Genomic DNA, 144179 nt, shown 5'->3' on the forward strand with positions numbered 1-144179 from the left:
TCCTATGTGGTCAGCACCCCTGACTGCATCACATCATGGCGGGACGTCATGTGTGAGAAAGAGATCACACAGCGAGGCAGGGAATCAGAACGACTCCAGCGCTCTCTGTGACGATGACTCAGTTTCGTGGAATTCTAATCTTTTCTGAGGGTAGCCGCACCACCAGCAGCAGCCTGGACAGGCCCCACTGGACCCCACTGTGCAATTTTGACCACCTGAACACCACTGCACACAGAGAGGCAGGAAACCAGGGCAGGAAAATTACATCCAAACCCCGGAAGAGCACAGAGAAAACAGACTTTCTTACATGTCAAGACCCTAGCCCTGTCTCCACACTCATCTGAAGTTGGTTGGAATTTGTTATTACCTACTTCAGAAAACCCAGGCTGATCATCATAGTTAACAGATTTGAACAAATCTAAACAAATCTAATGTAGTTCCCATAGAGCATGGGTTGGTGGTCTATGGTAATTTATGCAAAATTTGTTGCATAAATTCTATGATCTCAGAGTGGCTAAAAAGAGCCAAAGCACTCTTCGTGACACATGAAGATGATGTGAGGTTCATATTTCTACTTGAATTGAAGTTTTATTGAAACATCCACTCATTTACGTATGTGTGGCTGATTTTACCCTGTAGCAAAGTGTCAGTGTGAAGTAACTGTGACAGGGCTCACTACTTCCAGGGGAACTACCCATCACAGTGACAAAGTCACAGCTTGGAAGCACTTTGAGTGCCACTTATATTGCTACACCATCTTGGTCCATTTTATGCCACCTCCTCCCACGTGCTAGGCTGACAGATATGTGCCATCGTTTGACTTTCTAAAATGAGGCAACTCCCACTATCACAGAACTGATCACGCACTCTGCTCTCCTGACATAATCACATCTCATTCAGTCTCACATCAGAACACTGATGCATTGAGAACTGATTTTGCAACAGACCCCCTTTAGGGAACACATTGAAACCACAGCACATACCAACGCATTTCATTTTTGCTGTTACTGTACACTCGGCATGTAAAAACAGAACAAACAAACAAACAAAAATAATCAAAACTAGACTTTAATTATCACACTTCTAAGGTAGAATGGGAAATAGATCATTGGTTAACTAAACTGGAAAACATTTTTTATAAACTTTAATATTTTACTGCTTTGTTAAAAGAAGAGATTATATAGTCACAGAACAAGATTAAATGTCAAAAGTTATAAAATATAGAAATCTAATCCTACGAGGGGATAATTTATCCCAATAAAGCTTCCACTAAATTAATTTTCCAAGTGGTTCAGTTGTTAAGCAAGAAACTATGGACTGTCTCCCACGAGTTCATTAGTTGAACACTTAGTCACAGGTGGTGACATGTTTAGGAAGAGTGTGGAACTCTTTGGACATGAGGCCTAGCAGGTAGCTATAGGGCCATGGGGGTGGGGCTTATGGTTCTAGCTGAGGCTGCTTGCTGACCTGCCGGCATTGAATAGACCATGCTGTAAATTCCCGGCCATCACTGAGAAAACTCCAGCAGCCAGAACAAAACAATAACTGATACACCAAATATGAAAATCTGTTTACCACGTGTGTCTCAATTAAATTTTACTAAATTAAGGTAGTTAAATAAGGATGCTCAGAGAAAGTAAACGTCACCTAGGTCATTAGCCTCCCTACAAGAATAGTTGCCCAGTAAGTTAAGACGATAAAAAAAGAAACATAGTGAAATGAAGACACAAACAATTAACTGTCAGTAATTTCCTTTGGCTCTTGATGGGTCGATGACATTACCAATACCGTTTGGTTATTGTTTGTCTTAGTTAGGGTTGCCTCTGTTGGGATGGAACACCATAGCCGGAAGCAAGTTGGGGAGGAAAAGGTTTATTTGACTTACAGTTCCGTATCACTATTCATCATCGCAAGAAGTCGGGATAGAACGTCAAACAGGATAGGAACCTGGAGGCAGGAACTAATGCAGAGGCCATGGAAGGGGGCTGCTTATTGACTTGTTCCTTGTGGCTTGCTCAGCCTGCTTTCTTACAGAACCCAGAACCACCAGGGATGGCACCACCCACAATGGGCTGGCCCTTCCCCATCAGTCGTCAATTAAGGAAATGCCCCACCGCCCTTATGGAGGCAGATCTTACAGAGGCATACGGATCTCGTAGGAGCATTTCCTTAACTGAGGTTCTCTCCTCTCAGATAACCTTAGCTTGTGCCGTGTTAAATTGACATAAAACTATCCAACGCATCATTGTTTGAGAATGTATCACTGAATGGTTTAAGAGATTGAAAAAATCAGCCAGTATGAATTTTCTGATTAACACTACAGTCAAGAACACTCTGAAAGATGAGAAAACTTGAAGCCTGTACAACTCGAAGTAGAATTTACTAAGATATGTAAAACTCGAGGTTAAAACATACAAAACAGAGTAAGAGGAAGAGAAGCATGTCCGAGAAAGCTGACTCAGCAGATGGAGGGAAGGGCTCCAGGGCCTGAAGCTCTGAGCTCTAACCCTGGGATCATCCACGGCGACAGAAGAGAGCCAAACCGTGAGAGCCATCCCCTGACCTTCGTATGCCCGCTGTGGCACGTGCACCCAGGTTATTCCCGATTTGCAAAATCAAAATAATTTTTACACTAACACTAAGATGGTACTTAATATTTTTATATTGCTTTTTCTCCAATTTCCTCTGTCTTAGGACAAATGAAAGCAATGAATTAATGGCATCCCAGTAATCATAGGGTTCCCAACCATGGAGCGTGCCCAGCTTAAAGGGAATAACAGTAAGTTTCATGTATTAATGACCTTGTTCAGAAGTACAGGTCACTGATTTTTTATTAAAGTTTGAATACACGCCTTTTTGACACTCTATGTTAAAAATGGAGAAATAGAGACATAAAGTATGCCTCTGAAATACCAAAATAAAATAGTGATTTGGGAAATACTTTTGTGTGATGACCTTCAAGCGATAGTAATCTTAATTGAGGTTCTCTCCTCTCAGATAAATTTAGCTTGTGTCAAGTTCAGTTGACATAAAACTATCCAAAGCATCATTGTTTGAGAATGTAGTGTTGAGTGGTTTAAGAGATTGAAAAATCAGCCCCAATGAATCTTCTGATTAATACTACAGTTGAAATACACAGCGAAACATATTGGTTCTACTGGAAGGAAAAGTTATAGATAAACTGTGATTGTTTAGACCTGGAGACCTGTTAGACACTTTCTCATGAACTTAGCTTGTCATATCAGAAAAAAAAAAAAAAATGTTGGCAGTATTTGGTGGCCCTGGTAAGACTCAATAGTTCAGGGGGAAACGAAAACTTTAAAAGACAATTATCCTTTACCAACAGCTTTAGAGTGTTCTTGTACGTAAGTAACTTTCTGATGATCTAGGTTAACATTTTATAAACACATTAGACTCTTTGAATGTGTTATTTTTGATGTTGTATAATAAAATGCTTTAAATTGTTGGATAATCTGTGGAACTCGGTGAGCCAACGCTTTTTCATGTGGCCAAGTTTTAATATCATATAAAAAAAAATCCTGTGTGGATGAAAACGTTTAAAGTATGCAACAGTCTAATAGGTTTTAATGTGACATAGTATGAAAATTACAGTAGCATGCTTTCAGATTCCACACTGCAGATGACTTTTAAGGAAGCATTCCTTGTTGAACATGGATGTAGGATAAAAGAAGAAAAATCAACATTTACCTGACTGGGTCTTAATATGCTGTTCTTACAAAACATTTCAGAGCTCTTAACAAGTTACAGCAGCGGGAAGGAGTCCTGAGACATTACCCCTTTTGAGAAATGCTGCTGTCAACCATGCAAATGTACCCTTACAGGCTAAACTGTACTGTGAGTGGCTTTGAGCAGCAATGGATATAATTTGTCTAACTACTGCAATGATGTCTATTATGATTTTACCATCAATTGTACTTTTTCTTCAGCGCCATCACCACCACCATCATCATCCTCAAAGCCACCGTCACCACCACCACCACCATTATCATTGTTATCATCACAACCACCACCACCATCATCAGTTTTACCCTAAACAAGCAGCATTTGCTGAAATTCTTTCTCTAGGCTCAATCGTAAACACTGTCTGCGCACCTTCAGCAACTTCCTGAAGTACATCCCACAGATGGGAAACTGAGGGTCCAAAAGATAAAGACCTTCCCTTTGGCCTGGCATCCCTAAGTCCCACTCATACCACACCTCATTCCTCAGCTGTTCTTCTATGGCTGCAATGCCCATTATGGCAACCATTGGCCTTAATTAGTGAAAATCAGCTAATCAATTAAAGTGACCTGCATATGTAAAAGTGTAAAAATCTACAGTGGGGTTCTAAGGATAAAAACTGTGAACCAGCTCAATATTTTTATGTTTGATACTTATTGTTATGATAATTAAAACACGTTGAGTTAGGTAAAATATGTTCTTCAAAAAATTCCAGTTGTTTCTTTACCTTCTCAGAAGGGTGACATTGGGGCTAGGGCTGAAGCTCAGTGGCTACCAGCATGTGCAAGGCCTTGGGTTCTAAGCCCTGCACTGAAATGAGAGAGAAAGAGAGAGAGAAAGGATAAGTTGTGCATGTGGCCAGTGTTTTATTTTTATTGGACAGCACACACGAGTCTAAAGGTATTAACGCAATTAAGTTTTAACTAGTTTGAATAAGTGGTTCCATTGTGTGCATAGCCTCCAAGAAGCCAGGTTCTTCCTTCTTGGGATATTTAAAGAGTTTTAATCCGTAATTAAAAATTACTGACACATGGTTTATTGTTCTCAGAGTGTTCATTCAGCTTCAAACACTGCTGTTTAAATCAGGTAAACAATCATGCTTCGTCCTGCCCTTTCAAAACTGCCCAGTTCAAGCACTTATTTCTCAGCCACGTTCCAAATCTACACTTCTATACAGTTCGTGTCATCGCTCTTAATCTATTTTGTCATTAATATTAAATGTCAAAGAATTAGAGTTCAAAAGAGAAAAGCAAAGCTACGGTGACAAGCTTTGTGATGTAGACCCAGAGGAAATGTGTTTGCAATTCAGCTTGTGGAGAGTAAATGAAGCAAAGATAAAATATAGCAAGATCTTGAGGCTGCTGCGTTCCTGCCTTGCAACAGCAGTGGGGGTGGGCAGGGGCTGAAAGAGGCAGCAGAGGTTTTTATCTGCTCAGTTGCAACTGCGACAATTATTCCTCCCAGGCACCTCCCCAGCCTCGCCCTCACCCCTGTCACACAGCTGTGTGTGTGTCCAGATAAGCTGCAGCAGGTAGTAATGTGTCCCACTGTCCACTGGTTACCCAAGTGTTCTCAAATATACTCCAGAGTTTCTTCTCTAGAGTTTATTGGCTCTTAGACTGTGTCAAGCCTTTCCTGTGTATTATCTGAGCTGTGCTTGGGATGAGGTTGAGAGAAAAATCTCCCACGAGGCTTTCCCATACTGTATTTTGAAAGCTCATGGCTGTTGGTTTCTCAATGAGAAATTGGATTCAGAATGACTCATATCTTGGGTCTTACCCATACCTGATTTAGATGAGAACTTGGATGTAGAGCTGGTGCTACAGTAGGTTAAGACTCTTGGATTTGTTGAGGGTGGGGTAAATGTATTTTGCATGTAAGAGAAAATAAATTTTGGGAGCCAGGAGATGGGATTTATGGACACACATTTCAGATTCATGTGTTGAAGCTTTGACTTCCAATGTGACTTCCAATATTTGAATTCACCATTTTTTAAGGAAGTAATTAAAGATAAATTAGGTCATAATGGTAGCACCCCAGTCCAATAGGACTGGTGCCACTATAAAAAGGGAAAAAAATCCCATAAATGTGTGTCACAAATAAAAAGTCATATGAGTCTGTATCCAGAGGGCAGGCATGTTCAACCCAGGGGTGTTGGGATCTGGTCTGGTCCTATGTATTCTAATGCTAATAAATGGCCCCCAAGATGTGCCTATATCCTCACCTACACCTCGTTGTTGTGTAAACCTTATTCTATCTAAAATTTAAAGTTAATTAGTTAATAAAGTTGCTGAGGCCTGTAATTGGACAGAAGAGAAGTAGGCAGAGCTTTGCTTCCTGGGCTTGGGGTCTGAGAGGGGCCATGAGGCTGGAAAGAGAAGGAGGAAAGAGAAGATGTAACCAGAGGTGAGGTAGCCAGAGAGAAGAAAGTCATCATAGGGCAGAATAGACCATATGTACATGGCCATGAGGGCTGGCCTGACAGAATAGAAGGAGTCCCAGGCAGGAACAATTATGGCAAGTAACTTGGGGTGTGTAGCTGGGAAATAGCAAAATAGCTTAGAGGGTTGATACCTGCCCAAGTTATGGTGCCTTAAAGCTTTTATAATTCTAAGAGGTCTTTGTCTCAATTATTTGGAAACTAGCTGGGGTAGAGAAGCATTCTATAGTCTAATATCTAGTTCCACAATACAGGTGAGAGAGAAAAACAGATCATAAACCAACCCTGCAGCACCTTGGTCTTAGCAATCAACCTCTAGAACTTTGAAAATTAAATTCTGGTGGACCTGGTGCTACAGGTCTGTAATCCCAGCTACTTAGAAAGCTGAGGCAGGAAGATAACAAGTTCAGAGCCACAGTGGGTTACAGAGCAAGTTTAATCTCAGCCTTAGCAATTTAGCAAGACCCTGTCTTAAAACAGAAAATAAAGAGGACTGTAGCTCCGGATGTTGTTTAGTGGAAGAGCAATTGCCTAGAATATCTGAAGCTCCTGGTTCAATCCTCAATACTCTGGCACTGGTGTAACAGAACAAACACCTTAGCACAACTTATGCCATGTTATAGGCTCCATTCTGACCTTAGAACATGGGCCCCAACACCTGCCAAAATGAGAACAAAGACCTAATCTATCAAAGACCTAGTCCATAGTTCAATAATATGGGAAAGTCCCTAAATGTACTGATCTTGCTTTTTGGCTTCCGTAGTTTTGCCACTCCTTAACTGTTCTTGCTGACTGAAGTGTGTCAACCAGGATGTGTTTTTTGTTCATAAAAGGCAAAGAATGGTGAGGCTCGGGGCTGTGTGATTTAGGCACGTTTCCCATGTAGTCACCAGCCAGAAATACATACTTTCTATTCAGCTTTCAGAGTGTCCATGTGTTCTAGAGTAGAATTACCATGCAAGCTAAAATAATGAAAGAATGAATAAAGAAAAGAAGGAAGAAAGAAAGAAAGAAAGATCTGCTCCTTAAGACATTCTATGTACAATGTATTATTGTAGCAGCCTTAAAAACCAATACAGAATCCAACAGGTGCCAAGGGAGTGAAGTCTTTGTTTGGTAGAGAAATGAGGACCATACCTCTAGTCACTGTTACACTACCAAATTATTCTTTCCTCAATCATGTGACTGAAGTCCAGAAACAATATTTCTGTGAGCTGCGGCGTATATCGCCTAACATGGTCCGTGAAGTACAATACATTCAGGATGTCAACAACAAAGCCAGTCAAGGGCAACGCTTTTATAAAATGCTGAAAGTCGGCAACACTAGAATTCATGTTAACAATGATCAAAAAGGAACAAAGTCGGTTAAAGGCAGATTTTTTATCAGATTTTTTCCCACTGGAACACGATAAAAGGACCAAGAGAAATGCCTGAAAGGGACCGGCTTTCAATCTAAAGGTATACATAAACAGTTGCATGCAAGCTTCACCCCTGACCCCACTGAGGAGGATCTGTTCCCTGCAATTATACATCCTAGCATCCCTCAATTTCCTTCAAATCCAAATATCTGTTGCTTTATTTTTAATTTTAGGGTAGTAGTATCATAGGAGAGGAAAAGTACTTTTGACGTTATCATATAGAAAGCCTTAGCTTAGGCCCCCTGAAACAAGAGGAAAATAAGTTTAAGAAAATGCATAGGCGATCTAGACATGAGAGATGCTTGTGGAATGCATAACTCTCAAAGAAGAGGCATGAGGTCAGTCTTAACAGTCATCTTCAGCTGAACAACTTAATACTGATGATGATGATGATGATAAGAATGATAATGATAATAATAGCAACAGCAGTTGATAATGTTAGCAGGTGCTGGGGAAAGTGACCACCAAAAGCTTTGGAAAGTAGTGGAAGGTTTGTTATCCAGACTTAACCCAGTACTCCCCCCAAATATCAAGGTACCTAGTAATTTAGCCATCCTTACCTCTCTTAGTACTGAGATAGAGACATCCTTACACAGGAATGTTGCCTTTATAATTCCCCTCTGCAGGAGAGTAACTTCAGAGCTTCTCCTATTTGTCAAAGTACTCATTATGCCAAAGAAGACCTCTGGTCTCCTGCATTACCTTCTCCATAAAGTGCAAACAAATGCATCTAACACACACACACACACACACACACACACACACACAAGCATGCATGCACACACAACTTAGACATTTTCGTAGCACACAGCAGATATCAATAACTGGGAGATATTATTTGTAACAGTTAACCTAAAAACCTTTATTATTGCACGTCTTTTGATTCACCATCATACAAGTAGAAGCCTGCCGGTGGCAGAGGCTAGAAACTCCTGTGGTACACAGCTCTTTCCCGTTAGACTTCCTCACCTGTCTTGTCACACGAGTAGACCGAGCTTTCTTGCTTTGTTGATGTTGAACACGGCTGTTGACTTGCGTTAGCCCACAGTTGGGTGCAGCTACACAGAGTCATGTAACTGGATGTGAACTTGTGGACATATTGGAAGGGGTAATTAGCTAAAAGCCAAAAATGGATCCGGGGCAATTGTAGCAGACCTTGCCTGTGTTGCATCTAGAGCCATCACTGCAGCCTTTGAACACACAGCATCTGCACTTAGCACTGGCCGTGGCGTCATACCACCCACGTGCCAGCCCACACTGCCTGAAACCCCTTAGGTCATACTCAAGATTATCGTACATCCAGAATTTTAGTTTTCCTACTGTGCGCACAAAGTTTTCTCCTCTTACAGAAACATGATGGGTTAATTAGAGAAAGCAAAGCCTTTCAAGGATTTCCTACTATTGATTCCTCAATATGCAAGTGGCGAATTGTGTATCTTTGGCTTGTACTGTATTTGAGTGTCTGTTTTTTAAATTGTATTTTCAGTTGCTGGATAGTTTCATTAAAAAAAAATCATTAAATTAATTTTTGGCTTGGAATTAGGACAGAATCTCTGACAATGTTTCAAATGACCCTACCCGTGCTTCTGCCATTTTGTGCTGTGTGTTTTTATCTTTGAAAGAAGGGTTTCAAAAAAAAAGAAAGAAAGAAAGAAAGAAAGAAAGAAAGAAAGAAAGAAGGGTTTCAGAAGAAGGAAGGGGTGAGACAGAAAAATGGGGAGGGAGGACAAAATCCATTGTGTGTAAGTATGAAACTTACAGAATAAACAATAAGTGAATTAAAAGACACTGGTTCGCCCTGAAAAGTGAGAGATGCTCTGTAACTGGCAGATGTTCAGTGGTGGTTTGATTCTTTATAGAAAAATAAGAAACACATCTATGCCTTTCCTATCCAACCTTGCTTTCGTCTTCAACAAATGGCGAAACTATACATTTTACCAAAGAACTGTTTCTAATCAACTTATTCACAAGTTCTGATCAGTAAATGTTTGGTTTGCTTTACATCTCTATATGTCTGGGGCCACATAAAATTTTCTTTTAAAGAATAAAAGAGTTTTGAGCCCTGCTCTCGACAAATTAATGGTGTCACTTCTGAATGGAAGGTTTAAACGGTGCACCTGATCTCTACTCTTCTCTCTTCCCCTATTTTACTAATTTTGAGAGCAGATGACCTTATCGTGGTATAACACAGGGTCCTCGACAGTCCTGACACTGAGTGTAACCTGGAGCTGCAGAAAAATTACATGATAAATTACGTGTTCCTGCCCAAGGGCTGGTTCTGGGGCTGACGTGTGCAGAAGTACAACCTGGCCTACCCCAGATATTACAATTTATTTTCACAGCCGATCTGAAGGTCTAGTGAACAGTTAACATGCTGTGACAAAACTGATCAATTGAAAAGTTTTAGTCAGCAACTAAAAGGAATGATTTTAATAAAAGAAAGGATTCCAACTGAAATCCACAGACAACAAGAAACCTGGGCAATCTTTCCTGGTTGGGATGTGAGGGTCAGCAAAGGCATCACCAGTAGCAAGGTTGGGGTGACACATGCTTTGCACTCGAGAGAAGAGTTTTGTTGAATTTCAAATGGGTACATTTTTCTGTGATGTAATCTTCAAAAACCTTTATATCTGCCTAGAGTCGCTCGCTTATATCAGCCTGTATAAAGGGAAAGGCACCAGCCAGTGCCTTCAAAGAAATGCCACTGCCAGGCTCTATCCCTGTGTGGTTGCAGGCTCCATGACAATCAAAGCCCAGTTGTCAAAAGGCTTCACAATCACACCAGCTAGGGAGATGCCAGAAGGACTTGAGATCAGAAGGCTTCTGGGAACACATTTAAGACCACACAAATTAGCCAGTTTTTCTGGCCAAGGGAGGCAGGAAAGGGAGTTCAGCCCTTGCTTGCAGTATCTTTCGATTCATGGAATCAGTACATTTATGAAGACAAAGAACAATTATGAGCCCAGTGTAATTTACTGTGGAAGTCCTACCAAGATCTGTGAGCGCTGATGGTGAGGTGAGGCACAGAACTGACCTGGCCACAGCTAAAGTGATGAACCCTGACTGAGAAAGAGAGGACATATGTCCCTGACATATGAGAGAAACGACACAGCAAACCATTGAAAAACCATTTGCAGGGCTGCTGGTGGCACCAAGCTCCTTAGGAAGGGTCCCTTATTCTTGCAGCTCTCAGCTCTAGTTAGTGACTAGGGTCCACCAGGCTCAGGCCAATCTGAAAAGGATGTGGTGTGAAGCAGGGACTAGGATTGGCAAATCTAAGGTGCAGGGATTGGCAGAAGAATTGGGTGAAAGGTCAGCTTTAGCCCCACTTTGGAGAAGCTCTGATCTTTGACCAGACATTCAAGTACTGGGAACGAGCCTAGGGCGTTATCTTATTACCCTTTGCTAACTGTGAGGCCTGGGCAAGCACTTAAAACACTTCCTACTCAGAAAATGAGGACACAATGTACCCACCCTGGAGGATTGTTATGGAAAGTAAGTGACTTGGGTAGCATGTGAATGTACAATGCCCAGCGGGTAGCCTATTGCCATTTCTCAGGAAATATCAACCATTATCATCATCATCGTCATCATCATCATCGTGGGCCTGGTGTACATTATAGGCTATATGAACATAGCCTTAATTTCTCACGCCTTCAGTTTCCTACGGTGAAATAATAATAAGTTTTATTTCTCTGGGTTAGTAGAAGGAATTTCAGCACATAACTAAGTCAGACAAACCTGGTTCAGCTATCTAGCGATCGCGTCACTTGACAGCAGTATTTCTTCTGGTATGAAGCGGGATAGGCACCAGAAAGTGCATTGGGAGTTCAGGGCTGGTGAAAGGTTAATGTACACAGAGAGTTGTTTGCAGAAATGAAGCAAAAGGTCTTCTCCCCGAACTTGGAAAGAAAGACGTGTGTTGATTCTCCGGGGTGACCTCTCGGTCCCCTCTCCAAAGGCAATGCTCAGTTTCATGAGCGAAACTAAGATTCCTGAGGGCAGGAACCCATCCGCACTTCGCTTTGCCAGAGCTTCCTGAACAGCGCCGGGCTGTCTGAGCTGCAGCTCAATCCACTGAAAGCTCGGACCTAGCGCCTACTGTCCAGCAGAGGCCGCCCTGGGCCGGGACTCCTGGGACCTGTGCGCTGGGAGAGGGAAGGCCAGGAGGTGGCCCCTGTCCTCGCGGGAGGGCCGCGTGGGAGGGGTTTGGCGGCGGCGCAGGCGGGCCCTGGGCTCCGGGGCGGTTGGGATGGAGCAGAAGCGCGCCTGGCGCCGCAGGGCACACAGCTGACTCCTGCGCGCCACCTCCGCTTCGCCTTGCGCCGCCGGACACCAGCCAAAGCTGCCCGGACTGATCGCTCCCGGGGCCGTCAGCACCTCCCCGTTCCTCCCGCAGCCCACCGGGCGGGAAAAAAAAAAAAAGAAGAAGAAGAAGAAGCTGCCGGTGCCCGACGCAATTGGTCAGCCCCGGGAAACTTCCCTAGCCGTATCCAGCTCCGTCTCGAGCACCGGAGTTAACATGGTTTGCAAGGCGCTCATCGCTCTCTGCATCTTCACCGCAGGTACTTGGCGCGGTCCTTTGAAGAGCCCGGGCATGGGGAAGGCAGCCCTAAGGCTCTGGCTGCCGGGAAGAGGGGCGACCCCAGGGAAGAAGTCACCACTGGAAGGTGGTGGGTCTGCGGGGGTGTGCGCACTTAGATTTGAGATGCGCGGGGTTGGCGGTCCTGTAGGGGAAGGACGACACGACTGGGTCTTGCTGGGGCAGCCTATGCCCCCCTCCCCAAAATCTTTGTGAAACAGGTGGCCGGCAGGCTAGTTAGCGTGTTGGCACAGCGAACCCCGCAAGGAGACCTCGGCTCTCCGGGGCTTCCCTTCTTTGCTGGGGTCTAAGGGCGCACCTGTCACGGTCCCGATACAGAACCCGGGCAGGGGTCCGATAAAGCCGCTGTTAGGAGGCCTTCAGCATCTAGTGCGCTAAATCAGGCTGGTTAGCGCTCCGGGATGTAGAGCTCTCTGGAACCCCGGCGTCCCTTTTTGGCTTAGGCTTAGGGATGATGCGGCACAGTCTCCGAGGCAGCGGCCCAGGTCAAGCTTAACGATCACTGCTGGAGGAGGATTGCAGGTCTACTGTGGCCGAGAGCCTTCCAAAACTGTGTTCCCATCCCCTGTATGAAACTAGTAACTTGGCTAAAAGTAGGGCACACACACCCTTCTGCCCACGCCCCATCCCCGTCTAGCCTCTACGCGTGCCTAATGGTCTAGGGACTAATAGCAGCCGCGACCTTGTACAGACAACCCAAGCCAGCCCGCGGGCTGCAAAGATGAAATCGGGCACCATCATCTGGAGTTAGGTACCTAGGTTTTTGTACAGAAAAAGTATAGCCCAATGCAGGACTATGGATAAGGGACAAGAGGAGGGTCGGGAGGGTGAGCGGGGGAGAGCAACCCAAGAGAGCAGTCTGGTCTGTTTTAAGAACCACCCAAAGCCACGCAGTACAAGCCAAGAGTCAAGCCTCAGTTCATTGGTTTCCCCTCTTGAGTTGTTTGGGTTCCTGTAAATGTGCCTACCCACCCCCGCCCAAAATAAGTCACAGCTCCTTGAGAAGAAATTGGAAGCTCCCCCCTCCCCCTCCGCACCCTCCCGCCCTGTGGCTCTCCGGGGATAATACAGTTTTAAGGGAAAGTTTCCTAGTTTGAGCCCATAGCGTGGTATTTTCTCAGCAAGGTCTGGGAGAGCCTATCTGCTCCGGGATCTGCAAGGTCTAGAGACATTCCGGCAGATCTTTCTGGAGCAGTCCAGCCGCTGCGCAGCTCTCTTGGGAGAGGAGCGCTTAGATATGAAAAGTGTAATAGCCTTCCCAGCTGGACTGCCTCCAAAGGTAGTTCCCTGGTCCTCAGAGGAGATCCGAAGAGAGATGTTTACCAAAGGACGGGAACCCATTCAGAAAGTGTAGGAAACCTGCAGGGGGCTAACGGATAGATTTTGTTTGCTAAATTGATTTTTGCATATTTATCTGTGTATCTACCATCTATCTATCTACCTGTGTGCTTAATATTTTTAAACAACTCTTGCAGTTGGCAAAACAAAGAAACAAAAAACCGGATCTATCCTAAGGAGCTCAAAAAAGACAGTTTACTGATTGATTGTTATTTGATGACTGATTGATTGATTTTGCTAGCCTGACTGTTCAGCTGTGCTCTGCCGAGAGAAAAATATTGCCCATTGCAACCCCCCTCCCCCAGAGCCAGGTGGCTGCTGTTTCAGAGACTGGCTAAGCAGCCCCAGCTCTATGCCCTCCGGGCTTCTAACTGGGATAAGAGCCATCAGGGTCATAGGCTCCCCGAGGCCTAGGAACACATATGGCCTCTTTCACTTACTTGTTTCTTCATGTTGCTGTCCCATCTGGGGAGCCAAGAGGCTGAGGGCAGCTTTCTCGGGAGTTTGTAAATCTGAATGAATCTTTCCGTGGACACTTTGTTAATAAAACTGCTTACCAAAAATAGGCTGGAAAATAAGAAGTATCAGAAATACCTCCTGAGAGTCTCTGCGTTCCAAAGTAAAGCATTTTCAGATTGACATCTTTTTCTAGAAGGTTCTGGATAATGACAGGCATGTCCCAGCAGCCTGTCCTGGAGCTTCCCCGGCAAGCTATTCACCAGAGGTTGGCTTCCCCTCCTCCCTGCCCCTCCCCCTTCTGAAACCTTAGAGGCTTCAGAAAAAGTTCAGCAAAACCCTTAAAGTGATATTTGACTGAGCCAGAGACAGTGGTACAGCAGGGCTTTACATTTTAGCTTAACAAATAAATCCTTGTTCTATGCCTAGTGTCATCCAGTACACATAATGTGCGCATTATCAGGGACCTTGACCAGAGACAGCTTGACATTTGTCCCCTCAGTTACCTTAGGTGGCATATACAGGAGTAGCACATGTGAATTAAAATCCAGTCCTGAGTAAGGTTTGGCAAAAGAACTATGCAGGGAGAAAGGGCAGGGGCCATTGAGTGACTCTGCCCTACCAGGCTCCTCTCTGAATTCAGTTTTGTTCCCTCCCCTGTCATTGCTGCCCCTTGGAGTTGGGTGGCCCCATTCTTTTAAAAAAGAAAGCAAAAAAACCTCAGTGAGATATATGAGTTATAAAGGAGCACTCAAATGGTCTTTTTACATACTTACGAAGACAAAAGAAATTCATTATTTAAGAGCAGTCCACATGTATGAGGAGCCAGTGATCAGAATTTCCCTGCTCTGGGTCTGCCCTGTGCACCCCAACCTTGAGGAAGATTACAGTGCATTCATCCAGGCACAGTGAAACACGCTTTGGTCCTCTGGTAAGGAAGACCAAGAGAGCTAGAATTGCAGTCTGCCCCAGCCTGCTAGCAACGGGTATGCGTGTGTGTGTGTGTGTGTGTGTGTGTGTGTGTGTGTGTGTCTGTGTCTGTGTCTGTGTGACTGTTCTGGGTCCATCATCTCTCTCTTCTCTGTATAACTAACATGGGACAGTGCTCTTTGACTACACAAGTCCTCGTGTGTGTCAGTGACACAAATATATTGAAAACTAGCCACCTTTGTCGAGGAAGGCTTATTGGAGTAACAAGGGAGAGTTGCCTGCATTCCTTGCATTTGAAATCTGTGACAAGGAATCTTCCTTTGTGTGAAGAGACCTGAATATTGCAAGCTCTCTCTGTTGTCTGCTGGCGAAGCTACATCCTGACTGCCTACACAGTACCTACCCTGGTTCAGGGCAAGTCCCTTAACCTTACCCTGCAATTTGTTATATTTAAAACCGGGGGAGGGGATCACTTCATGAGGCTGGGGAAATGGTGACCGACTGAGCGTACGTACAAATACGCTGAGCTGGGGATATGGAAAGAATTTTTAGCTCTCGCTGCCATTAACCTTAGTAAAGATGACTCTATTCAGCACTGAACACAGAGGTCACCCTCTCCGAATGCAGAGCTTATATGTTTGTGCTTCAACCATGCAGAGCACAGGCTACAACTAGCATGCCAAGGCTGACGGTTCCTGCAAACTCCATATGCAAATTAGGAAGGCAGTAGGCCTAGCCACGAACTGCCTAGTTTAAAGGTTAAGAATGGGAGAGTGATGGGGGGGAGGGGTCAGTTACAAGTAAAGGAACAATTCCTTACCACCAAGGACTTTTGCAAATGAGTGTATTTAAAAAGCCCAATTCAGCTAAATCTGAAAGGTCGGATTCCCCAGAGCAACACATTTGGGGATAATTCGGATTAAATGGGCCATTTTTATCTGATGGCTCTCAGTGACTTTCCCCAGAACTCAGAGCCCTCACTAATGGCCGCATCTCTAATTGAACCTTATTGCTTGGGCCTGGTCTAATTGTGCTGGCACTTCTCTGGAGGAGATACTGGTCAAGTATTCGTGCTGCCTACGACAACTTTCTAAAACAAAACTTTCCCCTCAGGGATGGGGAGGGGAGCGTAGCACCTACAAAAGCTGTAGAGAGCGGCGTTTCTAAAAGCATTCTTTTTTCACCCCAGAGAACCCCATGGCAGATGAAAGATTCTTAGGAGAGCAGTTAGAACTCTGTACCTCCTTTTTAAAGTCTCTGTCTCTAAGTCAGAGTTTGGGAGTCAACTATTTGCCTTGTGCATGAGATGGCAAGTGAGAAAGTTAATGTTTCCTGCAGAAGACAATGCCAGCTCTAAGAGGTAGAGGGGTCATGGCTGCTTCATCCTGTGGTTGCTTTCTCGTTGGAAATGTGGGGTTAATAGGTTATCAGCCTTTTAATGTGCAAGCGTGTGACTACAAAGCCAGACTCACGGTGTAGGCCCTTTATTACATCTTAAATTATTTAAATGACAGGAGCTGATATAACATTTTTCCAGCGTATGTACCTTTAAATATTTGTCACAATCCTTTACTCCAGCACAGTCCATTTCTTTCACTTAGATGTTTTTAACATTGTTTACAGACCTTGAAAGATTTGCCATTTTTGTAAGTAGTGAGAACCATTAGATGGATTCCGTCCTTCAGCGTGTACTATCTTACTTCTCCTTTGCCTGGTATCGCCATATTTAGCAAATAAAAACCAGGGCTGTCCAGTCATATTTGAATTTCAAATAAATAGGGCTTCTAAAGAGAGCCTGTGTAGTATTGAATTTCACCGGGAGTACTCTGGCGGTTCATCTTTAGACCACCTATGCGACGGGCGTGTTGTGGTGTGGGATGACCTTCAGTTTGAACCTTGTCTCATGGGGTCTTAGCTGGCCAGTGTCATTTCAGTAAAAGTCTGTTCGTGGGGAAAACATGGATATTTAATAGCAGCTCTCTTGGTTAACAGCAGCACAAATGAGGATGCAGAGATACTGTGCACTCCAGTGAGATGTCTTGATTCATCCCCTGTGCGTGGTTTTGTACTTCTGACCAGCTGGTAACATTTCTACGGCTTCTTTGACCCATCATAATAAACCTTCCTGACCCTTCCTTTTAAAAAGTGATAGTAGATTTCTAATAGTAGCAATATTTTTGCGTATCGCTGTATTTAGAAGCCTATCTGGAATAAAGCTGGCAGCTGATCTAAGGAGAAAGTTATAGAATAGCTTTGGATTTCAGTGCCTATCTTCTTGCCAAGATCTTAAAACATCTTACAAATATTAATTATATAAGTTTTATATAATTCCTGCTAGATAGATTTATTGGTTTCACTTAAAAAGCTGTGGCTATAAAGCCCCTGAGGCTACATGTTAGGCAGAATTTTAAGGCAGATATTGAAAATATTTTAAGCTATTTAGCTTTGGAAGAAATTTGCACTCTTATTCTCAAGGAAAAAAAATGTGGTTTGCTAACTGTTAAGTAAAGGATATTGTGGAAAATTACCAGGTGTGATGTTTAGAAAACACACCTATTTGATATGAATGTTAAATAATGGAATACAACCTCTACTTACATTCCAAATTCTGATTTTCTTTTCCATAAGCATGAAAATGAAGACATAATATTCACTCTGGGTACTGAGCATGAAAGGAATTAGGTGGGAGAAGGAATGTTATTTTCTGAAAATTTGGGGCTGCCATTGGTCAGATCACATTGTATTTCCTAATATATAATTAATAAAATGTTATTTTACATTTGTGATGTTCTTCCCTACTTTGTGTAGTCCCAAAGCATAATCTCATTACTGAGTTTATTTACCCATTATTGCATCCTTGATGGAAAACTACTGATGGTGTGAGCCTCTTAGGAGAAGGCTAGGAAAACTTCTGAGATCTTAATCCACTCCTTTTCTTATAACAGCCTGATCCACAGGTTGGGTAACTTATGAAGAACAAATATCTATTTCTTAGAAATTCTAGTGGTTGTTGCGTCCATGTCAAGGTGCTAATGGGTTCTGCACCTGGTGAGAGTGTACTTTCTCATTAGTACATGGTGCCTTCTTGTTTTGTGTAGCTGTGCAGTAGGGAACTTAAGGAATGCTCAGTGGAACTCTTTCATAAGTCACTGGTCCATCATGATGGCCTCTCCATCACAATCAGTCTGCCTCATAGCATCATCATCTTGGGAGTTAAGTTTTTAGCACACAAATTTAGGAGGACTAGAGGACCAGGGGGATGGGTCAGTAGGTCAAATCTTGACCATGCAAGATTCTTGGTTCCCAGATGCAGAGACACAGGCCTGTAACAAGAGAGAAGGGTTAAGACAGAGGGAGGAAAGCGCCTCTCTGCCACCTGCTTGTCTGAGAATTCAAGAATCTTTACAAAGTCTGGGAAACTAAGGACCTCTTTCATGGCCTGTTGAGGATGCAAGATTTGGCTGGATTGGATGCATGTGTCATGGCCACTCTTCTGTTGATGTGTGCGTGTGAAGCAGCAACAAAGCATGCCAATCGACAAGGAGTCCTGGGTGTGTTGCATTAAAAATTGCCATGTTGATAGAGACAACCTTTACAGGAAAGCCCCCAAATTTTCCTTCTTTGAAGGGCTGATCAAATATATCTAAGCAAGGACAAAAGATCAAGAACAAATAATCATTTATCGTTCTAGGAAATGCCAGAGAGGGAAGTGTGATGTTAAATTACATATGGAAACAGGTTTAAAATGTGGGTGGAGCTAATCAAATTTCGCTAGATGACATGGGCATGACAAGGGGCAGGGAGTTGAAGGGAAGCAAGAAGATAGCAGATGTTTGAATGGAAGGAGCAGATAATATAAACTTAGATATACTAAGGTTTTCTTCCTCTCAGCATCCTTCACTCGGTCCTTCAAGACAATGTGCCTTACTTTCCTTTAAGTATTATGCCCAGCCCAAACACAGTCTAGCTCTTCCATTGCTTTGGTCCCAAGCAGAACCACTGCCATGCTTTTCCTGGAGTACTCCAATGGCTTTCCAGATCCCTTAGTTCTCAGACTTTTTTCCCTGAGCTCTGATTTGCACAGGCACATGTCATTGGGTCTGTTGGAAATGCAGGGTGTTGGGTGTCACTGCTTTGGGTTAAGTCTTCTAAAGGTCTCCCATTGCACCAGAAAGAAGGTCAAATCCTTAGAGAGATGCTCAACATCTGCTCTTGAACCTGGTCGTCTTCTTGAGAGTCTACTTGCTCACTTGCGTGCGCACGCACACACACGCACACACACACACACACACACACACACACACACCTATTTTTACAGCATGCTGTGGTTGGCTCCTCTCTCTGAAGCAGACTTTCTTCAAGTGTTCGCATGAAGAATTCCTTAACCTTCTCTAGACTGTCATTGTTGGTCACCATTCTGAAACTGTGCCAAATACTCAAGATAATTAGGAAAGCGAAGGTTTGGTTCCTTTTGACTCAGTTTGGCAGGTTTCAGTTTCCAAACAATTGGCTGACTGCTTTGGGCCTGTGTTGAGATAGTACTTCACGGTAAGAGCACAGGGTGGCAAAAACCTGTTCTCCTGGGCATAAGGGAGAAAACACTGTTCCACAACCTCCTTGGAAAGCATTCCTCCAGTGATCTAAAAGTTCTCACTAGGGCCATGTCTTAAAAGTTCCACCAACACTCCCCAGCAAGGAACTTGGAACCAAACCTTCAGTAAATGAATCATTGGGGGACAATGCAGAGCCAAAAGGTAGCAAGCACATTTGCCCACCTGTCACCGTCTCAGTAGAGCCTACCACGGCCAGCATGGTGAAACTGCAGCAAGGTCTCCCTGCCAAGTCCCTGTCATGGTGCACTTTCCTGCCTCTGGCCTGTGCCTCCTTCACTGCCCGTCTCCCTCCATCCCTCACCTCTACCTCACACTATAATACAGCTTCAAGCAGACAGGGATTTTTGTCTATCTTGCTTGTTCTGGCAGTCCTCAGAGAAAAAAATATTTTGTGGCACACAGTAGGTGCTTAAAATGTATTTGCAATATTGGCAAAGTACTTAATTCAAAAAATGTCCATAGGACATCCAAAAATGAGGAACTGCAAACTCGCTGACTATCGAGTGCTTGTGCCTAGTAGTGTTTGCACATAGCATTGAATAAAAAAAACAGTAGTCAGGCCATTGGTCCTCACTTTACAGAAAAGAAACAAACAAAAAAAATCCCACATAAGCTTTAAAAACAGCTATTTTATAGCTATACACATATGAAATGCTGAATTTATTCTTTCTAAACTGCAGCTTTTCTTCCCTCCACTAGCAACATCATTTTACAATAGTTGAAACTTCTTAATTCTCTGACCAATTAAGAAAATGTCACCGTTGAGCTCAGCTGGGAAGGATAAGGCTACAAGAGAGCGCTGCAATCTGAACCATTTTGAGAAATTTCTCAATAATTCTAAAAATAGCTAAGTGACGAAAAGTGATGGGGTTTAAAGGAAATATAACTGGCAATTTCCCAGCGAAGCTAGAAAAAGTTAAGTGTAAGCCGGTTACTAATATGCTCAAGGATATAGTAAGGACTTTCTTGCCCTTAGAGGAGCTGCGTTACAGCTTTCTTAATGAGCCTGAAATATGAGCTATGTTTTAGTCCAAACAATAGCTAGAAATGATGCTGAAGTTCCAGCTAACATCAAGCCTGTATCCTAGAACAGAGAGGAAGGATGGGAAGGTATTTGTTATTTATCCTGCAGGTAGATAACACCTCTTCACACAGCTGGTTTTAAAGTTACCCAGCATGGCACGTGTCTCATCTTTATTATACCAAAAAAAAAAAAAAAAAGAAAAGAAAAAGAAAAAGAAAAATCTGATGCTTTCTTGCTTATTCAAAATAGGGTATGATTGTTTATTTAGTAGCTGCCAGGAAGAACATGATCCTTAAAACACAAGAGCATACCGATCTTGATGCTATCAATTTAGAGAGTCCACTTTTAAGTGAGGAAGAGATAATGCTTTATGCAAAATATTTGACTTGTTTATTTCCTAAGTTGTTTTGTTCATTCTTTGGAAGGGGAAACTTGCTACCATCCAAGTTTAGCAGCCTTGACTGTGAGCAGAGAGGCATCAAAGTCAAGTGAACCCGAGCTTGCACTGTGGGGCTTGAAGAAAATGTGTGTAGTGCTGAGAGCGTGGCATTGCAATACAGGTGATCCTCTGACCTCCCCTCCCACCCCCCTGTCCTACAGGCAATGGTGTGAAGCAGGTGAAATGAGTAAGATGAGAAGCAGGGCCTAATATCTTACTGGAAGGAAAAACAGTACACAGTAACAAGAGATGGTTGTGGGACCCCAAAATCTCGAAATCAACTGTGATTGCAGATGGAGCAAAGTTCTGTCATGCTGAGATCAGAGCTGATCAGCTGAGCCACTCTGCATTCAACATTTACCCCAGCAGCATTAGTAACTGCTTTAAAGAGTGGATATGGGATGGACCTAGGCCATGTTAAGAGGTGTGCAGCTCTGGCCTCATATGGGACTCCTAACAGCAGGGACAAGGGTGGTCTCTGACTCTATTGCCTGCCTCTGGATCCCTTTCCCCTAGCTAGGCTGCCTCGTCTAACTTCAATAGGAGAAGATGCACCCAGTCCTACTGCAACTGGATATGTCAAAATGAGTTGATCTCCACGGAGGCCTCCTCTTCTTTGAGGAGAAAGGCAGGGGAAGTGGAGGGAGGGAAGGCGAGAGCGAGGCACTGAGAAGAGAGGAGGTAGGAGAAGCTCCCATCAGGAGGTGAAGTTAATTAATTAATGAAAAGGATTGCCATGGCCACAGTTTATAGCAGCCAATATATGGAAAAAGAAAGCTGTAAAATAAGTGTATGCCTGCCTTAAAAGAGGTTGGAAGGATACAGTCTCTCTCTCTCTCCATCCCCTACCTTCTGAGAATTTTTCAATAACATATTATGAATATTTCAAGTCCATCTTTTGCTGTACTTCATGTGGCTATCGTAACTGATAGATGGCTGCTGCAATTCTCAGAATATTCGCTTAAAAGTCATTCTGACAGAGCCTCAAAAATAAAATCATAGAGAAGTTACCTCAGAAAGGTTTACAGGGCAGCACTGATGTAATGGTCAAGGAAGGTTTTAGGGCAGAGATGAGTTAACGTAATGTTACATTTTCTAAAACTCAAATGCAGTATAAGGCATTGCTCAGGACCACCATCTTGGATCGTTGTTAGGGGCTCTGAACTATCAGATCAGTACTTAATGTATGATGTTAGAGTTTTCTTCTTCGAAAAATTAAATCTCTTGAGCATTTGTTACTATAAAATCTACTTTAAAAAAAACATCCTAAGTTTCTCAAAATGAAAGTTGTCAACTCAGATATCACATAAGAAAAATAGCCCTGAGAAGCATGTTTTATTTATTTATTTCCTTTGGCAGCATTCAATATATGATATCATCTTTTCAACAAAGTAATCAATAAAATGTGGTTTAGGACGACACTGGAGGAGCCATATTAATTCTCTGCAGCATTTTCAGAGGAGAACTCAGGTGTTCTGGGGACACTGCTGGACAGGCAGATAGGCAAGAAGAAGAAGCTAAGGCCTGATTCTAGCCAAGTCCTTCAGTTCCAGCAAAGCTGTGCACATTGCTGAGGACCAGCTTTTTAGATTTTTAGCTCTACTGGGTACCACCTCTCACCCTGTGTCTCTTTCCTCTACAACATCATCTGACCCTCCAATAGCCTTAGGAGGATGCAATACTGTTCCCACTTTGCAGTTGAGGGCATAGAGCTGCAGACGTTAAGTAATGAGCTGCTCCAATACCATTGGTAAGCAACAGAGCTGGGATTTGAACCTACAACTTTCATCATTACCTATCTCTACCCTCACTACTGTGAACTGCCAAGGTAGCTGCTAAATCACTTTGTGTTCCCAGTTTTGATTCTTACAGTTACGGCCTTGGTTGAAAACCTGCTTTGCATCATCTCTTCTTAGGTGGGCACTTCTGTGGACACTTTTCTCACACAGGATCATTAGTTTTTGAGGATGTGTTTAGGCCAGGCAGGATTGACTATTCCCTTACTGAAAAAGGGAAATAGACGCAAACATGCTAAAGACTACCCTGGGTGTTCATATGGCAGAGTCTAGGTTCCATTTTCACTAACAGAATGACAGGTCTTTGTAGAAATAGCTAACTCCAGGCGAGTCTGATTAGATGACTGCAGTATTTTGTTAGACCAGGAAGCAAAGACCTTCTCGTGACCTTTCAGAAGGACTCAAAGATGCTTAATGAACTTACTGGCCAAAGATGGTACAATTTGATCTTCGCTGAGAATAATAATTGGAATAGACTGAAATTACTGTGTTTGCTCATGAGTACAAAATGATCTTGAAACTGGACCAATTAAATAACACACATTATTGATCTTCACTAGAGGATGCTAATAAAACAACAATTTATTTTGAAAATAATACATAACTACATAGAATCAAGTGTTGTTTATTGATTGATTGATTTCTAGATATCTCTCTGCCTTTATTTTGTGAGTGTGCCACTGTATGAAAGAACGTTTGATGACTGGATGATGGGTTATCTCTGCAGAAGTATTTGAGGCTAGCAAGTTCAGAAGAAACAGTATTAACAGTTATCTTAATGCACAGCCTCGTGAGTTAGCGGCTTTGAATCACCAGTGGCTGCCTACATTGTGAGGTGTGGCATAACTGGATATTGACCCTCCCACATCATCCCTTTTGATATAGCCCTGCCACATTCAAAGAGAAGCTCCATCCCACCAAGCTTTTTTAGACAACTGGGGAAGGCAAGTGAATACCAAGAGAATAAAGACAGAAAGCAAGAGACAGGGTAGGTTCAACAGCCCAGTCTCTTCAAGGAACAGATTGTAAGGAATAGCAGAAAGAGGTTGAGAGAAAGCTGTGCAGGGGAAAGAGAACTCTGTAGACTTAAAGAAGACTCAAGAACAGAGCAACTGATCCCAACTGTGCAACTTATTCAGATTCTGAACCAAACCAAAACTCTAAAATTAAGTGATGACGTTTATGACACAATTATGAAAGCAACATCGACTTGCTCTTCAGTGAGTCTGAGGTTTTGTTTCTTTTAACCATGATAATGATATACACCGTATTTTCCAACAACCTTATCATTATAGTTACAGAAGAAGTGCTTTAAAATAATGTGGGAGCAGGAAAATAGGGTGGTATATCATATGAAGAAATGGTTGATAGTAACTGCTGAAACTGAGTAAAGGCAACAGAGAGGTTCCACTCAGTGGATGATTGAATTTTTTTCAAACTGTTTTTAGAAAGAAAACCCATCCTAACCCACAGTCTATTTCTAATTGACAATCACTCGCAAAGGAAAAATTAGTTTTCTCAGTTGGAATCTCACTGGGTGAGATGGACAAAGCCCCATGCCCAGCAGTATGTGGACAACCCAAAATGAACTCACTGGTATATTTGGAGATTTTTTTTTTTTTTACTCCATAGGTCTTTTGTTTTGTTTATATATTATTGTTTCTAGTTATTGTGTTTTTATGGGATTTCCATGTGTGAAAGTGTGTGTATCTCTGTCTGTATATGTTAATTGTGCTTTTTTCTTTTCTTTTTCCTTTTTGTTTGTTTTGTTTTGTTCTGGTTTGTTAGTTTTAGTGCCTGATTGTTTTTTAATGAGAGACAGAGAGAGAGAGAGGGCATGGATTAGAGTGGTGGGATGGATCTTGGAGGAACTGGTGAGGTGTGTTTGTGGGGCAGTGATCAGAAAATATTATATGAAAAAAATCTATTTTCAACTAAAAATTAAACTTATTTTTAAAAAGCTTCTAGAAAGGGTGTTTTCCAGACCTCCCTATCAGGTACAGAGATACACCCCACCCATTTTAGCAAGTGCCTTGGGGTCCTGCTAGAGAACAAGGCAGTATGGGTAATGATGGCATAAGAGGTTAAGAAGCACATCTGTCATCCTTGGTGAATCAGTCTCAAGAAGGGAAGAGCTGCTGTGAGCCTTCAGGACCCCCTGCCTTTGCTGGTGCCACCTTCTCACTCTGCACACCATTCTCCACTGCTTTCTACTGACCACAATTCTCTAGCTTGCCAGCTCAGATTTCTTTGAGTTGGTTGGGTGTGTGAGCCTCTAGAGAGTAGGGGGCAACTCTTAGCTTCACACCCTCCATCCTCTGCAGGAACCTGTGGGGCAAATGCTCTGAGCTTATCAAATTCAACTAAAGAAGCTGAGGCTTAGAGACTCGGAGTCCAAAGTCTCACAGCTGGTGGATGACAGAATGTAGACTCGTGTTTTCATGTAAACATTAAGTTCCCTGACTTCAGGGAATCCAAAGGCTGTTCAACCTTGCCCTTTTCTTTTTCAGAGTTAAGACCTGAAGGCTTATAGCCAGTTAGAGAAGTGACATATTAACACAGACTGACAGAAAGACATTATCCATTGCCACTGATGGGAGTATAGATGACCACAGAGCACCTTTCTGGAAAGTCATAGACCATAGAGAAAAACAACCCCGGGACACCCAGTATGTGAATTGGGAGTTGAACAAAGATTGGTTCCATAAGGACCTAGAGGAAGCCCAGAAGACAGAGGAAGCTTAGCAGAGCCCAGTGGCCAGCTACATCTGATGACACAAGAGAGCAAATGAGATTTAGAAAGGAATTATAATTGCTTTCCAAAGAAGCTTGTTATGTTTGGGCAGTCACACCACCAGCACATTCTTATGAGAGAAAATTCCAGTCTGTCTATTCATGTGAGTGCAGCAAGGACTGTTTTCTACAAACTCGAGTAGAGCTAGTTCTAATCGTTCCGGAGATTTTTAAAGAAAGCAGGCAGTTCAAGAGAATCCTCTGAAAAATACAGTTCTTGAGGAAAAGGAAATAAGATATAAGTTGTGCTTCCGTATAGGCGTGTGTTCTTGTTTAAACACCCAGACTGTTCTTGCAAACCACAGCTTAACCTTTGAAGTGTGTCGTCGAAACAGCCTATCAACACAGCCTGGAATCCCAGCACTCAGGAGATGAGTCAGGAGGAACAGGTATTAAGGTTCCTTAGCCACATCGTGAGTTCAAGACCAACCTGGGGTGCCAGAGGCTCTGTCTCAAAACAAAATAAAGCTTAAAAGTCAGTTGATGACATTGTTTTAAAATACAGTCACGTACATTTCTCCAAGATAAGTATAAATAAACGATGTCTCAAAAGCTAAAAATAAAACAAACCTCCCAGAACCTAGAGGTGCCAGCAGATGACAACTTTGGATAGAAAACACCCTTATGGAAACAAAGAAAGATGTCAAACCTAGTGATTATCTGTGGCTTAGCCCTTTCTCTTCAGCTTCACCGGCATCTGTAGTAAGATATTTCCTTCCTTTGAGACACTGGAAATGTATCATCACCTGAGACTAGAGAGATTCAGAAAGAAGTGCGCCCTCCTGGGACGCATTCTCCTATTCATCGCCCAGGGGCAGAGGTTGCCAGAGTCAGCCGTGTCCCGAAAGTTACTCCCTGCGAACTGCTGGGAGCTTCTTGTCCCCCTGAACCATGCCAACCTGCCAAGCTTGGTATAAATATAGATTAGCAATTGTCTCAGTTTCCCAAGGCTCCATAATAAATCACCTCAAAACTGTGCCGCTTAAGACAACAGCCGTTTAGTCTCTCCTGGGTCTGAGAACCGGAAGTCTGGAATGAAGGCTTCTGCTCGCTTGGAAGCTCCCAGGGAGACCCTTTCTTTTCTCTTCCAGCTTCTGGTAAACCCAGGTCTTGGCGGGTGACAACATGGGTTTTGTTCCTGCCTCTGGGTCCATGTGACCTTTCCCACTCTGCCACTGCTGGGGTGAGTTCCCATGGATAAGGACGTTAATGCTAAGGAAAGAGCACCCACCTTCATTCAGTGTGACTTCATCCTCACCTGACAGCTCTGCAGGGACCGTATTTCCAAGCAGGATCACAGTCACCATCCTAGGAGTTTGGGTTGCAAAATACATTTTCTTGGTTTTTTGCTTATTTTGTTTGTTTGTTGTTTCGTTCCTGTAATTGAAAGGTGTTGTGTTTTTAAATGCTTATTTATTTATGCTTCTTAATGGATAAAGAGGTTGTTTAGGTCAGATGTTCCTCAGTCTCAGCTCAGTGGGGATTAGAAGAAGATATTTCTTTACTACAAAGAGACACCCTACCTAGCTCCTGACCATTAAATAACAATAGCACACCAAGCATTGTGGCAGACAAGAGAAAAATTAGGAAAAAGAATGAGGAAGGAACAAGGAAGGAAATACCGGTGTACATTTCTGAAATATGAGACTTCCTGGAAGCCAAATTATTGAGGTTTTCAAAGCCTCTCATTGTAGCCCCACACAAAATGGATCATGCTAAACAGCCGCAGCTCCGATGGCCAGCCAGCTTGCTGTGTGTGAGATTCTGTAAGGTGGTTCTAGAAGGGTCTGATTTGGACAAGGCTGTAACAATAGCATGCGCGCTATTCAGGGTGCCTGTGGGAAATTTTGAGGACCATTGCACTTCTCCTCTGTGACATTTAATATTGCGTTGCCATCTACATCTCAGAAAGGGACTGCAGGAGATGAGATTAGCTTTCTGCTCGTTCTTGGTGTAGCTCATTGCTGTGTAAAAAAAAAACAGTGTCCGCACTTTGTTTGTTTGTTTGTTTGTTTGTTGAGACAGGGTTTCTCTGTGTAGCTCTGGCTGTCCTGGACTTGCTTTGTAGACCAGACTGGCCTTGAACTCACAGAGATCTGCCTGCCTCTGCCTCCTTGAATGCTGGGATTACAGGCGTGTACTGCTGTTCCCAGCTAGGATCTATTTTAAAAGCATCCCTTTCTCAGTTCTCCATAGTGTATCGTGAGATGTGGGAATATAAGCGGCCATGAGAATCCTTTCTGGGAAATGCATAAGCTGTTATATTTTAGGAAAATGGATGCCTGTTTGTCATTGTGAAGGGTTTGTGTGTGTGTATGTGTGTGTATGTCTGTGAGTGCATGTGCACATATATGTGTGTGTGTATACATGTGGGTATGGGTGTGTCCTTAAGTGTGTAAGTGTGTGTGTGTGTGTGAGTGAGTGAGAAAGAGAGAGAAAGGTATGATATGTATGATGTCATGTGTTTTCTTCCTTCTTCCTCCTTACTAAGAAAATTGTAATTTTCTAAAGGCTCTCAAGCAACGTAAGATGTCTCATTCGAGAAAACTAATATTCAAAGGATCCATATATTTCTAGAGAATCTAAAATTTACTTTCCCTCCCATAAACAAGTAAAATATTGTATACCATAAGACCCATAATCACAGCTCTCTCTTCTGAGTAACAACTAAGCTGTTATCCTACAAGCAGAAATATTTATTTGGTTCTGAACCTATGTGTTTGAGAACCTTTTTTAATTAGAGCTATTCAGAATGAAAATTATCACTTGAAACTCCTTTCTCTGGAAAGAATATAATTTCATCCATAAGAGATTTAGTGACTTAAGCTGTTTTCCTATGTAGGTAAGAGAAGAGAGGGGCCAAGCTCTGAGTCTATAAACAAATCTCTTTGATGAGAACCAGCTTCATGCTGAGATGAGAAGTTGCAAAGCAAAAGAATTGTGTCATTATATTTCTAAAATCTCGGAGGGAGTCACTGAGCTGCCAAAACAACATAGGAAGAGCCTGGTCTCCAGGACTAGTGCCGAGAGAGCAGAAGTAAAGAGTTTTAGAAGCTTTCGGTGTTTGGGTTTTTTTCTGAAACAACTAAGATGAAAAGAGGTAATCAGGAGATCTGTGATTACGTAAGGGGTGAGCAGGTCAGACAGCTCATATATCTGTTTGGGGGCACATGTTTGGGGCAATCAGACTTTTCCATGGGAGATTGTACTGGATGATAACTCTCAAAGAATAAAGGAAATGACAAAAAACATTAAAGTTAGAAAAGTGAGCTTTTCTCCTACTGACATCTGAGAACATCCTGGCCTCTCAGGAGACATGTGACCGAGGAAGCCAAGCAGATCAGGGTCCCTCCAAGCCTGGAGGGCCTGATGAGGCTGGAAATGGGTCATAGCTGGAGAGGGAGGCTCCTGGCTCTCTTGGCAAACCAAGCTGTCTTAGAGTTTACCAGCAACCCATGTTTGGGCTGGCTACCTTTTCAGAGGTGGCATCCATTACGACTTGAGACCTGGCTTTCCCTTTTCTGGGAAAACTAAGAGTAGGTCCTGAATACACTCCGAAAGCTCCAGGCTCACCAGCCACAGAAACCCCTCTGAAAGTTACTGAGAAGGAAACACCCCCTCTTCAAACAAGAACTGCCCAGGAGGAACCAAAAGCCTTCTGACATGCTTGGAGTTCTAGGAAACATCACCCCTTGACAATCTTGGTTTTTAAGGTTTTGGAGAAGTTGCAGAAAAATTGAACTAGAGAGTCAAGGTTCATTGGCATGCCATTAATTGAATGGTGTTGATATTTACTGGGGTCTTTGTTGTTGTTGTTATTGTTGTTGTTTGATCTGTTATTTATTTCTGGTTAAGCTTTACCACCTGCAGAAGCTTGGATTTGGGAGTGTGCCTGTACCTTTGCTGTGTAATCACTGGAAGTCGTCTTCTTGTTGTTGTTTCTGTTTGTTTGACCTTTGACAGAGGGTCTCATGTATCCAAAACTATCCTCAAATTTGCTGTGTAGCCAAGGATAGCCTTGACCTTCTGATCCTCCCATCTCCACCTTCGGAGTGTCAAGAGGACAGGTGTGTGTCATGTCACCATGCCGGGTTTATATGGTGCTAGGGTCCAACGAGGGCTCTGTGCATTCTAATCGTGCTTTCCACCAACTGAGATGCATCCCCACTCCAACTTCAGGGTTGGTAACAACCCTAATCTGACCTGGGTTTGACTACACAACTCTCTCTCCCAAATGCAATGCCTGCCTGGAACTACAAGAGCAGTGCAAAGCTCCGCCCTTGCTGCACACCGAGGAGTCCTATCTGCCTGTTTTCCGAATACTTCTGGTGCAGATGGCCTACCGTGGGCTACTCAGAAGGCCTCTTCCACAATCCCTGCACCTGCAGGAGAACAGTTGCCTCTGGCCGTGTTCACAGAGGAAAATTTGGTCCTGGCTCCCACCTGCAGACATGATGTTGGCCCTCACTGTGTTCCGGAATGTGCAGATTATACTGTTTATATCTTTTTTCCTGATTTTATTTCTATAAAAATGAATCTTTACAAAATATTACACCTAAGTAATGCTTGGGGGTTTTTATTTTGTTTTGTTTTTATCTTTTTCTTTGTGATAAGGAATTCTGCAGACCACAGGAAATTAGCTGGGAGCTGTGTAAATCTGGGCAACCTGATTAACATTTAGATCAAAATCCGCCATACAAATTTCATCTGAAGTCATGTAAAGTTACCGTCTAAAAGTGTTAGTCCATGTGGCTTTCAAAGGAACACTGGGCTAGCTAGACAGTGCTTTCTCCTTGTATGGCACCATTTTGAAATAAAAATGCAGCTTATAGGATGGAAAATGATTAAAATCTGCATAGGCTTAATTTAACATAGGATATAAATGGCATGTTCTGGCCACTGAAATAAAGTCAACAAATGAACTTACTTACCAATGTTTTCAGGTTTTGAAAAGTGAAAAGAAAACCTTTTTTGTTTCGTTTTTGTTTTTTTTCAAGACAGGGTTTCTTTGTGAAACCTTGGTTATCCTGGGAATCCACTTTATAGACCAGGCTGGCCTTGAGCTCAGAAATCCGCCAGTCTCTGCCACCCAAGTGCTGGGAAGAAAGGCGTGTGCCACCACCCGGCAGAAAGACCTTTTTTAAACCTGTGTTTGGTAGCTGTCCTGAGGTCACTGAGAAGAACCACGCCTCCATTACAAGGGGTCATTGGTCATTTTGACAGCTGTTGCTCTCGATCTAAAATGGCTTCTTAACTGGAGGCTTCACTAAACTCAGTTGATTCATGCATGAACACCTGGAATTCATGAATTGTGTGAATCATGTCAAGCATGGCGTGTGTTCTGATGGGCACTGCTTCCTTTGAGAGAAGACCTATAGACATTACCCAGTACCTAGGTTCCGTACTTCCAGTGACGTTGAGAACATCCGATATTCATTCTGTAATCAATTAAATCATTAAGTGGTTTAGACTTCTAAAAAAATAAAACAGACTCAGAAGGCTCCTCAGAATGTTTTAGTAATTATTCGAGTTCGCTTGGGCTTCGGCTCCTGGCACATCCATTCGTTTTGTCCTCAGATCACCCTCAAAGGACCCTCAAAGGCAGAGGTTGACCTTTCAAGTTGTGGATCAGGGAATGGAGGAGCCAAAATGGCTCAGAGATGTATCACTGGACACAGAAGTCACTCATGGTTGTTTTGACTTCTTGGTTTTGTGTGCCTTTCACCAGAGTCTAATATAGAGAGCATCACAAAAGACCCCATTTAAGAGTATAAAGTGTGAAAGAGTGCTTGCCTACCACGTGAAGCCACAAACAACCACGATAAAAACACCCTCCTCTTTAACGAACAAAGCTCAATAGTTTGGAAATAAGGTTGAAAATAGAGTTCTTTGCTCAGGGGCAAGGGGACATAAGTCAGAGACACTCAGCTCTGCACTGCCTCTGGGAGGAGCCTGGGGACCTCTTTTCGGAGTTCATTTCTAGGTGAAGCCAAGATTCTTGATTTTACTGAAAGAATTTCAGAACAAGTCCATATGAAGCAAAGTTGGAGTTTATTAAGAGGATTCTTTAACAGATTTAAACAGAGAGTTAAGAGATAGGTTTTCTTGTCTTCTATTGCTATGATAAAAAAACACTGACCAAAACCAACTTGGGGAGAAAAGGGTTTGTTTGGCTTATAGGTTAGAGCCCATCATCAAGAAAGTCAGGATGAGCACTCAGGCAGAGACCCTAGAGGAATGCTGCTCATTGGCTTGCTCTTCCTGGCTTGCTCAGTTTGCTTTCTTATACACCCCATGACCAACCATCCAAGGGCAACGCTGCCTGCAATAGGCTGGGCCCTTCCCTGTCAATCATCAGAAGAGAGCCCCACAGCCTTGCCCATGGGTCAGTTTGGTGGGGAGCATTTTCTCAACTGAGGTTCGCTTTTTCTCAGATGTCTGGAATACGTGTCCATTTGACAAAAATACAAAACAGAACAAAAACCTCACCAACAAACAGGTGCTTGGGAGAAGGAAACGTACACACCTAGGAGGATGGCTGCAAGCGTCTCAAGAGTGAGACATGCTTAAGTGTCTTTACAATAGCCATATAAACCATTTTGTTGGCTTCTGGAGTTGTCTCTCGCAGGATTGCTCAGGAACCCGGCTGACCTAAGTCACAGGTGATTCCTACAGTGCTCTGGGTGGGATAACAGCTGGTAAGGAAAAAACAGAAGCAGGTCACAAGGTTTTCCCAAGAGAGCAAGAACAGCTTGTTACCCTAAACTAAGTTGACAGTGTCATTTATGGGATGCCTAGGAAATTTCAGGAACATAAGTGAAAAAGGAGTAAGATCATAGTCAAACTCATCTCTGCTGAAGCCTTCCGTTGCCTCCTTGCTTTGTAATAATCCTATTTGAAATACCTTGTTTTAGAAGGAGCACTGTCTCTAGGTGTCTTCACAGCAGATTCTGTTAGCTCTGCTGGAATTTTTGACTCTTCACTAGCAAAAGACTTCAACTAGACTAGGCTCCTTGCCCTTCCCATGCCTCATACTGTTTCCCACCTTTTCATTCTGCCTTAAAACAAAAGAAGTCAAACTTTTCTATAAAGAAGTTTTGTTTATAATTTGAAAGTCCTTTTCGGCAGACAGAGTTCTTCAGACTCTTGCTCTCTAAATTCTAATAAGAAAAAAAAATTCATAAAACACTTCCTGGCTTCCTCAGAGTATTGAAGTACAGTGTGGCAGTCCTCACAAGATTCTACTATCAACTAGTGTTTTCATTACAGACATGAGAGAAACCCAGACATACAGTTGAGGTGACAGGTTCAAAGGCAGAGCCAGGACTCCATGTTGATCTTATGACCCTAGCTTGTACTGCTCAGTACATGACAGCTATCTTTGTGGTGCTCTGAGGGCATTAGACAGAGGGAAGGTTGAGTTACACAGTTGGCCTTTATCCTATGGAACCATTTTTTTTTTAGAAGTGTTTCAGAGAGGGAGCTGTTTACAAAGGAAATTCCAAGCTAAGGTAAACAGGCCATTCCCAAGAGTACAAACTGGAAGGATTTTCCTGAGAGTACAGACAGTCTGTACTCTCCACACCAAGCAAACAGAGGTGAACCAGACCTGTGACAAGCAAGAAAAGTCCTGAGCTTGACATCACATCTTCTCAGCCTGGAAATCTGGGAGTGCAGCCTCAGCTTTGTGGGGGTGGGGCTGAAGGTGGGGGGCTTGCAAACTCAAAAAAAAAAAAAAAAAGTACAACAAGATGGCTGCAGCATGGAAAAAGTGTCCCTGTATCCTCACTGGCTTTTTGCAAAATCCAAGAGTAATTGTAGTATAGTAATTATTATTATTTCCAATACTGAACCTTTTTCTTTTATGGCACTTTGACATTAAGTAAATGGAAGAGGTTTTTGTTGTTGTTGTTTTGTTATTTACTTGTGTGTTTTGTTTTGTTGAGACAGGGTCTCTCTAAGTAGTCCTGGCTGTCTTCTATGTAGATCAGGCTGTCCTCTAACTCACAATGATCCATGATCTCCCTATCTCTGCCTCCTGAGTCCTGGGGCTAAAGGTCACCATACCTGATAAGATTTTTTTTAAATAGGGTAGCTATTCAGTTATTTATATTTATTTTAAAAACAACTGTTCAGTTCTCTCAAATTGTTTTTATTAGCAAGTGTTAATTATCCATATAATTGGTTTCATTGTGGCATGTTCATACATGTGTGTATTATATTTAATTTCTTTTAAATAATGATTTCTTCTAATTCTGAGATTATAATACAGTTACGTTCTTTACCCTTTCCTCCTTCCAAACCCTCCCATATTTCAAATTCGTAGCCTCTTTTTTCATTAATCTTTGTTACATGATTTTTATATATACATATATATTCCCAAATATAGCTTTCTCAGTCCGTAAATGTTACTTGTATGTATGTGCTCATTGCTTACCATTGGTACTGGGTAATCAGTTAGTGTGCTCTTCCCCAGGGAAGACCATCTCTTCCGCTCTCGGGATGCCTCAGTTGTCTGAAGTTCTTTGTTTATGGTTAAGGATTTACAGTCTTTCCCCATGCACTTAATAGTGTCTCTTCTTATTGTCCTTGTTGAGCTCATATTTAGGCAGTCGTGTTGCTGAGACTTTCTGGATATGGCTCCCAATATTTGTAGGAGACATGGTCTCACAGTAAACTCCTGATCTTTTTGCTCTAACAGTCTTTCAGCCCCCTCTTTCATAATGATCCCTGAGTCTTAGGAAAGGGAGGGGCAGTGCAGATGTAACCCTTGGGACCGGGCACCACAGATCTGCATTTTGATTTGTTGTGGTTTTCTGTAATAGTCCCTGGCTGTTGCATAAAGAAGTTTCTTTGATGAGGGTTAAGGACTATATTAATTTACTACAAATATTTAGAAATAGTTAGGAATTATGCTGGTTTAGTAATGTGGTGATTGTACATTCTCCTCAGAGATCCAGGAACGTCACTAGCCCTGGGTAGTTAGCAAGGTTTCCAGTATGAGGTATGATTCCCCTCTTGTTGAGTAGGTCTTAAGACCCAATTAGAGAGCTGTTGTTATGCACCCTTAGTGCTATCATAGTTTGGTAGTAGTTGTTTGGGGTACACAGGCATCATAGTTGGTTTAACTAAACTGCACCAAGCGTACTAAGAGGGCAACTGGAAAAAAGACTAGGATAGGCTCTTCAACAAATAAAGTTCATTGCAGTAGTGGCAATCACACTTTGGCAGTAACCAGCAGCTCTCCGGTTGGATTTAAGACTAGTTCAGCAAGAGAGAAGTACTGGAGAGCTAGCCAACTGTTTGTTGCTTTCACCCTTGGGAAGCTTGCTTGTAGAAGAGATATTTTTACAACCTACCTCAGCTGAAGCTTCACATACTAAAATTTACTGGAGAATGCCCGGGTTCACATGTCTCAATTTTGACTCCTAAGAGATTTACATGTGGGAATAGGAACAAAAATGATGGAGAGACTGAGAGGCAGGAGTGTCACCCACGTTTCCCTGGTATGAACTGAAGTTCTGTAGGGGAAGGGCAGATACCTACGTCAAGGATTCTACAAGGCTATAACTAACCAGTTATAACCTCTGTGGTTGTGGTGAACTGAAATGGTGCTGATGCATGGCAAATTACCACACTATCTTTAGCCCCTTAATAGAGGCCATTCATTGCCTATCACTGTGTCTGACTTGACATCAGTGTGACAATTATATGAAACCTTTAGTGTTAACATATCACTAGTATCCATCAATCCCAAAGCTAAGATTGTTGTCAAATAGCATTTGAAACCTATTTTACTGTAGGCATAATGTTTCTACCAATATTTTTTTTATGTGTTATGACTTTCTTTTGTTTTGTAACTATTTCATGAAACTACTGCCTTCCTGGAAAAATAGTATTTTCAGTACCTGAATGTATGTTTCAAGGTTGTGATCACTCATATTTAGCTCCAGAATAAACTAACTTTTACTTTGTTTGAAGTAAAAGGTCTGTGGTTTTACATCAACACTAATACGTTCTAAGCCAGTCTGGGCTAGAAAGCAAGACTGTCACAAAAGACAAGAGCATAGAAGGAAGGAAACTGAAGGAAGAAAGAATGCGTATGCAAGAGAGAAAAGAGAGTATGTGAGACAGAGACAGACAGAAGAGAAAGAACATACACAAGTGGTCTTCCGTAAGGTGACTCAAGCTGAGTCATATGAAAAAAAGGTTCATATGACCAGGAAAGGTGGAAAGCAAACATTGCTGAGCAATGGCTTGTTTAAGATTATGCCTCTTCAAAAACAATGGACAGGACCACCTTTGGGCTGAGAACTTAGCAGTAACATAAAGCTATAATGACCATACATTACTCTAGATCACACACAAGCATGCGTCACTGATTTGAGATAGTTTCTTGTGCTTTTCTCTGTAAGTCCTTCTATGAAACAAAACAAACAATGAAAGACACCCTCCCTCAACTCCCATATGCAAGCATAGGAACCTGCCAACCAAAGCTTATGAAGCCACAGGGTTAGTGGCCATCACATTTAAACTCATATCTCTCCACCATCAAGCCTGTGCCTTTCCTACTTTTCTATGTTTTGTCTTTGTCTTTTGAGAGACAAATGTCAAAGTCTCCAAATGGACTGTTGGATGATGGAAGATTAATTTACACAGAGCAATCTTGGTATGCAGTGACCCTTCCATAAGCAAGTCCTGGTGCCTCTTTGTGTCGGTAGTGTCATGGTTTTGCCACTTGATTTGCTTCCTAGGTGGATGGATAACAGGGATATTTTTTTTTCCTTTTTTTGTATTCGAGTTCACTCAGCTTATTTTCTAAAATGCAGAAGCAAAAAGATGACTTAAAGTAGAGGTTCCTCTCTGATTGTAAGGACAGGGATGGATGGAATAACATTTTGTTGTTCTGTCGTTTGCCTCCAGTGAGGATCTGCAGAGGGCTATGGCCCAGGGAACTGAGTGGCACTGATTTCCCCCAGAGAGAATCAGTATGACTGCCAGATGTCTTTTGGACTGCCTTCCAAAGTGCTGAACAACTTGAATGTCCCTTCTTTAAGCAGCTGTAGTCCACTGTAAGCAAGAAGCCCAGAGTGCTGTCCAAGCCTGGGATCGCAGATAATGTAGACAGAATGTCATCAGAATTGGTAGGAGGTAACAGGATCTCATTGCTCTAAGTGACAAAAAAGCATAGAAAAGACTTTTTGCAGGAATACTTGGTTTTGGCTGGTTTTCCATTACTCTGTAACGTACAAATAATGTGTGACTTCTAAACAAAGTGGCACGAGAACAGCAGGAAGCAAACTGATGAGCTGGGGGAGGTAGGGGAAATGTTTCACAAAAATGAGAAATACTTTCTACCTCGAAGGGATGTGAGGATTAAATTAAAGTAGCCTTTAGCGCATTCTAACATACATTCACACTCAATAAATGTCATCTCCCGGTAGCATTCATGACAGCGAGAGTTACCTTTGCAATAAAATCAATGGCAGTGCATACATAAGTAGTATCCACATAAAACTTCCCAAGATTTTGGTTTTTTTTTTTTTTTTTTTTTTTTTTTTTAAGAAAGGGTCTACAACATTGCTGGCCAATAAAACTGTCTGTGATGTTGGAAATTTTTCCTCTCTACATTGTAATACTTGGTAAACTGTGGGCTGTACTTAACTCTGGGCATTTGAAATGCAGCTAGGGCAAAAAGAAAAAAATAACAAAAAACAAAAACAAAACCCTAAATTCTCATCTTATCTAATTTAAATAGCTATACATGACAAGTGACTTCTATATCAGACAGTGGAGGTTTGGCATCAGGAAATCATAATATGTTTCACTTATAAGAGACTCTAGCTGGGGCAGTTGTGGCACATACCTTTAATCCCAGAATGTGGGAGGCAAAGGCAGGCAGATCTCTGTGCTTTCAAGGTCAGCCTGGTCTATAGATCAAGATCCAGGACAGCCAATGCTGTCTCAAAAAACCCTAGCCCAGGTCTGCACGGGACCCTTTGCCTGTATATTATGACTTCCAATTTAGTGTTTTTGTGGGATTCCTGAGTATGCAAAAAGGGAGAGAGAAAGAGATAGAAAGAAGAAGAAGAAAGAAGAAGAAGAAGAAGAAGAAGAAGAAGAAGAAGAAGAAGAAGAAGAGAGAGAGAGAATTTAGTTAAAAGTCTTCATTTTATCCAGCCTTAACCATTTTATGGATGTGTCTGAGAGACTCAGTGGGAAATTAACTTGGCCAGGGTCACATAGTAAGTAAAGGACTAAAGGACTGACCTGGTACTGGATCCCAGTATTTCTGGTTCCTGGGGGGAAATTCACATGATTCTGAAATCAAGTTGGATTATCCTTACCACCTCAAAAGTTCCGGTTGCCCAAGCATCATGAGCTCAGTGTCTTCTCATCCTCCTCCCTTCCCCTCCTTTGATACATTTCTGTTGCTTTGATAAAATACACATGCTGTTTCCAGTGGGTCCTGAGTCATCCATAACTCACTAACAAGTAGTCACTCTTTCATTTTGACAATAGCTAACTGCAACATAACGTGACCTAGCAGCTGGCCTGCTATAGAGTGCTCGGCACCATTGTTCTTGTAACTAGTCCATTCTGTTGTTACCTTTCCTGAATGCTGCACTCATATCAACAAAATCTTAGGTATGCAGAAAATAAGAGATCAGATACTTCATCCTTGGAAAGCTGAGGTTGTCAAACATTTAATCAGATCATTGGTTGAGAAGGGGTCATGGGGGAATCTAGGGTGCTAGAGAAAAGGGAAATACCTGAAGTCAGTGTCCTCACGTAGACAGCCATCACACTGACAAAACATGTCTAATTCAACTGTCTCTGAACTCTCATGTCTATTAGAAAGATTTCAACTTCCAGGAGTATGATTGGGTGGTAAACTGTGGTGAATTCCAGTTGATGCCAGTACCTAAGTACTGAGAAGCAGCAACTCAGAGCAACTGACTGGGAGAAGGAGGATCTGCAAGGAGCCAAAAGGATTCTATCTTCCAAAAATCAGGAAATCCTTATCTGATTGCTACTTCCCCCTTCTGACCTTCAAGGGCAGCTTCTTTCTTCAGTGCTGTAAGTCCTGCTCACACAGCTAAAGCAACCTCCAGGAAATCTAAAGGATAAATGTGCTATCTTCCCCCCAGCTTCTTCTCTTCTTGTTCTCTTCTTTCCTCTTTTAGGAGACAAACATTCAAAAGTAAATATGGAAAATTAGAAAATATGACTAGGAAAAGGCACAGAACAAAGATGTCTGTGCTTATAACCCAGGCTAACAGCCAGGACAGCAAAAGCCTGCCCTGTTCAAATGTCAAAACACCTTAACAAACCCAGAGAAAGAGAAGAGTGTGCTTTCTAAAGTGACTGCATGACTAGATTCAAACACCGGATTCTCACCTACAGAAAAGTTATGCCATGCACAAATGGATGGAAAACATGACCATTAAAAGGAAGAAGGCAATAAAAAAAAACTGACCCTGAAAATGACCTGTTTGAGTCTGTACGTAACAAATACTTCAAAGCAGTTGCCTTAAAGACATTCAAAGAACTCAAGGGAAATATGTAGAAAGTGGAGGAAAGAAATTATAAACAGGTGGAGCTGTCAATAAAGAGTTGAAAGCTAGAAGGAAACAAAATTCTGGAGCTGAAAGGTCCAATAATTGAAATGCAGAGTTCGGTAGATTGATTCAAAGGCACATTGAAGCTGACTAGAAATAAAGTGATCCTGAAGTAGAACAATAGAAATTATTTGATCTGAAAAAAAAAACTTTAAAAATTTGAACAGTGTATAAGTGATCTATGAAAAACTACTAGCATACATATTATGGAAATCCCAGAAGAGAAGGGGAAATGAGCAGGGAGATTATTCAAAGAAAAAATGCTCCCAAGCTTCCCGAATTTGCTTTTAGGTATGAGCAGGAATATTGAACTCCAGAGAGGATGGGGAAAAAAATGCCAAGACATGTTTATAATCAAACTGTTAGAAGATAGAGATAAAAAGAACCTTGAAAGCAGTAGGAAAGAAGTGATCCATTGCACAAGAAATTGAAATTCCTGGGGTCAGTAAGCAGTATGATACATACAATGTGCTGAAAAACAAAACAAAACAAAAACTTGAATTCTGTATTGAGAAAAACTGTCTTGCAAATATACAGGAGAAAAACATTCCCAGACAAACATGCGCAAGGAAGTTCACTACTGTTTGGTCTTCACTGGAAGGTACTAGGACTCCCTTTATGGGCAGACTTCCAGTGAACACAGAACCTGTGAAAAGGGCTCTTCCAGACTGACGTGAAGTGACCATAAATAGTAACATGAACTGTATGAAAAAAACAAAGCTCTCAGCAAAGGTAAATGTATGGGTATATTAGTCAGAATTCACTAGAGAAATAGAACTGATAGAACGAATATATCTGCACACATACACACACACACACACACACACATATATATACATAAATATATTCATGAATATATAGGGGATTTATTAGACTGGCTTACTGCTGTGATCTAGCAGGTCCAACAATGGCTTTCTATCAGTGAAAGTTCCCAGAATCCTGTAGTTGTTCAGTCTAAGCGGCTGGATGTGTTAGCCGGTCTTCAGTATACGCTGGAATCCCAAAGAAGTGGGCCCTTACATCCATGGAATAACGACGTCACCGGCCAGAGTGAGGGCAAGCAGGAGAACAGCAAAGAACTTCTTCCATGCTCTCTGTATAGGCTGCAACCAGAAGGAGTGACCCTAATTAAAGGTAGATATTTCCACCTCAAAAGATCCAAATTAAAGATAGGTTTTTCCACTTCAAATGATTTAATTAAAAAAAAAAAAAAAGAGCTCTCACAAGTGTACCCAGTAGCTTGGGTTATAGTTAATTCCAAATGTAGTCAAGTTGACAGCCAAGAATAGCCATCTCAATGAGCAATTATGAAGGTATCATTTAGTTCTGATTTGTTACTTTGCTCTTTGTGTTCTCCCTGAATTAAGAGAACATTGCATTAAAAAAAAAAAAACACTAATCATGTGTTAGTCAGCTTTTCATTGATATAATGACATAGTAGAGGCCTTGACTTATAAAAGGATAAGTCTTATTTTGGATTATGGTTCTAAAGATTGCAATCCAAGATACAGCACAACTTCATTTCACAAGCCACTTAGTTCACAAGCCAGGGCACAAAGAAAGAGAGGAAGAAAAGGTGCCCCACAATCCCATGAGAGCTGTAATAGTCAGGTTCTCCAAAGAAGAAGAGCTGATTTAATGAGTGCATCTATTCGAGTGAGATTTATTAGAATGCTTATAGGATGCAGTCCAGGTAGTCCCACGATGGCTGGCTCATGCTGGAAAAATCAAGACTCCAGTAACTGCTTGGTCCAAAAGGCTGGATGTCTTAGCAGTTCCAATTTGGTACTGAAGGCCTGAACAATTCCTGGGGAGATGCTGGTCCTCAGTCTACATCTGAAATCTAAAGAAGTGGTTCTCATAACAGCTAAGGAGTACTCCAGAAACACATGGATTTTCCAGCAAGAGTGAAGGCGAGCAGCCAAAAGGCAACGTTTCCTTCCCTGTGCCCTTTCACCGGGGCTGCCACCAGATGGTAATGCCTTGCATGTAGTGTGAGTCTTCCTGCTTCAAACGATCTAATCAAGAAAGTCCCTCACAGAAGCGTCCAGGGGCTCCCATTTTAGTTGATTCCAGAGCCAGTCAAGTTGACAACTACAATTAGCCTTCAGATCAGACCTCCAATAGCCAAAGGACCTCTCACAGGCCCCTCCTTTTAAAGTAGTGCTGCCCTGAGAACCAGCCTCTGACACAAGGTCCTTTAGAGGATGGTAAAAGGCTAAAACACAGTAGCTAGTATTATTGTACTTTTGGTTTGCAGCTCTAGATTTTACCTAACATTATGCACATTGGTGTTTAAGCTCCCCCTCAACACACACACACACTTTGGACATAGAATTTTAGAATATTCATAACCAAAAAAGCAGAAAAGGTGCTCTCTAGGAATTCAGTTTTTATAGCATTCCAGTGTTTTGCTTATATGTATGCATTCAAATTGGACTGTCATAGCATTAAGATATTAAGTGTAATTACCATGATAATCATAAAGAAATATTTCTAGAGTACACAAATCCATACAAGGACTTAAAACATACCCTGCAGAAACAAACAAACAAAACCACCAAGTAGTTACAAAAGAAGACCCCAAAGCAGGGAATAAAAGATAAAGGCATATGAGGCACAAAGAAGAGAAAAAGCAAAATGATGTAAATCCCCCCTTCCCACTACTTATTTTTAATGTAAATGCATTAAGTCTTTCAACCAAAATACATAGATTGGGGGAATGGATTCAATTACATGTACTCTACAGGAGATGCAAATATGTTGAACGTGAAAAGATAAAACTGAATGGAAATCATCACCAGGAAATGCTGAATGATTCACCTTTATGGAATATCGGGATGAGTCAGGTTCATAGAGGCAGAAACACGGAATCACTGGAGGTTAGTAAGCAAGAAGTTAGTTATTTGCAGATGTGTAATGCACTCAAGTTTTTCGAGGAGACACTGCTGGTGTTGGGAGATTTTAGGTGGCTGTTGTGTTTGTACCTCACTCTCTTCCTTCCTGGGACACTGATGTGAAAAGAGATCCTTTAAGAATCCATAGCTAAGGAGAGGCTCAGTCAGGACTGTACTGGAAATAGTTCTGTGACATCAAAGGAGTGCTCTCGGTCTCCTGAGCACTAGCCGGGTACCCTGTATGGAGGACAGCACCGTGAAGTTGATCTTAACCTGGTCATGGCCGCATCAGTCACCCCACTCACAGACTACAATGTTCTGTGGCCCACAGCATAGTCCAACAGACCCCGCTTTGAAGTCAGAGCTGCACTTTGCCTCTTAGCTCCATGAGCTGACTCTTATTCTTCAGGGCCTTTGCGAACATCCCCAGAGAAGTGTTCCCTGACACTTCACTTAAAAAGCAAGCCACCTACTCGCCTCCTACACACACCCTACATTATAGCTATAGTCTCATTAGACTACTGATTTTTTTTTTTTTGTAAGTCAAGATTAATGCTATTTAATTTCCTATCGCATCACTGGAGATTAGCCCAGTTCATTCCAGTCCATATGCTTAGGGAGAGCTTTGTAAATACTTACTGAATTAGAGCATAAATAAAAGAGTATATCAATGGAAAATGGCTAGCTGCTTTAGCAACTAAACACATATATTTTGTTGAGTGAGTAGATGAATAAATTACCTCAGAGAACTCCAGGCTAATTCCTACATCCCTGGAGCACTTGGAAAGAGCAAAACTTAATGACAGTCTTGACTAAAGACAACTTAAGACACAGAAAAGCAGAATGAGGGGCAAACAACTCAAACAAAGCTATTGGCGCATGCATGATTCCCAGTGAATGTAACTAACTGTAAACCTGGTCACCATAAGCTCCTATCACCCCAAGCTCCAGAAGCCAGAACCATAACAGATTGCCTTAGTACCCCATCTCATTTTCGATGAGCAGACACTGCTTGTGAGTAGAAAAACTCTAAATTAACTTTGTGTAAAACAAACAAACAAATTATGTGTGATACAACTATTTCTTATTCACTGCCCCCATGTGCCTTCTGTGCAGATGGTCTCAGAAGGGCCATTGCTGAATCAGATGACAGGCATGTAGGTGTAAGAGGGGAGTGAGGGCAGTTCTGGATGCAGATGGATTGCAATTAGAGACTTCTGGAAGACGTCTGGGTAAGTGAAAGATATGGGTAGCTGGACCTTCATGACAGTGGTTCTAAACCTGTGGGTTGCGACCCCTTTGAGAGTCAAACAGCCCTTACACGGGGGTCATCTAAACCACTGGAAAACACATATATTTACATCACAGTTCATAACAGTAGCAAAACTACAGTTAAGAAGTAGCAACAAAATAATTATGGCCAGGGTCACCACAACACCCGGAACTATATTAAAGGATTGCAGCATTAGGAAGGTTAAGAACCACTCTTTATGAAAACTACTTTATGCTTTATTGAAAGGGAGATAATGTAACATGGGATTTTTATTATCCTGTGCTCTTTTATAAACAGTGTAAGTTTCTCCTCCTTTCCAACCCCCACTTTCCACCTTGAAATCTTTGGTTAAATTCCTAAGGCTTTGGAGGAGTCAGCTAAGAGTTTGAAGGGATGGATGAGATTTAAAAGGGCCAGCTGTGACACTGGTGAGCAAAGCAGCCGCACTGGGAATGAGGAGAACAGCCCAAGCTAGGCACAAAGGATGTTCCTGAGGTGCACCAGTCCATTCATTTCTGTGGTATTCCTTTTCTTTTCTTTTAAGATTTATTTATTTATTTATTTATTTATTTATTTATTTATTATGTATACAGTGTTCTGTCTACATGTATGCCTGCTCACCAGAGGAGGGCACCAGATCTCACTGCAGATGGTTGCGAGCCACCATGTGGTTGCTGGGAATTGAACTCAGGACCTTTGGAAGAGCAGCCGGTGCTCTTAACCTCTGAGACCTCTCTCCAGCCCCAGTATTTCTTTTCAAAGATGCTCTACTCAGTTCCACTGTGAGCAAAACATCAGACTAACCCACATGCAGGACGTTCTACAGAGAACTGACTAGAATTTTCCGGACTGTGGAAGCGGCACATACGAGAAAAGCAACAAAACTGACAGGAACCAGAGAAGACAGAACAAATGGCAACCGAAAGCATGTGGTGCCTAGATCAAATCCTAGATCAAAGAGAGGACATTAATGGAAGAGCAGATGAAATCCAGATCTGGGGCTCAGCTAATAGCAATGTATTGACGTTGAAAAGAAGGTTTTCAACAAGGTCAGCAATGGCAGACAGTGGTGAAAAGTAGATGGCAATTTTGTATTCTTGCTACAGGGTTTCTGCAAATCTAGATTTGCTACAAAACAAGTAGATAACTTAAGGGCAGCCTCAAAGCTTAGTTTGTCTCCTCATTAAGGGAGGCAAGTAGACAGAGAACCAGTTTAAAGAGTTCAAACTGACCAGACAGCAAGGGTTGGGGGCTGCCAGTGCTCGATTGACCTTCTCTGTTCCCCCTTCTTATTCAATCCGGGACCCACCCATGGAATATAGACACCCCCATGTAGAGTGGGACTTTTCCTCTCAGTTAATTCTCTCTGGAAGCATCTTCTCAGACACACCCAAATGTGGGCCTCATACTCACCCAAGGTGTTTCTTAAGGTAATCAAGCTGATAATCAGAGTCAGCCATGGAAGAAGAGAGCCAAAAGCCCCACACAGCCCAAAGTATAGCAACATGAAAGAGCGAGGATTTATAACCAGTGTTTTGAGGGGGGGAGTCGGTGGGGAAGGAAATCACTGGGGAAAGACAGCAAACGTGGAGGGACCCCCGCCAACTCATTTTTAACAGGATTTTCCTTTAAGGCTGACCAAGGACAGGCACAACAAAGGTGGGGTGTGAGGAGTGTGATTAGCTATACATGGCAGGATTCTCACCAACCTGACATGGAAGGATTTTCATTAAGACTGGGACTGGCAGGCCATAGGCAGGACAAGGGCCACAGTGAAGGCCTATTTGAGACAGAGGAGCCCCACAGAAGCTTGGGGGAAGAGAGAATGCGTGCCATCGCCAGTCACTGTAACTTGGTTCCAATCTGAGTGGCTCCTGCAGTGCCAGCATTTGTCCAGTAGCTTGACTCCTCTCCGGGTGGTTTCATTTGGGTCGGTTGAGTTGGCAGGGAGCAACCAGGGCACAGATCCACCTGTGAGTTCACGTCCACCATCTGGATCTTGGCCTTGGCATTGCTAGCATTTCAGTTGATTGACATGTGGGTCTGAAGACAACAAGCTTTGCCACTCTGCATGTGATTTTGCAAATAACCTTGTGCCTAGAATCCACCAGGCAGTTCTCTGTCAGCCAAAGGCCTAGAAATCATCTTTCCAGAAAAAAAAAAAAAAAAAAAAAAGTTCCACAGATGCAAGAACTTTATAAACATGGATTCTATGAGCCTGCCAATGTAGGTCAAGAAGATTAACAACAATAAGATTTCACATCCCTCCACATTCTAGGACAGCATTAATATACCCGTGTGGAGAACGCCTCTCAAAGCCAACAATCCTAGTCTCTGCTCTTGGTGCGGAATGTCACATCTGCTTGTCATTTGGGTTATTTCTGGAGTGATGCTCTCTATGCAAAGCCACCTCATGTAATGAGATAACTTTAGATGGAACACGTTCTGGGTTTGGGTCAAATTCTGACCTAAAATGATCTGCACGATAGCTCCACTTCTCTAGGTTTTGGCCCATGGAGACACCTTAGAATTCTGTCTGCAGGGAGACAGATTGTATCATGGCAAGTGTCGACGCAGAGGGCTTGTCCGGGGGAAGCCAGAAGAAGTTGACATTGGCATGAAGGCCGAGCTGTTGAAAACTCAAGTTCAAAGTTTTCTGGGTATTTTTTTTTTAATGGCTTAAGTTCCAGAAAAAAAAAATCATAAGCTAACATATCCTGACTCTCCCAATTCCATAAATATTCTGAAGACAGACGGAAAAGGTCTTAAACCCTGACTAAATACGAGTCTACCTGTAAGGCCCCCTTGTTCTGTAGTCATTGAACTTGCGACTTTTCCCTGGGGAATATTTTGATATACGGAGGAGGTGAAACGGTGGCTAGCGTCTTTGGCAGAACGCAGCTGTTTTTCATGAGCAGAGCACAGACAGACTGTCCGCCAGCACCCCAGCGCTTAGATGGGCTACTTGATAAAGCTGCAAGCACAGAATTGTGTTGTCCGTCCAGAAAACATAATACTTGCTTCATTATTCCTGAACTATTGAAGGGTTTCTTCTCCCTTCTTTCAGTTTTTGATCCTTACAAAGCTCTTTAATTTTAACACCATCTCCTAGCCAACATTCACAGGAAAATTAATGTATGCTGTGACTTCATTTCTTTTCGGCAGTTTACGATACTTAAGAGCAGGCCAACCATAATTTATTTATAGAGTTTGATCCTGTTTCTGCTCCTCTATTTCCTCTCCTGGAAAGCAGAGGGAAAGAACTGTAAATATATCAAAGAAATTAGACGTTGAACTTTACTTTCCCCCTACTGCGGCACATAAAATTAAGGCATTTGTCTCAAGACGAAATTAAGAGAAAAGAACATTGTATCATCTGAAAATCAGATTACAAAAACATCAGGTCGAGATAATGATATTTGTACAGGTCAGGAAATGCAGAAGTTGATTTATTCTGCTTTGAGCCCTATTAACTTTCTGTGGCTATTATATTCCATGATGAGCCCCTTCCCCTTCCTGGAGCCTATATACTGTGTCATCTTCAAATATATATATATTTTTTTACATTTCTCATCCTGATTATTTGTTACTGTGCATATAAGGAGTGAGAGGGAGAAAAAAAAACCATGCTAGCATTCTCATTAATTTAAACAGAAACTAAGGGCACAATCAGCCTTGACCCCTTGACACCGTCTTGTTGACTGCAGAGGAGAGACAATTTGAACTCTACTGTATGTTGTGTATTCTTTTACCAATAATCATCTTTCTATCCACTCATTCATCCATTCCATCCATCTATAAGAATGATCTCTTCCTTTTGATCAATTGATTCTGTTTCCATTTTGCCCAAAGTACAGAAATACATGATATGATGTCATTAGAAATGATAAAATCCAAAGGCTTTTTGATTTCTAATCATTTTGAGAGTAGTGGTTCTTTCCCATAATGAAGAAATGCTTTGAGAGACAAAAGTAAATTGTGGGCTGCTGTTCATGATTAAAATTTAAAATATTTTCTTGACAGAGAACCTACAAAACTGGACTGGCATGCAGGAAGCCAGGTTTGGTCTGCTAATCATGCCTTGCTAGTGGCTACTGGGAAGGTGTCCATGGCATGCGCACACCTAGGGCTTTTCCCGAAGTTGAGGAGCAAGTGGGGAAGAACTCCTGGGGTCCCCTGCTGTTCCCCCTCAGTTCCCTAAATTTCCTGGATCACAGAACCTTGCCAGTTTGTCTTAGTTACTTTCTGATGGCTGTAAAGAGACACCATGACCAAGGAAACTTTTAAAGAAAGCATTTAATAGGGTCTGGCTTATAGTTTTAGAGGGTGAGTCAGTGTCTGTGATGGTAGGGAACATAGCGTCAGGCAGGCAGGCATAGCACTGGAGCTGGAGCTGAGAGCTTACGTATGATCTAGAAGCCTGAGGGGGAGAAAGAGAGGGAGAGAGAGAGAGAGAGAGAGAGAGAGAGAGAGAGAGAGAGAGAGCATGGACTAGGAAGGGCTTGGAATTTTGAAACCTGGAAGTCCATCCCCAGTGACACATTTCCTTCAGCAAGGCCACACCTCCTAATCCTTCCCAAACAGTACCACCAATTGGGAACTAGGTATTCACATATACAAGATTTTTATTCAAATTACCACACAGTCATATTGGAGGATCCAAAACCCCTCCCTGGCCTCATTAGGTATTACATCTATTATTCTTATTGGGGGAAGGGGGTGTCTAAACCCTTTCCTGGCTACATTAGGTAGTACAATCCGTTACTTTTATTGTTGCTATGACAGAAACAATTTAAAAGGGAGACGTTTTTTACTTTGGTTCATGGGTGCCCAGATAGGATGTAGAATGTAGAGAGAATGAATACAGAAGGAAGCCAAGGTTGGATACATTCCCCACCCAAGGACAAACCTTCAGTGACCCACTTCCTCCAAGTTTGCCTACATCCTGACTCCCTGCATCTCTCTCTAAATTACTATAGTATTATCAACTAATGGGGGAGGGGAGGCCACTCATTAGATCATAGCCCCAGGAACAAAGCCTCTTAGTGACTCCTCAAAGACACACCCCACCCAGAGATGTTCTCTCTCTCTCTCTCTCTCTCTCTCTCTCACACACACACACACACACACGCGCGTGCTGTGTGTGTGTGTGTGTTACCTTACAGGAACTTCTAAACACAATCAGTTTGACAGCTCACCTTAACCATCACAGATAATCTAAACTTTAGATTTTAAAGCCTTTACAGACTTTCAGGGAGGGTGCCCAGGGTCTCCCATTTCATCACAACAGTGAAAGTGTCCATCTGGCTGTTAAAAACAACCTTGTCTCCAGAGGAATGGGGTGTGTTGAAAGCACCTGTCCAGAAGGCACGGCTTTGTGACTGTCCCTTCTTGTTCCCAGCAGTGAACTCAAAGAAAGAAAAGGGCAGCGGATAGAGCATGGTGTGATAAAACTGAATCCCTCCTGGGAAGGTGGAGCACCTGATAGCTCTTTCAGCTGCTCCTCTACCTTGCTATCGTCCCCAGGCAACAGTGAAGTGTAATGCCTAGCCAGCAGCCAAAGCTTTGTCTACTACTGTTTTCCGAGAGATGGTAGAAATTGATAGTTTACTTGTGCTTTCATCTTGAGACTTGTCAGCTGAGCTTCTGGGCCTCCCAGGGGCCAGAGAAGCCTGGCTGCACGTTTGGATGGTGTCAAAGTCTTTGGCTCACTCAGAACAATCAAGGCAGTTCATAGCTAGATGCCCAACCTGGGTGCAGAGATAATGATTACAGCATCTTCACCCTCATGTAGTCCAGCCCCTGTGCTGGGTTGTGAAGCTCAGGTCAAAGGAAGCGTCTCTCCATAGGAAGAGGTTACACTTTCTGTGGCTAAATGTAAATGTGACGATCTGTGGACAGGGGTTGGTGGGGAAGGGAGTGTGACAGTACCCAGAGGTTTCTGAGACCTCAACCACACTGGACATCCCAGATGATTCGCTTCCAAACCTTGCTCATGCCTGGATACACTACTAAGGAGCCATCTGACTGTGGCCCTGCCTCTCTTCTCAAGTTTTTGGAGCTTCTGGGTGTTAGGGGCAGAGACTTCTCACGTCAGTCACTAGGGAAGTTAGATTCAGGCATGACAGACCATGCTTTCTAAGCAGGGCACAGCTGCTATAAAGCGATCCCAGTGTTCCCCCCCCCCCCCCGGGCAGTAGGAAGAAAAGCTAGAACAGGGAAAAGAATAACTCTCACTCCTGCCGCTGATTCCAATAGGTTTAGATCCAGTAGGCATCCAAGTCCAACTGTGATGGAGCTGTTCAGTCGTCTGGCAGGTGGACTCCTGCTCTGCAGATTTACAGAGTATGTTCCGTCTAGGGACCCTCTCTTCCCCCCTGGCAGATATCCAACCGCTTCTAACCCAACTGCATGTATCGGGACAGAAACTGAATTTCTGTGTTATTGTACGTAAAACCTGATCGGGAGTCAATGCTCTGCTTCGTAATTTGCTTCTATTTCCCAGAGCCAGAGATAAACCCTTGGAGGGAGAGGCCACATGAAGCCTTAGGAGGCAGCATTCAGGGACCAGGGGCCCTGTTCTGAGCTTCCCTCTGCTTCCAATCCTTAGCTCTCTGACTTGAGTAAGTCATTCAAACTCAGGATTTGGGGTTTTGCATCTGAAATGAACAGTGGGATACAGAGATCTCATAACTGAGTACTGGGCATTTCAGAGCAAGTTGCCTATGCTTATAAATTCTAAAATAGTCTTTTAAAGAATTTTGTAGTCTCTGTTCCTATTTATACCACATACGAAGGCTGTGTCTCAGCTAATACAACATATTTTATCATCAGCCTTTTGTCTCTCCTTTTTGTTATATTTTTATTTTTTAATTACAATGTACCATCCCCATTCCCTGTCCTTTTGCTCTCTCCAAACCCTCTGATGTATTCCCCTTTCAAATTCATGCCCTCTTTTTCCTTAATTGTTGTAACATACATGTATATGCACACATACACCTGAAACATATAAATACAATTTGCTCAGGCTGAATGATGTTACTTGCATGTTTATTTTCAAGGCTGACCATTTGGTATTAGACAACCAACTCGCTTGCTCTGAGCATTCTTTAGTTACCTGTCCTTTGTGGACACCTGCTGAGCATTCTTCCTTTCATATTAACATGTCTGTTGGTATTGTCTTATTGGTCTTATTGGAGTGACTTCCCGGGTACAGCATCTCTGACATTTCTAGAAGACACAGTCTCAGAGCAAAACCTCCAGTTCCTCTGGCTCTCACAATCTTCCCAACCCCTCTTCTGGGTGTACAAGTTATGTTGTAGATGTGTCATCAGTTGGGACCGGGCTTCACACCTCTGCGTTTCAATAGGTTGTGGTTTTCTGGAATGGTCTCCGGCTGTTAAAGACAAACATTTCATAGGTGCTGTCCATCCTCTCAATAACAAATGGAGGCGCATATGAGACCTGTGCTTTCTAGTTTTGGTTCCTAGACTGGGAATGCTTACTGGGAAACATCCTGGGGCAGCTAGGCCAGTTCTTGGGTTTCCTTCTCAGAAGTGATGAGTTCTGCTTTGTGGGTAATTCCAGAACTTCCTCCACGGTGAGGTAAACAAGGCACTAGCTTTATGTTCCAGCATCCTTGCCCTCCGGATCCTAATCTTCGTCCAAACAAGTCTAGATTCTTCTTTCTAGGAGAAAAATCCTCAAGGTTTCTGTGGAGTCTGAGCTATTACAACATCTTTGCTGGATGGTGTCTGCCCCTCCCAGAGCCCTAGGACGCCTTGTACAGCCACAGCGAGATGGTATTATGTCGCTGGTATTTTTTTATTCCCATACAGATCCTTGTGGTCACAGCCCTGATAGTGATGATGTCTCTGGGGATTTTTGTAAGGGTGAGCGAGAAAATGGAATGATGTCCCATCTCTGAGCAGGGCCAAGATGAAAACAGGAATCCCTGAGTCGTGCCTTATAGAGCAACGCTGATCGCTCCATGTGGCCTACCACAGGCAGAGAGAGCAATCACTCAAGCATCTGCAAGGCCTTGCTCTGCTCCTGGGAAGTCCCTGGTTTTTGCATTAAGCATTGGATGGATTTAATTTTCCTCTTAACAATGAAAAAAAAATCTTTAACAACACTTTTCCATTCAACCATATTCATTCACTGGATTTAGAAACTTCTCCATTCAGCATTGAGATATGTACTTATACACGGCCTAGCAAGAACATAACTTCAGAAAGAAACACAAATCTAAGCTTAAAAGTTTCCAAAATAGTAGCCTTTCACACACTCACAGATGAACCTAAATATTCTCAGTAAGTCCGCCACTGAGAGTCATTCCCCAGTAGCACTCTGATCCCTGCCATTCTGTAATGAGCTTCTCAGGAGGCAGAGTTATCTCTGAGAGACTTGTCATCTATTTAACATCCTTGTGAAAAGTTTTCCAGTTAATATAGAGCACTGTAGTCCCCTACCTCCTCCCTTGATCTGCAGAGGCCCCAAGAAAGCAGCAAAGGCTCCACCTAAGAATAACTACGTTCTCTGATTCCTTTTATTTGAAATGTTAAATCTTTGACTGTGTATTCTAGATGATTCCTTCCTGGATCCAGACACAGACAAAATGAAAACTGACAATTTGGGGACAAGGACTCAAGGACAGCTGGCCAGTGGCTCAGTGGCTACAAGCACGAGCTTCAATGCAATTACAGCTGAAACCATTGGACTCTGCTGCCATATGCATTTTAGTCCTTGTGACCTCATCTCCTCACCTGTAGATAATAAGAGCATCACACCTGTTGTGTGGCTTTTTCTGAGGAGCAACTCACACGAATGATGGCTCATCCCAGACAGAGAGTGCTGACAACAGACCAAAGAATCTAAGTCCAACTCATTTAACCAGCAGGTTTATTGGGTTTGCTTACGGAAGTACAGGGTTGCTTGCAGGGTATGTACAGAAGCAGCGATGACTCAGAGTCAGCTGTGTCACTGAAAAGCACACCCCAGCCGGGGCAACAGCTCATGAGAGCTGCCTCCCTTGGACCACCCTTTACATGTTCTGTAGGCAGCTGGAAAGGTCAGAGGGTCTCTTGCCAGAAGTTGTTGCTACTTATGTAACCTTGGAGAGGGGCCTTGGGGATGTCGTTATGTTTCAATAGCTTCCTGAAATTTGGGATTATTTCTGAGACGTATAAGTTTCCTGTATTTCCTGAACTGGGAAGAGCCTCTCTCCTACCCCCAAAGGTGGAGAGTTGGGGGCAGTTGCAATTTGGAGGCAGTTTCTATACAACAGTACTGCACAGTGTTGTCCTGAAGATTAAGCAACACAGTGTAAGAATGTATTCTCTATAATTACATCCCATTTTAGGTACTTAAAATTATCACTTCCCACCTCCATGTTGCTTTTATGAGCCTTGTTTAATAATTTTGTTTCTTTGAATTTCAATGACTGTTTTTTAATCAATAATTAGTTTCATAAACCCACACTGTATGGATCATAAACTTGAAATTTTAAAAATATTAAACTTTCTGCCTTAGGGTTTTATTGCTTTGAAGAGGCACCATGACCACAAAAACTTTTATGAAAGAAAATGCTAGCATAATTTTAGAGGTTTAGTCCATTTCCATCATTGTGGGAAGCACCACAATGTGTAGGCAGACATGATACTGGAGAAGGAGCTGAGAGTTCTACATCTGACCTGCAGGCAGCAGGAAGTGAAGTGGTTTGAGTTTCTGAGGCCTCAAAGCCCACCCCCTACTCATACTTCTCCTCCAACAAAGCCACACCTACTCCAAGGCCACTCCTCCTAATAGTGCCACTCCCTATGGGCCTATGGAGGCCATTTTCCTTCAAAGTACCACACATGTCATCTAGGCAATGTTAAAGAACGTGTTGAAGAACATCACATTTCCCCCTATTAAATACAAATAGGTTTTCAATGTACTTCTGTTTCCTCCATAAAGGGTTCAGAATCTTGAAAACAACCAAGAACAACAGAGAAAGGGATGAGAGAAAGAGACAAATTAAAAAAGCGACAGAAAAACACAGAGAGAGACTGAAAAAAGTATAGTTCAGGGATAAAGGCACTGTCCTCTGAATTCTGATAGAGAGTCAGGTTCTTCATCTGTATCCTTGCCTTCAAAAAGAGTCCAAGATAAGCAGGAAAGTCCTGTCGCCAAGGATCTGGGCAACCTACATCCTTTCTTATCATCCAGTAGTAGTACATAATTCAAGATAGCCATGGAATTACAAGGATGGGAACTGCTGTCTGTCTACAAGATACAGATTCTGGGACTATAGTTTAATAGTTTCCTTTTCACTCAAGCAATCTAAAGGCATGCCTCCAGGGCTTGGGATGTTTCCAAGGTGTTCACCTGCTAGGTGCCTCAGTCCCAGAGGGCTAGAGGGAAGAAATCTATGAATCTATGATTTTGGGTTGGGGTCTTGATCTTGCTGGGGCCTCCAAATGTTAATCCTAAAGATGAGAGGAGAAAGACCACTGGGCCAAATCAACATGGCCAAAATAATTAAAGCAAGCAATTAATTAAAACAAGCTTTTTTATTCGTGTATAGAAGCTGCCTCCCCTTAAGGCAGGATTCAAGAGGTCATCGTTGGATGTGAGTAAGACAAGGCTTTTACAGATCTCAGAAGTAAAATGTTTCCAAAAGGGGGATTTATTTGGCAATCAAAACAGGTTAGTCTCTCCTGAAACAAATGCATGGCTGCAAAGTAGGAACAGCAAGGTAGTCATCAGTGGTCATATAACCTTTTGAAACAAAGGGAGGGTTGCAAAATGGTTATTAAAAAAAAAAAAAAAAACTTCTAAAACAAAGTCATGATTGCCATTCCTGGAACATGAACAGAACCATATGTAGTTAGGGTTAGAAGGAGGGCATAGCTCAGTCCTTGAGAAGCAGAGGTTTAATCATAAACAGGATTGAACCTAGTTTGTCTCTACTATAGGGTGGCTTTTAAGCTTAAGATGGAGGGAGGCTGCTACTTCAGTAGCAAGCCGTGAGCAATCCAGCCTCTTTCCCCTGAAGAATTAGCAGTACTATGGCAGTGTCCTTGTGTCATCGTAACACGCTTCATTGGCCATGTGAGTAGCTACAAGTGGCTCAGCTTCAGAAGACAGTGGGGCACACTCACCAACGATGCACACAGCTACTTGGCCCATGATAGACAGCCATTGCCAACAGTGAGTTGTCTTTTTCATCCTCCACACAATCCTGGGAAGGAGGTACAGTTGTTATCCCCTCTTACAGCTGAAGAGACTAAGGCTGTGGAAGAGAAAAGCAAGGTGACTTTACCCAAGGTCAAAATCAATGTTCCTGAGGCTCGGACCCACTGTGTGGATTTCACCCCCCTCTGTCTAAATGAGGCACAACAGGTCATCTCATATAATTCAGCAGGGGCCAAAACCCACAAAGAATAGACTTGAGAAAACCATCTTTTGTTTTTTGCCTCTTTTTTAATAGCAAGAATGCTTGAAAGATGGCATTTTTACAACGCATAGAACCTGCAATGCATAATAACCCATTTTAAGATTTATGTGTGTTTGGATGCCAGCAAATCCTGCCAAAAATACTTTCCTGGTTTAAAAAAAAAATGGATTTGGCTAGGTTTCACCTTTCCCAGTGGTTTTGAAAAGTTTTTTTTGGAGTTTGAAAGACAAAATACAGATTTAGTTGTCTTTTTCTAGATAATGTTCCAACTGCCTAATTACGCTAAAAGCATTAATTGTAGATATTGTGAACAGTGGCGCACAATAAAGCACCCCCTCATAATTTAACCAGGCTTACCAATTAAATAAAGTCCTGAACATCTTCCCCTAAACCCTTATTAGCTCTACATTTTCACAAACAAGTCGCTCATTTGCATGAAACCCGCAGGTGCAAGATGAGCTGTACATGTGTGTGGGAAGCTGACAGGAAGAGCAGAGGAAGAGAGTGAAAGGGGGGATGTAAGCATATGGCTACCTAGGAAGCCCACTGTCAACGGCTATTTGTTCCTCTGCATGTGTGTGCATGCGTGTGTGCATACGTGTGTGCGTGTGCGTATGTGTTGCACACACATACAGGTGCACGCGTAGCCCGGAGTGAAAGGGGCAGAGCAGCTGTAAGTGACTTGAGATTGTGGGTAACCGAAACCTCTGAAAGTGTCCAGCCAAGGGAGACAGACTTGGTGGAAGAATTGTGTCTCTGCCATAACACCCGCAAACAGAAAAGGGGGTGGGGGGGCTGTGGTCTCCGTCATGTCACTGCTGTGCCACGTCCGTTCGTCTCTCGTCACTTCCATCTCCAGTGCCCTGACTGTAAACGCTTAGGATGGTCAGTCCTTTAAGACTCTCCTGAGAAAGACCTCTATGCTCACTGCTCACTATGTGCCTGCCCGGTTGTGCTTCCCTTTCCCACCTGCTTCATTCTTTTCCATCCACACATTAATTTTCTTTTCTTCTTTTGGCAAAAATGTAAATACAAATCGTGACAGACTCTCCAGGCTTCAATCCCTAGCACAGTTCCTTGAAAGAAGAAATGTAATCAGCCCAACTTGGGTGAGGTCTACCCCATTCACCAGCTGTGGTCAGAGAAGAGGAACTCAGCATCTAGGGATGACCATGAGGCTCCCTCCATTATAGGTTGGGGCTGTGAGTTTTTAGTAAAAAGGACCAATACTCTCATAACACTTTGAAATAATTATAAACCTCAATAACCGTTTTTTTAAAAATTTATTTTTTAAAAATTTATTGAATGCTTTAGTGCTCCTTACTTTAAGGAAAGAGAGGGTAAGCCAAACTCTATTCTAAGTGGCATTCAATGACTTCATAAAGTGAAATCATTTGAAAGACTCCTTTTGAATTTGAAATAGCAGGTACATTGGATATGTTTTCTTATAAAAGAGGAAGTATTTGGAATTATTACTAGCTAATACAAGTTGTGTTGATGTCACCGGGTAAAACTGAGAACTTGTAAAGTCTGCTGCAAACTCTCTTTGATTAGTTCTTGAGGAAAGTAATCTTGACAGAGTCTGTGGTGCTTTCTGACGTTGCTCACTGAACACAGAATTATTTTCTGTTTTGAAAAGGATTAAAGTCCAAAGAAATGAGCCAGCCTCTTCTGGGGATAATAAATTATCTTAGTCTTCCTTTCTATTATTCAAAATATAAGAAGATGTTTGGAATGTCCTTCCACTTCTTGTTTGTTTGTGCAGTATCTGTAACTCAGAGCAGAACCTATTTTTGTTCTATTTCCTGTACGTCACCTGAGGCTATAGACCCTTTGGGTGAAATCGGGATGCTTGGTTCCTTGAAAGCTTTCATGATAGGAGAGATGGCTGTGTAGACACCAGACACATTTACCCAGTGGTGAAATAAATGGCCAAGATCATAGTATGTATGTTTTTGCTTGGGGGAGAAATGTTTAAGTGTACAGGATACAGGGCACAGTCAACTATGGCTGAGCTGCCAAATACACATTTACATTACTGTGGGAGAAATGACTGGGAAGATGATGGTCATGTTCACATTTAGGCAAAACAGCTTATAGTGAGGACAGTAACACAGTTATGGAAGATACGTACCAAGTACACAAGGGACACGTCTGTATGTCTGTGGAAGAGATGTGCATATATACAATGTAAAGCAACTATGGGCAACTGGTCAGGTATGCATTTATACATGAACACAATGGTATGACCAATGGCTTGGTATGTGAACTGCAAAGGAGTCTATTAAATAACTCAGTAGCATAGAATTTTGCACAACATGGATGCTTGCTCAGTTCTTGTTGAATGAATGCGCTAACTGGTGCATCTAATCAGAACGATAAGAGTGCTATCAAATGTTTTCTGACAAACGTAAAATCCTATAAAGAACAAAAGTCATTTGATCACTAATTAAATACTTCCTATGGGCCTACTGTTTACCAGAGGCTGCTTTAAACAAAAACATATGGCTGTGACTCCTGATTTGAAAAACAAAAACAAAATAACATGGAGGAGATGGCCTACATGGTGCTTCTCAAAGCTGAGATGTCTGGCTGTAAGCAGGCTAACCTGAGTTTAAAGGAACTTCAAGAGAGGCTTTAAGTTCAGTTTGGTATGCAAGGAAGATAACGGGTAAGCTTATAAATGTAGACTAACCTAAAGTCACAAGGAAAAGGTCTTCGATGCTGGAGGACTGTTTTAAGCTTAGTTACTGTTCTATTGCTATGAGAAACCATGACCAAACCAACTTATAAAGAAAGGTATTTAGTTGGAGGCTTGCTTACAGTTTCAGAGATAACCCAGGACCATTATGGCAGGTACGACAGTAGCTAAAAACTTATATCCTAATGTGAAGACAACAGGCAGAGAGAAACAGACTGGGCCTGATGTAGGCTTTTGAAACCTCAAAGCCCATCCCCAGTGATACACTTCCTCCAACAAAGCCACACCTTCTAATCCGTCCCAAGCATTTCTACCAACTAGGAAGCAAACATTCAAATACATGAGCCTATGGGGACTGTTCCCATTCAAACCACCACTCTTGGCTTTGGAGACAGGGATGAGGTGTTAAAACCATTGATGTCCTATTAACAGGTTGTCTTTCAAAAGGTATGAGTAAAGAGGGGAGAACAAAGTGTTTTTCTACTCTCCCTTATTGCTCAGTATAATGTTCACAAGGATATATGGGCGTTTCTCCACCCCACCCCACCAGCAACTAATCTTCCTCAGGAGCTGATGGGTACCAGCTGAGCATCCCCACTCAATTCCATCCAGTTCAGTTCTGACATCATCTACTTGGAAGAAGTATCAGGTCCCACAAGTCTCAAGAGCTTAGTCACACAAGACAACCTTCTACTTCAGATGCCAGTTATAAACAAGGGTTGCCACATCTCCAGAGGCATCCTTCATGGACCTAAGGGCTGTATGAATCATTATCGAACTGTTGCAGGTTATTAAAGCTAACATCTCAGGTTTCCACTTTATACACACACCTGAATCACACACAGAGACATTACACATGAATACATGCACACTAAACACACACACATACACACACACACATACACACACACACACACACACACACACACACACACACACACTGCTACCTAGACAGGAATACAGGCAAGACCAAACAGTATTCTTGAGTTCAATAATCAGTGTTGAGGAGTTTAGGAAGGACAAATGAGTCTTGAGACAGAGCATTAGATCTAAACCTGCATTTTCAGTACACATTTATGCACAGAATTCTTGAAGCTCAATACAGAATCATTAGAAATGAGTTGACACATTGATTCCTGACATTGATAGAAGACTGAAAATAACCCATGTATGTATAAGGCAGGGGGAACCCTTCTAATACATGGGATATTGGGGTATTAGCAGAAAGGCTAAATTTAATAAAGATTGTTGTGGTCCCCACAGCGCAGAGCTTACATACAAGCTAAAAGGATAAAAATTTTCCAAGTAATTTAATCCATGTCCCCAAACAAAGTTCAAAACAGTGAAAGCGGAAAGGGATACAAATAAGTAAATAAATAGCCCAACAGCATAGATAACAAAAATGCCTACCACCTAATAAAAAACTGTCAGACTAAGCAGTAAGATGGGAATCATAGGGAAAAGAAAAGCCAATTGATTGGGTCTGTTCCAGAAGTACAAATGATAAAGTCGACAGTAAAGAACATAAAAGTAACCATAGTAAATAAGGTATAAGAAGGTGGAGGTAAGCAATGATGTGATGAGGAAAAGGGTAGGAAACTTCTAGAGAATCAGACTGCATGACAAGAAAAGGCTTAGAATGTCTGGTTTGAAAACAATACATAAACAGCATTTATGCATTCATTAGAAATGTGTCTTACTACAAGGGTTGGGATGTTTTTATAATAAAAATGGAGGGGAATGACTAAACTCACAGAGAGGCAGTGAGTCTGGGTACAACTTCCAATGGGCTTGATGAAAGGAGCACAAGGAAACTTTGGGAAACAGTGGACCTGTGAAATGTCTTGATTGAGGTGATGGCTCTTACAGGTTTACAAGTATAAAGTCATCCATTTAAAATACACGGTATTGTGTATCAATTTCACAAAGATAAGTAAGGGCTGGGGAGAAGCCACCATCATGTAAACTTTGAGGACCTGAGTTCAATCCTCAGTCATCTAAAATTTAAAAAAATAAAATATCATATACTTGCAGTCCCAGTGCTAGAAAGGTGTAGGGTGATGTCCTCTCTGGCCAGACAACCTGAGTGGATCTATAAGCTCGAGGTGAGTGAGAGGGGGAGCCTACTTTAAAAAATAAGATGGACAATGCAGTCGGTCCTGATGAGACCTTATAAGCTAAGGTCAGATGGAAGGAGAAGAGGACTTCCCCTATCAGTGGACATGGAGAGGGGCATGGGAGGAGATGAAGGAGGTGAGATTGGGAGGGAATAAAGGAGGGGGCTACAGCTGGCATACAAAACGAATAAACTGTAACTAATATTAAAAATAACAATTTAATTTAAAAAATAAGAGGGATAGCTCCTGAGGAAAGACACCTAAAGTTGACCTTTAACCCCTACTACTGCACATAGACACATGTACACCAGCATGCATGCTCACACACATACATACCTATATACATACAAAAGATAAAAGTATAAAGAATAGTTATAGAATCTTAAAGGAGAAAACTATCAAGGAAGTCAAAAGGACCTAGGCTCAGTCCTTGCTCAAGTGGCAGAAGAAACACAGGGAGGTATTTAGGCAGAAGACAGAGTGCTAGAAAGATAAGAAGCAGGGATTTGTCTGCTATGTGGAAAAGAAGAAACAGTCAAAGAAAGAGAAGAGAAAACAGTCTTCCTCCATTTTGAAGGGTCTTTTCCTCTTGAAACCCTGATGAAGCAAAGTCTTCAAACATAATTACTGCTCATTTCAAGAGATGCTAGTGTATCCTGAAAGCCAGAATTAAACCGCTGATGCTAAAAGAACACCGATTCAGTATTGGACATTATCAAGTCACTGGAGGACACTTGTCATCTGTCATCATAGAGTTCAGAGGACTCTAGTCATCTAATCAACATAGCATGTCCTCCCAGGGCAATTTTCTGCATTAATTATTCTGCAACAAGACTGAATGGCTTAGTTTGTTCATGACAACTGAGTGCCATGTACTTAAACCATTTTAGACCACCTCAATAGTAACTAATCAACAAAAATGTAGATAATGTATAGATGGTCACTTGCAGGGCAGAAATACTAGGGATACAGCACCCCTGGGAAGATGACCTCACAAGGTCAATTGTTTCATGATGATAGAGCAGTGGTTTCTTGAGGACAGGCTGGGCATGCAGGGTGAGGCTGTGAAGGGACGTAAAGAATTTCATATGGACAATCTATTCAATAGACACACAGTCCAAGACCACTCCTGTAGAAATGAATAAGATAAAAATCACAAGCCAACACAGACTGGGCGTAAAATTTTGACAATCTGAATTCTTGAAGACCAAAAAGATATACGGGAGGTAAGCTAAGGAAAGAGCAAGTAAGAGCAGTCAAGGAAGGCCTCTGAATGATAGATTTGGGGTTTGAATTTAATCGGGAAACTTATAAGAAAGTAGAGTGCCCTTGTGAGAGGTGTCTTGAATATTAACCAGAAAGCTGAGTGTGGAGTAGAATTTGGCAGAGGATGAATGGCGTGGGAAACATATTTAGGATGGGGCTGACTAGAAAAGATGGGATTCGATATGAAAAAAAAAAAAAAAAAGAATGACAATATAATTCCCAATACATCTACTACAAATAAGTAACTGCAATAAGCAGCAGGTGCTTCTGGTGTGCCTGTCATTGTGCATATTAGCTATCATATTCATTACGGAACCCGCAGAGTTGCTATCCATGTTTCACAGTTGAGGAAACAAAGGAACCAAGAGATTCAACATGACTATGGTCTCAAGAGCTAAAGAACTGAGTTGAGGTTTGAATGGATCAGTTTGGCTGCACAGGTCCATAGTTCCCTGCTGCCCTCCAACATTTACTTGACTGAGCTAGGTCATGGCTACTGGAAATGTCACCAAGAAAGCCAAACTTAAGCATGATGCTGAGAATGTTCACCTCCCTCTCTCTCTCTCTCTCTCTCTCTCTCTCTCTCTCTCTCTCTCTCTCTCTCTCTCTCATTACTGCCATAGCCCAAGGGCCCTGATTGCTTTCTTCATTTCCAAGATGCTACCCTCCAGTCATTCTGTTCTCCAGTCACATCTCTCCTCTCACCAGAGAGATCTTTCAGAAGCATGACCACATAACCCTTCACTCAAAGCTCCTCCACGATGGTCTGGCCCTTCCAACCTTGTCCTACTCCTCATTTGCATTTTAGGTGCCAAACATAAGGGTTTCGTACTCTCACATTTCTAGGGCTGCGGTGCTCTTTTTGTTGGGGAGTGCTCACTGTCCTCTCCTTGGCCCCCTGTTCTCAACCTCACTTCTACAAGGACACCTCTTCAAGAAAATACACTAGACTCTGTCCAGCATTTTCCCCAAGCTCCCTCCAATGTGCCTGGACACCACAAGTCCCCTCCATCAGGCCGCCACCAATTACACTGCATTCTAAGCCCATGCTTAATGAGTGACCATGCCACTGACTCTGAAGGTCTGTGAAGGCAATGATTCTTGGTTATTTTATTCCCAACACTCAGCACAATACAATGGGAGGGCCTGGTTGAATTTTTTCAGTTGAAAAAAATGTGAATATTGGGTTTGACAGAATAAAGCAACAACAACAACTAAAAGCTGGCTGGAACTATTGGCAGAATCAAGGATCATTTAGAAAACTTGTTTTGGAGGTTGGTTAGTAGGGAGATACACAGCTGACATTTTGTTCTGCATCCGGTGGTGGGAGCCTGGGGGCTTTGTTGAGTACTCCCTGGGAAAGCTCAGACCCAATCAGAAGTACAAACTCTGGGCAGAAAAGGGTGAAGTATTGGGTCAAAGGAGCTCACGGCACTGAAAGCTGAGCCAGGCAGCAATGAGGGCCTGGCCTGACTTGGGCAAGTCAGTGACTGCTTCATGAGCAACCAGTCATAGAGGCTTACTTGGATCTCCAAAACCAAGAGAGACAGAGGCAGCATCCCTGTTTTGTCTGGGTGGACAAAATGGCTGCTTCAAGAACAGCCAGCCACTTGCTCCTGCACACAGGCACAGCAGTGGGTGGAGTGGCACTAGAACGATGTCAGCAGCAATCCGTGCTGACATGCCAGTGAATGGTGGAAGCTTGAGGTAGCCAGCAGCACATGTCTGACTGAAGGGCAACCAAGCCCCAGGGGTCCAATGATGAACTCTTTGGGGAGAAGGGGAGCCCTTCCTTCTCCAGAGTAAATGATGAGTCTCAGCCAATCATGGCAATATATGACACTGGCCCATTTATTTCATGTGAAATGGGGACTTACAAACTTTGGGCATGGAAAGGGTTTTGAAGGGGAATGTTTTTGGTATGCTGGGGCTAGAGATGCCCAGGATACTTGATTTGCATATGGTAATACAGTTCTATTATAAGAGGGGAAAGCAGTGCTTAATTATCCTATGGGGGAAGAACTCCAGGGATTGTTAAAGGTGATTGGTTGAAAGCCAAGACACCAAGACATCTCATAGGGTTGGTGTTTCCAGGAGTCCCCAGGTGCTTGCTGAATGGGTTTCTTTTTTTTTTCTTTATTAATTACACTTTATTGACTTTGTATCCCCCCTGTGGTTCTCTTCCTCCTCCCATCCCAATCCCTCCCTTCCTCCACCCTCTGCATGCATGCCCCTCCCCAAGTCCACTGATAGGGGAGGACTTCTTTTCCTTCCTTCTGATCCTAGTCAATTAGGTCTCATCAGGAGTGGCTGCATTGTCTTCTTCTGTGGCCTGGTAATGCTGCTTCCCCCTCAGGAGGAGGTAATTAAAGAGCAGGCCAATCAGTTCATGTCAGAGACAGTCCCTGTTCCTATTACAATGGAACCCACTTGGATACTGAACTGCCATGGGCTACATCTGTGCAGGGGTCTTAGGTTATCTCCATGCATAGTCCTTGGTTGGAATAGCAGTCTCAGGAAAGACCCCTGTGCTCAGATTTTTTGGTTCTGTTGCTCTTCTTGTGGAGTTCCTGTCCTCTCCAGATCTTACTGTTTCCCACTTCTTTCCTAAGATTCCCTGCACTCTGCCCAAAGGTTGCCCATAAGTCTCAGCAAATGAGTTTCTTATCAGAAAAGGGTTGGGCTTGTAATCTCTGTGAGGGCTATGTGACCCTCCTAGATCAGGGGGAGAAGAAACCTGGCTGAAAAAAGGCTATCTGAAAATGCCGGACTTCGACCTTAACACCAGGGTCCCACAGAATTTGGTGATAACATTCCATCCAAGAAGAAATGCCCTGTGTGCAGCTGGCATGGCAGGACATGGGCTCCCTTGGGAATGAGGCTGGAGGGTGAGCCTTGCTCACTATCGTTTCAGAGAATTCTCTTCTCATTGCCTCGCTCAGTCATCCTCACCTAGGCTGAGTATTGCTTTATTACAGTGAAACAGAAACCAAATTAGTACCAGGCATATTCCATACATCAAGGGAGAACCAACCTCCTCCACATCCTTAAGGAAGTTTGTTCTTGTTCCTGTCTTATGTACTTTGCTATTTCCTCGCTTGGATAGAGAGGCAAAGAGTGGGTTTAAGAGATAGGAGCCAAAACTGAAGTACTCTTGATTCAATTACACAGCAAATAGAAATGCTATTTCTGATCTTGCAAAGAATAATTTTGGCTTTCCTATACATCATTATTTGATAAGGACTTAGAAAAAGAGTAGATTTTTCTGGATGAAGATCTGTGAATGCAATTACAGCCTCAACTGTACCCAACCACAGTGCTCCTGCTGCAGCCTGCAAAGGCCTGCCTAAGGATTAGGAAGTACTTTTAGCATGAAATGGGATCTGTTGTGCTGAAACAGCCTCTGAACATGTTGATAGTCTGGCTATCAGAGTCCCGACCAGATGCCCTGTGAGCGACTACCCCACGGCCTTAAAGAAAGAGGCTCTCATTTCCTTCTGAGTGCTGATATGAGGTTGAGCTGGGGCCAAATATTCCTTCCTTTCTGATTAAACCTTTAGGGGGGAGGAGAAAGGAAGGGAGGGAGAGTTGGATATTGATTTATTTCATCCTAGTGCAGAGGATTTCTCTTACTAACTCCCTATCTCTAGAAATAGGATCCACTTCACTAAAGACCTGAGGAAGTCACATACCCCTGGATGCACACCCCACCCCAGCTTTGCCTATTTAGCTTGGGATTTGAACTTGAACAGAGGGCAAGGATGATGGCTGAAATGAGAGGAGCTTAGGGAATCTGGGATGGGTATCACACAGAACCCTGGGGGACACGGGGAGCACAGGCTGGGTATTTAGACCGGAAATCGCTTTCCACATTAAGCCACCCCAGATTTATGTGAAACTCTGCCTCAGATCACACATGAATTGGTGTGTGCCAACCCCCCTTAATCCCAGCCATGCCAGAGGGAGCATGAGAACTCATGATGAGCCATGGTGCAGAAGACAGAGTAAAGGCAGTTGGTTTTATGTTGCTTTTTGGTTCATTTGTTTTTGTTTTTGTTTTTTTTTCCTACGCGGCAGTACTTAGAAATTCTAACTATACCCAAAGCAAAATTATTCTTTGCATTGAGCTATGAACAGAGCCAATTTTTACGCAGCTTCCAAAAATTTTCCCAAATTAGCTCCTTTTGCCAGAATTCGTATTTACTTCCAGACTGATATATGGAACAGCGTGTGTCAGCCACGGATGCAGAGTAACGCTGTGGAGGCTTCCAAGGATTTTCACCAGTGTGTGCTGTGCTCCAACAGCAGCACGTCGACGCCTCCCAGCTGACAATGCTAAGGTTTTCATGAGCAGAGGAGCCCTTGAGAGACACTTAAGGTGGCAGCCGTTGGGGGCTGGTTAACAAGGTGGAGCATGGGAGCCTTAGGCGTGGTGCGTGTCTATGAGAATCATGAAGCCATCCCTTCAATACCTAGGACCTACGTAAAAATGCTGGCTGTGCTGGCATGTGCTTTTAACTCCAGAGTTCAGGAGGGAGATATTTGGGGCTGACTGGCCAGCTATAGCCTTGGCTAATGGGCAAGCCCCAGATTCAGTGAGTGACCCTGTCTCAACAAGACCCGTCAGTTCATCTCCTGAGGAATGATAACAAGGCTGACTTCTAGCATGTGCCCCACACATGTGTATACCTACATTCGCATGCACACACACACGTAGCACACAAGATGTAGTTTGTGTGGTGTGTGTGCCCAAGTAGCAACTGACTAAAGTCATTTTAAGCAGAAATGGCAACTCCGAGGAAGGAGCTGGTATCTTTCCAGAATCATGAGTGTGTTAGGTAACAAAGGCGGAAGAGAGGCGGGGATTTTCGGGAAATTAAAAATCTGAACGCTTCTGCCACAGGTAACAAATTGGGAGGTAATTAACCACATTAAATGAGAATTTGTCACAGAGTTTCTTCAAGCAGCCCATTTCCCTCGTCACTTCAAGTATTTGATGAAAATTCATTACCCGCAGCATCTCCTACATAAAGCGTGATCTTGCCTATTGATCGCAGCTGATTTACTTCATTGTGGGCGACGTCTCTCAGAGGGGGCTCGTCCCTACAATATTAATGGGCTGCTTTAACAACACCTTATCTTTGTCTGCTTTGTGCCACTCCAACAGAGCAGCACGGCCTGGGTCATTTATAAAGAGTCAGTGCTTTGCTTCAGGAGGCTGGAGAGGCCACAGGGAAGAAGCTGGTGTCTGAGGGAGGGTCTCCCCATAGTGGCGGGGGGGGGGGGAGTGATAGAGCATGAGTGCATGCACGCATCTGCATACATGTGCAGGTACATGCTAGCGGGATCGTGATGGGAACACAGCCAAACTCATTTATTCACCCCAAACCCACTCCCACCATCACTGACCTGCCCCTGAAATAGCAACCTCAAAGGTCCCACCTCTCAACACTGCTGCGCCAGGGGTTAGTTTTCGAGTACAAGGACTTGAGGAGGCACAATGAAAGCATAGCACAATTGGAAGTAAGATTTGTCTCACTTCGTTTTTCTGCCTATCAAAACTTTGCGCAAATTGTAGGCACGCACACATTTTTGTAGCCTGGCAATGACTGGGCTTCTATTCCTTATCCAGCGACAGAATGGTTCCTGCTTTCTTTGGTAGCCTGCTTCCTGCTCCCTTAGGGTGGCCTACACACCTGTGACAACCTGTAAGGACATAGAGAGATTTTGTGGTTTGGGGGGGAGGGCATAAAACACAAGGCCTCTCCTGGATCCCTGGTGACAAATTGGGTTGTGTTCTGTGCTGTGGTTCAGTCCGCAGCCTCTGACCTCCCACCACCACCTTCTTCTTTGGAAGAAGCTGGCTGTCATCAAACAAGTTCAATGATCAAGATCCCTGGTCAGAAAGAAGGTTAATAATTAGGGGAGAGCTGAGTCTTTATGAGGGAAATCAGCTTTCTCAGGAGCTCTAGACTGAGGTTCACACAGGCTTGTGCATGGGGGGAATGGGCTTCCACTCTCCAAATGCTGTCTCTATACTTCGAGCCTGGAACACACAAGCCCATGACAAGCCTGGTTCTCATGTAGATGTCTTTGTCTTTAGAGGCTGGAGTTCTTCAGGTTCTAAGCTCAGCAGCCTGATGCTCTCTTAAGGCCTGGAGCTCAGGAGACAGTTCACAGTTCACAAGGCAGGAAGAAAACTAAAGGATGATATCATAATGCTCTCAGAGATAGAACCAGGCAGGTTTTTTGTGAGTTCAAGCCTGGCCTGGTGTACATTGTTTCAGGCAAAGTGAGACCCTGTCTAAATGATGATAATAATAATGATGATAATAATAAATGAATATCTTTTCTTAGTGTTTCATTTGTCCCTTTCTAAATGATTTAACCTGCTTGCCTACCCGAGTCTACAGTGTATTTGGCAAATAGGCACTGTATGTAAAGCAAAGCTGTCTATTCTAATAGCAGAGGGGTTTGCACACAGCAAGGCCAAGGGGAGATATTAAACATTGACATACAGGACGGAAAAGAGAGTTGAACTGTAGCAGTCAGTGGAAAGACTTCTTGGATGTGAGCAGTCCCTGTCTCTGTCTCTGTCTGTCTGTCTCTCTCTCTCTCAATGTCCTCCTTCATATTGTTTTGACACCTGGGTACCCTGCAGGCACTCCAAACATCTTTGCTGAATTAGACAAGACAAAGGTAATCTGCTAAATGATGCTTACAATTTGCAATTGATGCCGTGGCGAATTTTGATTGTCAACTTGATTGCCTTGAGAAGTGACAAGGACATTAGTGAGGCACACCTTTGTGGAAAATGAGAGAGCATTTCTAGAGAGGCTTAATTGAGGGCAGAAGACCCACTTGGGATGTGTATAGCACTCATGGGCTGGGGTATCAGATCAAATAGAAGAAGAAAAAGGGGGAAAAATTGAACTAAGCACCAGGACTTATCTCTGCATCCTGATTTGTCGAGATGTGAGCAAGAACTGCCCCTTGCTCCAGTACCACAGATGTGGCACATACCCCTCCGTGCCTTGCCTGCAATGATGGGCTGAATCCCCTCACCCTGGGCCACATCAAACAACTCCTCTCTCACAAGTTGCTTCTTGTCAGGTATTTGGTCACTGTGACAACAAATGAACAGAAATGCCATTCCGCTGAGTGTGTTCTAGCATGCACCTCACTGCCTTGATAAAGACAGGCCAACCAGACTAAAAATAACAAGGTGCGGGGCCTCAGGCTATTGGGGGGTGCTATTTCCTGGCTGGATATATGTATCAAGACTCTTTGAAAAGTGCCTTTTAAGTTTCTGGATGTTTTAATAAGGAAAAGTGGTGCAGGTCACATTTAATTTTGTCTTTTCTTCTCTCTCTTTTTCTCTATGTCTTTCCTTTCCTTCTCTCCTTCTGATATGTCTCTTGGATATGTGGGGACAGCTTGCACTGTGTCAGGCTTCTGCCCAGATGGCACCTCCTGGACGCTTGGGTGTACAGCCACTCCTTGCTTTGTTGAAGGGCATGGGGAGCACATCACCCCGGAGGCACACAGCTGAGCCGCAGGGAAAAGACAGCTTCCTCAGTTAGTTCCTAAAAGGCAGTTCCTTAAAGTCACTACCAGATTAAAGGAGTGGAAGCGTTTGGACCCAGGTTCCAGTCACAGGTGTCAACATAATAGTTTAATGTTTATTGAGCTCTTAGTTGGTGCCAGGTATTTTGAAAAGCATTTTATAATGATCTACTGGTTTCAGTACACACAGTAGAAACTCTAACCAACAGTGCCTTCATTCTCAAGCTGTATATCTTTCTTTAACAAGAAGTCTAAGCTATGTATTTTTAATTGACAAGAAATATGGAGACAGTCATGTCAGGTCTGGCTTGACAGTTCAGTAGTGTCTTTAAGGAAGGAAACCTCTTTTCTTCACTTATATAACTCCTACTTGGTTGACTTTAACTCTTGACTTTCACAAGATGTCTACCTCTGTGCCAGATACCATATCTATATTAAAGACAAGAATAAAGAAAAATCATTAGCAGACAAGAGCATTGCCCCTACTTGCATATTCCTTTTATAAGGAGGCAGAGAATTTTCTAGCAATCCTTTAGCCTCTGTTCTATCTATTTCATCAACCAGCACTGGAATACACTGCTAACCACTAGCAGCTCAAAAGACTTCTTTGGGAAGACAATAAAAGGATTTAGACTAGCTGTTAGATTAGCCAAGCAGCAGTGTCTTCTGTCCATGAAATATTGATTTAATCCTGACTATAAACCCTTCAGATGCAGTAACTGGTGGCATCACTAGTTTGTAATAAGGAGATGGGATGAGTAAGACAAATATACCCAGTCACCCAGCAAAGACGTGGCTTGGCTTATAGTTGGAACCATTACGCACAGCTGTGTAGCAGTGGTCATCACAAGAGCAAGAGGCATGAAGACAGTTTTCTCAAGTCTAACATAGGGTGTGCTGTTCTCTGACTAAGAGGACACTAATAACACAGCTGAGTATCACTGGCAATAGATGACTTCAAACGTGAAAGTCTGCCCACAGCATGACTCCCTTGGTGTGAAGTTCTAATGTAATCAAAGTCAGTCCGAATGACACAAAGTGGGACAGGAACTAGTCGACGGAGTCATATGATGAGAGGACATGAGGGAAGTTTCCAGAAGCTGGAAGGGTTCTGATGCTTTTTGGCTATGCAAACAGTGGTATAACCACTGCCGGTAGCCCCAGCCACCGTGCACCTGATGGGTTGCCTCTGAAGAAAGAAATTTGCTCTTGAAGCAGGACAACATTATGGGTCCTGTTAGCTTCTGGTCTGATCCTTTGCATGCCCACAGGAATGAAAAATGGCTTGCTTATGATTTGGGCCCATTTAAAGTGTGAAAGAAACACTGAGCCAACCCTTATTCAGGCAAGTGACCTTTGCATTGTATAAACTCCCAGACAAAAACACTTCTTTTTACTCTCTTAATAGGAAAGGGACAGAATGCTGGACTTAGCTTGTAAGCCTAAGTGTGTGGCCTACCAGCACATGATAACGGTACAGAGGAGAATCCTATGCTCGGTTTTAGGAAACCTATATCTGGTAAAGCCCCCGAAGTGGTGCCTGCATGTTCTCCTTGCCCTCTGCTTAGGAATGTCTGGGAAAATGCCAGAAAAGTGACGTATGCCTTCCAAGGTTGCTTGGGCACTGCATTCAAACTAGGCTCAATGCCAGGACCTACTTCAGACCATCTAAACCGCATTGACTTAGGGACCAGTGCAGGGATCACCTAGGAGTGGGCTACAGAGCCCTGGAGGAAACCCAGGCTGGCCACAGAAATGTCTTCATTTCTAACCCTGGAACGTTTTAAGTCAACATTTTCTGTGTGGAAATATGACAGACTTCTCCAGAGCCCCACACATGTTAGGACTAAGCCAATGGAAAGAAAGTAGCAGAGAACGTGACACCACCTCTAAAACCACCTCCTGATACCCAAAAGAGGCTTGGAGCTCTCTTTCTCCTTTGATACTACTTACTATGCAGTGGCCAATGGTTACATTCAGCCTCAAACGTCCTACCTCTTGTGTCCATGATCCTTCTTCCCACTGTCCTCTGAAGAACATCACTATGCTGTCTTTAGCGTTTGAAGCATCTGCCAATCACATGGTGGTATTCTTTCTCAGTAGTGCCTCCTGAGACTGAGCACTTTGGGTTTTCTCAACCCTGAAGAAATGAGTTTGGGTGGATCCTTGACTGAGAGAGTCAGATGTTAAAAAAGAAAATAGAATTTTTTCCCCTCAAGAGGTATAACATCCTTTGTAAATGTTATTTTCTCATTAGCATAATAGCATGCATGGCAGGGACAGAGAGCTGATGATGTCAGGAATGCTGACCATGTGGATGGAGAAGCTGAGTCTTACATCAAGTCTGTGGACCCTGAATTAGTCTTGACACAGCGTACACTCGCCACCCACTTTTTGAACCAAATGGTGTCTCATTTCCACAAGCAATGACCTCAAGGGAATGTGGCTTTCCTACTAAAAACAAGTATCTTCTAAAACAGAGTTTGATGGCTTAGGGCACACACATTCTGTCTAGACATATGACAGTTTTAAAATACCATATGGCTGGACCATTCTCCAGCAATGGGTCTCCAGACACTACATGAAACTTCTAGAGCATTGGGTTCCCTGTGCATCCCCCAAAGACAACATGGGTAACCCTTTTAGGTTAGTTTTACTCACCCTAAAGAATATGAAGACAGCTCTGATACAGAAGGCAAACTCAGTCTCTTCCCATCCCCTATTATCTACTGATGTTCAGTCTATTTAATGTGTTGATATTGAGATGGGCTTGGCATTAAGCCAAGTGATAAGATAGTATTTCAAGAGGTGATGACTCTGGCCTATATCATTATTAACATAGAAGAAATCCTGGACTGGAGATGTATGTAGCTTAGTCATAGAACGTTTGCCTAACATGTACAAGGATCTGGGTTCAATCCCTAGCACTACACAAAATCATAAAACTGGGTGTGGTGGCTCATGCCTGAAATCCCAGTGCTCGGGGAGTAAAAGCAGGAGGATCAAATAGATGTTCAAGGTCATCCTCAGATATATAGTGAATGCAAGCCACCCTGGGCTACAAGAAAATGTCCTTAAACAAAAAAATTGTAAGTCAGTATAAATAACAAAGGTCTGTTTAAAACCCATCTGACATTTCATGTTAGCTAGTCATTTTTATGGCACTAATAAACAAGTCAGAGGAAGATAGGGAGGTATATTTCTAACATAACCCACTGTTTAAATCAGAAAGCATTCTGTCTTCAAAGAATAGAAAACCCTTGTTTTCCTCAATCTTTATTTACTGACACATTAAGGACAACGTTCAGTCCCATCAGCTCGGTGGGAGAAAGCACAGAAGAAATGGGCACACAGCAGAGTGTACCCCACAATTTGGGCCTATATGGAGCCTGAACAAGGTTTTATGTAGCTGTAGCATATTTCACAGAGGAGCCTGGGCTCCCTTTCTCAGAACTGGGGTGGCAAGACTAGAATCAGAGAGGATGGAGCCAGAATATGGAGACAAGAACCAAAGAAGGGAGGCAGGTGGGTGGTCCTGGGTCATTTCAGGAACTCATGGTGATTCAGATCAATTGACAAGGTTCTCGTGGCCCATGAGGAGACACACCGTGCCGAAGAGTCCAGGATCTATACTGAAGGCGCAAGGAAGACTGTGGGAGAACTAAGTGAAGGAGAGGAGCTCATGAAACCAGATACCATTTTTAAGATCATTTTAATGGCTCCCAGTATGTTAGGGGAAAGAAGAGGAAATTTTTTCTTTCAAATGTGGTCTCCACAATTCACAAATACCCCTGCATTTTTCAACCATGGAGTTGTTAAATAGTCTGGCTTGAGCAACATGGTGTAGGTTCAAGTTTCAACTTAGAAAATTTACTTTATTTTTCTGAATCTAGCTCTGATCGTTTGTGAAAATTGAGATAGAAAGCATCAACCTGTGAAGGATATGATGCCTAGAAAGTGCTCAACCTAGGCCTTTCACACAGCACTCACGCATTCCAGTGGGGCAGCAGTGTGCACGTGTTCATGTATGTGAGCGTGTGTGTGTGCTAGTGCATTCGTGTGTGTGTGTGTGTGTGTGTGTGTGTGTGTGTGTTCACGTCACCAGCTCCTCAAAGGCTGAACTACTGCTACATAGAGTGACCATCAGCAATTAATGCACAGCCTTCTGCAGCCCAGGCATCCGCCAGGAGACCACAGCCAGCAACCTCCCTTGGCAGCCGCAGAAGGCCTACTGTACCTTTATTAAGTTTCACCACATTTGCCAAAGTTTTGTCATATCTTTTCTCAGGTACCTGACAAGACGAGGGCATGGAGGGACAAGGAGAAAACAAGGAATGGGCAATCCTGAAACCATGCTGCCCGAGACTCTGGCACCTGTGCAGGTTGCAGCTCTTGGACTTTAGGGATGGGGGACAGAGGTTAGGGCAGTGAAGCATGTATGTGTCAGGAGGCTCAGGACAGATTCTCCAGTCGACAGCGCCTCATAACCACTCCCCGCAGTGGGAGAATATGCCTGAATGTCCTGTCCCTCAGCCCCAGACCCCTCTTCCTCATAAGGTAGGAAACCAGGGACCAAGCCACATGCCAGTCTTTTCAAATATCAGAGCGGTGTAAATAGGAAAGCTGTAACCTATTCAGGACAATGCACGTGGGAACAAGCAGTTTTCTCTTCAATGAAGAATCTGCATTTTTCATGACAGCAATCTGTCAGATCTTCTTGCAACGTGGAAACTTGAGTCTGACCAAGCCAGGCAGAGCACCCCATGTCTGCTAACATCACTCTGTCTTAAAGTAACGCTGGCTCATCTCTAAGTTAGAGGCAACTGAGTTTAATGTCTTCCTTATAGTAGCTTCCACTTTTCTCAAGGAAATACAAAACTTACTACTGGTTTTCCAGAGTAAAATGGCTCCGCTGTGGTGAGGGAAGTTGGACGGAGAATTGTGCTTTTTTTTAACCTTCTCTGGTGGCTCCCAGGGGCTCCTGCTTGCTCTGCAATGGCAGCTGGTAGAGTTAGGTCTTCCAGCCATGTTGAGGCTATAGCAAAGCATGCCTGGGAGGGTCAGACAGTGGGTGTTCAAGTTCTGACTGTCTTCAGAGACACCGTGCTCTGAACAGTGAAGAGTAACCTCACCAGAAACTGACCTGCTTGGCACAGTGATGTTGAGCTTTCCACCCTCTGTATCCGAGGTGCATCTTGTCCAGCAGCCAGTCACTGGTATTTAGTCAGAGCCACCACCACCCCATGCCACCCCACTCCCCCAGAAAACAAGTGCATGTGTCATTCTCTAAGATAGTCATGGGATGTCCATAAGGGGTATCTTTATGCTAGAAGAAGCTATGCTTTTAAGCAGGCAGGGCAGTGGGGTACAGACAATCAAATAGAGCAAAGCTGGGGGTTTTCAATGTCTTATCCAAGTGATGGTAACCAGCTTTGTCACACAATTTCATGCATTGTTGCTTGGTTAGGAGCAGCAATTGCCTGAGCTGGGCTGTAAAGTGCTTTAAATGAGTACACGGCAGGTAGCCATAGGAAGTAAATAGCCACCTCCAGTCATCTTTGGAAACAAGCAGTATGGATGCAGATAAGTGTATTAGTAAGAATTGAACACAGAAAAGTGGAAGTGTCCAGCAATAAGCCAGCTCTTGGAGCAGTCATTTTTAGACCTATAACAATAGAATAGGACAGCTTCTGGCTCTGCTGGACACAACCTTGCAAGTGTCATCCTGAACAACACATACCTCGGGTGTCATCATGTACATTCTTATCCTTTTAGAAACAGCCCAAATGCCATCTCTTCCATGACTTTTCCAAATGTCCATTCAAAATGACATTTGTATATTTTTATATCCTGTAGTGCAGAATTTGTTAATCTTTCTTTGAGGCTTTGAACAAAACTTGGTTTTATTTTTATAAAGTGCTTACCACATCGTATTACGGGAACTTGGGTATGTCCTGCTAAACAAACCTGAACTCTGAAGGCAAAACCGTGGACAGAGAAACAACTCAACCAATGTTGGAATGAATGAGTGAGTGAATGATGAATGAATGTGTGAGAGAATGATGAATGAATGAGGTGAATGATGAATGGAAGAATGGATGATGAATTATTTAATGAACAAATGATGAATGAATTTGTGCTCTTTGGTGAGTCCTCATTTATCTCAGATTTCTCATGATTCTTTGATGCCTTTTTCAGACTAAGGCTAACCGTCTCCATTTGTCCATGTATTAAGCTCTGAAGTGTTCTAAAGCACTGTCATGTTTTGCTCTCAGAGTATTCAGTAAGCAAAGAATGCTCCAGGATATGGAAGCAGTAAACCTCAAAGCAACATACAAAGATTCTCTGCATTACTAATATGCCCTACCGTTTTGCCATGTTCCAAAGATGTCTCAGCCACTAAAAGACACCACAACGCTATAAAACACCTAGACTAGTGTCTTCTTGCTAAGAAAGTAATTACTTCATTTCCCACATTCATAACTAACTCCTTAGAAAGTATATGTCCTTGCCAGTCACTGAACATGAGGCTTCATGCATACGAGCCAAGCGCCTCTAATGTTCAGTCTACCCTCTGATCAGTGCTTTTCAAATAAAATTAAACCAATCATTTTAAAGGCAATCCAAATGTTAAGTTCAGAGTAGGCTCTATAGCACATGTTCCATTAGTCCCTAAATCTGTCACATGGCAACAGATGAAGTGGTAACTTCTATTTTGATGTCCAAAGGGCCTCCCCTCTGGTGTTTTCTCTTCTGGTATCAGGCCCATGGTCTGTTCTTTCTGAACACTGCTTAACTCTGGCCCTTGCCTTTGTGCATCTTTGAGAGAAGACTGCTCTAGGGGACATAAGGTCAAGTAGTTGAGGACCTAGACATGAGTCATGGGCATATATTACAGTGGAGAGAGAGAGTGAAGCAAAGATGTTGCCCTCGGTTGTCCCAAGGAAGCTGTGGTGAACACAGCTATAGGCAAATGACATGTAGAATCCTTGAGACAGATGTTAGAGTAGTCATGAATAAAGGCTTTTATTCTGTCTTTCTTTCCTTTTTAATGGATATGGCTGTTTTGCCTGCGTATATGTCTGTACACCACGTACATAAACAGTGCCTGTGGAGCCTAGAAGACAATGTCAGATCCCCTTAAAATTGAATTGATAGAATATACAGGCAGTTGTGAGCTGCTATTTGGGTGCTGAGAACTGAACGTGGGTCCTCTGGAAGAGCAGCCAGCACTCTTAACTGCTGAGCCATCTTTCCTGCCCTTCAGGGAGGAAGGTTTTAAGTGTTTGGGGTTTTTGAGGATTTTTTTGTTTTGTTTTGTTTTGTTTTGTTTTTTTCTCTTCTTTCTTTGCTACCTGCCTTCAAAAAGTACTTATTTAGTATTTATTGTGACCTGGACACTGTCCTTGGGAAGAACAACAGTGAATAATGCCATGTCTTTGTGCCCTTACCAAGCTTACATTTTGGCACAAATAAAGAGATGTAACTCCAAACAGAGATACAAGTATATATGTGTGTGTGTGTGTGTGTGTGTGAAAAGTAGATCAGTTCCTTAAAATGTTAAACAGGGTTACACTATGACCCAGCAACCTCACTCGTGGGTAGATACCCAAAGGAAATGAAAGCAGGAAGACAGCAGAGACATGAACTTTTGTCCGTGATGGTAGTATTTCCAATGGCCAAAAGACAGAAGGAGCCCAAATGTCTATGGATGATGAGCAGAGAGATCGATGGAGATAGATAGAGAGATAGATAGATGATAGATAGATAGATAGTCACATATGGGGCATTCTAATGTATGTGTTGCATGTTTGAAATTTAAGTTTAGGATAAGTGAAATAAACATGTACTAAAAGGATCACACCTACATGATTCAACTTACATCTGGCCCCTGGACAATCAGTATCACGGAGCATACAGAATGGCCGTTTGCAGGACTCCACCTGAGGGAAGGGCTGCTGTTTAATGAGACACGAGCTTGAAAGAATGAAAAGGTTGTAGGGATGGATGGTGAAATCTCTGCAGCAGTGTCAGTGAACTCATTGCCACCAAGCTGCACTGTGATTTTTTTTTTTACCACAGTAGTCTTGTTTACTCTTTTAAAATAATGAAAAATGGGCTGGGTGGGAATTATTTTAATTAGAATTGTCTGAGAAGGGCTTCTGAGGTGATTTAGAGTAGAAGATGATCACGGTGAGAAAAACATGAGACAACACTGGATATTTCTGACTTTGCTCTAAATAAAGCAGAATGTTCTTGAAGTGTTTTGATCTGTTGAAAGTGAAGCCAGACATGGTGGCATACACCTTTAATCTTAGTGCCCAAGGGGCAAAGGAGGTAGATCTCTTGAGTTCCAGGCCAGCCAGGGGCTGCCTATTGAAACCTTGTCTCAAACAAAAAAAAAAAGAAATCTTAAAAGATTTTAAGATTTGTATCTTAAAAGATTTTCTTGGTTGTGTGTGAAAAGTACACAGAGGGTGCCTCTGGGAGAAACCCAGAGGTCAGAAGATCATTGAAGAGATTCTTGCCATCACCTGACTAGTTGACTCAAAAATGTTGAGATCAGGAGGAGGAGGAGGAGGAGGAGAAGTGTGGTGGATCAGGTTATAATTTAAGGGACTAATGAAAGAACTTGATTTGGGGTGTGAGAGATAAAGGATGGCATCTCTCTCTTTAGCTGAGAAATTTGCAAATAGGAGTTCCACATACTGAGATGGAAAATGCCAGAAGCAAAGCTGGTTGGAGTGTGATGAATGGTAGAGAGAGGCAATCAAGAGATAAGTCACAGAGAGGGTAAGAGTATGAGTCCAGTGTCTGCCAGGGCACTAATGCAAAAAAAGTCGATGGTTAAACAGTTAAAAGTGAAGAACAATAAAAGTGAATGAATCAGTGGAGGCTAGGAACAAGGGAGATGGGGTAAGGGAAGAGGTAGAACTAGCCTTTACAAAAAATGAAGGCAAATACGATTTACCAAAATCATGATTATAAAAACACCAGGCTAGAATCTCACTGATACCCCCAAACCACAGATGAGGGCTTTCTTCTGAAATTCCTCTTCCTTCCACGGGAAATGTGCTTATAAAGCCACCAGGTCCTGTCTCCTGGTGCACAAATGCAGAAGGGACAGAGGGAGGGTGCAGGCTCTCCATGGCCGTTCTGGCTTTGAAGCAGGAGGAGGGCCGCCAAGGCACCTCTGAGACTGCCCACTCCTGCCATGCACCAGCCAACAGTTTCACTTTTCACACACACCCACCCTGGCGCCCCTCTGCACAGGTGTTGTGAAATGACACTCAGTCACGCAACCAGATGCAGGAGTCGCTGCAGAGGGCCTCACCCTCCGAGGCCACCGGTTTAAACCGGCAGGAGACAAGACTATTTCCTTCCACCTGTTGCTGGTCTTGAGTTGACTGATCCACCACCACTTGCTCTTATGAAGCCTCAGGCCAGTTGCTTCCGGGAGTCGCAAATCAAGGGGAGTGATTAGTGAGAAGAGCAGATTTTAAAAGCCACTTTCACAATTCAGTGTCACCTCACAGTGAGAGAGAGAGAGAGAGAGAGAGAGAGAGAGAGAGAGAGAGAGAGAGAAATACCTGAAACCACACTGTAAAATAGCTGTGCAATCAGTCACCTGTTTCACACACACGTGTGTGTGTGTGTGTTTGTGTGCAGTACTTTTCATGCAATTAACTGACTTTGTCCTAACTCTTTCTTTCATAGGACTGAGGATACAGGGTTCTCCAACATCAACACCCTTGCCTGTTTCTCTTATGACAAAAATTACCCCACCTACGGCCTCCTGGACTACCTCCGCGCAAAACACTGCCATGGCCACCACGCCTGTGGCCAGTGGCACCCCCAATGCCTCTGTTCTCCATGCTGCTGCTACATCCCTGACATCTCAGCTCCCCAAGAACACTTCCACCGCCTCCAGAGACGAGGCTGTCACCAGCCCAGCTTTGAAGAGAGATGACAACAGCACAGACTCCCCGCCTGCCAAGCCCACCTCAACAAGCGGTGCCACCCACTTGACACCCACACCCGAGGAACACAGTCATGGCAGTCCTGAAGCAAGTGTGCCAGCTACTGGGTCACATTCAACCGTGCTCGTGTCTTCTCAGGCTCCAACCGCAACATCCACATCCCGGGCAACCTCCCCACCCGAGTCTCTTTCTGTCTCCATCACCCCTAACCACAGCTCTACTGTGGCCAACATCCAGCCCACGGAAGCTCCAAAGGCACCCGCGTCCCCAACAGAGGGGCACAGCTCTAGTCACGCACCCACTTCCCCTATCACAGCAGAGCCGGTGCCCAAGGAGAAGTCACCCCAAGACGCTGAGCCTGGCAAAGTGGTCTGCGAGACTGAAACCACCACCCCCTTCCTGATCATGCAGGAAGTGGAGAATGCCTTAAGTTCTGGTGAGTCCCTCTTCAGATGCATCCGTGTTCTTGGTTATGCTAAGGTGGAGAACCTGTCCCCTGATAGGCAGGAGGAATGTACACTGCCTAAGGGTAACTATAAGGTTCAACAGTTTTAACAATAATTTGGGTTTTCAGTTACTTAATACTTGGCATTCTTTGTAGTCAGGAGTCATCTGTCTGATGTGTCTCTACAGAAGTGAGACCGTGGAGTAGAAGAATTGGGTCTAGGTCTGCTTTCCTAAGTTTTGCTTCCAGCAACTTCCTAGACCCCTCTCAAAATGGAGAAGACCTCCCCAAAGCAGGGTCTTTTTACTTTGGGTATCACAAAGCCACAGAGAAAAGCAAAGGGGCACCAAGGGACCATGTCTGTTTATAACAGAGAACCAGGAGTCTAGGCTCAGAAATCAACCATTTACCTTGCCTCAGATGGGAATGCCATGCATACGGGGTTTGAGGAGGAGGAGGAAGTCTGATGAAGAGGAGGAATATTCATGACTGTTCCTTTAATGGGGGAAGATCCCCCTTTCCTTCCCTCCTTGTAGGGTGTAGTGCTTCCTCTCATGGCCTTGGACATGGCCCTCAGAGACAAGATTAAGGCTAAGTTAAAATGCAGCTAGGTCCCAGAGTGACAATTTTAGCTCTGACTCTTGACCTGGACCACACTCTTTTCCCCAGGGCCCTTCTTTTTCCTTATCTAGGAAGGGTTTCACCACACACTGTCCTCGTGGAGGTCCAATGGCAGGCATGGTGCTCAGGAGAGTCCCTGGCATGGAGCAAGTGCTCAAGAAACTACAGTTTTGTTCCTAGTTCTAAGGAAATGTTGACCTTAGAAGCTGGCCACTATTAGAAAGGCTTATTTGTTGACCCTTCTCATCCCCGTGGAAAATATCACAAATGGTATCACTGCATCTGTTTCTATTCCCTCAGAAACCCTATAAAGTTAGTATAGTTTTAGCCTCATGTTTCTGTCTTGGAAATTATGGAAGACAAATGTTGGGGGTCTTTTCTAAGGCCACTCATATCAGACACCCATGAGAAACTGTAAACTTCTGGACACTGGGTAGAAAAAGCAACCACGAAAATGACTGTCCGGGTGGAGAAGAACCAGTGGAGCTAGAAAGGCCAGAAAGTGAAGCAGAAACGGATCCAAAGCCTCTCCCTGGGTGGTCATGGGACAGTCATGCACTGAGACTATTCCAGGCAGAGCGTGTTTGGCAAGCTAGAGCCAAAGGAAAGCTGTCCTTGGTGAGAAATAGATGTGTTTGAATGAAAACAAACAAATGCTGTGGATGGAAATACTGCTAGAGAGTGGTAGGAAAGAGAGGGCTAAGATTAACAACGGAGCAATCTCTATAGAAGAGTCCATAGGCTGGTCAGGCAAGCAATCCCAGAGAACTGTGATCAGTAGATACAATGTACTGATAATAACTAAATTATATTTATTTATATTTATTACATAAATGTAAATATACAGCATCTACATACTATATGTTTAAAATAAATGTCAGTTTAATATACATAGCACGACATACATATTAAATCTTATTTCAAAAGGCTAGGGCATACCAGTGAAGGGAAGAAGCATAAAAGAAGCATTCCATCTGGATTGAAGGAACCCACTACAGAGGCCTGGCTGACGTAAGGGAGGCATGCTAGGGGCCAGGCTTGAGCTGGGAGAGAGCTAAAACCAGGAGTCAGGATCAAGCCTGTGGAAAGACCACCTCCAGAACAGCAGAGCCTCTCGCTCGGGGGGTTGGGGGGATCCTCTGCCCTGGTAGCCATGCTCCCTCGAAGCCAGTGGTAGTGGTGTAGCAGAGAACCAGGTGGAGAAGGGTGGAGGGGGAAGGGGGAGGAGGAGCCTATTCGTACCCCATTGGCACCCTGTCCACAACTCCAGGCCAGTACCCAACATACTGTTCTTAGATATGTGCCTCTGTGGCTATGGCACCCCGGCTTCCTGCCCTAGTAGAGAACAGATACCCAAATGAGAATGGGTTTCATAAAATCTGTCTCTCCTAAAGGAACCATCCAAGTACAGGCCTGTGGACATAGTCCTATCCACCTTTTCCTTCCCACTTTGGGCTCTTAGCACCATTTCCTGCATGTACTTCATGCTCTTCCATAGGCGTGACAAGTGAATTCTCCAATGTCCAAAGTCCATACTTGGTGAAAATGACTCTCCATGATCTGATCCATCGACTACTTTCTAAAATCCCCTAATTTCTTTACTAGAACTTTCAGGAATATTCTAGTATTTTGGCTTGGGTTTTAGATCACGTATCTCCCTCTCTTCAACTCAGCAGGGCCAAAGGCTCAAAATTAGTGGCACAGTTGGGTCATGATCCTTTGTAATTCAAGGGAATATGTACACATGGGAACTCTGAGTGAAGGGAACGCTTGAATGATGGGGAAGAGAAAGGAGTGTCAGGGGAGGGCAACTATCAAGTCCAGGCCAGGGTACATTCATAGAACACAGAGGATTTGTCCCGTAAGATCTCTTTACTATAAAATACTTACTGTGTTTCTGCTAGGATCCACTGTCTATCCTCTGAGTTCAAGAAGAGAGATAGAACACAAGTAGCTCTTAATCCCATGCCCAGCTTCTAACCCAAGAACAAACCAAGATAGTGGGATGAGCATTGGGGTAGTGAGATTCAGTCTGTTCATTGAATAGGCAAAGAGACTATTCCTTGGAGGAGTGACGTGCCTTGCTGAGGGCCATACCTCTCTCAGCAGCAGAGCTGGGCCCAGAGTGATCTGGTTCTGGGCCAACCCAGCATGGCTGCGTGCACCCCATCAGCCCTTGGCGCTCCAGAGTCTCTGCCTCCAGGGAACGATGCAGGCTCACTCTTGTTCAGAGATTGTGTGCTGCCTTTAGATGTGGCAGTGGTGAGGCCATGCTTGGTGTGACAGTTGCTCTTACACTGGGTAAGTTTGCATGGCATGTTTCTATTAATCCATCTGTTCAACAAATGCTTAAACCCAGTCCACCGATTAATTCTGAAACAAAGCAAAGGTTAGGTGAGTTCAGAGAAAGCGGGGTTCTCCACGATGGAGGGAGCTGGGAGCTGTAGGAAATGAAGAGAGTCTGAGCAAATGGCTCTGGGGAGAATGTGCCAAGGTGAGTGTCCAGAAGTACTACAGTGAAGCTGTGAGAACACCTGCTCACTGCAGCTGTAAGACCACCTGCTCTCAATGGGGAGCCCAGTGCCTTGCCTTCCAGTGGCTAATTCTCAGGCCTGGGTTGACTGACCACTGCAAAACTGTTGACCTTGATGACTATGGTCAGTGCCCTCATCTCTGTGGAGCTGTCTATGTTTGAGCTCCAGGAAAGTCTCCCTCTCACTTCTCTACTTGTTCTGTTGGTGTTTCCCTCCCTCACCTCTCACTGACCACCTGCACTCCAGAGCCACCCTGTTTCATGGAACCGAACATTCATCTATCTGGCTGTCAGCCAATTGGAGCTCTCCCCAAGGGCAGTCCATGAACATCTTACACGGCAGGTGATTATTAATTTCTTCAGCCTGTGATCTGCTCCTCCTTTCTGAAAAGCGACCTGATCACTCCTCACACCCTTGCCAGAGAGCCTCGCTAAGAGGCATTGGAGTCTTGAACCCTCTGGGTTGTGCTGTCCCCGTTGGCTCAGCCCCTATAAACAACACCTACCTAGTCACATGAGGACATAAACACTCCTTAGACCTTGTCCTTTTCCATGGATGGATATAAGCTGGTGCTTCTCTTAGCCATTACCTCTGACACTGCTGAGATCATAGGTGAAAGGAGGACTATCTTGTTAGACTGACCCTCAGACCTCCAGTTTAGTAGCCAGTAGCTAAATGTGGCTTCTAAGTCCTGGACCTGTAGCTGTTCCAAACAGAGATAGTCTGTAGCTGAAAAAGTCTTTTCTGGGTTTCAAATATTCAGTGCAAAAAAAAAAAATTATATTGTTTGCAGGCTAAGATGGTAATATTTTAGATATATTGAGTTAAATAAAAATGATGATTATTTTCTTTAAGGAAGCAGCAGCAGCTCCAAGCAGGTCCCATGGTGTCATGGCTCTGACAGTCTAATTGCTTCCCCTCTGAATCAGAATGAAGAGGCCAGGGTTTAGGTCACACACACAAAGTTCAGCGAGCCCTGAACTTGCACAGGCTCTCAGCTCTCATTTTCTTATACCCTCAAGCTCCTTGGTGACTTTCTTATTAGCTGAACACAGAGATGCCTCCTGCCTCAGGGCTTTTGCACTCACTCTTCCGCCTGCCTGTAACAGTCGCCCTCTCTCTTCCTAACGGATCAGTCCTGTTCCTGGTCCAGGGTCTATTTAACTGCCACCTTTTCAGTGGACCTCTGCTCCTCTGTGTGGAATGACAACCACCGTCAGTGTGGATCTCCCTACCGTGCTTCGCTTGTCTTGTTATCGCTTGGCATTCTCTGGCAGTGCTTTCTCTTTATCAGGAGGCTCTTTGCTTTCTACTGCTGGGCTAAAGGAAGGAAAATGATCACAGAGGATATGGAGGAGGTGACGCCTCCAGCTCTCTGATGCGGCAGACCCTCAGTAGCATTCGTTGAATACATGAAAATGTCAATCAGCCAAGGAAGACGATGCATTTATCTGAGACCTGTTTTATCGATAAGATGGAATAAGGGCAGCCTCTGTAGGAGGAGGATGTCATAAGGTTTAGAGAACACAATTTACTCGGCTATTGAACAGTGCCCCAAAGAATGGCTTTGATTGATATTTTACTATTATTTGCTATTATTATTATTATTATTATTATTATTACCTTTCTGATGTTGCAGCTATCATCATCTTTATTATCATATTTTCCATAATGAAGGATGCCCACAATCTTCAACAAGCATTTATTAAGCTACGGTATCTGGCTCTCTACTAAGGATACATGTATCTGTGAATAATCGTTTCTCCTCTCAGGAAATTTACAATGTAGCATGTGCATGGCCTAGAAAGTAATGAAGTCCCCAGCTGCCTAGACATTTACATCAGGATTGGTGCCAGAAGCCCTAGGTTATGAGATAAGGTTGTGGGCTGTACCTGGTAGCCCATTGGCAGTCACTGACTAATGGGAAGAATGGTCTAAGAATTATCTTTAAACAGCATTCAATAGCAGGAGAAATGTGCATGGAAAGTTGTAAACAGTTGAGGGCCAAAAAAATATAGCAGTTCATAGCTGGTTTCCGGTTGTTCATCATCAATGATAAGTAGGTTATGTTATTTAACTTCTCTACTGTTAGGGCTCTTCATGATAAATCAAGTACAGGATAGGCTATCTTTTACGTCTTTTGTGCTTATCATACTATGACAATTGTTTGCTGCACTGACCCAGTGCCTAAGGAATGAGATCGTTGTTCCTGCGGTGCTTGTTGGAGACTGGGCTCACCAGCACAGGCTCCCCTCACTCAGTCCTAAGAATATGCCAGTGAGGCCAGATCAGCTGTACCTGTTCTAAATGAGAAAACTGTGTACACAGAGACTGACTGTGCTTAAGCCCTCTCATGAGTGACAGGGCCAGGGTTCAAACTCTAGTCCAAGCCAAGGCTTTCTGCCACTGAACCCATCCTGTCTGACGTGATGGAAACAGCGAGTCAGGAGCGCTGACTGCGCCAAGCACACTTGAGTAGGTTACAGGGGCTACTCTCCGATCTCACCACCTGGGTCACCGGCAGGAGGAGAAGCAGGTGGCCTTGGCAGCCACGGCAAGTCAGCTGCACAGAGGACCAGTGTTGCGATTCGCAGCTTTCGTTTAGCTAGCCAAGGAAGAAAAGGCGCAAGGCGTCAAACGTGGGTCACACGGCGTCATGCAACCGGAGCTCATCCTGGGTAAGCACCGTGACAGGTTTTTCATTCCCTGAGCGAAGTCAATGCAGCACGGGGCTCAGGACTCATGGATGTGGGAGCGAGGGGCTAGGGTGCAGACCAGGTTACACTCACAGTGTCAGCAGGAGACTCACACACACTTCACCATTTCATTCATTCTGCTTGTTGTGATGTGGAGTCCACGTGTCCCCGGGACCCATGCTGCCATCCATTTTTCCATCATGACGAGGAGGACACAGCTGTGAAAATTGGTGGCATTCTTTGAACGGTAAATTACTGGTTTGAACTCTAGTCTTTATTCGGTAGGAACTGTGCTAATAAACACCCCGAAAGGGCAGCAGTGTGGAGACAACCGGGCATCCGTGTGCCTCCACCTCCAGGAATTTTCTGCGTAGGAGACATCCATACCTTTGAGAGGAATGTAGACTCAGAAAGATAAGAATTAACTGATAGGAAAGATAAAAGAATCAGTTAAAATAAAACTTTCCTAGTTTTAGGAGTGGGAAAAAAAATGTGTATTATAGTAAGTAAATGGCCATATTTCAAAAACAGATCAAAAAGTTGGTTAAAGGACTTACCATTGATTTAATATAAAAACATGCTGACAAGACCATAGAAAGACCTTTCTTCACATGGTTTTAGAACGCCCGGAATGTATCAGAAAGCAATACTACTAAAGAGTGAGTCATCTAGCACTCAGTTTTACAAATATGCCATGCATGTTCAAAACTGAACCTCTTCAGAGAATGGCACTGCCTGTCTTTCTAGCGTCTTCCTCCCACTTCCCAAGTCTTCACCAAGTAATCTTATTTTTAATTAATTAATTAATTAACTAATTTTATGTTCATGAGTGTTTTTGCCTTCACATAAATCTGTATACCATTTGTGTGCGCGCTAGAAGAGCGAACTGGATCTTCTGAGACTGAAGTCCCTGACAGTTGTGAGCTTCCGTGTGGGTGCTGGAAACAGAACCCAAGTCCTCTGGAAGAGCGGCCAGAGCTCTTAATCACCGAGGTATCTATCCAGCCTCACCAAGTGTTATTTATGGACATTAAACCCTTAGCAGCTCTTAAACTCATCCGCCCTCTCTTCCACTCATCCCTAAGTCAGAGCTCTCAAAATCCCAGAGCACAGACTCCCAAACAGTCTCTCCACTTCTCCTTTTCCTTGGTCTTGGTGGCTCAACAAAGAGCAGCCAGAGTGGTGATTAAACACTAATCAAATAGAACGCAGGGCACCAGCCTCCACCAATATCTCTGCCTTCCGCCTGAAGCCCCAAGCCCCTGCTTCATGTAGCCTCTACCTTCCACCCCAGCATCCCTTAGACACCTGCCTCTCATTCCGAGCATCTCTCCCCCTGGCTGGCGCTCAGGCCCATAAGTCTGCTGCTCTTCCTCTTGACTGTCACCTATGTAATGCTTCTTGCTGGAACCGTCTCTAGTACCTCATTGGTTAATTCTAACTCGGTCCTGGAATCCCAGCTCGTGCATTGCTTGTTCTGGGTGTTTGATGGGTGACTCCCAAACCACTTCTTATCTTTCAGTTACAAGTTTATCACAACTCAGTCGTTGGCCTTGCCTTCTCCACAGCAGGATGATAACCTCAGCTGTGTAGCTCTCCGCTTAGTTTCTCAAGATACGTGGGGATATGAAGAAACTGTCTCTTTTGGCTCAAAAATATAGTCGTAGCACCTAAATGTGCCTGACTCAGTGCAGGTGCTTAATAAATACTCAGTAAATGAACATTTTTAGTTTTATATAGAAACCCACATATTTTCTTATTTCTAAATCCTAAGCTTAGAATTGAAAATTAAAAAAAAAAAAACAAAAAACCTTGAACACCCTCACCTGTGTGTAAAGACACCTCTGATGCTTTCCCAAGACTACAGACCATTCAGTGCTTCCTGCTGTCTTGATGGGTCTCCACCCACACCCACCCCCAACACACCTGTCTTTGTCCACATCCTGATGCCTGCTTTGAGCATTACCATTGTGGCTGTTATTACTGCGCTTATGAACTATCATTCTCTCTTTCTTTTTACAGGCCAAACTCTTTAAGCTTATGCTAACCTTCAAACCTTGCTGATTTTCACAGAAACCCTGACCATTAGATGCTATTTCAGTTAAAACACAATCTTCTCTTTCTCCTTTGACTTACCTTCACGACTTGAACCTTAATCTAATTTTGAAGTAGTTCTAAGATACCCTTTGAAAAATATATGTCAAGGTAATAAAGCCAGCTATTTGCCGTTTATATTGTCATCTGGTAGCAAGGCAACCATTGTATATTTTAATTGCCCCGACACTGTCTTTTATTATACTTAAAAATTTTCTGTCTCCGTGGAGCAATTTTTCTTTTCTGTTTCAGATTTGACTTTCATTGATGATAAATAAAAGGTGGTTTTGAAAATGAGAGTCAGCATAGAAACACAGAAAATGAGAAAATGAGAGTCAGCATAGAAACACAGAAAATCCTATTACGGAACCTACAGTTTGGTGGCTCATTGAGAGATATGGATGAGGATAGGCCGATCTCATTTCCACCCTGAACCATTGGACCATTCTAATGCAGGAGAGCATGTCTCCTTAGATGTCTTTAGTCGGGAAATGGAGGGTGGCCTATTACCAACCCATCAACTTTGTCAGAAAAAAAAAATCTAAAATCTCATCACAGGGTGCTGATTTGGTACTTCTGTGTTAGGAAAACATTTAAGTGACGCTGATTTGACACTGCCTGATTCCTCAATCCTAGGAAAAAGAATACCGGCCATGACAGATGGAATTTTTAGTGTCTTACATCCATGGCTAGATGAATGACTTTCAAGGAGTAGACCATTGGCCTAAAGATGAATGTTAGGCTAAAATGAAACCATCTCACTAGGTCAGTAGAAGTAAGCCTTCAGACACGTTGTAGCGTGTTTCCATTTGCAGACAGTAAGGAGTAACTTCAAAGGCAGGCTGCAGGAAGGATGGCAAGGTTGCAGGGGAATGGTACAAACTCTACCATCAAACTGTCTGCCTCAGATCTCTCCAGTGCCCTCAGGCTCTGGAGTAAGCTTAGCTATATTGAACATCATCTTCAAGATGAAGGCACACACAGAACCATACCTATTCTGTGAGATTCTCATCAGGATTAAATAAAACAACCCAATGAGTTTTTCCTAATAAGTCAGCAGTAAATGATGTCAGCTGTTACTTTTCAGTTGGCCCCTTAATTTGGGGCGGGAGTGGCCACTGTTATCGCAGACTCTCATAGGCTAGTTTTCTTAACTTGAAGACTTAGACCATTTATAAAATACTTAACGGTTCCTGAAGAGATCCTTCAGTGAGTACTGAGTAATAAAAGCCCGTGTGAGTACCTGCTTTCAGTACAGTATCCAGAAATGAATAATCCAAACGGCATGAAAGACAGTAACTGCTCCCCACTGAAACAGTAACACTTTCGCTTGGGAGATGAGAAAGGCAACTAAAGTTTCCTAGCCTAAAACAGCAGTCTCAGGCGCTGAAGGGAAACAGTGAGCTGCAAGAGAAAAGCTTGGTCCTGGGGTCTCCAAAGGCAGAACAGTAAGGAGCTGTGCCCTCCCGTGACTGGCATCACAGTTGGGAAATTAGTTTTCTTTCCAGTGTTTTTAACTGGAAAACCTCAGAGGCCGGAGTCTGGGAAATCTTAAACTTGGTAAATACAGTGTCTGAAAGCAGGCCCTGTGGGACCCTGATGATTAATTACATGGGAGCAAGGCTGAATTTAACTAATGGTTCTTAGGAGATCCCTGATTTCTTGGGATTACTGTAATTACGTTGATGTCACTGCCCTCGGAGTTGCTGGGACAAGTGACCTGGGACAAATGGCCTAAAACAGTAATAATTTAAAACAACAAACACTACTTGGCAGAAGGAGAGGATTCTGGTCCGGATTCAGGTAAGGCTCTGACAATGGCCTTACCACATGGCTCATGTCCTCTGAACAAGGAGAATATCAGGGTGGAAGGAGGGGCCAACCCTGGGGGGCTGCAAAGGCAAGAGGGACCTTCACCTGCCAGCGTGGATAAGTTTAACCAGAGACCTCTGCCAGCTCTTCCATCTTATCATTTCCCCCGGTATCCCTTCCTCCACCGCCAGCTATTATTAAGCTACTGAAGAGAGTAAAGATGGTAACTATGGCACAATCCTCAATGTTCCTGGAGACGAGGTGTAATGTATCATTCCCTCCAGGCAATATTCAGAGGTGACTTGTGAGTTTGAGACACACAAGCTGCTCCTTAATAATCCTCAGTCCCTGCAGTCTGGGCGTGGAACTCACCCTCCGGCGAACTGGACGTGAGCTGTGCTCTCGACAGCCCTAGAGTAGCTGTGTGGCAATCAGCTTAGACAGCACTACACCATGAGAGAAGGACTAAACAAGATCATTGCTATTATTGGAAACCCCCAAGTAGCTCATGTTACAAATGTCAAAGGAGAGCAGAGACTGAGCAATCTAAATAGATAGTTAAAATAATTCCAAGTGAGAAGGAGGTCTCATTTGTGTTGGAAAAGACTGTAATTGTAAGTGGAATGAATAAACTTTAAAACCATAGTAACGGAGAACCGCCCAAAATGGTTTCATTAGCTGCAGTCCCGTGCTCCGTGCTTCCTCACAGGGAGTGCAGGGCTGTGTCCCCGTGAGAGACTGAAGCTGAGAGAAAACAGCACCTGAATCTGCAGCTCACGCCATTTATTATCGTAACCAAGATCAACATTTCTACTGTTGTTTTCTTTTTAGGTACATGCTTTATGCAGGAAAATGTTTCTTTCTTATTTATCAGTATGCTATATGTGTGTGAATGTTCATGTGTGTACATGTAGAAGGGTGTGGGGGGGTGTAAAGAAAAGGTCAGAGTCAGGTATCTGAGTCCCTCTCCACCGTACTTTTCAAAGCAAGGTTTCTCACTGAAGCTGAGGTTTACCTATTTGGCTGCAGCAGTTAGCAGTGAACCCGGGGATACTCCCCACTTCTGCCTCGCCAGCACTGTGTTTACAGCTGTGCCCAGATTATTATGTGGGTTCTAGGGATTCACACTTGACTCTTCATATTTGTGTGACGAGGCCTTAACTGACTAAACCATCTCCCTGCCCAGAACACCAGTTTTTAGATCAAAGTTTTAGTCACCAAACCTGGTCTTCAAATGATGTCAAGTATAAAAGTACAGTTGTTCCCCTGGCCCCAGTCCGAAGCCGACCTGCCTTCTCTCGGGCACTTTGCCTAGCTATCAGATAAGAGTAGAAAAACGGGAACCACTTCAGTTGAATAACAGTTGTCTAGTTATGATCATCTGGCTTCTTACCCTATGTTTGTGGAAACAACTCCACAGTAAACCAATGGTTCAAAGGTATAGAAAGTGTTCAGTAAAGAACAGGAAAGTACGCAGAGGCAAGCTTCGGTTGTGTTCATTAAAACGCTTCTACAGATTTGCCTGAAAATCCTATGATGATAAAGCACTGTCTCCCTTATGCCATAAGCAATAATGAATCGTGACTCAAACTGTCTCTGAAGCTGCGGAGATGGCTCAGTTGGCAAAGTGCTTGTGTGTAAGCATGAGGAGCTGAGTTCAAGTCCAAACACTCACCTAAAACAGAAGGCACAGTGGCCCATGTTTATAATCTCAGTGCTAGGGAGGGTGAGATAGGGGGGTCCCTGGGGCCCACCGGCCATCTACACTCACCTAATTAGTGCACCCCAGATCCAAGTGGGAGATACTGTCCTGCAAAGCAAAGCGGACATTTCCTGAGGAGCCATGTCCAAAACTGTCCTCTGACTTCCACACACATACGTGAGCACGTACATACACATAGACGTACGAACATGCACGCATTCCTACACATACCCTGAAGTGTATTAATCTTTCATTAATGAATAACAAGTTAGCCATATTTCAGAAGAAATCAGCATTATTTTATGAATTATTTATTTTAGGCCTAGCCAAAAAAAAGAAAAAAAAAAAGGAAAAAAACATGGTTGGTATTCCTGGCTTTCAGAGACTTCCAATCAAGGGCAGGCAGACTTGAATCAATATAACAGTATGTCCTATGTCTGTATCTCAGGTGCAAATCCGTATAACTACCCAGAGCTATAGATGTCAGCATCAGTTACGGCAGAGTAAATAAAAGCATGTAGAAAGGCTGGGCTCAAGGTATTCCATCCTTCGAGATGACTTCTGGTGGAGACTATGTTTGAGAACTTTCTTGAAAAACCAACCAACCAAACAAGCAAACGAAAATGTGTGCCTCTTCCCAGAATGCTCCTGGTGCTCCCACACCTGTCCCACACTGTTAAGATCAAACACCAACCCTGACCCCCAGAATTTTCTGGGACTTGGTCCTGAGGGCATGAACCTGTTCATGGCCCCTTTTCATTTCCGTTGCTCCTTCTTAGGTAGACATGGGTCAGGTCATTTCTGTGAGTCACACTGTCTCCTAGGTCATGAGGCAAAGCAAAGTCTCAGTTTAACCCCTCTTGCTTTGTGCTAGTTCACAAAACATGTTCTTCTGTCTGTCCTTCCCAGTGACTCTAGAGGCAGAAGGCAAGAATTCGGTCCTTTTTAGATAAGGGATTCAGTCCGGTGCTTCTGTGCCTGACCTGGTGCTGACCCGGAAATGGGAAATGCCCCTTGCTATCTCCCATCGCAGCACATCTTCATTGCTGTCTGTCCAAATCCTGCCCACCAGAGCCGGTCAGTGGTGGCACACGCCTTTAATCCCAGCACTAGGGCGGCAGAAGCAGGTGGTCTTTGAGAGTTCAAGGTCAAGCTGTTTTACAAAGTAAGTCCAAGACAGCCAAGGCTACACAGAGAAACCCTGTCTCAGAAAAAAACAAAACCAAAACAACCCAAATCCAGGAAAATGATTTACTCTCGCCCCTTCTCAAGACTTGTTCCAACTTTTCCAGACCCACCTCTCTGTACAGGTAGAAATACCAAGTTTGGCATTACCTGCTTCCCTGTCTGCCAATCCAAAGCTGGACTCTCCTGTGCAGTTCCCAGACACTGAGGCTTGTCTTCACAAGCCACTGGCCCGGTGTTCTCTGTATTCCACATTCCTAGATCAAGAGCAAATCAGGAGCCAATCCCAAACAGCCTTGGGAGACCAGTTTGGTCATTCAGGACAGCCTTGCGAGATTGTTAAAACCAGTGCTGTGGCTTCCAATAAGTCCTCTTCCCAAAACACATGTATCACTGCCAGAGAAATGTCAGTTGCCGTGTACGAGGGGTTATTTTAATATCTAGATATCACTGAGCTTTGGCTCCACTTCACAGTGCCTGTAGGAGGGCCCAAACTCCTACACAGTCCTGAATTACACCCTGACTCCTGAGTCATCAGAAAGCAGGCAAGATGTCCAGACTGAAGGCTTTATACCTAATGCTTGGCCCAGGCCTCACACTAAAGCCAAGGTGGCAGAAGCAGTTAGTGGAGTATAGTTCGGATTCCAAGCCGGCATGTCCTTGTAACTGGCCTTTCTAGGTACCAGCATGGTCTGGGGCCTGCGACCTCTGTCCTTAGTCTCTTCACCTGTAAAACGGAGATATCAAAACTATTTAGTTTACAGAATTCTTACAGGTGTAGATGTACGGAAATACTAAAGCTTAGGGAGCATTAGTTGCTGTTGTTTGTTCTATTGCTGCTTGTCACTATTCTCATTGTTATCACTTCTATAAATGTGGAAGAGTCTACCATACGGAATGGAAATTCAGGTGCAGGCTGTTCTGCTACTCAGCCCCTCCCCCAGCGCACCCACAGACAGACACTTTGAAAGGGAAAGAACTCAGAGGCAAAGCGTCCCTTTCCTCCCGATGACCTTGACTGAAGGAGGAGCTGTTCCACACTGTGAAATGGCCACCTGTCCTTTCCATTTCTTCCTGACTTTATGAACCAGGAAGAAGGAAAGGAATCGTGGTGATGCTGAAGAGCAGTTGACAGAGCTTCGGGCAACTCTTCCTAAATGCAGCAGAAGTGTGTGCACACGCCCGGGACCTTGCTCAAACGCTCACACATATGAACCAAATACTCCTGCTGTGTGGCCATGTGTCAAAGGGACAGACCCTCAGCCCTCACCTTTTCCTCCTCCTTGGACATGCCTCCATTGCCTGCCCCACTCCCTGTGCCCTCAGACGCCTGTAAAAGTCCTAGTCAAGTGTACTCACAGATGCTTATGTCTACCCTATCATGTCCTAGCATTCTCACTGTCAAATATTCCCACCAAAAGAAGCTTACATGCAAGGCTTCTTTCATGTCTAATTGGCGTGGGAGTCCTCTCAATGAGAAGATCCTAAAAGTGGACACTTTCAGGTCAAGTGATCCAGGAGGTAGCAAGGACATAGGCCCTTGGGTATGAGACAGCTGCCCACATAGCTGTGTGTGAGAGGCAATCATGGGGAGGGAGGGCTCTTGAAATGTTTGTTCCAGGACTGCCTCTGGGCACTAAAAAAGGAGCAGTGGCTGGCCAGGTCTGAGCAGGGGCATGTCTTTTTAGAAGTTGGCTACACAGCTGTTGCACAGATCTAATCTGTCTCCAGTCAGTTATTACTAAATTAGTTCACTTACAGCCAACCCCAACTGCCATCCATGGAGGGTCATCGTTAAACAGCGTGGAGGGTGGTGGGACAGAGATGGAGCCCTAGAGGTAGGCACTTGGATGAGACTGAGACCCGAGGCTTCCAGGAGGAATAGATACAAAGCCTGTGTTTAAGAACTTTCCGAGTACGGTGACTGGGGTCAAAACCTCCAGTCACTGTACCAAAGTTTCCAGCCGACATCACGATTAGTGATTCAACACTGAAGGACAGCGTTAAGTTCCCACCATGGCCTAGAGATTGTGCCTGGTGCTAACAGCATGCAAAGGATGAGATGGGACGCAAGAAGGATATGACTAGAATCTGCCTAGGGAAGGTCGGAATCGCAGTGTTTGAAAAGGGAGACACGGAGATGCAAGAACATCCGAACACACCCTCAAGCACCCTCAACGCTCAAGAGTGTCGTCAGCAGGGACGGCTTCTCAGCAAGCCTTCCTACGTAGCCATGTCATAAAGGGGGAGGGGGAGAGACGGGAAGCAAACGAACAAACCAGGAAGACAAGTCCGTGGAGCGGGCTATGGAAGTAACTATCATAGTGACGATTAAAATCCAAAAGGCAGACGATGTAAGCCTAAGTTCAGATGTTAGCACCACGGTTTACAAATGTAAAACTTTAACCAAGATCTCAACTGTTCTCCGCCTCAACTTCCTCGTCTATAAAATGGGAGTGAGTCCAGTCAGCTCATGAAGAGAATTAAATGAGAGGTGTAACCTCCTTGGGCTGGCCCAAAGTAATCACCTGCAAAAGGCAGGAGCTGTCCTTACAAACGAGCCCATTTATTCTCGTTCTGAGCCCTTGTGAAAGTGACAAAAAGGATACTCTGAGAAATCCCAGGCTTTGGGGGAGCATGAAATCCAAAGAGGCTTGGGGTTTGGGCTCTTGGAGAGCCCTGTGGGGAGGCATAACGTGTTAGCACGGTACAATGTGCTGGCCCAGGGGAATAATGCCTTGTATCTTGGCTTACACAATAAACAGATAAGTTTCCTCCGGTTCTCTCTGGTAGTCTGCCCATCCCAGAGCTTTATGGCTTGAGTCACTCCTGGCCTGTAAATAATGGATCCTGAGGAGGAAGCACTAAAATGCTGACAAACCTCCCCGCACCCTTTCCCAGCACACAGCCCGTGAGGTCATTCACCTTTCTTGTGGGCAAAGCTGTGCCCGCACCACACCTCCACCCACACCCCCTTCCTTTTCTTTTCTCCCTGCCCCATCTTGAAAAAAAAAAAGTGAGAATAAAATGACAAAGGGGAATTCCAGATTAGTTTAAACAAAAGTCCGGGGGACAGGATTTGTTTTCAGAAGGAAAAAAAAAAGCAGAGCCTTTCAGTTGCCACAGAAAGCATTGCTCCTAGAGGCTTAGCTGTGTTCTCTTTCTCTCTCTCTCTCTCTCTCTCTCTCTCTCTCTCTCTCTCTCTCTCTCTCTTTCACACACACAGTGAGAGAGACCAGACACAACAGGAACCTGAGGCAACACCTGCTGAGGACAGGCTCAGGAACACAGGATCTCCTGGGCTTGGTGCTCCTGCTGATAAAGATCTACTTCCTGAAGGCTCAGGCTCCTCAGGGGGGAGGCTAAGTGGGGGGAGGGCTGGAGAGGGTGTAGCACTCCCTTCAAACAGCCATCGGGTGACAGAACAGCTCAGGAGAATCCCAGACTTCAGCACAAACTATTTTACCTCACTCATACCCTTTGCCTCATTTTGGTGAAACCAACTCTCTAAAGAGCCCTTTTTTACCCAGCTTCCCCCAGGAGACTACCAGGTAAAATGTCATGTGTAATCCGTCTCTGGCAACAAGGATGGCGGGGTCACCTGTGGCCATAGAAGAGTGGCCTCCAAGGTGCCCATTTGAAGATTGGAAGTGCTCCTGGAGCTGACAGCCAGCTTGACGTGAAGGAACAGGGCGTTATGTCACTTACTGTCTCCCCATGAAAAAGAACAGCACTTGAGCTGGGGAAACTGCCTGATTTATTTTAAAAGGGTGGTGTATAAATAAACTAGGTAAATGGCAGAGTTGTAGGAGATGCAGTTGCTTACAGTTAGGGAAGAAACTGAAGAAGGTCAGCCCTACAACTTCCTATGCTAAACTCTCCTTAGGGTTGAGGGAAAGGAGTCTTTAGGGGCACCAGTTATATTCCTTTTCTTTTGTTGAGTTGTGGGGAGGAATTATATTAAGAGGTCAGTTTTTAAAACTGCTGCTCATTGCAATGGCTGTATCTTTTTGAATCTCCAAATGCCTCCCTCCACTTACCTTGTGGTTATAACCCCCCCACCTCCCGCGCGCCCGCCCCATCTGAAAGCTTGAAGCTCTTAAGAAGCTTCAGTGAACTTTGAATTGTTCTAATTTCAGCGCTATTTGGAGGCCAAGAAGCTAAGAGCTTCCTTTCAAAATAAGAGTGGGTTTTTCTTTCTTTTTTTTTTTTTTTTTCATGAGAAGCTCTAACCTCAGGCTTTCTCTGCTTGGCCAGATCTGTGCGTTTCAGCAGTTGGCACCGCGGTCTATCTAATGCTACGAAAAGGGAGAGATAACTACACTGCTAATTGTACACATTGGCCTCCAAAACCTTCTAGAAGCAAAGAAATGGATTTGCAGGTTGTCCTAGAGTATACAAGCTCTGAAAGGGTTGACTGTGGCCAGTCTCCATGGAAACATCAAGCTCTTTTCATTGTCTTCACATTAGCAATGACCCTTAGTTCTCTGCTGTAATCATGTGGATACCTGCTGTCGCCTTTCATCTAAAACTTCAGGGGACTTACTCAAGAGTTAAGACGCAGCTTTGCAGCCAGGCATGACAGCACAGGCACACGCCTTAATCCCAGGGCTCAGGGAGGCAAAGGCAGGCAGATCTCTGTGAGTTTGAGGTCATCCTTGTCTACAAAGTAAGTCCAGGAAAGCCAAGGCTACACCGAGAAACCCTGTCTCAGAAAACAAAAACACCACTCCCCCCACCACCACCACCAAAAAAAAAAAAGAAATAGCTTTGCATTTTGACTATGACCTACTTTTTTTGGTAGAGGAGGTGATGGAGAAAACAATAACCACAAGCCATTCATGGAAAGGGGGTGGGCATAAAAAGAGATGCCAAATAATTTACAATTGATAAATCTTAAAATGTGAGAAAGATTCATGTACAAAAGATAGTAAATGGCCTGGGATCATGCATTTGGACAATTCTTCAGGTTGGTGTGTGTGACGTCTCATTTAGCTTATTAAAATCATGTGAGATGAGCAGAACATATGAGTCAACCCAGTTAAGAGCTCATGGTCCCACAGCCAATCATGCCTCTCTCTCTCTCTTTCTCTCTCTCTCTCTTTCCTTTCTCTTTCTCTCTACACACACAAACATGTGGATCTACATATTTCCAGGCATTTAAGAACAGATCCATTCACTAGTTAAAGCAATAAGTAGTTGTGCAAGAGTAAACAGATGTGTTGCACCAAAAGTCTTTTGAAATACTTGAGGACAAGACTCCAGTTGATCTTTAACACTTCTGAGGTAGAAGTGTATATGCCACTGGCCCAAACTCACGCAGAAAAAGCGCTGTACCCCAGAGATGCACTTTAGAGGTGTGATGGTTAGTTTTATATGGACACATGCTTAAAGGGTTAGTCTGTCTGCCTGTCTCTCTACCTTCCCATTAATAACTGCTTCAGGAACCACATTTCAAGCTGCAGCATAAAGCATTTGTGTTACATTATAAACAGTGGTTCTCAACCCTCCTAATGTTGCAACCCTTTAATGCAGTTCCTCATGCTGTGGGGACCCCCCCCCACACCATAAAATCATTTCACTGCTACTTCATAACTGTAATTTTGCTACCGTTACAAATCATAGTGTAAATATCTGATATGCAGAATGTCTTATATGAGGCATCAAAGGAGTCGTGACCCACAGATTGAGAACCACTGCTTCATAGCAATGTTGTTACGACAATGACAACAAAAACAATGTTACCTGAATACTTGACCTTCCTTTACATACAAAACTTGACTTAATTCTCTATAATCCCAAATTTACCATTTCAATAAGGAAGCTGCTCATCCCTCCCAAAGAGGAGCAGGTTTTTTTTTTTTCAAATGCTTTGAAACATGACATGCTATGATGACATCACTGAAATCTGCACTCTTCTACCAAAGCGACCTCTTTGAGGTGGCCACTCTGATAGAGATGTGTGGGTCTAGTTTATTAAAAACTCAGCTGCCTTGCTTCATAGCGGCACAAGGGACCCTACGAAACATGAAAAGCAAACATTGGGAGATTGAACATCTTCTCCCGCCGCAGACCACAGCAGTGGCGACTGACTGCCACCATTCTTCAAAGGACCGGGAGATATGGCCTTTGTGTTCATGATAAATGCTGAAGAAATACTGACTGTTTACGGAACCTCACTTTGTAATTTTTAAGTTCAGTAACAGAATTGAAATTCCAGGTTTTGTTTGGAATGGTCTGGGGTAAACGGCTCTTTTCCTGTTTTAGAGGCGATGCAGATAGGTATTGTGGACTCTAGCATCATGAGCTGGCTCCCCCGCTGACTCTTCTGGGCCTTTCTTCCTTCACAGGCAGCATCGCCGCCATCACCGTGACGGTCATTGCTGTGGTGCTGTTGGTGTTCGGAGCTGCGGCATATCTAAAGATCAGGTGAGACCCTCCTTCTCCTTTGAAAAGAGCAGGACTCCGCTTCTGCGGCTCCAGGCTGAAGGCTGTTTTGCCACGGCCTTGTTCTGTGATGGGCACCTCGTCCCTCAGGAGAAACACTGGCAGGGAAGTGAATGGGGCTGGTAAACTAACCCCACACTAGACAGGGGCAGACGCTTTGAAGAAGAAAGAGCGGAGTTTATGGCATGATCATGTCACGGGACAAGGTTTATCTAGAGTCTGGAGACTATGCTGGCATCTGTCCTGAAATCACTCCACTGCCCTGGGGAAGCCACACACCTCGGGGAACTAGGGCTTCCTCATCTGTGGGCTGGGGCAGAAGGCGGGATCAGCGGTCACTCAGCTCTGATGTTTGTGTTTACTAGTTCTAACCAAATACATGCAAGATCAAATGAAAAGGTGGCATTTTCTAGAAGACTGAGCGCTGGTGCTGGGTTATGTCCCTATACTGTTAATTTTTAGAAGGCTTTTCTCCTATAAAGGGAAGGTGAGCAGAGAGGGTAGCTGAGACTTCACACTCCTTAGCCAGACAGAAAACTACAGCGTTCTTCAAAGCCCTGTCCTTGTTTCCCGTCACTCTGTAAAATCCGGAAGTCCTCAAAGCCACTTTACTCCCAGCGCCTGCCCTTCCAGCTGTAAATGCCAGATGGCATGTGGCGGTCTCATTTACCAGCCTGTGTAGCATAGAGGACAGAAGGACATGTTCTGGAGCCACGAACATGGCCTCCTTGACCTCCGACGCATTGACTACACAGCAGCTGGTACCATCTCTTTAGAAACTCCTTCAAACCCATCACCCCATTCCTCCAAATTCCCTTGGAGCTCTCTTCCGCATTTGAATTAAATTTTAGCTCCTCAGGCTGGCCTAGGAGCCCTTCAGACCAGGCCCTTGCATCCGTATCTCTGTCACCCTCCACTTCCGGGGTTCAGACTCCAGCTCCCCTCCCATTCTCAGAGCCTACTGACCCCGCCCTCCCGGGCCTTGGTCTATTCATAGTCCCCCTTCCCGCCCCTTCCCCCCACCTCCCATGGCTTTGTTTGAAGTTCTTCCCTGTGCCATGTCTGTGGACATGCGTCTCTTTCTCCAGAGAGATTTTCAGTTCAGCCTGGGGCCCTGTCATTTATCCCTTCTGTTCCTTCATTACATTCATCCCTGATGTTATCAGTATTTATTGTGCTTTTCGTGTACTTGTTTACTTGTTTGTTCTCTCTTTCTCACAAATATTTGAGCCTCATGGACTAGATCTCATGTAAAAGCTCAGTAACAGACACAGAGGTGGCATTTCGTAAAGTAAGTGTCAAAGATAAGGCGACACCATCACAGGGCACTGTGTGCACCCACACATAAACACACACCATACACAAACACACACACACAACATATACACACACCAGATACACACACAAACACAAATACATCATACACCTATACAGGCATGTCGGACACAAGACACACACATGCACACCAGCACCCATCAGGGAATGCGCCTCCTCCTTTCCTTCTATCACCCCATCTTCTGTTATCATTTAGCATCAAATCAATCTAATAAGGGCATCGAGAACGAGAGTGGCTTGTAGCATCGTCTCCATCTACATACAAAGAACAGAAGAGAACGGTTTTCAAGGAAAAATGGAAACAAAAAGGCCTGAGTGACCCATGTTCAAAGCTGTCTTAAAAACACACAGACATTTCCTTAAGACTAGTTTATTGCTACACCTATCCTGTATTTATGAGTTGAGTAGCTTCATTGATAGTTTGTAACAACGAGTATTCTGAAAATATATTCCTGCCCCAGCCAAACGAACTTACAGATAAATTATAGTCATTTTTCAAATCACCAATGGTGATATTCTGTAGAACCATATCACCAAAAAAAAAAAAAAAAAAAGACCTTTATATGAATGGCTTACCACTTACCACTTAGTCTATTCTCCCCACACAGATACAAAAAGAAAGGTTACAATCAGCTAAAGGACTCCTTGTCTTGACTTTAGGAAAAAAATCCCAATTTACCATCTCAAACAAATACTACCTTTTGGCAGGCAAGCTTGAACAATGATTAAGGATTTGGATTCTAGATGCTGAGAGATGTTAGTTCAAGTCCTAGCCCCACCACTTCCTAGCAACCTGAGCATGTCATGGTAGATCACTAGCCTTTGCCCCTCACCTTAGAAGAGCAGTGAGTCTAACTACCTGATGGAGGGTGAATGGGAACTGTGTGCCAAGAACAAGCCCTTCTTTCATCACCATGAAAACGGTAAGCTAGAAAAAAATCTGAGTAACGTGACCATACATACATACATACATACAACACACACGCACATTTGTTCTCCAAACAATGGGACCATCTGAGTGATGCGACAGAGTCCTGCCATCAGACAATGGACCACTCTTAGAAAACTAGCATGCCATCACAACTTGTTCTGTGCCCTGAGGAAAACTGTATAAAATGCCACTTTTAAACTAGATTGCTCCCCAGCCCTAACACCAGATAAATTCGGGAGTAAAACTGAATGAATTTCTGGCCTTTCTTCCCCAGGTCTCTCTTTTCCAAAGCAGACGGTCCACACTAGTATAAGCATAAGGGCTGATACTACTTACACTTGGCTCTGTAAACTCAAGAAGGCAGTACATCCATGTGCTAGAAAGCCCCTGAGGAAAGCCCCTTTCTACTTCTCCTTTACACTTTGAGGCAGGGGGAGATGGGAATATAAGGAGGCTAATTGTTTTCATTAGTCTCAGGCCATGCTACCTTGCCAGATTCTTGGGAAATACCCCTAATTAATCCTGCATCAAAAACAGCCAGGTTGATTGCTGTCTGTCTCTCCCTCCCCCTTTTTGAGTGTGTATGTGCGTGCATGTGAATATTTATACATATATATACACACATACACATATATGTGCATATGTGTGCTTGTGCATGCATGTCTAGCATTAGGCATGTGTAGCAAGCTTGACCTTGGCTAGAAACCCGTTCTGCTTCTCTCTTCCCATAGTTCTAAGAACAGTAGCATGCAACTGTTCTCTTACCTGATGGGCTCTTACCACTTGGCCACTCCCTGAAATCCCGGGTCATACGGGAGCTGTTAGCATGGCCTGAGTCCACAGGCCACAGCCCTAGCTCAGCAATGGCCCTGTGAGTGCAAAGCCACTGGAAAAGGCACTGTCACCAACCAAACACAGAGCAGCTCACAAGTTCCACCGACAGGGCTCCGTGCCTTCCCCTTTCTCCCCACGTGTCCGTTTCCTCCAAAGGCATCGGTAAACTCACTAGCCATCTGTCTCCACACTCTGCTCTCCAGTGACCCTATGACCTCTAGCTTTGTCACAGTGTCTGCTGCCTGGAGAACCGTATCTTTTGATAACGTTAGCCGTCAAAGTATGTTGAACTGCCCTGAGCTTCTTAGATTTCTCCTGTCAGGGACCCATCTTGACCAGCAGAAGGTTTCATGTGGATAAGGGGAAACAGGAGCTCTGCATTGGAGTTCAGCACCATACTGACCTTTTCACCATCGCTGTCAAGGTTGGTTTGAGTATGAAAAGAGGAGTAGAGAGTGCCCAAAGAGACTATCTGTGGGGGGAAGCACAGGACCAATGGACAACTGTCTCAACAGCCTACGCGCTCTTCCTTTGTAAAGTGGGACCGTAGTAGAACACTTAACTCCAGAGTGTGGTGAGGATTAAGTTAGGATACCTGCACATGCTCAGTGGGGAGGCAGAGGCGAGCTACCAGCTGGAGTTGCTTGCCATGACATCCATCGGTTTCAGAACTGTGCGTGTCATGTGATGCTTACCGAGACGGTGGCCTCACGCATGAGGCTGGAAGAACTATGTCCTTCCTTGGCATTCCCACCAGGTGGACACAAAGAACCCACGGGGGAAAGAGAAGAGGGGGAGAAGAAGATGCTGTCGGAGCTCAGCAGTCACTGCGTGTTGTGGGGCAGCTTCCTGGCGAGGTTGCACTTGTGTTAGACATTTGTAAGCAGAAAAGGTCTCAGGCGGCCTCTGCTCCAAGGCTCTGCTTGCAGATTTAACTGGGGAAGCAAACCCTCCCTACTCCTCGAAAAAGGGTGTCTTTAATTAGCGATGATTGAAGTGTGGCATAAAAGTCAGTTCTGTTTTGTTTAAATTGCTCAAATCTGCTCAGGTAGGAGATAAGCTCCCCACCCGAGTGCGTGCGCCTGCAGGAGTGGATGAAGCTATGATTAGGTAACCCTTCATGAAAATAAATGTGATCTGAGTTTTAGAGGCAGCGAGGCCTGGCTCTTCAGATGTCTTTGTCAGAAGTCGGCTGTCTCTTGCTCCGTGTCTCACAGTGACTGCAGATCGCTTCGGCTGGTTGTTGAGTTTAATGACTAGCCCCGGCCAGCTGCGAAGGCCAGGATCTTTTTTAATTTGTTGTCCATGTGCTGAATATTTTCAGCTTAGCTTTTGGAGTTCTGAGTGTCTAGAAGTGAATTCCCACTTCTGTGGCTCTCTGGGCTCTGCTGTGTAAAATTGCTGGTTTTTTTTTGGGGGGGGGTATATTACAAACAGTTTCCAGGGGTTCTGATTCTGATTTGGTAGGTCCCTTATATTTACATTCCTAGCAAGCACATCAAGGACACTAAGGGACTAAGTCTTCAATGAAGAGTTCAATGAAAGGAGCCAGGCAGGAAAGTGACCATTAGGAATAGGGGGTCACCGGTGGAAACAGAAAGAAGAAAGAGCGACAGCTGCATAGACATCTTTGCTAATGGAAGATAAAGAGTCCGATGCTTAATTTCGGATGGCTAATGACTGCAGCATTCCCCAGAACTTAGTCCTGTCGTTCTATCTGCGTTTCCTTCCTGCTTAGCTCATGATAAGCACTAATGACTGAAACGTGGGGGTCTCCTCTGCCAAAAAAGTGAGGACTCAGAATATATTAGTCGACACAGGTGGAGGCTCTGCCAAGAGCTGTGCTGTTGGAAAAACAGCAGGTGTTCTCCAAAATATGTTTTGTTTAAACACAAAGTGCAACACCACACTCATCTTCAAGGACAGTTGAGCACTGATAAAAAGATAAGATAAAATGAGAGGCTACTCCTTATTTGCCTTCCTGGTTTTGCTTTTAGCCCGCTAAACCATACAGTACAGGAGGAATACAGACAGGAAGCGTGGTGCCCTTGATCGGGGTTCTGTGGGCACTGAGCTGAGTGCTGGAAAGCCACAGCATGGCACAAGATCTGGCCTTAATTCTCCTTCTCCTTCCTCTCATTCAGTCAAGCAGAGCTTTTGACCTCCAACATTCTTTACTGAGTTGTGTTTTTTTTTTCTCTACTTTGCCAACTTTGTACAAGGTTGCCTCAAGCCATGAGAACCCTCTCTAGTGTTGACCCAATTAACATGTGCACGATTTATCTGCCACTAGATATAAACAGTCACCTTCAAGTACGGTATAACCAGGGCATCAAAGCCAACACGTTAAGCATGTAACAGTTACAGAGAAAGCAAGATATAGTTTCTCCCCAAGAAGTTTATTTAAGAGGAGACAGTTTGCAACAAATGGAAAACAGTGATTAGGGCAGGTAGCCATCTGTACTGAGAAATCACACAAGCAAAATTTCCTTGACCCAATAATGACACGGCTCACAACACCTGCTCTTCAGATTGAACTCAGATAAGGAAGTGTTGTCTTACAGAGTGAAGATATGGCTTTATGGGCCTCCCATTAAATAATATTGACAAAGCTATCTAAGTTCCTTTAGGCCTGTTTTCCTAATGTTGGGAGTAGAGGGAAGTTTCCTTTTTTTTTAACTTCTTAACTCTGCTTACACTTGCCCATCTGGAAACATCCCCTTGTCCAATCACAGTGCGCCATGGTTTAAGAAACTCTGGCCCAGAGAGAAAGGTCTGTATGTTCCCTAACTATTCTCCCCTTACGACATACCCACAACTGTGTTTCTCTTCCTCTGTCCACGACAACATCCGATTTACCTGAGCCCAGCTTCAACCCCAGCCCAGCTTCTTCAACCCCAGCCCAGCTTCTTCAACCCCAGCCCAGCTTCAACCCCAGCCCAGCTTCAACCCCAGCCCAGCTTCTTCAACCCCAGCCCAGCTTCAACCCCAGCGTGTCCACCTCTTGTTCCGGTCCCTGTGGGCTCGAGGCATTTACCATTTTTCTCTCGTTATTTCCTCCATTTTGCCTTATCCATCTCCCTTGCATCTCTTTCCTCACTCAGGGGCACTCCCTGTTCAAATGTAAAGACAAAGAAAAACCGAAAGCCAAGATCAGTGCTTTTCTTCGTTCTCCTCGTGTTTGCGCGGCACGTGGCTCTTTCGATGCAGCAAACCCAGGTGTAGTGTTGACCCAAGTGCCTGAAATAACCACAGACTGTGCAGCCTGGTGGCCAGAGCAGTTGTAATCCTTTCACCCCTCTTAGTTTATAAGATTCAAATAATTATATCAGAAACTGGCTTTATTGCTATGCCTGGCACATAGCATCAGTAGTTCAGCATTCCATCTTACTGTTTGCAGATTTAGCATGGGCTTGTATAAGTTTCATTATAATAAAAGTTACAAAGCAGTGTTGGCCAATATTTATCGTGTGCCAAGCCTTTAAAATGCATTACCTCACTGAGTGCTTCTAACAACTTTAATGCATTTTTTTAACCTGCCATTTTATAAATGAAGGAACAAGGGGGTCAAAAACTTACTCAGGACATAACATCTATTGACCAAACTGACAGTTTATGAGAATAAAATGATATGAAAGAGATTAAACTGCCACCCGAGGTTAAATTACCGCGAAAGGTGAAGCAGGGGCTCCCCATCAATGAAGGCACGGGGTCGCTATGAACATGCTTGCCAAACTCACAGCTGTAAAGACATGCTGAAAAAGAGGGTGGACTCCAGTGTTGTCATGGCCAGAATCTTGTTTTCTCATGTGGCAGCTCCATTTCTCAGTCAATAATATTAGCGTTTAGTTAGAACTGGCTGCTTTCAGTTAAGTGGAGAGCTGGCTCATGATCTCCACCTACCAAAACAACCTCTGCTTTTCCTGTATACTAAAAAGACAGGAGTGTGTCTGGGTTGCTGCTTATGGTCTCTCTCTTTCCCGTGTCCACACGCGTGACTGTGGGCTTACAGTATAAACCGATTATTTTGTGGGACACTTTCAAGCTCCCAGGGATGTACACGGGGTTCACTTAGCCAGCTTGCGGGAGCTACATCAGAACCCTGAAGCGAGTACAGCAACGGCCTGCTTCTGGTTACATGCCGTCTCTTTGCCAATACCTGGCTGATGTCAGTAAGCCACAGGAGGGCAAGAACAATTGTTTTAGCAACTAATATAAGTGGAGCAGATGCTTTTTGTGTCCCTTGGGTTGTGTTTCTACAAGGGTGAATATTCCCTTCTGGCTGAGAGAAGGCTATGGGAAGTAGGCATGTTTGTATGCACTGTATTTAGCATCCGTGATTTCTAGTCCAGTCTCAGCCCCCTGGATCTAAATTCAGCTTGCATGCTCAGGTTCCCAAGGTCTGACTGGCACCTTAGCCCAGCAAGAGTAGAGTCTAGACAGGCCCTGATGGACAGCGAGCTGTAGAGGCTGTCACTCATGTAAGAATTCTTATGTTAGCATGAACCTCAGAGGCCCTGCAGGCTTGCTTACGTTGGTCCTCCAATCCTGTCCTTCATTTCAGTCTTTAAATGGCCCTGTCGTTCCCAGGCAAGCTCCCACCTTTGTGAACAGATGGACCACTGTGAGAATTCAAGATACATCTTTTTCAATTACTGTGTCTTCCACAGACAATTATGGGTGACTTACTGCATGCATATTCCGGATGCTAGAAATAGAACCATGAATAAACATAACAGGCGAATTATCTCTACCCTCCTGAAACATATAGTCTAGCTGAAGAAGAGAAGTAATTACTAAGCAATTATATAAATCATGTAATGTTTTTGGCACATGTGTGAGCTAGGAGTCAGTAAGAGCAAAGGCCCTGAGGCAAGGGTGCTGGGCATGGGAGGCTGAAAAAGTGCAGTGCGCTTGGAGCTGAGAGAGCAAGAGCAGGGCATTTGGTAGCAACTCATTTTTCTCAGAAAAGTAGATGACCCAGGGCCTTTATGACTCTGTGAACCATTGTAAGGATTTTGGCTTATACGCTTACATTAGCAGCCATTCAAAAGTCTTTTTAACATCATTATTATTATTATTGCAATTTATTCACCTTATCCTAGCTGTAGCCCTCTCTCCCATCTCCTCCCAGTCCCACTCACCCTCTTGCTCCGCCCCCTCCCATACCCTTCCTCTAGTCCACAGATAGGGGAGGTCCTCCTTCCCTTCTATCTGACCTTAACCTATCAGGTCTCATCAGGGCTGTCTGGGTCCTCTTTCTCTGTAGCCTAGAAAGGCCACCTCAACAGAGGGAGGTGATCAAAGAGCAGGCAGTGGAGGCGGGGGTGCTGCAGAGACTGATGAATCAACCAAGGACCATGCATGGGAAGGACCTAGACCATCTGCTCAGTCTCCGGCATTCAGAAGTCTTAAGGAAAGAAGTGATGACGATCTGACTTCAGCTTCTTACAGAGATCATTATTGTGCTCCAGCCTGTTAGAATGCCCAGCACAACCTGGTTAGACCATGTTGCCATTGAACTAAGGGGCTAGTCAGACTCAGGGGGAGGGGGAGGAAGCCAAGCTCTGAGAACCATTTTCAGATCAAGGTGGGGATTTGACACCCCCCTCAGCTGGATGGTTTTGGTCATATTCAACCTTCTGAATGCCATTTCCCCAAAAGAGAACCACTTCTTTCCCCCAGCCTTGGTCTTGAAGATCTACTAAAACTGAACATAGACACACTTACAAATGACAACAAGACACCACGAGCAGCGTTAACAGCAATAGTGGCCGTAGTTGTGTGGATATTATATTACTTCAGGGAAAATTAGACCCGGGACCTACACCAAGATGCTGGGCCCCAAGCTCCCCTTCCCTCCCTTTCTTAACTGTGGCAGCTGTGGAAATGGACCCTTTCTCCTTTCTGCACTGAGGGGAAGGAGAAAGATACTCACCAAATCTCAACAGAAAGGGGCAGGCAGGCTCCTGGATGGAAGCTGGTAACTAGGGGCAACACAGTCCAGGCTTATCTTGCTGGGATGATCATGTCTTTCCCTCCCATGGACCTGTGAGCCTCCTGGGTTCAGGCCTCAAGGGATTAACTTGTCCTCAGAGGGCACAGCTTCAAGTAACCTCACCCTCTTCTTCCCTCACAGGCATTCCTCCTACGGAAGGCTGCTGGATGACCATGACTACGGGTCCTGGGGAAACTACAACAACCCTCTCTACGACGACTCTTAACAAAGGAAGGTGGCTGGGGACAAGAAATAACTGTCCTTTATTTATAAGTGCTTATCCAGTAGAAGTAATAACAAGTACCTGATGCACACTGAGTGACAATCGCAAGCCCTGTTTTGTTGATATGGTTGTTTTTGTTTTCCTCCCTCTCCTCTGGCTGCTACCACAACGTTCCCCCTTCTGGTACAAAAGAACCATTGTAGAAAGGCCCAAGGAGGCCTTATTTGCAGGTGACATGGGCCATCTTTGCACTGACCAAGCCAGATGCCAGGAGGTGGAGGCACACCCCACCACAGGACCCATTTTGGAAGGACTGAGGAAAAGGCCTCGGAGTTGCTTGGCTGGGGATTTAATTTTAGGGGATCTTTCGGTTTGGGTTATTTCTTAAACTTCTGTGTAGGAAATTACATTAAGTATCAGTGAGGAAAAAGGAAATTAATTCCCAGAGGCAACCACACTGTGTGGAGGACGCAGGGGTTTCTTGATCCCTTTTCAGTCCCTCTTTGCCTGGTTGTATATGACAGGATATCTACTTAGTCCTGTAAGCAGAGAGACCATTCTTTCCTGCCTAATTAATGAAAGGTGTGAGGGGGCTGTGCCCAGGAGGAGAGCAGCAGTCAAGGGCAGAGTGACTGCTCTTAGTCTTGGCATGCCCTCAACCTGCTCTCTAGGCCACTGGAAGGCAACGGGGGATCCCAGCCCGCCAGCTTTCAGGAAAGTTATAGTTCCCAGAGTGAAGCTAGGAGGTGAACTTGAAGAACAGAAAGGGAGAGGCAACTGGAGTGTAAGGGAACAGGGAAGAAGAAGAGCTTAAGCGCATCATGGACTCTCTTGAAGCAAGTAGGAGCCAGCTTTTCATGGTAATGGAAGATATGCAAATCTTGGAGGAACCCACAGAACTCTCACTTGACACCCATAAAGCAATTGGTTTCACTGCCTTACTGTCTATATTGGATAATGGCTGTATGCTATTTTAAAAAAAAAGTAATGTTAAAAGAGGCATTAGCCTACGTGCAGTTGTTCTTCTATAGGAAGCATTTCCATAGGAAGGAGACACCAACACCTACCTTACTCATTCTTCCTTTGAATAAAAGTGAACATCTCTGGGTCTCCAGTCTCAAAATCCCATGCGACAAATTTTGAGAAATAGGCATTCTTCTTTGCCGGCAGCCACTATGACCCATCAAGAGGTGATTTTGCCTCCCCTCCCTACCCCGGAGGGGGTGACATTTGAAAATGTCTAGTAGCAATTTTTGACTGCCAGTAGTTAGTTGGGAGTGTTATTAAGAGGTAGAGACCATGGATCCTGTAAAACACCCTACCTGGCATAGGACAACCTTCCACCCCAAAGAACCTCCTAGCCAGAAACATCAAAGGCTGAGCTTGAGATGATCCATGGCAATGCCCTTGCAAAACACTCACACAGCAGGAAGGCCCTTTCATTTTTAACAAAGTGAAACATCAGGGTTTTGTTTGTTCGTTTGTTTGTTTCTCCAAAGTGTTTAGTTTGTTGGCTGATAGGTTGATTTCTGGTGTGTGCAGTTGCCTTATATTTGTCCGTTTCTAGAGAGCTTTATTACAGGGCTACACCGCTGTCCTTCTGAAATAATCTGATAATGACACCCAGCGTCTTATGTTGATTTCAAGAAGCAGAAAGCATATATCTTAAGATATGATATATTGTCCTAGGATGTCAGAGGAAACAAGAAACTATTGATTTTAATCCCAGGCTCTGGAGAAAATTCCTCCTAAATCTCAGAAGTGCCAAAAGGAAAGAGAAATCCTCAAATATAGGCCATAAACAAAGTGGGTAGCAAGGCATGGGTATGCAGAAATGAAGATATCCCTGAATATGAACTAACACACACACACACACACACACACAAAGAGAGAGAGAGAGAGAGAGAGAGAGAGAGAGAGAGAGAGAGAAACCTCTTCATCAAAAATGCAAGGGTATATGCCTTATGGCCACACTTGTCCTAAACAAATGTCCCTCCTTCCTACCCTGACCCCTACACAGGTCTCCGGTTAGGCAAAGGGCAAACCAATACCCACAGGGCATTCTACATGTCATTTTACTCCAGGAGCCAAGAACATTTTCTGACACAGGACACAAAGCTCTCCATGAAACACCTTAGGGAAAGTGTACTTCAGATATGGTTTCTGGGGTAAGTCCTAGGCCAGAGGAACCACTTTCCTCCCAGGACCCTTTACCTGTTAGAAATCAGGGACACAGCAAGAATTTTTTCACACCAAAAGATGCCATTGTGCACGGGCAGGGGATTGCTGCTGCCCTGATCAGCCTCTAATTGCTTCAGCAAAATGTAAAGCAGTCATATATCCAACAAGGTGACTGGCAGTGTCCCCTCAAAACTCCAAAATGACCCTAGCCATGTTTGTCACTATGAAATGTGCGAGTATGAGAACTTAACTGTGCCAAGTGTATTTTTCTGCTTTTCAATTGGTCAAAGGGTTTCAGCATTTTAATTCTACAGATATTCCTCTACACACACACACACACACACACACACACACACACACACTGAAATATATGCCAATAATTGATATCCTTTACCTCAGGGAGAGTTGGTCCAAGTCTACACAAGGGAAGTTAGTGGTCCTAGTACATCTAAACAGTCACACCCTACAATGGACTGGACTGGCCAGAATGCTTTGGAGAGAAAGTCAGAGCAGAAAGAAAGCTAGGAGCTTCTCAGTGGACTGCAAATGATCGAGGAATGGTATGCAACTCCGCTTTCTTTTCCCGTGACCCCAGTGGAACCCCTTTTCCTCCCTGCGCAGCTGTGGCTTCACTTATAAAATGGGGGTGATGCTTTCACAGTGTGACGTCACCCCTTCCTACCTCACAGATGTGTTGTGAGGATTAATGAAATTGTGTCTACAGTGTTTTCAGTTTCTGGAGAAAAAAAAAACACAAACTATTTATGGACGTTTCAAGTATTATATACTATATGAGTGATCTCAGTTTCTTCTTTGCTGTTATACCGGTGTGTTGTTTTTACTTAGTCTATAAAAGTACAGTTAATGTCATGGCCACATGAGATGGCTACCAGAGCGCTGAACTTCCCTCCTGCACAACTGACTGACGCAGGGTTAACTATTCCTGGGACCACAAAGACTGATCTCCCCTCCAACTGAGAAGACAGATGGCCCAGGACACAGGTCTCACAGATGTGCGTCAGGATCCAGGTTAGGAGGCCTGAGCACTAATGGCAGAAGGCCTCTGACTTTCCAACCCAAGTCTCAGAGGAGTAGATTGTGCTCTAATGTGATCTATTTGCTCTTCATCCTGCTTGCAAGGGTGCATGGTTCAATCCTATGCATCTTGTGAATGGTCCAGATGCTAATTTGCACGTTGATTCACCTTCTTTGCCTTTAACCATTTGAGGGAAAATGGCTGCATCACTTCGACTTTGACCTTGGAAGTGTTAGTTGGCACTGTCTCATTGCCACCTTTCTCTCTTGGAGTAAGTTAACTGACAATGTTTAAAGACAGGAAGGTGTACGACTTCTTTGATATTTGATGACGTCATATCTACATTTGTTGTAAGACATATTGCATACCAATTATAACTCTACCAATTAAAGTGGTTAAAAGCTTGCGTCTAGCTGTGGTGATTTACATTCTTTGAGGTGTTTTGTTATCCAGGCCACTGGGCTCATTTTTACTGGTCATATTAAGTAACTCTGACTTGTTCTTAAAGAAATTGTATCCCCCATCAATAAATAATATTTTCTGTAGCACAGGAAGGTCGCTCTGATCTTGAAACAGGCTGGGAAACTGTCAGCACTGAACAAACCTCCCGAGCAGTGATTTCACTCCCAAATATTCTGTGTGCTTTACCCAGCAGAGGTAGAAGTAAACATTTTGATTCAATGAGTGAGACGGCAAGCATAATCAAGTCACATTACAGCACATTGGCATTAGCAGTACATGCGGTGTTTGCTCCATTCCATTTCAAAAAATTAAATTCAGCATATTCATCCTTGTCTGACAGCTAATTAGCAGGCAATTTCAGCCATCCTAAGTATAATTTCAACCCTGAGAAGCTAACCGAATATTATTTTGATTTTGAAGAAAATAGCCACAGCAAATCCGAGCATTCTGCTCCTTGGGGGGAGGAGTGAACCAGCTGCAAACTAGTGGAGGTGGGGGAATTGTTTTATTTCCTCTTTTTATCCTCCTTGAGACAGAGTCTGATCATATCCTGGCAGGCCTGGAACTTCCTAAGTAACCCAAGCTGGCCTTGAACTCCTGATCACTCTACCACCATCTCAGGAGTGCCCGGCTTATCGGCATACACCACCAGGACCACCTAGACATCACCATCTAGATGATGAATGTATGCGTACAGTTGGGTTTGGTTCAGTTAATTACTGGCTACCAGTAAGGCAGCATCAAAGACTTGCTAGGATCTTATAAGGGATGGAGACCAGTCATGGAACAAGCCCCCTCAATTGTTTTCTGGGAGGAAGGGAAGGGGAGGGAAGAGAGAGAGAGAGAGAGAGAGAGGCGAGGGAAAGACCTTGTCTCCAAAAGTAAGATGAAGAGTGATAGAGAAAGACAGCTGATAACAACCTCTGCTGGTTTCCTCATGCATTCAAACACACATGAACACACACATGAACACATTCAAATTCATAGAACATGCCTTCACACATGGAGAATGTGTGGCATTAATACCTTTTAGGTTCTTAGGTCCAAATCAATAGGTCCAAATTGTCTTTATGTGACAATTTGTCCACATCAAATCATGATATTTTAAAGCATTTACTATCCAACCTGGTGTGGAGAGTTGTGGGACACAGCTACAAAGCCAGCCTGAGAGACAGGCCCAGAAGCTCAATATTGGACTCACAGGGTGATACTGGAAGACATCCAGGAAAAGTGTGCCTGCCTTTCGTTTCCAAGCCTATAGTTTTGCTGGGTAGTCCCAGATGCTCCAGGTAACCCGGAAGCCTCCAGCACTTGGATGAAAATGGCCTCTTGCCAAAGCAACACACCCGTGGCCAAGCTTGACTAGCTGAGGATCACTAGGACCCACACTGTGGTGTAGAGAGCTGCTTGTTAAGCTGCTTTGTTATGTTTTCACCTGGGGAAATAACTTCTTTTTTTTGAAAAGAAGTTAGGCATTTCCACACCTTTTTCTTTTTGTATTGATGTGACTTGTTTTTGCTTTGCCTATAAATAATGAACCCTGAAATAACCCCCCCCCTCCCAGCACTATTTCAGTCAGACGGACAACCTGCTCAAGCCGATCCCATGTGGAGTGTGATTTGTCCTCACTCCCCACTCAGGTACTATTTGACTCTGCCAGTGGGCTCCAGCAACCTGGAACATTTTACTCATCTACAATAGGATAGTTAATGTTTCGAGCTTTGTCAGTAAGCACCAAATCAAAACTAACTGTTAAAAAGCACTGATCTTGTTGAAGGAAAGCTGTGAGAGGCAGCATCACTTCCCTTAAAGGACCTCATCTTTGGCCAGTGCAGGGCCAGCTATGTTCACTTCAGAAGAATTCAATTGCATGAAAACACCATTAGTTTGTGTCAACAAATGCACTCAGCTTCTATGTGAACCAATAAGGTGAATATTTACAATAAAAGGGGAATGACTGTAACTTACTGAGGAACTCAGATGCCAATGGGTCATCAGTGTTAGAGGTTATTGTACTCCCTCCCTCTTGCAGATGGGAAACTGAGGGTCTAAGATGGGAGGCTTATTCATCAATACTTCAAATCTGTCCATACCACCAGTCATGAACAAGACGCACTAGTTCTCCCAACAGTTTAGGTTTAGCTAGTGGCAGAGTTGGGACTCAAACCAATTCTCTGTCATCAGACTTGGTTGCACCCAAGAGACTGGTATTTATAAGTCTAACCTTGCCACCTCCTGCTAGCACGGGACTTCCCGCCCCTTGCACAGGGCCCCCTCTGCTATTTTGAGCAACCTCAAGGGTGGCTGGCATGTAGCCAACAGCAAGCCCAGTCAGCTCCCCAGCACACCTTCCCTGCCCACCCCTGTCACCTCTGCGCCAAGTCCTGCTGTCTGCCAAGCTGTGTCCTCTAAGGGGAGGCTGCCTGCCCTCCCCTCTAAGAGGACACAAGCCAGAGCCATGGGCTCTTGTAACTTCTGTTTGAACTTCTTCCTTTCCCTGATATTCACGGGAATCATGTTTGAATCCTCAGCAGAGGAGTGGATTGGGAAGGCCTTCTTTGTAGTCGCTCCTGCTACTACCCCAAGGGTATGTCACTGTGTCAGCTGGCCTTCCCCTGGACCAGGAAGGATGATCTCTTTTCCTCACTCAGCACTTACCATGAGCCACGCGCTATTTTGAGCACTTGATGTGGCTTGGACCCTTGTTTAACATCCTCATAACATGGATGAAAAAGCTAAGGGGATTTGAAAAAAAAAAAAAAAAAAAAAGGAGCCTGTGGTCCCAGGTGGTGGGACAGAGATGAAATGCTGGATGATGGTCTTCAGAATCCATGCTCTGGACCACTTTGAACAGATTTGTCATTTAAGGCCAGGATTTTCTGGTACCTGTATTCTGCCAGCCATCACACAGGCCCATCCATTTGGGACAACCTGCGGTAGGGCAGGGTGTTCAACACTAAGGCAGAGTCTTCCCTACAGCAAGGGTTCCGAGGTGCCCCACCCCATGTGTGACCGCTTACTCGGTAATGCTTGCTCTGGGAATGCTTTGGGCCTTTTGAAGGCAGCACAGTCCCCAGGCCTGGTCACTTGGCCGTCTCTACATTGTCTCTGTCTACATCCTATTCTTCTGCTCAAGGTGATGATGTTACTACTTTGTTTTCTCCCAGTAACTCAACACCTCAGACTAGGTGAGGAATGTTGAAGGAGGTTCATTTTGACTCATGCTCCTAGAGGTAACACAGACAAGGAGCCACCTTTGTGATGGTAGCATTTTTACTCAGTTTCACAGTGATACAAGGCATCATATGGCAAGAGACCTGGAATGTATGTGTGCATGTTCTAGTCTCTGCTATAAGAACCAGCAGTATTCAGTTATGAGGGCTCAACACTAAAGATTTCCTTTAATCCCAATCACCCTTCAGAGCCCCTACCTTGAAATCATAGACAGATTGTATCTACCACCTCTGTGCATCCTCATGGAGAGTAATTCTCAGCATGGGTTCTGAAGGTCATATTGGGTGGAGTACAGTGGTTTGGATCTCAAATGTTCTGCAAAGGCTTGTCTGCTACAGATTGAATCCTAGAATGGCACTAAAAGAAAACAGTAGGACTTTCAGGAGACAGACCTAGTTAGCGGCTATTGGGTCATTGGGATATGCTTTTGAAGGGGGTTATGGGAACTTAGCACCCTCTTCACTCTCATTTGGTTCCTGGCCGTGAAGTGAGCAGTTTTGTTCCTATCATGGTGTGCTGCCTCACCACAGGCATAAAGGAAGGAGGACAACCAGGCATGGCTGGAACCTCCAAACTGTGAGCTGGGGACATATTCTTCTTACAGTTTAATTTTCTCAGTTAGTTTATTAGCATGGTGGACAGCTAACTAATATAGACATAATATGAGTTAAACCATGTCGGTCACCCATTTAATCACCACCAACTCAACATCAGGAGTCTCCAGGCTTCAGAGCTACAAAATCATTAATGACAATGTCCAGAACTCCATCCTGTCTCTCTACCATTTCCACCTTGGCACGTGGACAGAATTCACTTTGACAAACACTGTTGGGTGGAGTGTTGAAAAGTTCAACGGGCCATAAAGCCAGGCGTTGTCGGAAGTATAAGAATTAGAAGTTCACTGCCAGCCCCCAGAGCCAGGACAGTCAGTCCTGCTGTAGGCATTGACAGGAAAAGCAAAGCAAGAACACTGCTCTGCATATTCCAGTGGGAACTTATATTAAAATATTAATACAGAGTTAAGTGTTTCATGAAGAGTCTTACACACACTTTGAAAGATCAGTGTTGAGGGGTTGGTCTGGTGCTGTGTATTCAAATGCTAAATACTGGCCCCCAAGATCTGGTTTCAGTCCAGAGAGACACATTCTAGGGTGCTCCTTACCTAACACTAACTAGTGTGATGTAAACCTTGTTCCCCTATTAAGATTGATAATAATAGCTAGAAGTCTGCAACTGGACAGAAGAAGAGTAGGCAGAACTTAGGTTCCTGGGCTGGGGCTACAGAGGCTCTCAGAAGGGACCACGAGGCTGGAAGAGGAGAGAAGCAGAAGCCAGAGAGAAGGAAGTTGCCATGGGGCAGTATGGACTATGAGCACGTGGCTATGAGGGCTGGCCTGATAGAACAGAAGCAGCCAATGCAGGAACAACTATGGCAAGTAACTTGGGGAGTGCAGCTGGAAAATAGCTTAGAGGGTGGACATTTGCCTGGTTATTGAGCTTTAAAGCTTCTATAAGTCCAAAGGGTCTCTGTTTCTCTATTCTTTGGGAAGTAGCTGGAATGGAGAAGCTCACTAGAGTCTCATAATTATTCTACAATAGATCAGGAGAATGAGTTCAAGAATGGTTAAGAGAATGGTTCAGGAATCCACCACTGGGTCACTGCTCAAATTCTAAGGTTTCAGACAGCAAGAAGAAAGCAGGGGCTCTCAGGAGCTCACTGGAGGTGCAACTGATAGCAACACTTTCTGGAAAAGAATGGGTCACCTTTTTTATATCTTCTATTTATTTTCTGAAAACCTGGCACAGACAAATGTGAAATGGAGCTTCATAGAAGAGGGATCGAAAAAAAAATATAAATAAGTAAATAAAAAGAAGGGATCGATCACAAGAGATGTCCTTTCTGGCTTCTATATATTAGGAAGGAAGTTTTAGGAAAGGTAATCACCCCAAGCCAAAAACAACCATGGTCCGGCTTGCTTTCTAAGGAGCAACCTAGGTCTGTGGGTCACCGTATCTCTAGGCAGACCATTCCTAGTTAACATGTATTCTTCCTCTGGTGCCAAATTTTAGCCCTTTAACTCACTTTGCAGTGGGTAGAAGATGAAAAAGAATAGAAAAAGACCTGAGGGGTCAGTGTATACACATGTACTTATGAAAGCACAGGAGAAAATATATATAGATACTAAAACATCCTCTTCACCTGCCAAGTAACTGTGTTACAGTTTGTACCTTCCACCTTCCCCCGACTATGGAACGTCCCCAGTGTCTTCACTCAACGTTTCACCTGCCCGTGACTTTCTGAGGCAGAATGACTCAATCTTTCTGTCAAAACATCAATAAAACCTGACATCTGGAAGAAAGAGAACTATTGAGCTAGCTGGATAACGTGCCTGCCACTTGAACATTTTCAAAGGACAGATGAACTAAGAGACAAATAAGAAAAGAATGGGAAAAGGAGGGCTGCGTGGACATAATGTGCCAAGCCCTCTCCCTCTCTGCTTCCATTGAGCTTCCTTCTTTTCTCTCCCATCCTTCCTCACTCGAAATAAGTAACAAAATGAATAGGGAGACACTGGAGAGCGTGTTCAAAGCCATTCTGAGCACTTAACATGCTACCCTCGAAGTCATGGACCATTGCACACATGCCACACAGCCTCCAACCCCTGTCAGCTCCCCATCTCCATCTGTGGGGCTCCGAGAGCTACACATTCCTCAGAAAGACTAGTGGTGGCATGAGAATAAAGAGATCAAAGGCACAGACACACAGAAGCATAGATGACAATGCTTAGCTGGCAGTGCCACTACCAACACTAAAAGAAGCCAGACACGGCTGTACACACGTGTCATCTCAGCATTCTCCTGCAAAGCTGAGGAGGGAGGAGTGTGAGTATGTGAGTTTGGGGTTAATCTGGGCGATGTAATGGTAATGTCTCTCAAAATCCAAACAACAGAAAGAGTAAGTAAGATCTTTATGCACAGTGCTTAATAAATGTGTCCTTGCCTCTTCTTTCTTTTCTCTCTTCTAAGAAAGAATGAGAAATGGAACTAGAAGAGCAAATAGTTGGTCAGTGACAGCTGAAAAAGAGTTCTGGGGTTTGCTCCTGAAAACCCTGTTCACAGAATTAAAGTGTCAAATAGTCATGAAAAGAAAACCCTCCACATTTTGACATGCCTTTTCACAACACAAAGATTTCATATGTAAAATCAAATGTGTGATACAAATCTGCAGTTAAAAATATTTGGGCTAGGTAGTGTGAGGTTTGGGCTAATTGTTAGAAAAGTCTGTCTGGTGGGTTCAAGGTGTTTCCTTTTTTTCTGGTGAAGTCTTGGGAACAGGAGGCAGTGAAGGTCAGTTTATGCTTTGACAAAATGGCACTGATAAGGATATCAGTGTGAGTAAGCAAAAATATGGCTACCACTGGATACCCAGAGGACCCCAAAGTAAATAATGATGTAATCTGTTATATAACTGATTTTTTTTTTCTTTTGACAGAATGCCACTCCTGTGTGTTTCTATATAAATCTAGTCTTAAGGTCCAGGGCCTTCACCTGAGTCTTTCTCCCACTTCTGCCAGCATGCCTGTGCCTGTCTGTCTCTCTGAGCCTACATGTGTGCCTGTGCTTGGACCCATGAGGCCCAAAGTATTTCCAAAAGTAGGTCTTGGTGTTTGTTGGCAAGCTGCCTCCTGGTGACCTTTGCCCAGAGTGAATAATGCGTGACTTATCTGCCCTGGATGAGACTGGAATTCTTTTCAACACCCCACCCCCACCACACCCCATGCCCAGCTTCCTGAGACACCACTCCCTTTCTGGCCTCAGAACGTGGACCTCCTATAGGGTCTTGGTGATCAGAAAGGGCAGTTTTCGTTGTGCTGAAGATCTGGACATTCTGACCTTCTGCTTCACGGGAGGTGAAGCTTTCTCCTGCTGAGCTCATGTGAAGGACTCACTCTGACTAGTCTGAGATGGCCTCCCTCACAGTTCATCACTGCTCTTTCCAAGAACAGTAACCACCCACCTGGAGTCTTCCACATTCCACATCTACCAGAACCTCCCCCAGAAATCAGTTTACCAGTTCTCTTTGTGAAAGTCCATCCTTAGCTCCATGTCCCACCTTTACTTCATGGAACTTCCCAGGCTTTATTTGTAAGTTTCTGAAACAGTAAAGAATTCCCTTACCAAAATACATCCTTTAGGATCATGGCTTTGTTTGTTTGTTTGTTTGGTTGGTTGGTTGGTTGGTTGGTTTGCTTTGTTGTTGTTTGTTTTGGCTAAGCTTGGACTCTTATCGTCTCTTTCACACCTCTCACTCCAGCTGATAATATCTTAGGACTAATTTACATTGACTTCTGAGAAAGCATTGGTTTCAGCTGCGGGACAATACCTGCAAAGGTTCCTCCCTGTGGATAAAGTCCTGCTTAGAAGAAACCTTTGTAAAACCAAACTTCTCAGCATAAGCCATCTTACCTCAAGCAGTGCCTGTTTCCAAATATGCCATGAATCATGGATGATACCTTTGCTTAAAATGGGGATTCCTGCCTATTAACTAATTATACTGACATCTATTCCCTCTGAGCTAGAGAAAGATTCCAAGTCTCAGGTGAGTTATTTTTTGGCAGAGGTAATTCCATGTCCCGGAGATGAAGTTCTCTGCTTAATCAGGTTTCAACATGTCAGTAGCAGTTGGGAGTGATATTAAAGTGTTTCTGCCTTTTGAAAGGCTTCCAAATGTCCTTAAGTCTTTTTAGTGTTTTCCAAGAAGAAAAATAAAAGCTGAACATGTTGACGATTTAAAGAGTATCTTGATGCAGACACATGGACACTGAGACACATGCTTGGACATTCAGTCCTGAAATATGCAGCCCTGTGTCGAAAGGGAAGAACACAGCCTGGAAAAGCCAAAGTCACAAGCCTGAAACGCTTCAACACTTAATCAAACAAAGAGGATCCATGGAGTATGTTCAGAGCCCATTAATTTAAAAAAATGAATTATATGTAGCTCATTTCCAACCCAATATCCAATTTCATTAATTGGCCCCTTCTAGGAATTTGGGACATTGCAAGACAGGAATCGTGCATGAAATATTGAGAGTGGTTCTGTCGCTCTGCAAATGCACTGTAATCACCATTATCCTCAGCTTGTGGTAGTAATCGCTCCATCCAAACATATTTCCTTGATATTGGGTAATACACAACAGAGCCATTTGAAAATAAACTTGACCAATTATCCCTAAATGTGATATTCATCACTAATGCTGTAATTAATTTATGAGATTATTAGGATTTCTGTATCCTTTTGTCATAGGTACTGATACTTCAAGTGATTTCTCTTCTGCTTCCTTACCAGTAGCAACAGAATCTCTTACTATATGGAAGGCACAGTATTTTACTTACTTTTGGAAGATGGACTTGTTATCCATGGAGGTTACTTGTGGGTCCAATTGCTACTTGCCTATATCCAATTTCCCCTTCCTCCTCTACGTCAATAACTTCCTGTTTTAGAGGGAATCTGTGTTATTCAAATAAAGACTGTTTTATATCACATGAGAGCCATCATATGACTTAGTTCTGGTCAATGAGCTATAGCTCTCCATACGAGGAACCACCAGGAAATCTCAGGAGAATGGTATGTTTACCCTTCCCTCTTCCTGCTAGCAGAATGCTACACCAGCAGCCATCTTTGCTCTGAAGTGACTGTTAAGATGGATTCATAATGAGAAAGGACCCGGTAACTCTCATGACACCATGGAGCTCTGTACCAACACTAGCCTGCCTCCTCCCAGCCTTGAGAGAAACAAATGAATCTCTCACTTAGTCAAGTTACAGTTCTTTGAGAGCTAGTCTCTTCTGTGTAACTGAAGTTGTTAGTAAGAACTTTGTAAAAGGATTGCATTTAGGAAAAGGTGCAAAATGGATTCGTGCCCAAAGTTGATGGCATTTGCAGTGGTTTGAATAAAAATGGCTCCCACAGGCCGGTAGGGAGTGGCACTATTAGGAGATGTGGCCTTGTTGGAGGAAATACGAGACTAGAAGGCAGGCTTTGAGGCCTAAAACGCTCAAGCAAGGTCTAGTATGACATTCACTCCCTGCTGCCTGTAGATGTGAATGTAGAACTCTCAGCTCCTTCTCCAGCACCATGTCAACCTTTAAACACCATGCTTCCCACCGCAACAATAATGAACTAAAACTCGGAAGCTGCAAGCCGGCCCCAATTAAACATTTTCCTTTCTAAGAGCTGCCATGGTCATGGTGCCTCTTCACGGCAATAAAACTCTACCGAAGACAGCATTTTACAGCAGTTGACAAGCTGTAAAGAAATGTAAGTTTCTGGTCCAGTAACACTCAAGTTCCTATAATTTATTGTTATATTTTCTAATGCTGTCTTTGTGTGTGTGTGAACTCTCTTTAAGCTCAAAGAGTTACTCTCCCCAGTTCATGTAAATCCCTGTGTATGTTCATTTTACTGACTGTCTATATTGGGGAATTTAGCTCATCTGTTCAGAGTTGCAATATTTATCTGATTATTGTTATTGCATTTGCATTTCGACAAATCTGTGAAGTCTTGAAATCATTTTAATGAAATTGAAATTTCATGTGATGAGTAAAATAAATATAAATAAATAAACATACATATAGGTTGGTAACAACAATTAATGAATAAAGGGACCATGAATTTGAATGAGAGCAAGGGGAGGGGCATATGGAAGAGTTTTAAGAGTGAAAATGGAAGTGGAAAATGGCATAACTATAATTTCAAAAAATAAATCATTAAATAACAAAAAATAGAAAAATAAAAATAAATTAAATATTCAATTACTATTTTATTAATTAAGTAAAAATTAAATTACAAGTAGTAATTACAGTAGTCTGTAATGGCCTCAACTCTAGTATAGATATATGGAAATGTGAGGTGGATGAAGAGCCTGTAGGTCTCAGAACTGCAAAGAAAAAGTATTCAAAGGCATATCTGCATGGAGGCTAAGCTTGCCTGTAAACTACCCAGAACTACAAAGAATGACTATAAAATGTTCACCACAAACCGGGGGCCAAAATAACACCCATAAAATATACACGCATATAATATACATACATGCATATGTAAGAGAAGCAGAAAGTACTTGCTAAATTTTTGCAGGAATTGAATGCAAGAGTACAGTTGGAATAAAAATATCAGGTAGAGGAGCAAGGTTATTTTGAAGAGAAATTAAAAGCTGAGACTGGAGGATGGGCCTCCCATAACCAATCCAACATATAGATATATAGAGCGCTGTAGGAAGAAAGGAACAGCTAAGCATTTTAAAAGCATCTTGCCCCTGCCATTCCATCTCATTCCTTAGGTAGCCTGGAGGGAAACCCATCACTATCGGCACTGGTGAATCTGAGCCCAGGAGCGGAGATGGCCCAACACCTCTCCCAAGTGGTCCTTCAATGCACAAATAGCTTGAGAACGTGCAGTCTGTTAGAAGCAGAACAGAATTTCTGTTTCATTTACAAAATGGATGTTTCTTTTCCCTATACTATACACATGTATGAAATTGTCAAGAGAATAAAAAGAATAATAGTTTTTAAAAAGAAGTAAGATATTTAAGAAGTAATTAGGTCATGGGAATGGGAGCCCTCGGGAACTGGATTAGTGCTCTATGAAAGCATCGCAGAGAAAATCCCAGTGAGATTTTTGGCACAAACAGGACTGCTGTCTTTGAGGAAGGCTCTCACTAGAAACTAAATTTGCTTTTACCTTGAACATAGACTTCACAAATTTCCAGAACTGTGAAAATCAAATTTCAATTATTTATGAGCCATCAGTCTATTGACCTTTGCTCTACTAGCCGGAGTTAAATAAGGAAAAGAGAGTCCTGGTAAGCTCACGGCATTAAAGTAGGGCAGTGACCATGGATACCATTGAGTCACTGAGGCCCTAAGTGTGAAGTTCATGAGGGGTGCAAGGAGATGTGAGAATCTTCATCTCCCTGGGCAGCTCACTCTTATGTTGTCACAAAGACCACCGTATTTTTCAACATCTCTCATTAAAGAGTTCAGCTTGTTAAATGAGAGCTAAGCTTCTCCATTCTGTGAACTGGGGCTGTCAGAAGACTAAGTAAATGTTCAGATTCGCTTGAATCTCCTCTACTGAAAACAAACATCCACCCACTTCCCTAACCTACTAAAATTTTAGCAGGCTGTCACATGGAGACATCTCCACAAGTTTGCCTTCCTGGGCTTTGCCTTTTCCCCAAGAATAAGCTATGATTTTCTCCAGAATCCAAAATTATTGATCAATGCTGTCACCCATTGCCACAGACTCATAAGACTTTAAATCCCTAGAGAACAGAGCCTACATGTGGCACCTACTCTTCCCCAGTGATAAGAAAGATGCTCAATTCAATGATCTCTGAAATCCTGATTGTAGGCCCTGGCATGGCTGTGCTGTAAGCACTGGGAAAGGGAAGCCAGCTTCATGAAGAAAATGTTAAGGACTTGGGCTTTAGAATTCAAAAAACCTTAACACATAACTTCTCCTAAATAATTTAGATGTTGTGCTTATTAGTTGAATCTTTAGCTATAACACTCTGGGACCACTGAAAAGATAACACCTCAGACTTAAAAGGGACCAGACTTGAAAAGATTCTGTCATCAGTGTCCTAAGGGGCTCAAGGAAGAGATGACAATAGAAAACATTGTCTATTCTCAAGGATCTTAGGATCTAGGAGAAGGAGCAACTAACCAATAAATTAATAAAGTATGATAAGTGCTAGTGTATATTTGAATTTAAATATAGATCATGACACATAACAGCTCTCCTTTCTATTTGTAAGGAAAATGGTTCCATTACAAAACTTCCCTAAGTTTCCTGAGTCTAAGGCACCAGACCTCTTTGGAATATTATTTTATATAACTCTAAAAATTCAAAAAGCATAGTTAGAAGTTAATCATTGGCATTTCTTGGGGATGCAGGAAGTAGATTAAATCAAAGCCCAAAGAAGTCAACTATAAAATGGGAAATTTTGGTATGGTGGCCTGTTCTATCAATTTGGTAATACTTAAATATTTCCTAGAATTCTCATAACAAAATATAGCATATTAAAAAATTAATAAAGTCGAATTTGCAGCATTGAACATGGCTGAGCAAGTTCCTTCAAAGTAGATGTCCAGTCTTTTGGGCATATGCCAAGGAGTGCTATAGCTGGGTCATATGGCACATTTATTTTTTAGCTTTTGAGGGTTCTTCAAACTGATTTCCAGGCTGCTGGACCATTTTTGGAATCCTGCCAACAGCAAATAAGGGTTCTCTTCCCCCCATATCCTCCCCAGCATTTGTTGTCTATTGTTTTGTTGACTTAGCATTCTGACTTGGGTAAGGTGAAATCTCAAAGCTGTTTTCATTTGCATTTCCCTAATTGCTGGAGATAGTAAACTTTTTAAATTTTATTTAATTTTATTTTTAAACATTTCTCAGCCACTTTTATTCCTTCTTTTGAGAACTCTACTCGTTCTATAGCCCGATTTCTGAATGAACTGGGTTTTTGGAGGAGGGTTGTTAGTTTGTTTTGGAGGTTTTGATTTTCTGTTGGTTTTTTTTTTTTTCAGTTCTTTATATTTTTTGGATATTAATCCTCTGCCAGATCTATGGCTGGCAAAGATTCCTTCCCATTCTGGGAGCTGATTCTTCAGCTGATTGATCGTTTCTTTTAAAATTCATGAGGGCTCTGCTTGTCAATTGTTGGCCTTGATTCATAAGCAAATCAAGTCCTACTCAGAAGCTTCTTCCCTACACCTCTATGATATAAGGTACAGAGTGCATTTTCTTCTAGCTGTTTCAGTGTTTCAGATTTAGGTCTTTGATCCATTTGTAGTTACTTTTTGTGCAAGGTCATAGACATAGGTCTAATTTTATTCTTCTACATGCGCATGTACAGTTTTTCTACCATCATTTCTTGAAGATGCCTTCTTTTCTCCAGCAAATGTTTTTGGCATCTTTGTCTATATGAAATATTACATGGCTGTAACTATGTATACTCATGTTTGGCTGCTCTATTCACAATAGCTAAGAAATGGAAACACCGGATGTCCTTCAACTGACAAATGACTAACGAAAATGTGGTCCATTTATACTGTAGAATACCATTTAGGTATACAGAAAAAATGAAATCATAAAAATATGCACATAAATGGGCAGACCTAGAAAAGATTATGTTGAGTGAGGTAAACCATACCCAGAAAGAAAAATATCATTTGTTCTCTCTCATCTGTGGCTACTAACTCCAAATCTTCAGATATGAGGTTAAAACATGGAGTAACCACAGAAATCAAGAGTGAAAAGAGACTATGAGACTGTGTTAGTTAGAGCTTCCATTGCTGCGAGGAGACACCATGACTAAGGCAAATCTTATAAAGGAAAACATTTATTGGGCCTGGCTTACACTTTCAGAGGTTTAGTCCATTATCATGGCGGGAAGCATGGCAGCATGCGGGCAGACATGGTGCTGGAGAAGCTGAGAGTTCTACCTCTTGATCCACAGGCAGCAGAAGGACACTGTGTTCCACACTGGGTGGAGCTTGAATGCAGGAGACCTCAAAGCCTGTCCGACAATGACACACTTACTCCAACAAGGCTGCAACCTACTCCAACAACATCACACCTCCTGGGAGTGCCACTCCCTATGGGCCAAGCATTCAAACACATGAGTCTATGGGGCCATCCCTATTCAAACCACCACAGGGACCATAGACAAAGGACAACAGGCACCAAAGACTGCTGAGAGAGAGAGAGAGAGAGAGAGAGAGAGAGAGAGAGAGAGAGAGAGAGAGAGTCTTACCCGGGAGAGAGCCCACCAACTGGTTAGCCAACCAAGAAGTGAGCCCTGAAATCATGTACATTCAATAACGTTATATGGACTCAACAGATTGCATTTATAAATTTAGTAATACAGCATAGGTCAATTTTTAAACAAGGCCATGAATTTGCAAGAGGGAGAGAAAAAGAGAGAGAGAGAAAGAGAACCTGGGTACCTGGGAGGGATTGAAGTAGATTCCAGGAAGGAAGGAAACAATGTAATTGTATTTTAATTTCAAAATAAAATATTTAAAAAATAGAATATGCATAGAAGATGAAGATGAAATAGCAGTCATTATTCTCTGTCAGTCATTGCTCTTGGCTAGGATGACAGGTACAGGGCCAGCAGGATGCACACTCACTCATGCCACTCACTTGCCCAAGGTCAAGCTCACCTTCCTGACTGTGCCTTCTGCTTTTTGGCAGAGATCTCAGGCCTTCCAGTGGATCTGCAGCTGGGAATCCAAGCAGGCAACAGCTTTCCATTGACCCTCTCGGCTCTCCTTCATTCTCGCTTGGGTGGCTGGATGTACCTGGCTTTCAGATCAACTACCTTCAACTCTCCCTTCAACCTCCATTTTTCCAGGCTCTCACAATGCACAGTTTCATTCTTTTAACAAATCTCATACCCATGGGGAGGACAGCTTCCTACTTTACTTACGATATTATAATTTATTGAAAATGGTCATACTGGGGCTAGAGAGATGGTTCAGACTTTAAGAACACAGGCTAATCTTCCAGAGGACCCAAGTTTGGTTCTCAGCACCCATGTCAGTAGGCCCACAACTGCTTTCAACTCCATCCCGATCCAGAGAATTTAACACTCCCTTCTGGAATCCTTGAGTACCTGTCCTCATGTGCACATATCCACACACAAACACGTATATGTATACATACATATATGTAAATCTTTAAGAAGTAAAGAAAAATTCCTAAAGGGTCATCCTAATTCAGTATTGGACCACATACTTTCCCATAGCCTATCCTATTTTCTCTTCATGATATCAATGTCAGATTGGCATCCTAGCCCCGGCTTGCAAACAGGAAGACAAAAATCTGAAAGAAGTGGCCCAGCTTACCTAAGAAAATCTGAGGCAGTGAGAAGGTTTGAGCAGTGTAAGGCAGCTCTCTTGGACAGCTGCCTCCACCCCTCCACCCACTCACCTGGTGTATAAATGCCCACACAGCAAAGAGGTTGCTGGGTGGGTACAATTGTAAGAACGGCAAGAAAAGGAAATAGATAGTGTAACAGCTAAAGAAATTAAATAATTAATGAAGTCAGTCTAGGCTAAAGTAAAGGCAGGAAGGAGCAGAAGTTAGAGACACTCCACAGATCCTCACAGCTACACAAGGTGAGTACGGCCGCCTTCTTTTATAGACTAGAAAACAAAGACAGCATGAAACTCTCAAGGGAGTAAATCAAGACGAAACTAGGTTTTAAGCACCTAGCTCTTCAACACCTGAATTTATAAGCATATGACTCAGAGGTTTGTTTTCGTTTTTGTTTTTTTTGTTTTTTTTTCTGTAATATAGTAGACCTGAGGGAATTAAGTAAGAAAAGGGGTTACTTGAGGTCATAGTTTTGAAGGGTCTTAGCCATGATGGATTGGCATACAGCCCTATTGTAAAGCAGGGCATTGTGGTACACGGCAGAAAAAATAAACTAGCCACCACCTCATGGACAGGAAACAAAAGAAGCAGTAAGAGTTAGGAACTGTTAGAAATAGTCCCTGTTCCCCTCACTTTGGGAAACCAATTGGTTACTGAGCTACCACAGGCTACATCTGAGTGGAGGTTCTAGGTTATATCCATACATGGTCCTTGGTTGAATGTCAGTCTCAGAAAAGACCCTGTGCCCAGATATATTTGGTCCTTGTGGAGAACTCAATGACTGGCTCTTTGGTCTCCCCACCCCCGAAGGGAGGAGCAGTCCTGTTAGGCCACAGAGGAGGGCTTTGCAGCCAGTCCTGAAGATACCTTATAAAACAGGATCAGATGAATGGGGAGGAGGTCCCCCCATCAGTGGACTTGGAAAGGGGCACGGTGGAGATGAGGGAGGGAGGGAGGGACTGGGAGGGAATGAGGGATCGGGACACGGCTGGGATACAGAGTTAATAAAATGTAACTGATTAAAAAAATAAAAAATAAATAAATAAATAAATAAATAAATAAATAAATAAAAGAGTTAGGAACTAGCGTCCAAAAACCAAAGGCTCCTACAAAGCCCCAGTTCTCAAAAGATCCATCCTCTTCCAACAGTGGCAGTCTGTGGATTAAATCTTTAGCACACAGACCTTTGAAAGACTTTCCATATCCAAATCACAGAATCAATAAGGAGAGGGAAGGGAAAGTAATAATAAAATTAAGAAGCTGAATAAAATTAAGAAAGATGAATTAGGAATAAATTGGGGAAAGATGACAGACAACATTCACGCAACCAAAAGAGTTTCCTGGTCCCATGCTGTAGTTTTGCTTTTATACAGAGATTGTGGGGATATTATGAATATCTCTTTCTCATCCTCATGCAACTTGCATTCCAAGAAGTTAGACAGACATTGATCTGCAATTTTAATGACTGCCATATTATCAGCAATTTATTTTAAATTGCTATCTATCATGTGTGATGTTTGGGTGGGCATTTTAATTTATACCCTAGAGGTGAGGTTAATATCTGAATTACCATAATCAGAGACGCACAATATATTCTATGAGGTAGCTAGTTAGCACTTTCAAGCTAATCAAACATTCCAGAGGCAGGTACCCTAAGCCCATCACCACCTTAATATCAGACCAATAACAAGTGTGCTAATTAGTGTAATGGATGCTATAGATGATTTTCCTTTGGTCAAGTAAATAATCTCTTATTTGAATGGACTATCCAAAAGGAAAGCCCTGTTCATTCCCGCGTGAATAAACATGCACATCAGAAAGCCTAATCCCCTAACGTCCTTTGGATTAGTGCCCTAGCCTCAGTATTTTGTTTGGACGGTTATCCTAACTTGATCCTGCCTACAAAGTTAGCTGAATCCCACTGCCACGTGTGTGTGTGTGTGTGTGTGTGTGTGTGTGTGTGTGTGTGAACACACCTTCATTGAGTACTTTAATTAATGGCTGTTCTAGGTGCATACAAAAACAGAAAGCTGGGATTAGCAAAGGTAACAGAACAGGCTTCAGCACAGTTTGTGCTGGTTCAGTGGTATCTGTTGAGCCGATTGGAAGTTCACATATTTCCTGCTGGTTGTGAGTTCTGGGTTAAATAGTATTCCAAATGACCAAGGTGGTTTAGCGCATTTTACAATAAAAATTCAATTTCAAATATTAGTGCTTCGGGAGCATTAGCATGTCAGGTAATGTGAAAATGCATGGCAGCTATTCCTATCCTAGTCTTATAATGCAAAGTTAGAGTTTATGTGTTGCAGGGATATAGGATACACTGAAGGAAAAAAAATCCACAAATCTTGGACTTGTTAAAGATGAAAGAAAGCCACTTGTGTTCATGCATTAACTCAGTAGAGGTGACATTGGCTAGGGTAAGAAGGTGCCAATTCACATGTAGGCTGGAATGTAAAGGTGTCAATTAGCTGGAATTAAAACAGGACTCACAAACGAATGAATGAATGAATGAATGATACATTCCAAAGAAAACTCTAGAGAAAAGAATAGCAAGCTCCAACATACAAGCCTTTTCCTTTGGAAACAAAGAAAGCCAGACTAAAGTGGTTATGTTTGTGGAAAAGAAGTTTGGTCTTGATCAACTCAAACAAGCTAATTAATTGAGGAAGAAGTCTGTTTGAGGCTGATTTGCTCAGGTATATTAGCCAAATAGTGTGTTTTAAGTATTGACAGTGGCTTGACCTTGGGGAGCTTCATGGCTTCTCATGGCCTCACTGCACTTGGCAATGCCAGATTTTGTACCAATGTTCAATTAGCCCACAACTCCTCGGTGAAGAACAAACCTCATTTATTTGCATGATTGTTTCCTTTGCTGCTTCCTTCATAAAAAATAATGAGCCATTATGCACATAATTAAAGCAAGCCTAACGAATGAGAAGGTCAAGAGAAATTAGCATCAAGGCTGGTCTGCTAAGCAGAAGGCCAATCCAATATGCACCATCTCCAGGAAGCAGGACTCCTTTGGGGCCTCCACCTTCGGGTTTTCAGAGTTCAGGCTTCCTGGAGGAAACATGGTTCACTTTATCCAGCCCTTTCCCCCCCTCTCCTTTTCTTCCAGTTTGTTATCTGAGCACCAATTTATCTCACCCCCTCAACCTGAATCATTTTCCCAAAGAACATGACCACAGATAACAATAAAACACTAATGTGAATAAGCGAGGTTCTTCAATAGAAGGAAGGTTCGTGATGAGAGTTAGGGAGACTATTTCCTTTTTGGTCTCTGAGTGGCTGGAGCATGGAAGAAGTTAAGCATCATTTCCCCCAGGTATGTCTTATCTGTAAGTATTTTTCCTAAATTTTAGTGTGTGTGTGTGTGTGTGTGTGTGTGTGTGTGTGTGTGAGAGAGAGAGAGAGAGAGAGAGAGAGAGAGAGAGAGAGAGAGAGATGCGTGAGTGCAGATACCCACATCAGGAGTTGATTCTCTCCTTTCACCAAGAAAATGGAATTCAGGTCTTCCAGTTTGTGTAGCAGGTGTCTCTCACTGGGAATAAGTACAGTGCACACCTCACAGGCCCCTTGGGGTTGTACTTAGGACAGGGTGAATGACGAAGGGCTGTGGGGTGCTGGGTTAGTGGAGAGCACGGGCTGTTTCCAGTGGGTGGATCTGCCCAAATCTTTTGAAGAAAGCTGCAGGCCATCATGGGCTGGGACAAAAGAGAGACTGCCCCTGACTTGCTTATAGGAGAGGTGTTAGGTTTGTGGGGCCTTATCAACAGGAACCACCTAGGGAAGAATATTTGTGGTCACTCAGCCTCCAGTTTCACCAGATGTCAAGGCTACACTCAGTACTCAGGACTCAGAACTCAGTTCTGAACCTTAGCTTTTTAGACCTTATGTCACACAGCAAAGCCACATTATAAAAATACATACTGATGCCGTGATATAAAATTATAGGCATGTTTCTGAACTGAATTAGAAGAATGTCTCATTCTTTACCTTTGATCTGTCCCTTACTTATCATACTGTCCCCAGCAGCTACCATGTGACACGTATTAAAATAAATATTTATTGAATTCATTAAAAAACCTACAGGCATATAACTACCAAGTATGGTGTCTAAACTATGAGCAATGCCCATAAGAATTTACAGTCCCCATCTCTGCTTTACCTTAGTCTTAGTTATATAATAACCAGAACTAAATCACTAGGACAACATATTTAGTGTCTATAAGTGTCTATGATAAATGAACTATTTTATTCAGTAAGAAATAACACAGTATTTGATTGCACAATAAAGGTTGGAAGACTTCGATTTGGTCAATATTATTTGAATGCCTTATTATTAGACTCCACTAATTGCTCTCCACTAATTGTTCTCCCGTACATGATCTGATTTCATCCCAAGTCTTGGTGGCAATGGTTCTCATCTCCACTTCATAGGCCAGGAAACAGAGGAGGCGTTTAGCAGTCAAAGCTGGTCCTCCTTATTATCTCTAATCATGGCATTCACCGAGCTAACCTGTGATCTGTTATGATAAAACAATGAAAACCCAGCAAGATAACGGAGCCTTCATAGCAACAGAGGTAACAGTCACAATTTGGGAGATGTCAACAGCAGGAAAATATTCAATTTATTGGGCTAGCTAATAATAAGAACAGGGGGAAAGATGGATAGGAATAAAATGCTTTGGACTTGGCTTGCTAGGTTGATGCAGATAGAATCTGGCAGTAGCTAGAAGATCATTGAAAAAGCTGACAATAGAAAGAGACAGGCTGGGGTGTAGAGTAACTGTCAATTTTTCCAGCCTAAGTTCTATCTGATTAATTTATACCATCCAGAGCCAGGCACTGGGACAGTATTTTTCAGTCCCTAGAAAAACCAAAAAAAAAAAAGAAAAAAAAAACTGTTCTTGCAGCCTCATGTTTGCAAAAGTATAGCAGAGCGGCTAAGAATACAAACTCTGACTGCCGCTTCTCAAAGATCAGATCTCAGCTTGTTTGCTCTCTGGCCATGGATCCGGGCTGGTTATTTAATTTATCTCTGCTTCAGTTTCCATCTGCAAAATATAGATAATAAGAGCTTCTATTCATGGCATGATGGGGATGGAATAAGTTAATATACATGAATTGCTTACAACAGTGCCTGGGACTAAGTAGCCCGTGTAATGAGAGGCAGTTATCGTTATGAGCCAGTGTTATGTATCTGACTTACACAAAAGGTCAATAAAATAAAGCGATCATGTGATACTTATCCAAATGAACACAGCAGAGCGGCCCAGAAACCATCTTTAGTGTATGAAAGAATGTGGCTTATGGTGAAGGATAATAAAAATGGCATTTGGTTGGTTAATAAATTAGAATGCTGAGATAATTTGATCTCAGAACATCTTCCCCTGTGCCTGGATTGTGTCTAATGCTGCTCTTGTTGACCCTTTGAGTAATCACTGTGGCATTGCATACAATAATTGGTAACATCCTCTTCATCTTTTTTGTCCTGTCTTCATCATGTAAGTGAGAAACTGTCTCAGAATCCCATTTCCATACTTGTGTGTCTCTATTTGAATTGTTTTTGGGTTCGGTTTTTGTTATGTTTTGAGACAATGTCTCCTTATGTGGTCCTGGATGGCCTGGAACTCAAGATCCTTCTGACTTGGCTTCTTGAGTGCTGGAATTCAAGTGTGTGTCCCAGTGACTTATTTAGAATCCCTTTTTGGCTTTTTTTTGTTTTTTTTTTTGGGGGGGGGTGTTTGTTTTTGGTTTGTTTGTTTTTTTTTTTTGCTTGTTTGTTTGTTTGTTTGTTTGTTTTTTGAGACAGAGTTTCTCTGTGTTGCAGACCTGACTCTCCTGGAACTCTCTTTGTAGACCCGGCTGGCCTCGAACTAACAGATATCTGACAGCCTCTGTCTCCCAAGTTCTGGGATAAAAGTGGTGCACTTGAATCCCTTTTCAAAGCCCCCTTCCTAGATTCGCCTTCTCATACTGTTGGGTTAGGGGTGGAAGCCCAGAAAACTCACTTCAGAGAGAGAAGTTTAAAATACAAACTTTATTTTCTGCCAGTGCAAGGAGGCAGCCAGTTCAGGATCTGAACTGCATCCCAGAAGGAAGGTTGTAACAGTTTTAAAGGATGGGAACACAAAGCAAAGGGGATCTGGGTGGGCTGTTGCATTGACCAATAGTATTTTGCCACAGGGGGTTGAGCAAGGAAGTAAACGTGGGAGAGTGGGCCTTTCCAGCTCACCTGTTTCATGACCCTGGACTCAGCTCTCTGCAGTCATGTCCCCTCTTGGACTTTGGCCTGGAGGAGCAGGCCAGCTTTAAGATAGGCCACCCATTTACAAGCCGTGTGCCTTAGTTTAGATAATGGATAATAGCAACTTCTCTCTTTGTGTCTTTTGCTGGTTAGCAGACAAACATGAAAATACCTGAAGAAGCAGGATAGAAGTTGGGTTCCAGGGTCTGGGAATATGAACCCAGATTTGACCCTCCCAGCAAGATGGAACTTATTACTGAAATGGCTGGACCCACAAAACTGTCTCCTACAATACCGATCATACAGTCCGTTAGACCTAGCAGGATACAGGAAGCTCATTCAAATAAAGTAGTAAGTAGTTTAGTTAAGGGATTACTGACAACGTGTAGGAAAAACTAAGATGGGTGTGATCAACAAGAGGTCTTAGATCTTAGGAAAATCTGCAGAGATTGATTCCTCATCAGAAGGCAGGGGACCTGTGACTAGCAGATGGCCACCTGGCAGGACTGTGGCTGGGTACAGACAATGCTAACCAAAGGCTAGAGTGAGGGAAACAAGGAAATAAGCACCTTGCTTCTCTCTTTTCTCACCCTCTGAACTTCTGAAAGCCAAAGAGTCAAAGAGCCCAACCACACTCTTCGCTGCGAGTCAGGATATAGGAGGATGGAGAAGGGGCCACCGTGGAATAAGTTAACAGAGAATGAGGACCCTAACTACACATAGCAAGAAAGGACGTGGTTATCTGAAATAACTAAAAGTAAGGGGAGACATCAGCTTGCTGAAGTTGCCTAAGGATCAGGGGCATCCATGTCACATAAAACCAGATCCCGTGACATTGCTGAGGAGTGTTTCACTCATGGTCATGGCGTCAATGATTTCCAACTTTAAAGACCACCTAAAGGGTATAATGTCACAGACGGGGATATGAGTCCCTGGAGGACCCGCTGATGTTTTCTGGTTCTTCTGCCCCATGACAGAGTTGTGCCAGTGACACTGTGGTAAAAGTAATAGAAGCAGAGACTATTATTAAGAAAGGGAAAGGAAGTGAGCTAGTGAGGGGAGGGAAGGCCTGCACTCAAAAGCACGAGGCCACAGGGCTCAAGATCCTGTGCAGGCCACTTCCATAGCGCCTGCATTTCTCCCTGTAGGGTCTATGTGTTACTTGTAGCCCAGGTGAGAAAGGATCTCCAGTCTTTGTCAGCTGGCGTAGGTCATCCATTACTCTGTGACTCCCAGTCCCCAATCCCCAACAGCAGGAGTCTTTTAGACTTGCTGCAATACTTGAGAAAAAAAGCCAGCAGGAGGAAACGGAGCTGGGATTTGGGAGAAAAGGTTTGGAGATGGTTAATGGGCTGTCAGTTTGCCTGGGTTTTTTTTATCCCCAATTGTTTTAGTCAAACCCTAGTCTAGGTGCTGCTGTGAAGATATTTTTCTGATGTGATGAACTATGGAAAACATGAGCAAAGTTCGTTTTTTTTCATGGTGTGAATCCAACCCACCACAGCGTACAGAGCAAAGACTGTGACATGGAAACCTTGCCTGATACGCCACTGCTTGCATTTTAGCCGCAAGACTCCACTCCTCTCTGAAATGCCATCATGCTGGCCTCCCTCACAGATTTTCTTTTTTTGGATATGCCATCCCCCAGAATCCTGTGAAATGATTCTTTGAAATAATTCCCTCTCACACATGAACACACCTCATACGCACACACATATTGTTTCTCTGGAGAACCCTTACTGTTCTAGTCTGTATCGAGATAATCATTAAAAATCAAAGACCAGAAAGTGACATGTAGCCCCAGAAGGGGATGGGGGTGTGGGGTAGTGAAGGAAGTCTCGTGAAATACCCACACAGCCCCAGGCAAGGAATACACAAACACCTAACAGGTAGTAAGGTCAAAAAGGACCATGGAAGCTTAACCTGAGGAAGAAAGGGGGAATAGCAATACCACCCCATCCCATCTTGCCTTGAGAAAACTACCAAGGAGCTGGGTGAGATAGTGCTCAAAATCAAGTGTAGACTGTGAATTGTTAGCTGAGCAGCATAACATAATTTCTGAGCTAAAATTAAGATTTTTTTTAAGTAACACTATTTTCATAAATGCTGGTAAAAATAAACAGGGGTGGAAAATGATGAGTATATTTTAAATCTATGTATTTATTATTTATGTGTACGTATGTGTGCCTGCTTGACTGTATGTGCACCAGGTGCTTGTAATACCAAGGGGAGCCAGGAGAGGGCGTCAGACTCCCTGGAACTGGAATCGCAGGAGCTTGCAAGCTGCCGGTGTTGGTGGTGGGTATTGAATCAAAGTCCTTCACAAGAGAAGCAAGAGCTCTTAACCACTGAGCCGTCTCTCCCTTCCCTGCATCGAGTATATTTTAAACTAATAATAGGAGACTTAAAGATTAATATAAACACACCCTAAGAGTTCTACATGTTCAGAGTATCAATTAGGCAAACATTACTTTTTATGATTAAAAGCATCAATATTAAATTTTTAATATAAAATTAATGAGTGTTTTCATATCTGTTATAAATCCTAGCTGACTATATTCCCTGCAATACTGCCGAACAGTGTCTCTTATTTAAGGATTTATGTGATAAATATTTCTAATAATAAACTTGGCACCCTTAAAAGCTGCATTTTCCAGAAAAAAAAGAAATATATTAAAATTTACAACTAAAATAATATTACTTTTACCCTGACAAATATTGATTACCAGCCGACTATATGCTATTCGCCAGCAGATAAGAACAAAGTAGATTCTCTTCTTGCTCTGGGAGCTCACTAGCTGGTGAGCAGTTATTACACAAATAAATGCAGAGACACAGATCTTAAGAGGCACCAGGAAGAACAAAAATTCGGATCAATAATTTTGGTAAGTATCGATCTCAGGAAGTGACACTGAAGAGTGCTCGTGAGGGGCTGGGAGAAATGAACAGGCCTGGAGAATCAGAAAGTGCAAAGAGAGAATCGCTCTCCAAAGATGTGAAGGAGGAAGCTCCTGAAACATTCCAGAAGACATGCTCGGGTGTAAAGTGTAAAACAGAAGTATGGCCCTGGTAGCTGGATGCCTTGGCTGAGAATGTCGGCTCTGTACTAAACCACCACAGGGCTTAAAGAAAGGTCAGGACATGGCGTGACTTACACTGACATTGCCTGAGGTGTAAAAAAAAAAAAAAAAAAAATGGATTAAAAGTGAGACGTGGGAGATGCCCCTAGACAGCTGCTACAGTGGTCGGGGGAGAGGGAAGGGCAGCTTACGGGAGGGTGGGGAGGACTAGGTGGGTTGGAGTCCAATTTTGCTAGACTGACTGGAGGTAGTGAGAGGCCAAAGACAGAAAGGGATGAGGGCAACTCCTTTCGTTTCCCTTCCATTCCCCTCTGCTCGGGCCCACTGCTCCACTCATCCGCTCCCGCCTGCCGTTTACTGAATGCTGTGCTCTGCAAAGATGGCAAAGGTGGCACGAGATAAAAGAACAGGGTTTGGCCAGATAGGCACTGGCAGAGTGAAGACCCAAAGATGAAAAGTGTGTAAATTGCATGAAAAGCGCTAATGAAGTAACTCAACCGCTAGGCCCATGACATATTGACAGACCATGATTACAAGACCTAACAACAGCTCCTATCAAGGCAGCATTTTTTTTAACATCATAATGCATTTACTATAAGAACTCATCATTGAAACATTAGCATAATATTAAATTTTAAGTAATATTGAAATGCTGATGACTCTAATTTATCATCCAACCATGAAACACTAACAGAAACATTTTTCTTAGAATCCCTGCGGTCTCTGCACTGTTTCTGCTTATTCTCTTCCTTCACACAACCCCAGCCACAATGCCCTAGTGCCCAGAATGGCACAGAACTAGAAATCAGACAGATAAGTAAAAAAGAATTTCTTGGCAACAGGAGCCAAAGCATGCCAAAAAAACAAAAACAAAACCCTACATCATAGCAGAAATAAACCTTAAAGTATCGTTTTAAAAGAGGAAATAAGTAAGAAGAATGAATTCTGAGGGTACAGTAGCGCAACCAGGCTTAGCATTGATTAAGACAACAGAGACAGGAGGGGCCGTTTAAAGGGGAGAATCAAGCCTCAAGCCTGCTGAGCTTGAGTCACCTGTGGTATCAAGTAGAACTGTCAAGTCAGCAGTGGTATACATGGATCTGAGACTTAGAAGAGAGATCCGAGGTATAGAGAGAAAAAGGGGCCAGAGGACCTAAACTGTTAGACTACAAATGATCATTCAAACTTCACGGGGGATAAGATGTACTGGTAATGTAAGCGTTAACTGAAAAGAAAGACCAGGGCACTGTGGGAAGAATATCTTGTGTATTGTATGGATCCATTTCCTGTCAATTAAAAAAACAAAAAAAGATCTATTGCCTATAAGAAAGAATAGAATAGGAGGTGGGCTATCCAGCAAGCAGAGAGGATTCTAGGATATTGCCAGCTGCAGGAGATTCGCCTGGGAAGATGTGAGGAGGAAAGATGCACAGTACCTGAGCAGAGGTAACCAGCCACATGGCAGATTAGTATGAATGGGTTATTTTGAGTTATGAGTTATTCAGAGAAGAGCCCAGCTATATGGCCCAAGTATTTGTAAATGTATTTTGAGCCTCATGAGTCATTATTCTGGGAGCTTAGAGCTAGGAGGAAAACCCACTATAACAGGGCACAGTCCTAAGTTAAGCAGGATAAAAAGACAGAAAATTTGGAGGATGTGAGAAAGGGAGGCTTTCTCCCAGGAATCCAGTAAAAGCCCCTTCCCAGCAAAGAAGAATTCCCACACAGTTAACAAGTGCTTCAGGATTTTCTCCCTTTGCAACTGTAAAGCTGCAGCTTTAAGAATCTCTCCGAAACCCTGTTCAAGGGGGAAGCACATGTGCAAACCCTTCATGCAGCCCCCAGGGCTCCTGGTTTCACCTTATGGGATTACAATCCCATCTAAGGTATATCCAGAGCTACTTTTAACCTCGGTTATCAAAACAGAGAGAAAATCAAAAGGGGCTTCTTAGCAGCATTTGGGACATAACGGAGACCAACCACATAGTGTAGAGGCCTAATGCTATATTAATCGTGATCCTCTCCTGTTGAAGGGCCCGTGCCATATGTGGGTATCTTTTCCTTTCTCCTACTTTGCCTTGGGAAGCCCATGCCCATGCCTGGGTATATTTTTCTTATTGAAAGCCTCTCTCCCTCTCTTCTAACTTTCTCTCTTAGAGTCTATATTAATAAAAGCTTTAATAAAAACTCCATCTCTAATCCACACTGGCTACTCCAGAAATTCTCTTCTGTGTTAAAGCCACAAGTCCAAGTTTGGCTTATGTTAAGGTCCCTTTAAAAATTAAGGAAACTCCCTGGATTGCCGGGGGTGACAATGAAGAGCTGAGCCCATGTCCCCTGACCACTGACATGAAGTATCAGATGTAGACACCAGAGTCAAGAGAATGTGAGACACTGTAGGGTCTGAGGAGGAGATAAAAAGTGAAACTCTGTATCAGAAGCTTCAAGGAACTGGTTTAATCTTCCTCATGACCAATATCTGGAAGAAGCAACTTAGTAGAGGCGTTTGCTTGACTCACGGTTTCCAAGGGCGCAGTGCATCATGGCTGGGAAGGCATGGCAGCTACTCCATCTGTACCAGCAGATGCATGAGGTAGTGGGTGGACTCCATTCCATCTTGATGGAGTAAGAAGCAGACAGCTTGAGCTGGGACTAAACGTCCAGGTTCACCACAATGCTCTGCTTCTGCTAGTCAAGCCAAAGCCCCAGAGTTCTACAGCCTCCCAAGAAAGCACCATTAGCTGGGACCAGGCAGTCAAACAGATGGGACTTTGGGGGACATTTTCCATCCAAACTATAAGAAGAAATGCAACTGCTCTCAAATGTGGTGGCTATTCTGTTCCACATTTTTCTATTCTAGGCATTAATCTTTTCCCATTCTCTCTGTTGCCCTGTAAATCTTCATTTTTCTCTAATTTTTCCTACTTAGTTCCTGGTAAGGTTGCAGGCAACATAAATTATGTTAGACAGTCTCTCAAGAGATAAAATAAGTTTCGAGGAGCTGCCATAAAATCCCCCCTTAGTATAGTGTCTACACCCAGACTTCCAACTGTAATTTCTGTCACTTTCTTGAATCTAGGAGAGGGACTGGAGGGATGATGTCAAAAACAGCAACCAAAGAAAAAGTTGTTCTTGTTTTAATGAGTCTTATTTACTAACTTCTCATCATTAAAATCTTTAACCAGACATTCAAGTCCTTAGAATCTCAAAAGCAATTTTGGTTTAGTATTTAGTATTTCAGTTTATAGCAGTATCTAAGGTCAAGAAAATAATTTAGAACGCTTTCATTTGATACAGGGGAATTGATACAACAAAGGAGAACATATCAATTCAAAATTTCTTAGTTTGCTCTTGAAAAAGAAGCTTAGTCAATCAATTCATTTCCAAAAAAGGCTTTTAGTCTCTTTATAGGCCAGAAAAATCACTGTGATTCAAATATGAAATGGCATGCAGTATGTTAGTGGGTTGGCAACAATTTACATATATTGTTCAAATATAGATTTAATTATTAGGTGGCATATAGGTCATCAGTATGTAGAAGATGTAGGTGTATGATTTACATGAAACAAAACTGAGAATAAAACAGTATTTTTAATATTTTAGATACCCTTGTTTGTTTGTTTTTACTTTTTAACAGTCAAGATTATATCCATGACTTTCAGATTTTGTTGTAAATCTTCAATCAAGAAAGCAGCTCACAATCATGGCACTATGACTCTTCTCCTAAAAAGTGGTTAAATAATACAGATTTTAAGGATGGGTGTTACAACTTCTTTCTATGACCTTGACCTAATGCTTAGCCTTTCTAAGCCTTCAATATGTGTCTATCAATTGGGCACATGAGAGTCAGTACCTCATAGAGGTGTTGTAAAGGTTAGACAAGACGGGGAGTGTGACTCACCTACGTACTCAGCCTGTGTTCCTTACTGCCTTTTCGGACACCCTCATAACAGTCTTCCATCGTAATATTCCTGGAAGCTTTACAATAGGCTCAGCATCGATGTCACTGTTGACACTGAAGAATATTCTGATGGTAGCAAGTGGAGGGCGCACTGGGGAAGAGGCAAGAGGTCACACGGACTCCCTCATATCTCTAGGTATAAACATGGGCCAAAATAACATGGTGGTTATAGCGCCAAATGTTCCCTCCACTCAGGTTTACATTATTACAGAACTGGAGAAAAACTCCACCTCGTTCTCTTTTCCTTCATTTATTTTTATTGGGCCGTGAGCACATCATTATGAGGTGATAGAAGCAATCTTGAGTAACACAGAGGGTATTCGATGATTGTAGAGATGATACTCAGAAAAAGACAAAAAAGCGCGAGATAGCTAAGTTAAAGAAAATCCCAGAAATTTTTATTATTCAGGTTTCGGAGATGAGTAAAATGGAAGATTTGGGGAGATTCTGCTTAAGCAACCTCTCTAAAATATTTAATTAGTACAATGTCTTTGTCATATTGGCCCAATGAGACACTGTGCTCAACCCCCTCCCCAGACCTCACTTCTTCTTGCCTCCACAACTTTTGCCCATAGCTACAAGTGCTGTCACTACACAATCAAATTACATGCCCCCCTTTTGTTGTCGTGTGGAAAGTGAGTGTTCCCTAAGGAACCATGTATTAAAGGCTCAGTCCCCAGCCCATGGTGTCATAAGAGACTGTAAGAATCTTTAGAAGGTGGAGCCTGGTGATGGGAAATTCTATCAACAGATTTAGTAGTCAGGTTCCCGTAGAGGACCAGAACCAACGGAATGTAAGTATATTTCAAAACAGAGAATTGAAAGAACTGGCTTACAGGGCAGGGGCTAAGTAACTCAAGAAAGGCAATCAGTCATCAGCAAACCAGGTGACTTCCTAGTCAAGAAAATGGGATGCCTCAGCAGTCCAGATCCAGCACTGAAAGCCTGGAAGATTCCCCAGAGAATCACTGCTGTTAAATCCGTGCTGAAAGATGGATTTAAGACCCTGGAGTAAGACGGCAGCAGATGCTGAAGCAGCAATATACACACTCAGAAAGAAAGGGGCTTGCAGGCGTGAGCACACGTCCTCCTTCTGACTTTCCATTTGGGTCACCAGCCCAGGGGAAAGGACCAGGCACATCCAAGCTCCATTTCCAAGACACTGTCCTACATACCCACACTCTCTGGAAACACCCTCACGGAAAGGGATGATTTCTGCCAGACTTGGACATCTCTTAACTCAGTCATGCTGATGTCAAGACCAATCATCACACAGGAAAGCTGCCCTTGAGAGGCCTGCAGAGACTTCAGCGACTGCCTTTCTCACTTTGCTTCTTGGCTGCAGTAAGATGAGGTGCTTCCTGCACCATGTGTATCTACCACGATGCATTGCTTCGCCGCAGGTCTAGAGGCGATGAGGCAGAGAAGCCACAGGCTGGAGGTTCTGACACCATGAGGCACCAACTTTGCTCCATTTCAGCCTGTCACAGTGATAAAACTAACGACTGACATTGCACATCCAGCCTTCTGAAGAGGCCAGTTAGAATGAGAGATGTTAAGATAAAAGAAATAATTTTCTTCTTCCCAAATCAACCTTATTGATTTTTTAAACTCAACGGAGTCTATCGAATGTAAATGTACTATCAGGTTTTAACAGAGGAGCATTTTGTTTCACTTATCAGAAAGCCACTTTTGTGTTTTCCAAGTAAAAGCAAAAGGCACATGTTTCTCAACTACTCTTGATTTCCCCAACCTGAGTTTGCCTTTGTTTCTCCAGCCACAGTCTTTGCTTTCTGCAGCACTACATGCTACTGATGAGCCCAAGACCAGCCAGCCCACCCACTCTGCTTCCTGAATTTTTAGCAACTTATGAACACATTGCAATTATCCTGATATGGAACAGGTCTTCATTATTTATTGAAACCAGTTATTTATGAAGCAATTTCTTGAACATAGATGTCACCTTCAAAGTATTAAATGATAATTGTGGTGGCTTTCCACCAGTAGCAATCTGTGCTAAATGCAAAGCCATTCATTCAACGTGAAGGCTCTACCATTCATCAAGTCCCCCAAGTGGCTGCCTCCTTCTGTGTTCATTCTCCTACATCATCCCTTGACTGATCTAATTTTTCCAACTCTTCAATAAACGGCAATGAAAAATGAAGAAAAATGATCTTGGGGACAGAGAGAAACACTGACTGTTCAGAAGCACCATCACAGAATGGTTGTAACTCATCATTAGGTTGTGATTGATATTGTCTCGTCACCAAACTTCCGATGCTTGAATGTGTCTATGTTGATGAGCATATGTATTTGTTGTGTTGCTTCTGTATAATTATGATTTTCATAGGATGAAGACTATGACTTTTCCTTGTCCATAGTTTCAGTGTTCACCACCCATATCATAAATGTATTCAATAAACATTTAGAAAACAAATAAATAAATTCCCCTTTATTCAATTAGAACAATTCTGTGGGCCGGTGTCTCTCATTTCAAAAAGCTGGAGTTGTTGGATAGTCTCATTGTATGATACTCTTTCTGATCCTCAGAGAATACATGAGGAAAACCTTTCTCAGTTGGCCTTGAGTCAATTACTTAAGTCCATGCTTATCCTGAAAGAATAACCCTCAAAAACGTAACCCCAGCTCTTTCTCTGGGCTTACTTCAGTCACCTCCTGCGTTGTCTTTGCCATGGTGTCTTCACCCTCCTCCCCTTCTCTTACTGCATCAGAGCTGTCCTTATAAAATGTTTCTGCTTCCCTTTTGGAGAGCCAAATAGTTCCTGGTATGAAGAGTGGCAGCCTTCAGCTTTTTATGGAGGGCTCTCCTCTTCCCTCCCTCCAAATCTGTTTGTGTTCAAAGTCTTTAAGCATTGCATACAACTCTACGTATTCCTTGGGCTGTGGGCTAAGACCCTGTAGCACATAGAGAAGTTTCTATTCCTATGCCTAACATCTTCTCATGTCCACAACCTCTGAAACTATGTTTTCAAACCAGCCCATCTCCATGGAACCACTCCAAAGTCCAAACACACTGAATTCACCAGGACTTGTTTTAGCAGGTTTTTCATTAAGGTCTCCTATAGCCCCTGGATCATCTGAAGCTCACCATTTTGACTGGGCTAGCCTAGTCTCAAATGCGTGGCAATCTTCTTACCTCTACTTCCCCAACTCTAAGTTCTAGGACTAGAGGAATGTGCCACCATGCCCAGCCTAAGTAAAGGATTTTATGATGTCACTTTGTAGGGGCAGTATGATCCTGTCCCTAAAAGAATTATGTATTGAATACTTGGTCCCCTGCAAGCAGTCATTAGATGTGAGCCTTCAAGGAGTAACAGGATCACGAAGGCACTGTTCCATTGATGGGTTATACCACTAATGGGTTCAATTTTGAATAGACTACAAGAGATGGTAGAACTGCAGAAAAGGATAGCTAGTTAGGAAATTGGGTCACTGGGCATGTGTCCTCAAAAAACAAACATTGTTCCCAGACCCTTTCTGTCATTCTGGTTCTGAGTCACCATGAGGTGTTGTCCGTCACACATCCCCACCACCATGAGATTCTGTCTCCCTCAGACCCAGAACAATGGATCCAGCTGACCCTAGACTGAAACTTCTCAAATACTGAGCCAAAATTCATAATTTCTCCTTAAAGTGGTTTTGCTCAGGTGTTTTTCACAGCAACAGAAAGCCCAACTATTACACACTTGCAGTGTCTAGAGATGAGCTTCTGCAAGCACAGTAGACGTAGCTGAGTAAGCAGAGTTCCCAGACTTATCGCCCGCTTAACAATGGGCATAGGTAGTGCACAGTCTCTTTTTATTTTTAAAGGCCATGTGTTTGTTTCAGTGTGACTTCGAAAAGCACATATCTGTAAATTTCATATTTAAAAAATTTTAAGTGTAATACATATGGCATATCTGAACAGTTCTTCGTGATTATAAATTGTAGAGGAGTTTTAATCTAGCAACAGGGCTGCTCTGGCAAGAGATCACATCTGAAGATCTTCTAGGTCTATGTGATCCAGCTGGAATACAGGCAGGCCCTGGATTACACTATGATCTGGCTGGAATACAGACATGCCCTTAGTACACACCTTTAATCCATCTGGCTAGCATACAGACATACCTTTTGTATACACCTTTAATCCCAGAAAATGACTTCTAATTGAGGGACAGACAAAGTGATGAATCACAGAAAGATTTGACAGAACGAGTCAGAGATAGGATACCCCCTACTCTAACAAGAACAGATTGGAAAGAGGGGCTACGTAAGAGCAGTGCAGGGCGAGAGAGGGCGAAGTTCAGTGCAGTCCAGTTGAGTTTGTGCTGTTCCGTTCAGACTGCGCAGTCAGCGCAGTCAGCGCAGTTCCATTCGTGGAGTTCAGAGGCAGTTTTTTTTCCAAGCAGAACAATTCAGTGAGAAGCTGAGAGAAGCCAGTTTGAATCACTGAGCTTGGAGAGAAGTTTCAAGCCAGAACAGCTGAGTTGAACCAGCCAGCCAGAGTTCAGAAAACTAGAGTGAGCTTATTCAGCAGTAAGTCTGAAAACGTTCTAGGCCTAGGTTAGCAGGCTGGAAGCTGAAGCCTTCAAGGTCTGGACTTGCAGAAAATTAGATTGTACAGAGGCTAGAAGCTTCCAGGCCCAAGCCTAGGGATAATTAGATAGAAAGGCTTTGGGCTCAGCCGAACTGATGTATTCACACAGCTCTCATCACAT

At 43.4% G+C, this 144179-nt stretch overlaps 1 protein-coding gene across 1 annotated transcript; it reads left to right on the forward strand.

Annotated features, from left to right (window-relative positions):
- The first annotated feature begins 11779 nt into the window (after window positions 1–11779).
- Window positions 11780–110933, forward strand: Parm1 (prostate androgen-regulated mucin-like protein 1). Its single transcript, XM_021648644.2, has 4 exons — window positions 11780–12164; window positions 78191–78889; window positions 97893–97971; window positions 107229–110933. The coding sequence occupies exons 1-4, from the start codon at window positions 12122–12124 to the stop codon at window positions 107311–107313; spliced, it is 906 nt and encodes a 301-aa protein (XP_021504319.1). The 5' UTR covers window positions 11780–12121; the 3' UTR covers window positions 107314–110933.
- Window positions 110934–144179: the final 33246 nt, after the last annotated feature.

This window comes from Meriones unguiculatus, chromosome 3, assembly GCF_030254825.1.
Source record: "Meriones unguiculatus strain TT.TT164.6M chromosome 3, Bangor_MerUng_6.1, whole genome shotgun sequence".
NCBI lineage: Eukaryota > Metazoa > Chordata > Mammalia > Rodentia > Muridae > Meriones > Meriones unguiculatus.

Excerpts from the sequence above, each read along its gene's own strand:
- Parm1 (XM_021648644.2), top strand. The coding sequence starts at position 12,122 with ATGGTTTGCAAGGCGCTCATCGCTCTCTGCATCTTCACCGCAG. Across the intron at positions 12,165-78,190 it reads TCTCTGCATCTTCACCGCAG|GACTGAGGATACAGGGTTCT; the intron begins GTACTTGGCGCG and ends TTTCTTTCATAG. Across the intron at positions 78,890-97,892 it reads GGAGAATGCCTTAAGTTCTG|GCAGCATCGCCGCCATCACC; the intron begins GTGAGTCCCTCT and ends CTTCCTTCACAG.